We start from the raw sequence: 144,179 nt of genomic DNA, 5'->3' as shown, positions 1-144,179 counted from the left end.
AGGAGCGCACCTGTCCACACTGCATTGAGTGTTCAGCATTTTGACCAAAAACAGCATCACTCCCCTGGCCCCACCCTCCCTATTCACCAGACCTCGCCCAAAGCAACTCGTTTTCTGTTTCTCCAGATGAAAAAAGTCCTCAGAGGAAAACGTTTTGTCACTGGGGAAAAGGCGAAGCAAAAAGATGGCAGGAGCACTAAAAGGCACCAAAATTGATAAGTTCAAAAACCGTTTTTGAACAGTGGAAAAACATCTGGTTGGGTGTATTGCATCAAATGGAGGAGGGTACTTTGAGGGTGACTGAAATTAAAAAATGCAAAAATAAATACACAATTTTTTATCAATAAATTTCATTTGGGGGGTCTCCCTCATATTTTTAAATTTTAGTTATAAGCCATATGCCTGAAATAATTTAGTTGAAAGTTTAGCCCTCTATGTGTCTTAAGTTACAAAGTTCATAGTAAATCTTCAGTGAGAAGAATTAACAATTATGAGCTGCAAGATAACAGAAAGATAGATTGTTATCACAAGATAATGGCTACTGACTGTAAGATAAATATCAAGGCAAAGTCATGGCCAAGTCTGGCCATTTATCAAATGTAGACATTGAAGAAAAGTAGGATACATTTATCAAGAACTGTTCTAGTTCAAAAAATTTATATTTCTCATCCTAGCTGATCTATGATTTAGATGCTGTCATTTCACCTGTACAGCTAAATGACTTGGGCCACCACTGCATTATTTTGGTTTATAGAGCCTTGATTTTTTAGTGATAATTTTGTTTAGTCTATGAAATATCTTACAGTAAGAAAGTAATTAATTTGGCTCACTTTTAGTTTTTTTCTTTCTAATTAGAATTTTTATGCCTTCATAGATTTCCTGAATGTAATTTAGTATGGTTCACATTAAAATGCACATTCAATAAGTTAGTAGGGTATAAATTCAAATAAAAATCTAAATCTAGGGAGGATTATCCTCAAAATTATTTTAAAAGAGATATAACAATTCTAACAAGTATACTAATTGCTTCTATACCTCTTACTCCCTGATATGAGTCCTATGGAGCCACAGGTCTGATACTATCATTCAATGCTTGACAGCTCTATCATCATCTATCGTCATTGATACCTATTACCACTCTAAATGGCTGTCAAATGAGACCACCAGTCACCTAATTTAACATGTTATACATTCCAGACATGATGGTGAATTTGGAATCCATTTAACTTCTTAAAAGAATGGGATCTATAGGCTAGATTCTTCAAATGGAGAGCAAGCCTCACATAATGAGTAAGCTGAGAATATGAGAAAACCTGGTACAACTGGTACAAGTATACGTACATAAGTACATAAACTTTATCTACAGACCTATGTAAAAATGGAATCACTTACGGATATTGGAAAGATTTTTTTCATTCTATTCCCTAAATATTCAAGGCACTTGAGTATGTTGTTCTCCTTCCAGAATCTTGCCCGATTCCTGTACTTAACAAAGTTTTCCTCTTTCAGTGTGAGAGATACTAAACCAAAATGATGAAAATTGTGAACCATAAAATATGGTTACCTGAAACTTTTAATGTCTGTCTTTCCTTACTGATTCATTTATATTTCACCTTCAAACTTATTGAATACCTGCCATGTGTGGTATACTGTTTATTATTAACATGAAACAAACAAAATAAATGAATAAGGCAGATCTTTCCATTGAGGAAATCCTATTCCAATGGAAAAAATAATGAATATATATAAATTCATTAGGCAGTGGATATATCTGTGTATGTACATCTACATACATCTACACATGTATGTATCTGTTTAGGTAAGGACAGTAGTTTAGCATGACAGTGTATGTTTGGTGTAAGGTTAAGAAGTGAGTGGCAAATGTCTGGAAACATAAGAAAATTTTAGAAAATAAAACATCTTGTGTGCTTTGCTGAGGAGTTTGAATTTTATCCTGTAGGGAACAAAAAGTCATGGAAAGATTTTTAACATAAGAATAATGGAATTACATCTGACAATAGTGAAGGCATCATTCAAGCAATTAACACTGGAGACGGTAACTGCTGGTCACTCTAAGAACTGGTGGTTGCTTGATAAAACAAATGGAGAGTAGAGGTGATGGGAAGAGATTAACTAAGGATATATGAGAGAGCAAGCTGACAGGCCTTGGTAAGTTATTTAGGGTATGAGGGGAAGGAATGACTCAGGGATGACTCTGCTTTTAGCTTGGAAGCAGAGAATTGTGTTTTCTATCTTTTAAATGGACTTTGTGGCGAAGCTATAAAACTGTTTTCATCATTTTTCATTTTAACATGACCTTTCATTTTAACATGACCTTTCATTTTAACATTTGCTCAAACTCTTTGTGCCTAACTTTTCTTACTTGTAAACAGGCATAATAATTATTTTTACCTCATAGGATTGTTATAAGGATTAATGAATTAATATGTTCAATGATATTAAAATGGTGCCTGTAGTACAGTAAGTGTTGAATAGATCTTTTTCTTTTTCTCCTTCTTCTTCCTATTATTATTTATAATCATAGAAAATCATTGTTATCAACTGATATGATGCTATTACCCAAAATAAAGAATTTCAGCAAAGTTTGAGGAAAACATTACAAATCCCATTTTGGACTGATTGAACATTTCATTCAGTCAAACACATAGGCAGAAGTGACAAGTAGGTACTTAGAAGTGCAGCTCTGGAAAGAGATGGTGGTTGATATGTAAACCTGGCAGTCGACTGTACAGGTCACAGTGGAGGCTATGAAATAATAGTTTGGATTGCCTAAAGAAAAGAATAAGGAAACAAAGGAAGGAAGGAATAATGACAAGCAAATTAGCTCTCAGTGAACTATCAATATCTAAGCAATGGGCAGAAGAGAGTCCTCATTGTAGCCTGAAGATCAATCAGAGATATGAAGAAAAATGTGGAAAAGTGGATCAGATAACCAAAGAGATAGAACTCAGTAAGGGAGAAGATGAAGAAAACTGCACTGGGAAATTCTAAAAATAGAATGTAGCCTAAAGAACAAATGATTATTATGAATGAAGTAATTAACTAATATGATAATTGAGAAATCATTGGTGACAAAGAAAGTTAGTTTCGTACTGTTCCTATCACATTGATTAACATATGACTACACTGAAAATGAATATTAGACTAAAAATCAGTTTAAGCAATGTTAGATATGCAATTCAGACTTCAGTGGGTTATTAATGAGGATATGAGGAAAGCTATACTTTGTAAAAATATAACTGTAGACACATTCTCTATGACTGTGAATTATATGCCATGTAAATTTGCTCCCATACTATTATTCACATCATAGGAAAGGTAAATGAGTCTGCAAATTCTACCCACCAGTTGAGGATCACAGCATCCATTTATAAAGAACCTTAGAAAATTAACTGAAGGAAAAAAAAGAAGTAAAATTTATGAGGCAAATAAACTGTCTGGACATAAGCAAGTTAAATGCCAGAGAGTTCTTATACACAAATAATAACCAATTAGTAATTATAGCGATAAAATTATAGAGATTGTAAATTCATGAAATGTGAATTGTGATAGCTACGATTCACCGTAACAGGAAATGAGTGAGACCTATAATACTTTGCATGCCCTTAATGCAAATATTAACCAATATAAAGTAAACAGATTTCTGAATGGGAAGATAGGGAAAAAATATTTACTTTCAGATTTGTCTATATACTTAATTTAATTTTAATCAAAATCAAAAGGATACATTTAGGAAATTTAAAAATCAACTCTAACTTCATCTCAATAAACAACTTTTGGTAAGATAATTTTGAGAAAGATGAGTAAATTCTAGAACAAATTCGTAAAGCACATTTAAACAATAATTAAACTTAAAAATCAATTAAATAAAAATAAAAATACCTCAGTGGACACAGTTTGTGAATAGACTATAAATTATTCGTTAATTTAGAAACAATTGCTAGTGAAAAATATTTAACCTTATTAATAATGAAATATATGACAATGAAAAATATTTTACTTTTTTGATTATCTGATATGTGAGGGGCACTTATTATTTTTAACAGAAATAATAATATGCTTTAAACATTTATAGACTTTTTCAGACTTTTTATAGAATTCCAATTCCATGAAGCTATTCTAAAGAAATCAAAATATAAAATACGTTTATTTAAATATGCTTATTAAAATGTTTTTATAACATAACAAATAATTGGAATGAACTTAAATGTCACATAAAACAAGAAAGGTTAATTATGACAGTTCATAATATGTCATATTAAGCCAGCATTAAAATTATAATTGCATGGTAAAAATTATTATAAAACATTGAGTAAAAAGCTAGATTCAGATATACATTTGCAACTTGATTTATATCAGAATATTTGTAATGTTATCCCTGAGATTCTTTAAACCATTTTTCTCTCAGGATCTGAATTATTCATTTCTTTGCTAAGGATACAGTAATCTAAATAGAAAACTTGAACTGTATGTAATGTAATTAGAGGCATATCAGATAGCTATTACTCTGCTCACTAAATTCAGTACATATATTTAATATTAGTGCCCAGACTAAAATAAATATGAGCACTTCCTAAAATTAATTGACCAAAAATGATATTAAAACAATCTTGGTCAATTAAAGTAGCTAATGCATGTAGGATAATTCATTGAAATCTAATTCTGCATGTTTTGAACAAGTTGAAACAAAAACAAAATCCAAAAGGTAGCAGAGGAGTTTCTAGAAGCAGAGCAGCAAGTGGCCCAAATCTGACAGTTGACCTGTCTACAGTAGAAAACTGCAGGTTAGAGAGATTGTTCTTGAGGAGCAGGCATTAGACAGCATCCTTAAATGTGGATTTGTGGGGACATGGCTCTGGGAGCTGCTTCTGGGAGTTGTTCTTTTTGTCTGGCAAGTGATAGTGTGTTGTGGAAGGTGAGTGTTATGAGAAGGATGAGGATGAAAAACACAATGTGAAATTAAGAATTTAAAACAATTTCCAGACATCTGCCCATGTATCATGATTATTAATTTTTCTGACACTTCATTCAAATAAATGATCCAAAGAAAATAGTTCTGGAAGTAAAAATCAGTATTATTGACAGCAGATCAATGATGTAGAAAATAAAATTTAATTGTCATTTTAGTGCAGAGTATAACAAGATGCAATTTCAGACACCTGGAGGCTGTCCCAGTTTAACCGTTACCACATGAGCAAGATTCACAGTTGTTCTAAACTTCAGTTTCTTCAACTGTAAAATAAAGCATTTGTTTTTAAGTTATCACTGAGGTCTCTTCTATGCATAAATTCTTATGACCATAATTCCAATAAGTCACTCCACAATTGTAGAAATAATATTTATTGTAACTACTCACCTAAGTATGGCACAAAATATTTCCTATGCATTATTTTATTTAATTATTATAATGACTTTATAAAATAGGTTCTATTATTAGCTGTATTTTTAATGAGAAAGGAGGGATTTACAGAGGTTAGGTAACTTGCCCAAGGTCACATAACTGCAGTTGGCAAAGTAAGGATTCAAACCCAACTGACTGCAAATCCCAGACTCACAGCCATCACACAACACTTTCTCTCTATTTTTATGTACTTAAGCATCCAGAGTATATTAACATCTGGTTGCAAACGTGGAAGAAACTCACAAATTCACTCTATTTATTAAGTTATGTCATACTCGTATTATTTCCCACAGCATCTAGTAGATTGTCTTACAGATATATCCTTGTTGAATACACCAAAGGACAGCAGTTTTCTCTCCTCATACACAGTTGCTGGGATCTTTAAAAATAGCGGGGAAGAGTATGTTGAAAATTAGTAATATATAATGTCTTGACATCTGTAATTTGTTGTAAGCTTAGCACATAACTTCAACTTTGTATTAACACAGTTATTTTTATAGTGTCTTTGCCATAATTTTTATAAATGAATCACATTTTTCTCTCTAACAAAGTTCACTAACCCATTAGTGAAAGATTTTCTGAAGCCATCATTCTGCACTATATATATATTTTTCTGTTTGTCATGAAAATGTAAAAGTGGAATGTTAATACATTTCAGTTTAGTTCTGTAATGTCAGAAGTTTTTCAAAAAGAATTAAAAGATAGACTGAAGCTTTTTAAAAAAAATTTTATTGTTGTTCAGTTACATTTGTTCCCATTTTTCTCCATTGCTCTCCACTGTCCTGCCCCCCCATTCAATCCTCCCTCCTCTGTGATCCTTGTCCATGGTCCTTTGTATGCATGTTCCTTAACTTGCCCCTTCCCCTTCGTGCACTATGCATTTTAATTAAAATATTTTGATGTAAAAATACACAAATGTAGCTAAGTAAAGCTTATGGTTACTCTAAATATGAGGGAAAAACTGGATAACAAATACTTTTTAAGTATTTTGAACCAATCAAATTTTACACCGCTGATAAAACTTTATTTTGTAGGCACATGGAGGCCAGTGCTATGTTGGCACTGGAGTTACAGATAGGAAGCAAGACCCTTCCTACCCTTCGGATTCTTTCATTCTCGTGGAGAGACACACATGGACAATCAGTCAGAAGGGAAGACAGATTCTATAACTTGAAACACAAGCAGGCACAGAAAACAACACATGATCTACCTGGACATGGTGGGAGGATGGAAATTGGGACATGTTTCACAGAAGATGAGATTTGCATTGTTCGCTGAAGGAGCATTGAAAAGAGGGAGGATGGTATTACTAATAAATGTACAGTTCAAATGAAAACCTAAAGGTCTGTGAGTTCAGAGTATTCAGTAGGAAATAGGAAGTAAAGGTCTGAATATCAAGAGTGAGGTTAGCTTAGAGAAATGGGTTGAGCATCATGAATATCCAGCTATTGAAACCTTTGCAGTCTATGAGAAGCAGAGCTAGAAAAATTGAAGAAAGGACAATGGGAACCAGCAGATTAAAGGGGGCATGCTGAGGAAGAAGTGGTAATGAGGGGTCAGAGATGGTGCTTTCTCAAATCTATACCCCCTTTATACTGGTTCTCTCTCCAGTGCTACCTCTCCTTGACTGTGCAGCGTTGACCCTCATGCATACCCTGGCACAGCTCCTGATATCTGTAGAGCAAGGGAAGGAGACTCATTCATTCCCAACCTGGGCTCCCAAAGGTAGTGACAGAGCTCTTTGAACTACATTGAAACTCCATATGATTTTCAGTATTACAAAATTACACTTCACATTGCAGCTTGCCCCCATTTTTAAATCCTTCAAAATTTAGGATCTGTAGCTAAAATAATGAAAGAACCCTTACTGGTTAAAACATTGCAAACCATCTGCCCAGATGGTTATTGGAGTTTCTTTTAGCTCTGAAAACTTATCTCAGTGAATATTTGCAGTGGCTGGTTTTTCACATAAAATTTATATTGCACCAAACAATATTCACATGGTTCCCAGCCCTAAGAATGTAGCCTGCCGGCAGATGCACACGGACCATTAGCTCTGCAGTTTACATAAAATGCAATGATAACTGTTTTCTTTGGTTTGTTAAAATCCAAAACATAGGCCATGGCTGAGCACCTCAATTCCTTACAGCGTCGTTCCCATATGCCAAGGTTGTGGGTTCCATCCCAGGTCAGGGCAGAGGCAAGAATCAACCAAAGAATGAATAAATAAGTGGAACAACAAATTGATGTTTCCTTCTCTCTCTCTTTCTCTCTCCCTCCCCCCGCCCACTTTCTCTCCCTCCCTCCATTCTCCTCTCTCTCTCTCAAATCAATTTAAAAGGACCAAAGACCTAGAATTTGAAATCAGTCATTTCCTGGGAGGAAGAAAAATGAGATGATGAAATAAAGAGTGTTGACATGAATTTCTGAAGGAAGTCTGCTTTTGTGCTTTCTAGCTAGGAGTCAGATTTTTGTTTAATTAGAAGGCTCTTGGAAGAAACTAAAATTAGCTTTCTGACATAACACTTTCCTTCTTTGTAAAAGGGATAGGATCATAATTCCGCTCACCTAGCACTTCACAGATCTCTCCCAAAGAACATTTCTAAAAGAGCCTCTTTGTTCTTTTGAACATTGGGGATCAAAAATAAGGTCATTTACAAACAGTCCCTGACATAACCCATTATTTTTAACAAGAAAACTATTTTTACCATTAAAAACTTGTTCTGGAAATTATATCAGATATTGTAACTATATAAAATATAAACAATAGATAGATTTTACTTCTTAGATTATACACACACACACACACACACACACACACACACACCTTATTAAGAAGAAAGCTCCGCCCTGGCTGGTTATAGCTCAGTGGATTGAGCATGGACCTGTGAACCAAAGGGTCGCTGGTTCGATTCCCAGTCAGGGCACATGCCTGGGTTGCAGGCCAGGTCCCAGGTTTGGGGCAAGCGAGAGGCAACCACACATTGATGTTTCTCTCCCTCTCTTTCTCCTTCACTTCCCCTCTCTAAATACATAAATAAATAAAATCTTGAAGAAGAAGAAGAAGAAGAAGAAGAAGAAGAAGAAGAAGAAGAAGAAGAAGAAGAAGAAGAAGAAGGAGAACAGGAGGAGGAAGAAGAAAGATCCAACATCAGATAAATCAAAACAAAACAGAAACTTGGTTGTGTCAGGAGCCAAGTTTTAAACTAATGGTGGTGAAAATTTTAAATAGGGGGAAAACAATTGAGATTGAATGTTTTCCTTGGATACACCAGTGACAAAGTCATTGGCCAGGATTTGATGAAAAGCTGAGAATGCATGGAATCCTCAAATATTAATGTTTTTTACCATTTTATAATTAGCATTCAGAGGAAAACACTGGAAATTCTGTGTTTCAGAAATGTATCTCACTTTTCTGAAAAACAAATATTTAAATATTCTTTCGTGCAGAAACAAATTTGGCAAATATGAAAACTCAAGTCATATATACTTTTTATTTTTTAAGTTTTTAATACTTCATTCATTTTATTATATTTTGAAAGGAGAACTAATGGCTCAAAATTATTAAAAACTGGAATATTTTTATAATATGAATGTGTAAGTGAATATAATGGAAATTAAAACACATTTAAACCTTAAATTTTTCAAACTGCTAATCTTAGTTGATTGCTTCATCAGTTAAATGTTAATATCAGTTAGCTGACTTCTTCAATTTTATTTCAACTTAAGTCCACAGACTGATTTGACAGTAGCTCAATAAAAGAGCCATGTAGGATTTTAAAGTTCAATGTGTACATTAAGTTAATTAAGAGGATAACATTTCTCTTCTCCTGCTACATGTCTTGTAGTGGGTATTAACAAATACTCATTGCCCCAAATAGCTCATTTTTGGAGCAGTTTTTGTTCTTTTGCCTCTCAAAACACACCAGAAAAGGCTACTTACACAAGCTATGCTATTCACACTGTGTCACCAGCCTATTATCTCCTACGAATAAGGAAAGGACTGGGCAGGTGGTCTGACGTGAGCTGTGGCCAGAGCAGTCTCTGAGCTGGTGGGTAACACTTCCATGGGCTTTGGAAATAGCTCAGATTTTCAGTACCTTTGATTAGGAGAAGGTACCAAAGAATGTTTGCATTTTCTACAGCAAATAGTATTTTTAATCAATGTTGAGATTTTAGAGAATACAGAAAGACTATTTTCTTTTGGAGTAGGCCCTAAAGAAGGAAAAACTAATAGCAATTATTTAGATATCTGTAAAACATCAAGGATGGCAAGTTTGCATAATACATAGTCTTTCCAGTAATCTGGAAATTACCGGAGGGTTTCAAGTAGCTGCTGAATTAGTTTATCCTACCTTATGAATATAAAGTATAATCTTTTTTCATCCAAGCAAATAGCAACATATTTTTGAGTTTTGATCTAAAATTTGTTTTTTAGTTAGGCCCATTAGAAGGATATATTTATCATTTCACTATATGGAATAGAATTAGCAAAATGATTTGTTAGTTTCATTTGAAAATTGAGCTGCTGAGACTGACATATATACTTGGCATTAACTTCATAAGGGATAGGAAGATAAAATAAATTTTTGACAATGTATCATACTGTTTATATAAATACAAAAAGAATGGAATCTTGTCATTGGCGAAGACATTGATGGACCTAGAGGGCATTATGCTAAGTGAAATAAGTCAGACAGAAAAACAAATACCATATGATTTCACTTACATATGAATTTAAAAAAAACCTGAATAAACAAAACAGAAACAAACCCTTAGATATAAAGGACAAGATTATGGCTGCTTTCAAAGGAAGGGGTTAAGGGATGGGAAAATATATAAATATGTGCTTAACTCCCAATAAAATGTAAATTTAGAATAAGCATATTAAAACATTATTTTGCGTTTATAGTATTATTTCCCCTAGGGCAGCAGAAGTGCTTCTAATAGTAGATATTTTGTCCTCAGATTTACCACATGACGTGCTCTGCAACAATTATTGTTTACCTTGCTTCACAGATTGGAACATTTACTCAGGTTTATATTCATATAAACAATTAGACCATAATGGAGAAACCTTGATTGTTAGTTCACTGTTGACCCTCTTCATTCTATATTTTAATAATTTGTAAAATTTTGATCCAACTGTGTGCTAACATAGCTTAAAACCATTAAATAGCACAAAAAGTCTAGTAAAGAATAACTGCAACCCTGGCCGGTATGGCTCAGTGGATTGAGCACCGGCTTGTAAAGCAAAGGGTCACTGGTTTGATTTCTGGTCAGGGCACATGCCTGGGTTGCAGGCCAGGCCCCCAATGGGGCTGATCTATGTTTCTCTCCCTCTCTCTCTCCCTCCCTTCCCCTCACACTAAAAAATAAATAAAATCTTAAAAAAAAACTGCAGTTCCTTCCCCAAGCCTTTTCTTCCCAGAGATTGGCACCCCAGAGATGTAATAATCCCAAATATGCAATACCATAGTTCTCATACAATCGTATGCTTCTATAAATCAATTAATCAATATTTATGTTAATTTTTCACTTTGAGTTACAGTAAATAAAACCAGGACCCTCCTATCCCCTAAAGACACACATGTATACATGTACACACAAATGCTTTTTATCCAAACTCCTAAACTAATACCACAAACTTCAATTCATAGTTTTTATACTATTATTATGATGTAGATAGTCATCCATGATCTACATTTTCACTATGATTTCTTGTACAACTTTTTATTATTCTCAAAGTTAATAATTTTTCTAATATACATGGTTTTCATATATCTATTCTTTACTTTCCCAGTTTATCAAACCTGTCAAAGCCTTTTCAAATAATTTTAAAATATTAAAAATTACCGTATAATCTATCAGCTTTCCCCCCACTGGTGTCTTTTCCCCTGAAGTATTCTTCCTCTTGCCCACTCAATAATTTGATGAGTTGTAGAATTCCCTGTTGATAATCATTATTCCTCAGATTTTAGTGTTTCTTGATATCCAGTGTTTTCTTAGAATTCAGAAACTGTTACTTTTTCTGTTTCCTTTCATGTGTTTTGCCTTTACATTCCCTTTGTAATCTTCATTATTTACTTTTTATACCTGGAGTTCTGAAATTTCAAGATGCTGCATATTGATGTGAATTTCTTTAAATAATCATTGCCTTAGTTATTCAATGAAGACTTTTAATCATGCCCTTTGTTATTTTCTAGTTGGATTTCTTTTCTTTTTTTCCTTGTTGTATTGTTTCTTCTTTGTATTGTTTCTACAGTGCTCATAAATCAAATGTTGAACCTTTGAAATTGATTCTAATTGTCTTATTTTTACAGTTCCAACTTCTTCCCTTTCATCATTTTTTAAAAGGTTTTATTTATTTATCTTTAGAGAGGAAGGGAAGGAGAGAAGGAGAGAAATATCAATGTATGGTTGCCTTTCGTGAGTTCCTTGCTGGGAACTGGCCTGCAACCCAGGCATGTGCCCTGACTGGGAATCGAACTGCGATTGTGTGGTTCACAGGCCTGTGCTCAATTCACTGAGCTACACCAGCCAGCGCCTTTTTCATCATTTTTTATTCTAAAAGATTTTCACAAGCTTATTTTTTTTAATTTTCTATCAGAGAGATGCAAATTAAAACCACAATGAGATACCACTTTACACCAGTCAGAATGGTTATCATAAACAAAGCAACAAACAACCAATGTTGGAGAGGTTGTGGGGAAAAGGGGTCCTTAGTTCATTGTTGGTGGAATTGCAGACTGGTACAACCATTATGGAAAACAGTATGGAATTTTCTCAGAAAACTAAAAATGGACCCGCCTTTGACCCAGCAATTGCACTGCTGGGATTATATCCTAAGAACCCTAAATCACCAATCCAAAAGAACATATGCACCCCAATGTTCATAGCAGCATGATTTACAATAGCCAAGAGCTGGAAGCAGCCTAGGTGCCCATCAGTAAATGAATGTATCCAAAAACTATGGTACATTTACACAATGGAATTCTATGCAGCAGAAAGAAAGAAGGAGCTCCTACCATTTGCAACAGCATGGATGAAACTGGAAAGCATTATACTGAGTGAAATAAGCCAGGCAGTGAAAGACAAATACCATATGATCTCACCTTTAACAGAAAGCTAAACAACAAAACAAAGAAACAAGCAAAATAAAAACAAAGACACTAAAATAGAGAACAGGGGGGCAGTGACCAGAGGGGAGAGGAGAGGGAATTTCAGGGGAAAAAGGGGAAAGATTTACAGGAACAAGTATAAAGGACACATGGACAACAACTAAGGGGGGTGGAAATGGGAGGGAGGTGGGGAGCATGGCGGGGATGGGCTGGGAGTAAAAGACAGAATACTGTACTTGAAAAATAATTAAATAAAAAATTTAAAAAATGTTTTCTATTAGAAATCTAATTTTTGTAATATTTGTTCTTTAGCTGCTCTAGCTTTATAGCATTCTACTTTTGTTTCCCAGATACCTTTTCTTGAATAACTCTGAGATATTTAGTGTAATTTTTCTCTCTCATGATGCTTTTTCTAATGTGCTTGCTTTGATCCCCCTTTTCCACACAGAGGCTAACCAAATGTCCCAGGATCTTTAGTTAGGCATTCATATATGAAGATTAAAACCAAATGGAGAATATTAAAGCTCTTAGTGTAGAAATAGAATTTGTTCGATTGATTAATTTACAGTAAGTTGTTTTTTTTTAGTAGTAGATATCAGTGTTTATATTACTACTCTCCATTCTCCCCCATGGAGTTTTTAGTTTTTAAAGATGCCTTAATTTCTTTCCCAAGAGGTGTATCCTTGTGGCTGAAGGTTTGGGATCAGATCAAAGGGTCCAACCACTATGTTTTTAGACTCTCACTGCATCCCGTATTTAGCCCTGATCTTTGCCTTATCTCTTCACTTTTCTCTGTATACCTGAATTAAGAACCACTGTGGTTTAGTTTCTCTTGCAAATAGACACTTGCAGATACCTTGTTTTTTAAGATGGGGAAGAAGACTAGAAAACACCAGATCCACATGCATTCTTTCAACCAATCCTCCATCTCAAATAACTTCAAACATTACCTGGTGTCTCCTAACACTGAGCTTATCCAGGATGTCATGGCTATATTGATCAATTTCTTATTGTTCTCCCTCTGTCTAGGCATTTTGATGGAAGCTTCTTTCATGAGGTTAACTCAGTTACTACTCTTCCTGTTCCCCTTTTGGTCCTCCTGAAATTGCTCCTCCTGAGCCTCAGCTGCTGATATTCCTGTTTCTTTTTCTCTTTGAATTTTTAAAAACTCTTTATTCATTCGCAGGTATTTTGGCAAGGTTTTTGGAAGTGGAAAAAATGCATGAGCTCAATCCAACATTTTTAATGGTGTATTGTTTGTTAATTCTACAGATATTTGTGCCATCAATTTGCCTTTTAATATACTGACAAATGTTTCTGAGGGCGTTTAAGGTAATAAATCTCATCATTCTAGAGTCTATTTCTAGTGTAAAAATATGACTTCAGTCTGAAAATATAAAATAAGCACACTTGGAATTTTAGTCTATAATGTATGTAACAGGACTAAGAACTGTCTTACAGTAAGAAAGTACTTTGGAAGTCCTTTGGCATAAAAGGGGTGACGATGATAAATTTGAATAATTTAGGAAAAACTAATTGCTAAATTTAATGAACTCTGAGAAAAAGAAAGGTTGTTGTGACACAAAAAATAGATCCAGTTTATTTAAAAAATGGAAAAGCAATAATGACTGTCACCAAAGAGAAATCCGTCACCTATACAACACTTTATCTGTCAGTGTTATTGCTGTACATTAAAACATAGAGTAAACCCAGACTATTAAAGAGCAAAAGAAACACAAATTCACATTTATTCATGTCCTTGAATTATTTTCATGTCCAAGAATTGTATTTAAAAGAACAATGGTGCATAAAATATTCATGAATAAATATTTAACATTTTATTTATTATAATACTTGTTGTGATCTATTTCTCAGTAATTCCCACAAATAAAGCTTAATTGTGCTTCTAAGACAATAGCTAGGAAGAATGACAACACAGTTTTTGAGAAATGATCATTAGTAAGAGGATTTATAAGTGTAGCTATGGGTAATGTCTTTAATACTTATCTAGAATCTAAGACTCATTTTGGTAGAGTTTACATAGAGCAGTGAAGAGTTCAATAAAATTAAATTTTAAGGTGTATTTTTCTATGCCTAAGGTAACTTGATGGAAGAATAAAGAACTGAAATGAAGCAAAACCAAAACACCTATTTGCCTAATTATTAAGTATATTTTGCCTCGTGAAAAAACTAATTTGATAAGCTTCCATGTCTTGCATATTTTAGATGTTACTTAGTCACTTCCCCAGAGACGGACATCCAGGTGATCTCGTTTCCAACTACCACCAACAGCACTGCGATACACATATTCACCCATATCTTCTTAAAATCTGTGTGAGAAACTAAGGCGCAGGATTGCTGGGTGGTCAGTAGGGCAGCCATTTAACTTATCCACCACACTGAAATAATTTTGAGAGTGGAGAGAGCATTACTAACAATTTTACTGGAAAAATGGCATCACCAGAAACTGGTCAGGCCAAGGTATATATTCCTCTCAATCACAGGTTGCTTGCATATACTTAATATACTACTAGCCTCTTCTCTAGCTGAAAAGGTAGGTGCCTGTTAATACTCAGTATTTTTACATTTCTAATGTTGCAATTTGATCTGTGCATTGTTGCTTTCATTTGCATTTATATGCACCTATTTGTAAGTTATAGTCTTTTCTTTTAATTTCAAATTCGTAAGTTTTAATTTTTTACTTTAAATATACATTGGGTGTCACATTTAGATTTAATATTATTTGCCCTCAATTTGTCACCTGTCCATTAACTTGTTTTAAATAGAAATTCTTAATTTGATATAATGAGTCAATTAGCTTTTTACCTTTTTCAGGGAAAAAAAAACTATAAGTTGTCTTATGAAATTTGTTTAAGAAATATTTCACCATCTTAAGGTCACAAAAATGTTTGCCTATGTGTTTTTTTCCATTGACTGTATTGTTTGGCCTTCCATAATTAGGAATATAATCCACCTGGACTTTAATTTATAATTAGCTTACACTAGGGTCTCAACTTTTTCTCTCTATGAAAAGCCCAGTTTTGACCACAAAATTTTTACTTTGTTTCTAGACCTTAATTTCAACTAAGAAGTATTTACCTACCAAGCACCCTTGTACTTTCTCCAATAATTAATATTTCCCTCTACATGGTCTTTCTTTTTAACCCTTGCACTAAAAGTATCTGTCCTCGCTCAGATATTAAAAGACTTGTGGTGGTAGCAGGATTGAGCTATCGGAGAGCACAGGCTGCCTGAAATTTAGGACTGTGCAACCTGCCAATGCCTGGTTCGTTCCTGGGCCTGCAATATTACTGGCTGAGAAACAAATGCCATTTTAACACATGGGGATCAGAAAGGAGCCAAACTATTCATGAGGGTGAAGTTCAATGCTTAGCTTTATTTCTTTCTATAGTATCAGTTTTTGAAAACCTAGCTCTCATTTTTAGATGGGGAAAAGTGTCATGCCCTTAGACCCATAAAGTAAAGTTGTAAGCTTACCTTCTTTTGAGTTATTTCAATATTTTGTCATCTGTTTTATCTTGGCTTTTAATAAAGCTAATTTTTTAGTTGCCTTAGGATTTATACTCTATACCTTTTTAACTTGTTACAGTCTATCTTCAAGTAATGTTATACCGCCTACATGTAGTATGAAAACATTACGGTGGCAGACTTCTATTTTCCCTCCGAATCTCTGTGCTGTCGCCATCTTCTCCCAGCTCTGTGAGCTCCAGCCTCCCCTGGCTCCTCTCCAGCACTTGAATGGGTCATGCTACAGCTCGCTCTGGGCCCTCTGCATGTGTGCTTCTCTCCTTCCGAGATATCCTAGCTGTACTCCTCCTCCTCCTCCATGATTTTTTAAAATCTTCTCGCTCTCATCTCATTCCTCTGTTACTCAGAAGACACCAGTTTGATTTCTCCATTTTATCCCTATAACATTCCATACCATTCCTTCTCTCTGGGGCTCTATCCCATTGGTTATTTACCATTATTTATGAAGTTGTATAATCAATATAATTGGAGACCATATTTGTTTGCTAACCAGTGTATCACCAGGCACCTAGTACAGTTCTGGCACATTCATGTGCTTACCAAATATTTATTAATTTGATGATGAACCAGCAAAGTCACTTTGTTTCATACATTTTGTTTATTTTTATTTTAATCCCTTGAAAAAATTTTTATGGATTTTTCTATGCTTCCATTTGTCTTTCCCATGTGACTGATGGAGTTGGAAGAGATTTAGATGTCTCTGTCTAGATGAGAGGAGGTGGATACTATATTTGACAACAGCACCTGGTGCCATGGGGATTGAATGGGGTGTTTCCCAGATAAATGGAAAGGATAAGCTAATCTTGGCTTCATATATATATATATATATATATATATATATATATATATATATATATATAATTAATAGCAATGTGTTAAATATATAGGTATATTTAATACATTATAAATAAATGTATAAATATTTATTTTATATACTAAATAAATTTCTTTATATACATAAAGAAAATGCATAGAAGAGCTAATGAATTAAGTTGTATTATGAATTAAGAAATGCCACAGAAAAGATCTCTGTAACAAAAATCTGGATTGGAATATGCCTTTCTTCATGTCTATATTATATGAACATATAGTCATGATTCTTCCTGAGGTAAGAATAAAAATGATTGAAAGATAGTAAGTACATAAGGATCTACAAAAAGAGAATTTTAAAAACATTTTAGAAGCTCTAAAATGAATAAAAATAGTAACAGCAGTTCCTTTCAGCATTTTCATCCTTTCATCTCAACCACTATTTATATTTGTTGAGCATCACGTATGGGTAGACAGGGAACATGTGTTCTGTGCAGTGAAGCACATGATAAATAAGACACCAACTCTGCCTTCAGAGAGTTTTCCATATGGAGGGAAGGGCCTTTGCCAACACAGCTACGATGAAAGGCAGAAGCTAATAACAATGTTGATTTCTATGAATTGGACCTATTCGGTTGTACCAGGAACTTAACTCACTCTATCTTAATGTGTATAACAGTCTTTCAGAGGAATATATAACTTAGCATTCCAGCATTTACAAGTATATTAATTAGAGGACAGAAGGATTAAGAAATTTCCCTATGGTTACTCAGTGGTAGAGCCAGAATTAAAATACAGATCTTATGACTCCTAAGTTCTAGTGTATAAAAGTTTTGATGATGCTAACAAGCCTGGAAGGTTTATAAATTCTTTCCTCTCAAAGCTATACCAAATAGACCATAAGCCCACTTTTCAGAAACACCCAGCTATAATGGTCATCTTTTACTTAGTTTTGTATGTTATCAGCCTTAAAATTGTTAGTTGGCTTATAATTACATGTAACTCACTGATTTTGAAGTCCAGGACCATAAATCTTATATAGATGTAGTTGAGTTTAATACTACATCAAATAGCACATAAAAATTGAATATATATTACTTCAGTACACGAAATTTGAAGGGAGAATGTCTTCACACTTTACCAGGTAGAATAGTTTAAGCTTATATTCCTCCTACACACCCACCTCCCACATTTGAGGAACTAGAATGTGGGGCATGCCACCAAAGTCAACACACATGACACATGGGGTGGGGCAAACAGAGGTTTACAGGTGTTCATGTGAAAAATAGTGCAACAATTAATGAATAATAGTTCATTAATTGAATTATTAATGAATAAATAATAAATAATAATATAAGAGTAAACTGTGTTTTGCATACTCACAACTGTAAACCTATGTTTACCCCACCCTGTATTGGGATGGGAAAGCACTTGGAGGAACTGAGAAAAACCAGAGTGACTAGAACAAAACGAACAAGGCTCAGAGAGTAGCAGGCAGGATCTAGATCCCTCTTGCTCCCCTAAGGCCCTGGGCTTTTGGAAAATAAAAGCCAGGAGCAGACACATCGGCTGTCTGCTTTCAGCCCCACGGCAGTACCCGAGGTAGCAAACAATGAGGGGCCTACGCCCTGGAATGGGGCTAGCGGAGGAGCACAGCAAACATTTCAGAAATACTATCATGTATATCATAAGTAACAGAATTATCTAATTCCTGATGGAATGTATCTAATTACAATATATATGTGTGTTTTTTATATACTTCCCTCAATTTCCATCTCCTATGTGAACAGAAATTTTATGCCTTCTTTCATTCAAAAACCCATCACTGCAGAATCCCATTATTACATCATCTATCCCCCTCACCCCAACACAAATTAAACCTTTGAGGACTGTATTAATTTTGTGGGGCTACTGTAACAAATTACTACAATACAGGCAGCTTAAAACACCATAAATTTATTTTTTCAAAAATTCTGGAAGCTCTATTTTTTTTGAGAGAATAATTTGCGCTTCTGGTGGTTGCCAGCAATCCTTGATGTTTGCTGGTTTATACCAGTTCGATCCCGATCTCTGCCTCTGGCTCCACATGGCATTCTTCCTTTGTGTCTCTGTGTCTCCAAATTTTTCTCTCCCTATAAAGACGCCAGTCACTAGGTTTAGGACCCATCCTCATCCAGTGTGACCTCATCTTAACTTCATTATATCTGCAAAGACTTTATTTCCTAATAAGGACCCATTCACAGATACTGGGTAGTTAAAATTTCAGCAGATCATTGAGGAGCATAATTCAATCCACCAAAATGACTTGGGTGTGGGAGTTCTAATCTCAAGGAGGTGGTTAGAAGTACTAAGTCAATGTATATAAAAATTGTTCTAGGATTCATTTGCATTGTTAAAGGACTTTGTAACACACATGTGTGGATCCTAACAAGTGGTTTGGATTACAGCTTTCCTGGTCCCTGCTTTCTGTCCAGAGCTCTTAGCTCCTCACTTCCAGCAAATCCAAGGCTGAGGGTCTACATCCCTACCCATGCACCAGAGTGGACCAGCTGCAAAATGCAGAAACTTAGGTTGTTTATCTTATTTATCTTTCCTTTACTAGTGTTCTCACTTTTATGGTAAATACTTAAGTGTTTTTAGATGAAATTATATAAATAATGGCTTTATATTTCATTTTAATTTCCCCATGTTAATGTGGATTTATAGCTGAACAGTTTTCAAACATGGTGTATCTATAAAAGACATATGAAGAATATGAAGTACATTCATGCGAAATTTTCACTTCAGAAAACTACACACATGTAAATGGTTTTCGTAGGCATGGATTTCTTTTCTTCCAAAAATACTTCCTAAGTGTAAAGGAGAAGACTAGGAACAAGTTTAGAGAGTCCTTATAAAGCTTAAATCAGGTAATCTGGGTTCTTCTGTGCTGCTTAGCGGAGCCAATCTCTAGTCATTGTTGCCGAGCACCCACCCCTGGAAGGGCCAAGGACAGAAGAATGAGCTACCTTTACTGAGGCCATGAAAATCCTGAAATTCAAGTTGTAAAAGGGCTCCAAGATGAATGCATTTTAATACAAAATGCTTTTCCCTGTATGCAATGGCTCAGAGTACAGCTTTGTTATAAATTGCCCTACATTCTGAATTACACAGTGTATTTCATTATTTAAAATAACTTGGTTTATATTAAATCACATGCTATCAATACACAGCTCAAACCATTGTATTTAATGCAATATTTGCAGCTAAAGTTGGATTAGATTCTTTTCCTTTTCCCAAATCATTATTTAAGGATTAGCATTTAATAAGAAGTTTTGATTTTTAAAAATCCTTCATCAGTTTAAATGCAACTTTACAAAAGAGTAAATACATGATTTTAAAGTAAGTCGTCCTGGTATAAAATATCTTCACATTTTTATTAGCATTTCTTCTTTGTTGATCATAAAAATATGCTAAATTTGTTATTTTGGCTATTGAGTTTCCAAGAGACTTTGGTCTGAACTATAGCTTAGTTTTATAAATAAAATTTATAGTAAAACATTTATTTTTATGCAATTACATTACACCCAAAAATATTTTAATAGTTATTTAAATAATCATATAAGTTTCTATAGTTGCTTTTATTCAGCTTTTTTGAACATTCTGGAACTTACCTCACTGTGGTATTTTACAGCATTCTGCACAAACACTTGCAACAGCTTCCACTGGAAGAGAAAAAGCTTGTTCTATATAAAAATTCTAGACCCTACCCCACACACTTATTTATCATCACCTCTTGAAAATATAGTTCATGAGTCTGTTTGTAAAGAAAAGTGTCCAATAGTATTAGTTGTTATTGTCATAGACAAAAAAGAAAAAAATAGCATCATCAACCATCTGTCCCTGGCCTGTCACCTGTCTTTTGTCCGTCAGATATCTTGTTCTGGATGAGTGTGACTGAGGGTAGATTTAGGTATCATATAGTCTTTATCATGACTTTGCTTTCTATCTCTTATTTTCATATCCTTCATCCAGGGAGGGTTTTAACTAGTAGGATCAGAAATCAAAATATCAGCTGAACAAGCAAGAAGAGCACTTGCTTCTTGGGAACGACCACTGGCTGGACCTCAGCCCAGCGCCCATTCTCTCTGTCAGAGCCCCTGGGCTACTGACTGGCTTGTCTCTCACAAATCAAGACACATTGTTCATGAAATTGATTATACCAACATCCCCTCAAAGTTAGAGAAATGAGGGGGTGAAATCCTCAAACTTTATTGATTTAATTTAAAGGCAGAAACAAAATTAAACCATTTTTAATCCCATATTTCAGTGAAATTAAAAAAAAGAGATTCGAGGATCAAACCAGAGAGTGGCAAATTGTGGTCTGTGGGCTAAGCCTGACCTGCTACAAGGGTTCGTAAACAAGCGTTTACTGGAACACAATCACAGGACTTGTTTGTGTCTGCCTTCACACTGACACAGCAGAGGTGAGGAGCTGTGACAGAAACTGTGTAATAGATGCGTACCTAGAGAACATCTGTGACTTAACCTCTTGGCCAGTGATGCTTAAAACATTTGCCACCTGGCTCTTCAGAGCACAGTTTACTAATCCCATGTCTAAACCCAAACAATCATGATGGATTTTCTCCAGTTTTGAAGGCAAAATTACTCAGGAATGGAATTCCATAAAAAGATGTCTCAGGAGTAGAAAATTTGAATAAACCAGTTACTAGTAGGGTGATTGAATCAGTAATCTAAAGTTCTCCCAATGAAGAAAAGCCCAGGACCAGATGGCTTTACTGCTGAACTTCACTAAACATTTAAAGAAGAATTAAAGCCAACTATTCTCAAACTCTTCCAAAAAAAACCCCCAAAAACAAACAAACAAAACTCACAGAGAAGAAAACACTCCTAAACTCATTTCATGAGTTCACCATTCTCCTGATACCAAAACCAGAAGAAGACATCACGGGAAAGAACTACAGGCCAACACTGTGAATGAATATAAATGTAAAAATTCTCAATAACATACTGGTAAACTGAACTCATCAACACATTGAAAGGATCGTTCACCAGGATCGAGTGGCTTTTATCCCTAGGGTACAAGGCTGGTTCAACATATGTATAAATCAGTGTGATGCACCACAGTAACAGCATGAAAGAAAATAATCACATGGTCACCTCAACAGATGCAGAAAAAAACATTGGATGAAATTCAACATTCATCATGGCAAACACTTTAAAAAATTAGGCATAGAAAGTAAATGATACAGGTCACATATGATATGCCCAGAGCTAACATACTAAATGTTGATATGTTAAAAGCTTTTTCTCTAACATCAGGAATGAGACAAGGTTGCCCATTCTTATCACTCTTATTTAACATACTACTAGAAGTTTTACCTAGAGCAACTAGGAAAGAAGAATAAATAAAGGGTACTAGAATTAGAAAAAAAGAAGTAAAATGTCTCTATTTATAGATGACATGATTTTATGTAAAGAAAATCCTAAAGCCACAACCCAAAAACTGTCAGATCTAATCCATGAATTCAATGAGATTACAGGTTACAAATTGACATGCACTAAATGGTAGCCTTATATCTATACATTAACAACAATTTTTCTGAAAAAGACCAATACCATATGATCTCACTCATATGCGGAATGTAATGAATACACTGAACTAACGAGGGAAATAGAGACAGACTCACAGAGAGCAGGATGGCAGCTAAGTGGGGTGGGGAGGGGAAGGGAAGGGTTTGAGTGCAAAAGAAAAAAGATCCATGCACATGGTCAACAGTGTGGTGGTTGTGGGGGTGAGGGCGACTATAAGAGGATTAACTGGGAATGGAAAAAATACAATAAAAATAAAAGTCATTTTCCCCTTCCCCCCAAAAAAAAGAAATGAAGAAATTGAGATATCCACACCCCCATGTTGACAGCAGCATCATTTACAGTAGCCAAGACATGGAAGCAACCTTAGTGTGCACTGAGGGATGAAGGGCTAGAAACAGTGGAATATTATTCAGCCATAAAATATGAGGAAATCCATGTTCTTGCAAATGGTAGAACTTCCTATTATTTAATGGCTAAGTGAAATAAGTCAGACTGAGAAAGACAAATACTGTATGGTTTCACTTATATGTGGAATCTAAAAAAAAGTCATAGAAAGAGTGATCAGACTTATGGTTCCCAAAGATGGAGGATGGAGGTGGGTAGGGGAGGAATTGGAGGAAAGGTGGTCAAAAGGTACGATGCAAACTTGTAAGATTAATAAGCATTAGGGATGTAACGTAAAACAGGATGACTATAGCTAACACTGCTGTATGATACATATGAACATTGTTAAGAGAGTCGATGCTAAGCATTCTTATCACAAGGAAACATTTTTTCTCTTTTTCCTCACTTTTCTTATTGTACCTATATGAGATGACAGATATTAGCTAAACCTACTGTAGTATTCATTTCATTATTTGTAAATCAAACCATATCAATGTGTACACTAAACTTATACAGTGAGGTATGTCAATTATTTTCTTAATAAAATTGAAAAAAATTCCCATACACATCTTAAAACATACTATGTTCTTTTCTCACTAACCAGGACAATATATTTCCAATAAGCAGAACAGTGCCTATCATAGTAGGGAGTCAATAAGTGTTTGGTTAAATAAATAAATCTTTAAAAATGTATGAACATTCTGCATTTTATTTATGATATATCTCTATTTTAGAATAAATTTCTTTTTCCCAAAACTTTAAGTAAAATGGATGCTTTAGGAAGAATGCACCGTGAGGTTTTCAGTACTGTTTCAAGTCCCGGTTAGGAGAAGCTAAATAATTTTTTCTGAAGGGTTCTGCAGGTTTTAAGAGAGCAAAGCAATTTTCCCTATCTCAAAAAGTGTGTCCTGAAAAGTATTTCTATGGATAACAATAACCTCTATACCAAACATAGGTATATTTAAAGTCCACAAGATATTAATGTTTGTGAATGGTCCTAAGAGCTACCAATCCCCTGTCTCCTACAGCAATTCAATGGGCAGAAGAGGCCTAATGAGGAAGAGCTCACTTCACCAGCCCCAGCACTGTTCTCTGAGTTCTCAAAGATCTGTCTCAAATACTTGTGAGAAATAAGGGTTAGGAAATATCACCAAAGCAAGCCGCGTAGGAGGCCAATACAGATGATGACAATTACCAATGAGCCACAGAAACAAGCACGAATCAGACACCTCTCCCACAGCCACTTTTTAATTCCAGCTTCTGCAGAGATAGGGGTCCAAGGAAGATGACCATTAAATTATCTAGACTAGAATCTGTCCCATAGTAAAATGCTTAAGAAAGATTCATTAATGTCTCTTCCTCTCCTCTTTCTGCCTCACTTGGTTTTGTGTTCATAGGTTCAGGATTCTTATTCTCATTTTTACCTAATAGAAAGAGCAAATCAACATTTTGTACTGTGAGAAAAAAATATTGAAAAAGAGTTCCTTACATCTAACTCATCCTATGTTGATCAAATGAGGCAGACTTGTGGGACCAAGAATGAAGGTCTGGCATCAGTCTGGCTGGGTTCCACATTAGTTACACCATTTACAAGCTGGGTGACATAGGACAAATTGCTTAAGCTGTCAGTACTTCATACTCTAAAATAATACCTTATACACTGTTGATAGGATTGAATGAAAACATTTATGTGAAACTCTTAAAATTGTAGCTGGTATATAGTGAACAATTTATTATCATTAGGTGGTATTCTCAATAGTGTTGATGATGTTCAAGGTCTCAGCATGACCAAAGGGCCCTCCCATGGCCAGCCCCTCCTACCTCTGCTGCTTCCTGAACATGCTGTGAGCACACTCTGCTTATCTCTTGGCTCCACTAAAGTCTAGTAAGCTTTTAGTCCCAGACCATTTTATCCCTGTTCTCCTTGTCTTTGCTCCTACTGTACTACCTTGTTGCAACTCAACATTCTCTTGACACAACCTATTATCGATTAAGCTTCAGCCACATAAATTAATAATGCTATAATTGTGCCCCTGGCCAGACATTTTGTGCAAATTTCTTCATTCCCCTTTCTTCTCTTCCTCCTCTGGACTATGAACCCTTCAAGGGCAGAAGAGTGTTTTAGTCACCCTTTTAGCCATACCATCTAGCAGCTGTTATATAGAACTCATTTAGGGAAGTGTATGTTGAATTAAAGAAGGCTTAAGGGCCAAGTGTAGTAATTCTGAAGTCATAAAATTCTGTTTAAAGTATGGCCACAGGAATTGGCTCGATGAGCTCTTCTGGCAGCAGATCTCATTTATCATTATAAACTGCATGAAGTAATTGTCTTTATTTGTTCAAAATCCAATGACCTTTAATCATGTCTGGTGAATTGAATTAGGGAACTTATTCTTATTAATGAAAACCAATTTTTAATGTATCTGAGATATTTCTAACATCTTTTGTAGCGCTATAAAATTTGCTTGTTGATAAGTAATGCTCCATTTTTCTATTCCCCTATTCTTTTATTTCTAAATATCATATAGTGTTTTCATAATCAGTTATATTATCTTTCATCAATAATAATTAAAAACAACTATAAAATATAAGTATTTCTCCATATTTTTCCCTTTAGTGAATTTTACTCAAATTAACTGAAGTAGTCTATATTAAAAATATGTAATTTATGTTTGTTAAATGGACTCTTTGCTGAAGGAAAAAAATAACCTATCCTACATGGTGGATCGAAAATGCATTTGTTTGTGGAATTAATGAAAATGATTTTATACTTTATTCTAACATATCACAATCCCAACATTTCTCTGTTGTCACTGCCACCAAGCTTACAGTCACCGTCATCTCCCTGCCCCTCTACCGCGCAACAGTCTTTAGACTGGCTGCCACTTCCCAGCTTGCCTCTCTCTATTACCCACAGAATATTTGAAGGGATCCTTTACATTTTGATCAGTTACTTAGTCAAACCTCTCCTGTCCCCACTGTATAATGAATAAAGTCTGACCTCCTTACAAAGACAGGTGAAGCCCAGCATGACCTAGCCACTGTCTACCTGCCTACCTCACTCGCCACCCTACCACCACCATGCCCTGAGTCACTAAGTGATTTGATTTCTTTCTCTCCTTCAATAGACATGCTTGTTCCTGTCCTGGGCTTTCGTACCTCTGTCCCCTTTCCTTGAAATGCTTGATTCTGAAGATGAGGCTGAGTGAGCCCTTTTCTTCAGATCAAACATGGATTCCTTCCTGAAGCCTCCCTGCTCTGTCTGCCTCTGCTGGAGTAGACCGTCCAGTCCTGTTGTAGACTGCTCTGCTGCTGACATCTCACAGTTCGCTCTCCTCTCTCCCTGCCTAATGGTCCAGCTAATTCTCTCTGCCCTGGATCTTGGCATTCAGGTCCATCAGAGTCCTCACACTTACATACATTGCTACCTCCTTCTTCTGACCCCTAGTTAAAACTGAAAAATCTCACAAACCTCTGTAGCTGAGCCATTTTGCCTCCAGTGGGCCCTGTTTTCCTCAGCCCATTATCCATGCCCTGCAATAACCAGGGGAGCTTTGAGACTGCAAACTGGCTCTATTTTAACCATGGGAACCTTGTGACACTACTGAGTCACCACGTGTTAGCGTGAGATTACTCAGTACTGTAGCCCTTCCCAAAATCATAGGCAAACCCCTGAGAGTTCCCTTAACTTAACTAAGAATTTCTAAAGCTATTCCCACCAGATGTTTGACCTCAAGAAGCTAAGAGGAGAAAACAAGAATTGTGGCAGCCATTCTCCTCTTCCGATGTGATCTTTCTCTCCATCTTTTGTTATATCTCAAAAGTATATGTGAAGAAGGCTCTTTTCCTATTGCTTCCTGCATGATTTGAAATTCTTTTTTATAAAATTCCATAAAAACTTAGTCATTTGTAGCTGGCTGAATAACATCAAGACAAAAAGTAGATCAGTCAGTGTTTAGTGTTTTATGCTTGTGGTACTTAAGCCTCCAGATCTTGACGAGACATCCGAATAATGGACTAATCCACCAAGCTGAGACTTTCTAGGGTAAGATGGAACTAAAGGAATTTAGAATTCCCTGTTTCTCAGGACTGACTCCCTTTAAACCATCCATCAACATGGATGACAAACTGAGTGTCTTGTGCCCATCTCTGGCCCATGTCAGCCAGATGTTTTGACTTCTCCAGCAGAAAGACAAGTGTATGAGAAATCACATGCTGTTCTTGCTGTTTTTACTGTACAATATCTGATTTGATGCTTTTGAAATGCCTTTTGCTGGAAAGTCAGAAAATCAAACACACACACACACAAATCTGAGTTGCCAAATAGATAACAGGACTCGGGCCACTTCTTGGTCCCAATTATGTACTCTCATTTTAGATATGATTCTAAATGTTGGGTTTTCTGACTTTCCGGAAAAAAAAATTTCATAAGCATCAAATGAGATGCTGCAGGATAAAAACAGAGCACAAATAGCATTTGATGCTTAGAGAATATTATCCTAAAAAAATTAACAGATACTCAAATATAATATAGTCTATAACCAGTTGATATAGGTGTGAATACCCCGTTTCTATATTTAATAATATTAAATATATTAATCTTTAATTTCAATATATATAACCAACATTTTATATATGTTATATGCAATAATTGTGTCTGTAGTTTTATTCACTTAAAAACATCAAGCACAAGATATATACAATTTCAAAAGAGAAACTTGATCTACCTTATAAAATAATTTTTTTCATATTGGGGACTCAAGTAGTATTGAAAGTAGATATCCAGGCGGCATTATCTTATAAACCATGTCCAGGAGGCCATGTGAAAGTGAAGACTTTTCTGAGTAGATACTTGGATTAGGGCTGAATTAACCCAGCTGCCCAGTTTGTAACAACTTCCAGCTTCCTATATGGAGTAAATGTCTGAATGATCAGAACCCTGTAAAATGGGGATAATAAAACCCACCTTAGAGTATTGCCGTGATGATTAAATGAGGATTATTTATACCAGAAAACATTCAGTAGTTGGTATAAAATATAGACATCTTATTCATCTACTGCATTTTATACCTATGAGAAAAGATTAGGTAGCACTTCTGTTTTAAAGATAAGACAGATGCCCCATCTATTCTCCATGTTTTGATTATCTTTAACTATGATTAAATGAAATTGAAGCATAAGTAAGAGAAGTACTAAATTAGGGGAAAATTAAATTATTTTCCTCTCAAAGCTCCCACCTGCCAATACCATCATCTTGGATGTTAGGGTGCAACATATGAATTCTGGGGAGGGCGGTGGGGAGCATGAACATTGAAAACATGGCAGCTACACACATCAACCAGAAGTTAAGGTGTTTACACAAGTCATCTGATTATTTGGTCTTTGTTTTATTAAGCATTTGGATAGTTATAAGCATCAAGATGATTCATAAACTTTTTTATATTTTATTTTTGTTTTTTTGAGTTATGGCTCAATTTATTCTGTAAGTAAAAAACACAAAAAATAGAAACCACGAAATATATTCAGTTAACAAGATATACTTATTTCCTTAGAGTTTCAATTGCAGCATTCAATTTTAAAATAGTATTTATTTTAATTGAATAGCATTCTTCTGAAATGAAAAGAAATCATAAATTAATGTAAACAAAGACACAAAAGTATATCTAGAAAGATCTAGGATTGTAAAATGAATAATTTATTTTAGCTTTTTTTTTGGTTACTTACTTACATATATAGTACACTCAGCACATTTAACCAACATAATTTTTCTCTCTTTCTCAACAGGTTAAGAATATACTAATTCAAGAATTTAAAGCACAGTGGAATAACTTAAGAACTGTTTATGTGCTTTCCATGATATGTTCTCTATATTGTGAGTATATATGTTTACATTCCCAAGCTAGCTTGATTGTGAAAAAAATGTGCTTAATTAGAACTTGTAGACAACATACATTGTTTTAGAAAAGGGTAAGCTACAATTCATCCAATATATAAAGTAGTGTTGGAAGGTTACCTCATATAAAGAGGTGTTCTGCAAATTTAGGTTTAATATTGTATCAAAGTTAAAGCTTAATGAAGTTGTCTGTCATGTAGAATAATGTACCCAATACTTACATTTTTATAAATATTATTCTTAATGCCCTTAAGATTTTATACCACTCTTACATTTCTATAAATTTTTAAAAAATATTGGATATGCAGAATTATATGCTGAAATGTTAAAATTTACTGAAATGTCTTAAAATATAATTTTTTTAAGGTCTGTTCAATTTTTCCTATGTTAGTTATCTATTTAAAAAACTGTTTTAGTTCTGGAGAGATATACTTTTAGCGCTGAATCATTCATATGCAGATGTACAAAGGGGAGCCCCCAAAGAACATAATTATCTTCTGAACGTGGGTCCCTTGTAGTACAGGTTTTCTCTGCTAGGTAAGTTTTCTAGGAACCCATCTGTATCAGTGTACCAGCTGGTGGTGTTGTGAGAGGTTGCATTTGGCTTCAGCGAATTTTTTAAAAGACTCCTTCAATGCATTTGCTGATTTCCTGATGGGTGATTTACAAGCACACTTGCCAACACTGCACTGGGTGTTCAGCAGTTTTTGACCAAAAATGGCAGGGCCCCCATTCCCTACCCTCCCTATTCACCTGATCTCACCCCAAGCGACTATTTTGTTTCCTCAGATGAAAAAAGTCCTCACAGGGAAACATTTTGCCAGTGTGAAAGAGGTGATACAAAAATGGCAGAAGCACTAAAAGGCATCAAAATCACTGAGTTAAAAAACTGTTTTGAGCAGTGGGGAAAATGTCTTGACAGGTATATTGCATCAAATGGAGAGTACTTTGAAGGGGAGTGAAGTTTAAACACGTAAGAATAAATTCAAAATTTTATATAAATAAATTCCAGGGCTTTTTGGGTCCCCCCATCATACATATATAAATATGTATGTATATACACACTATTTAATAAACTGGAGAAAAGGGAGAAAAGTTTTCTTGGTTCAGTAGTGAAAACTTTTACTATTAACTTCACATTGCTTAAAAGTAAGGAAAGAAGTGAAAGACTGAGATACTGTGCCTTGTTTTTGAGTTAAGAAGTACTAAGCACTGAGTACTAACTCACAACAGTGGGAAGAAAAGGAGGCAACCCAATCCCTTTTTGCTCAGAAGAAAGTAAGCCATGACTGGAGCCCTTATTAGTCAACAGTGTTCCCAAGATTTATGGTACAGATAGGGCCACAGAAGATGCTGTTCCTGAACAACACCTGATTCTACAACACCCACCTCAAGCATTACTTTCCATTCTCTCAGCCCTTTTCTTGCTAGAAGTCCTTTCTGAGGATAAAAAAATATATCGAAAGGGACTTAAAATTCAGTGAGACTTGATTCTGCAAAGGTGGGAGAATAACATATGCCTGATTATGGTGCACGGGTGGGAAGTTGTGGTGAACAGTCATTAGCATGCATTTTTAGAACACTGAATGAATGTCTTTTGACACAAAATATAATTTAATACACAATATGTGGTTCTAAAGCAGTGTTATCTAATAGAAATATAACATGAGCCACACGTGTAATTTAAATTTTTCTTGTGGTCACATTTATAAAGAAAAAAAACAACAGGTATAATGGGGTTTTATAATAACTTTGATTTAACCTTATACGATCAAAGTATAGTCATTTTAATATGTGATCAATATAAAAACTATTAATGAGACATTTAACATTTTTTGCATACTAAGTCTTTGAAATACAGTGTGTACTTATATCACATTTCATTTTAGATCATTTGGATACTGAATTGTTATTGGATATATTTGATCTGTATTTAGATTTCATAAAATTTACAGCTGAAAGAAGTAATTCACAAAGCCAAGTTGTTCCACACATTTAAAAATTTTTCAGTAAAAAAATTGAGTATCAGTTTTTTAATTTAAATTAATTAAAATTAAGTGTCAGTTAACCCTGGCTGGTGTAGCTCAGTGGATTGAGGGCCTGTGAACCCAGGATTCCCAGGGCAGGATTCTCAGTCAGGGCACATGCCTGGGTTGCAGGCCAGTTCCCAGCAGGGGATGCACAAGAGGCAACCATGCATTGATATTTCTCTCCTTCTCTCCTTCCCTTCCCCTCTAAAGATAAATAAATAAAATCATAAAAAAATAAAATTAAATTAAGTGTCATTTAATGTATACTAGCCACATTTCATGCACTCTACAGTCCCATGTATCTAGTAGCTATTGTATGCTACAACTATTTTCCAAAGGACTCTTGATCTAATATTATAATTCTGCTACCTAATGACTTTTGTAGGATGATATCGGAGCACACAAATGAAGTATATAACTTCAAATTTTTAATGAGGAAAAAATCATCAAGTTCCACACATCTGACTAAAATGACATTTTTTAAAAGATTTTATTTATTTATCTTTAGAGGGGAAGAGAAAGAGAAAAGGAGAGAAATATCAATGTATGGTTGCCTCTCATGAGTCCCCTGCTGGGAACTGGCCTGCAACCCAGGCACGTGCCCTGACTGGGAATCAAACCACAATCCTCTGGTTCGCAGGCCCCCACTCAACCCACTGAGCTACACCAGCCAGGGCTTCCAGACATTCTATCTAGGAAATGAAGATAAAAATAGCTCCCATTTCCCCAGGCAGTTAACAGAATAAGGTTATATAGTTCATAGATTGGACTTAGTGCCTCCTATGTAATACATTTTCAACAACTGTTAAATATTAGTTGTACAACTCTACAGGAGAGATTGAAGAGTATTAATTTCTAAACTGATCTAAAATTGTTTTTGCTTTTCCTAATTTTGTATGCTTGTACAGTTTATAACCTGTTAGAAATTATTTGCAAAATTAGTAAGTCTCTCAAGTAAAATATAAATCTTGTTTTTGACCTTTGTAGAGATATTTATTTGTAAGGCTTTAGGTCCAATGTTAGATGATAATAGTTCCATTTTGCTTCATTTTTTTACTCTAGAAACTTAACAATTGAACTATATAGGAGTGATTTATTAAAATGATTTCATGCAGGTATGTTTAAAGATGTGTATTTAAGGATGTTTACATCCTTTTTCATGATTTCCAAATACAGAATCCCATAAAATATGAAGTTGACAAAGTTAAAAATATTAGATACAAGAGTTTGGGAGAGCATTAAATGTGAAAAATCAAGAGATGTGAACAGAGAGAAAGAAAAATGCACTTTTAAAGTAAAATATTTTCTGATAATAAATTAACATATGATCATTATAAAAGCACAGTTAATACCAAGAGATAAAAGGACAAGGTTAATATTTTGGTGTACAGATTTTAAATATTTCCTCTGCATATATAAGGCTAATAGCCTTCTTTCATGGGGTCATACCATACATAGAATTTTGTAAGTTTATTTTGCCTTCTTACTACTTCTTGGATGTGGGATGTTTTTAATATCAACACATATAAGTCAGTGGTGTTGTTCAAGAACTGGATAGCACTTTATTTTTTGTTTGGATTATGATTTTTTAACCAATTACTTATTTAAGAACATTTACCTTTTGTCTAATATTTAGAGATTACAAGCAATGCTTTTATCCTTGTACAAACTTTCAGTGTCCCTCTCCAAATATTTTCCTTCCACTTCCCAAATGTAGCCACCAATTATTAAATGCCAACTATGTGATAATCACAATGTTAAGTGAAATTTTTATATATTATACAAAATATAGAGTATGTTATTATATACTATATTATTACATGTATATATTATTATTGTTACAACAACCGTGTGAGACAAGTTCCAGCATTAACTCTATTTAGCCAAACAGGCAATTGAGGATTAATACAGGTGAGTAATTTGACAAAAGTCCACAGAAAGCTAGAAGTATAACCAATACAAATGGTTCCAAAACCCATGTCTGTAAATATTACACTATTCTCTTTCTAACTTATATTATATACACCTTAAATTTTTATTAGTACTTATCAACTTGTTTTGGGAAAATTTAAATTAATTTTGATGGATGATTTAAATTTCATTTTGTAGGGCATCTGTAATTCATTCGTCTCTAGTCCCCAGTGCATTTTCTTTTATGGAACCTCGTCAAATAGCTCTGTGATGCATTCAGATTTCATGGCATGTTCAAAAAGAGACATCACACAATTGTCGAGGATTTTATAAAACCAGTGGCCAAGTTAAGAACTAATATGTGACCAGAGGGGAGAGAATTTCAGGGGGAAAAGGGGAAGGATTTACAGGAACTAGTATAAAGGACACATGGACAACAACTAAGAGGGGTGGAAATGGGAGGCAGGTGGGGAGCACTGGGGGGGTGGGCTGGGATAAAGAAATAGACAGAAAACTGTACTTGAAAAATAATTAAATAAAAAAATTTAAAATATATATATATTAATTTTTTTAAAGAACTAATATAGCATTTGGAAAGAAAACAGAACAAGTTGCTGGCAAAATTGCCTTATCAGATAACTTTATTAGTGAGAACTAATAAATGAGAGACAATATCAAGGAGAAACTCTTATTGTTTAGTATTCTGGTTGATAGTTCTCTCTGGCTGATAGTTACATCAAGCTTCAGATGTGTATATAATAAACTGTTAGCATGTGTATAATTCCTATACATGAGGAACATTTTTTTCACCACAAATTTGTGCTGGTAGAGAAAATTTTTAACATATAATATGTTATAAATATAATATAAAAATTAACATATTTTTATTTCTTTAGTTAATACTTATTATTCTTTTGAAAAATATTCTAACCTCAGCCAATATTCTACTGAAATTAGAGGTGAACTAACACCGGTTATTGTACCCCAGGGAACAGTGTTAACAAGCAAATGTCAGTGGTGGTCTTTGTGCCAATATTTAAGCCAGCATGACGCCAGAGACCAGTGAGCAGCCAATCTAATTAATCCCTACCATAGTTCACAATCAAAAAAGCTAATAATGAACATTGGGAATATAATAAGATCATGGCCATGAAGTATACTGTTTAAAGGTATGCATAGGAAATGTAAAACTCTACTTTTCTCTTCTAGAGTATACTGGTTGTTGGAAAGAAGGGCACTTTTGAAATTAGGGGGAGGAAACAAATATTTCTTTCCAAAACCAGTACTGCCATGTCTATAGTTTCAAGTCATTCTCTCAATTACCATACCTCAAAGATATATTCAGTATCTAACACAGCTCAAACTACTTACTCATTGCCAGAGAAATGACTTTTCTGAAATAAAGATAATAGGATCTCTTAAGAAGACCAAAAGAAAATCATGCAAAATACCTGATCACTTGTAGATTGACTTCCCCATACTTGATGATTTCCTTTATCCCCTAGTTGGCTAAGAAATATATTGATTCCATACAGTTGAGCATATTTAAAAATCACATTCATATGCTGCATTAGATCATGAAAAAATCATTTCAGAGAAATATATCATTGAAGAATAAATTAGAAAACCATTTCCCCTTGACTTGTTAATAGTTGAGTGAGTTGAATCATTTAACCTTTTAGTTTTGAGCATGATATGTTGACTTAATACATGATGAAGCACCAGAAGCTGGATCTCAGTATTCAGAACTATGGAACAGAGCCTCTTTATGCTTGTGGTGAATATTAATAAATATAATCAAAAGTTTATATTTAATTTTACTAGGAAATGAAATTAATTAGAACCTGTTTGTCCTAGAGTCAGACATAAACAGTATCATTCTTCTTATGAAATAATGGTATTTTATTATATTTTATCTTTATATTTCAATTGTGAAAAACATTTTACTGTAACTAAAATTGGAAAATCTTTTGCATACTAATTATCCATTGAGAGGTCTGCAGGTGCTGGCAGATTGATGTCATGCTTGGGAATATCTTTTTTACAACTCTTGTAAGTTATTTCAATGCCTTTAATATTCTGTAGAGCAAATTTTATTCCAAAGAAAATAAAGAATCACTCAAGTGTGCCAAAGTCATGTGTGTAGGAGCTTGGGGACATTCAGTATTTTAAAGTAATAAGAGAAAAAAATAATTTGATGGTACTCTCACACCAAAAGCTATTCTCACATATCGCAATAATCAACTTAATATGACTTAAGAATCAAATTTGTTTTTTTAATTTTATTTTCATTGTTCGAGTATCGTTTTCTTTTACTCCCATCCCAGCCCGCCCACCCAGCCTTCCCCCCACCCTCCCATTTCCACCTCCCTAATTTTTGCCCATGTGTCTTTTATACTTGTTCCTGTAAACCCTTCCCCTTTTCCCCTGAAAATTTGTTATTTACAGCATACAGACTACACACTGAAAAATAGAGTAGGGTATAGGCACATAGAAACTTAGAGTTTATAAATCTTTGGCATTTACCTTTCCTTGTTTCCACATGCATCAAACAAAAATTGAGCCCTGGCTGGTGTGACTCATCGGATTGAATGCCGGCCTGTGAACCAAAATGTTGCTGGTTCAATTCTCAGTCAGAGCACATGCCTGGGTTGCAGGCCACATCTCCAGTTGGGGGAATGGGAAAGAAAACTGGTCAATGTTCCTCTTCCTCTATTTCTCCCTCCCTTCACCTCTTTCTAGAAATGAATAAATAAATATATATAAATATATATATATATTTAAATTTAGATTTATGTTAATCCTAAATTGATCAGCAAATATTTATGAAGGACATTAATTAAAGGCATATTGTGAAGCATTGTGGGAATGGAAACCATGAGATATGAATCTTTCCCTCAAAGATTTGCATAGTTTTATTTTTGTCTTTCTCATGTCCTAAATTCTTTCACATATGTTTCATTTGAAAGAGTACAGTGATCTTAAATACTCTTTTTTGTTCCTTTTTAAAGTATGTTTTATTGACTGTGCTGTTAGAGTTTTCCCAATTTTCCCCCTTCCCCTGCCCTCCACCCTGTACCCCCAACCCCCCAGCACTCTCCACCTTAGTTCATGTCCATGGGTTGTACATATAAGTTCTTTGAATTCTCTGTTTCCTATACCATTCTTAACCTCTCCCTGTCTATTCCATGGTAGTTGTCAAACAGATTATTTGTAAAGGAACATGTTTTTTTTTCTTTTTGACCAATTGTATTCCTTAGCAAAAGCAATCCTAGATTCCTTTACATTGCTGTAGATCCAATCAATATCTCTTTCATTCTAAATGTAAAGACATCTTAATATTATTCTGCAACAAAAGAAAACAGGGCTCTCTCCACAGTGTGGGCAAGGAATACACGGAAGGATCTCATTTACCAGAAAAAAAAGGACGTGTTAAAAAAAAGAGAATGGGGCCCTGGCTGATATAGTTCAGAGGATTGAGCACGGACTGTGAACCAAAGGGTCACTGGTTCAATTCCCAGTCCGGGCACATGCTTGGGTTGCAGGCCAGGTCCCCAGGAGGGGCCATGTGAGAGGCAACCACACACTGATGCTTCTCTCCCTCTGTTTCTCCCACCCTTCCCCTCTCCCTAAAAATAAATAAATAAAATATTTAAAAAATAAAGGATGGGCACCAATCAAAGGAACAAAGGAGCAAACTCAAGGGGTTCCCAATGGCTAATCTGAGTAGGTGTACAGTGAAAAATTTTATCAGCAAAATAAATACTTTAGTGTCACCGTATAACCTAATGTATTCAATGAATATTTATGAATATATACTTTTATGAACAAGTAGCTTAATAAATGAGAGGAAATAAGATCTGTACAGAAGAATTCCAAATAACCTATAAAGAACCCATCCTCAAAGAGAGAGAGCCCGACTCTCAGATCCTTAAGTGTGAGCTGCAGGTAGTGACTTCCTCCCAATATTGATATGGAGAAAAGTAGGAACTTTACAATTCTGAAATCTGATAAACACTGCCTCAGTCAGGAAACATAAATAATAGGTCCCGGTGGTAGCCTGTACCTTTAGTATGATGTCATAAGAATGGCACTTCTCTCTTTGTCTTCCTCTCCAAATCCCATAAACTCCATATAATCAGAAGAATAATATCAACAATCTAAATTGAAGGATGTTCTACAAAATATTTGTCCAGTAGTCCTCAATACATTCAAGGTCATTCAAAGTAAGGAAAGTCTGAGGAAATTATCATGGCAAAGAATTGCTTAAGGGAACAGACATGCTAACTAAATGTAACATAGTAACTTAGATGGGATCTTCAAGCAGAAAATGTGCATTGGATAAAAACTAAGGAAAGCTTAACAAGGTATGAAGTTCTGTAAATAATAATGCATCAGTATTGGTTCAGAAGTTGTCACAAATGAACCACAGTAGTGTAACATGTTAACAATAAGGGAAATCATATTTGGAGTATACAAAAATTCTCTGTATTATGTTTGCCACCCTTCTGTAAATGTCAAACTATCCTGGAATTATAATTTCATCGAAGAGGTTATATATAAAGGGCTACCTGGAGCTACAATTTAAGGATATCTATAGAGCATCCCAGGGGCAACTAAAAGAAAAATAAAAAGTGTGTGTGGCTGTGCATCTGTTGAACTGCTGGGCCGTTCTCTCAGTTTCTTGTGTTGATGCATAGTTGACATAGGTCACCATCCTTACAGTCTCTTTTAATGATAAGCTACTGATCTTTTCAGTTTTGAATTAGTCCTGTCTTCTCTTGATTAAAAAATAGGGCAACAATAGTTTTTCAATATTTACAGAACTGGGCTTGACAATATCTTTGGGGAAAGTGACCTTGTGGAGAGGGAAAAAGATACTTACAGCCTTAGATGAAAGACACAAGATAATCCTAGCAAAAGCAGAGTGGTATTTGATTTTTTCTTTACTCTTTCTTTTACGCACTTTTCCTTTTCCTTTATTGCATTATAAAAATAGATTGGAAGGCTGACAATGAAAAAGAATAGCTTCCAGAGAAAGATATGTGAGGAAATATTTTGGGTAACAAGAGCCCAAGCACTCATGTATTTTTAACACTCTAATTTTACAAGGACAGAGATATTTTAAAATGGCACTTTCTAATGTAGAAACAGAGCAAAAACTATTAGCGCAGATGGTTAGTGACAAGGTTGAGGACACAATTAACAGGTTAAAATTATACCAGTGTAAAGTCTGTCAGCAACACAAAAGCTGTGGTAGCGGCAGGCAGGACCGAGTTGGCTTCATTAATAAGGCATCCTTTCATTTCCTTTCTGTCCACCTCTTACATCATTCATCACTGCAACACAGAGACATTTTTAAGAGTCTACAAATGAATTCTGTAATTCAAGAAAGTCAATCCTTTATGCAGCGTGTGCCATCTGTTTAAAGTAGAAGTTTCTCTTTCAGAAATACTTAACCTTAGTCTGATGTGTTCAGGTAAAAAAGCTCACAAAGTGTCACAGTAATTAGACACAATTAAAGCAGAGGTCATCCTTTCAGAAAAATTCATCAACCAGTTATTGATTGCCTTCAGTGCAGAAAATGCAAATCTCGATTTAATCTCTGTGGTTTTTAAAAATTTTTTCCAGGTGTTAGAAATTAACGCTGTATATGCTACAAACAAGACTTCTGCTTCTAAGCTGTTTTTACCAGTGAGAGTATTCACATCCTTCCATTTTACTGTTCAAATATGTAAGATATGCCATGCATTATGTAACTAGAATTTTTTACAGAAAGACAGTCACATTCAAATGATATATGAAATGTTTTATGTCCTGTGTTGACCTTAGGTAATAATTAAAACAAACACTTTAATTTCTGGATACTAAAAAGGAGTTTTTATAAATAATTTTTTGATAAGTCTGGACATATAGAGGTTTGTTTTTATTTCTTTGATTGTAATTAAAACCTTTCTCAAATTATCCCAACATCACTGTTTGTGATGGGTTCTTTATATCACAACATGAAAGTGATGATTTAATGATCGATTTCTTCTGAAATGTGCTTTTTTTTACTGGCTTTTATACTTGAATAATATGTATCCTGATGGTGAAATCTAGACACAAGATAGTCTAGTGGATCATTTTCCCGAAATTTGGAAACCACTAGTTCTATGAGACTTTAAAAAAATTATTTTATGGAAAAAGAAAACATTCCATGAGCAAATACGTTTCAGAAAGTTTGCCTACCAGCCTCCTCTACGTTTCATCCAATCAGCAAGCGGAAGTTCTGGTAAGTCCTGGAGAAGTGATGTCTGCCAGAAATATATTGAAGCAGTGGGAGTAACACTGCAGAAGCAAATAGCATCCAAATTGTGAAGGATCTTTTATGTCTAGCTGGAAAGTCTGCCACTTTTTCAAACTTTCCTTTTAGAATGACTGCTTGGGTAGCAATGTGAAGGATCCGTGAGAGGCATATTTAGGGAACTGTTACAGTAGCCAAAACAAACAAACAAAAAACTTAACAAAAGTGGTTAGAGTCATGCTGGAAAGAAGCAGAAAGATTAAAAAATATATTAGACATCAATGACAGATTAGCTGAATGTTAATGATTAGAATTCAAGAGTTAATCAAGTGTGTGGCTTTGTTGCTTTGTGGATGTTGAAGCCCAGGAGGAGGAACAAGGAAGAGGAACATGAAAGGGAGCATCAGAAATTAGACAGGGTACAAAGGAGAATCTGTCTTTATGCATGCTGAGACTGAGACATCTGTAGGAAGTCAAGATAGAGATTCTCAGGGTATAGTTCGATAAAGAACCATGGGCTTCCAGAAAGAAAGAAAAGAAAAAAAAAACACTCCAGACAGATGCTACTACATAGGTGGTAAAATCATGGAAGTGGTTGGTTGGCGGCACTCAGACAACAGTCAGAATGTGCAATATGCAGAGTAAGGTACTCTCCAAATAGGAAGGCATAGTGATCAGGGTCACAGAACCTAAGTGTAGAGGAAAGATCAAGAAAGGGAGTAATTATCCACACAACAGAATAGGTCAAGAGGGATATAGGTATAAAACTATGGTTGGATTTAGTGATAAATCAATTGTTTGTGATTATGACCAGCACAATTTCAGGAAGACAGCAAGGCAAAGCTGGATAAAAGATTTGATGGGAGGTGTGGTGTAGAGAAAAAAACTGTTAGCAATTATTTACTTTAGTAGAAAAGAGAGTGATAAGATAGTGAATATGAAAGACATAGGTAGAGAATATCATTTTGTTCTTCCTTTTTTGGATATTTAAGGAGGGAGAGGTCCAGTGAAGAGGAAAAACCCTGAATATATAGGCAAAGGGGTCTTGGTTGATTTACATCTTGAAGCAACAGGAAGGGACTGGATGTGGAGGGACTGATCTCTCTCAGTGACTAAAGGAAAATAATAATGAAATACCTACAGATAATGTGGTAAGTTTAACTGATGAATATTGACGATTTCCCCTCTGCTGGATTTTATATTCTTTTTAAAAAGTAGAAGGCAATTTTTTTCCTGATGAAATGAAAACTTTAAATCATAGGGGCTTTAGGAAAGTTCTGAGGATTAGGAAAGAGGCACTCTGAGGAACAGGGGCTTTCGCTCAGGCTGTGGAGGGCCCCAGTTGAGCTAGGAATAGTGAATTTATAATGACACCATGTCATTTTGCTGTATGATTGTTTGAATGCAGGAAGTGAGAAAACTGATTGACCCAGGGTCAAGGTTTAAAGTAGTTGAGAGTTTTGGTGAGATAAAGTCTAAGTAAGACAATGGGAATAAATATAGGAGGAGGGCAAAGAAAGGATTTAGACAGTTTACAGCTCGAATGAATTCAATAGCACATTCAGTGGAGGCAAAGAAGAGAGAAACATGGCACTTAAGATGTTGAAGGATATTTTATATAAGATTTTAGATGTACAGATGTATGTCATGGTACTTGGCCATGAGGAAGATTGTTGAAGGAGGATGCAGATAGAGGTCATTGGAGGTGACAGGTTAAGTAACCAGGGGCCATAATGTTGGACATCTTATCTATATGGACACTGTGTTGCTGTGGTTCCCTCAATTCGGACAGGATTAGTTTAACAGAGGAAAACTGACAGTCAGACATCAAAGAACTCAGGGGTCATTGGAAACACACAGGAAGCAGAAAAGTATAATAGGTAGTAAAAGAAAAACATGTAATCTACCCAAGTAGCCAGAGCATCAAATATATTAAAATATTTTACCCAAAGGTAGAGGATAAAAAGTAAAGTAGGACTAAGGAGAAATGTCTCCAAGGCTGGTGAAGTGTAGAGGAATGAACAGCCCCTTGTTAGAGCCAGGAAACTAAGACAAGAACACAGAGGGTTCCAGAAGGCACGGAGAAGAAGCAGGGGTTTGTGTCAGGAGACAGAAAGGCGAGTTGCAGAGCAGCGTGAGTGTGAAGGGGAGGACAAGGTAAATTTTCACAGGGGCTCGAGTTTTCTGTAGGGAGCCAGGGTGGCAGAGAGGAAGCTGCATGAATTAATTCTTTCCCGAGTTTTCAGAGAGCTCTAGAGTTGTGTTACAAGCTAAGAACCTAGAAAATCTGAGGAATTTGATGGCGAGAGACCAGATCTTGTTAGGAACTGACCCACTGATTATTTACTTCTTCAAATTCTGGCTGTCTTCTCCGAGATTTGGCTGGTTATGACTTGGCTTCTTTCCTTTATTATAATTCATACCCTCCCTCTCCCTGTCTGCTAGATACACCTCTCCAAATTCAATTTTAACCTTTTTCCATTTTATATCCCAGGCCTCTGTAGGGATTAATTAGTCCAAACACAGCTAAGCAATATATGGATATCTGTGAAAGGGTATTTTAATGGCACTGCCAGGGATAAGGCCAACCACATATACACATGAGTATTCTGCTCATAAACTTCCCTGTAAAATCCTATTAAAAACTAGTGATTTCAGAGGTGGAACAGGTTGTAGAAAGATGGCAAAGAAAAATCAATCCCATTAAAATTTCCAAGTCCCAAGGCAAGTTCCTAGTTTCTCAATTCATCTGCACAGCATTTTTTTTATGTTAACAGTGATATTAAAGGCCAGATTAATATGTGTTTATAGCAGTACTCAAAAATCATCATGAAAAAAATAAGACATGATGTAGTTATAAATAAGGGAAATGACCAGAAAAAGGGCTGAGCGATGTCGGTGCCCGATCTAAAGCCTTAGCCTGAGAGAGAAAGCTGGCTGCATTTTACCGAAAATGAACAAAACACCGAGTCCCAGAAGGTCTACAAGGAGGAGGAGGATCCGAATCAAGGTGGACTTGGATTAGCAGCTACTTCGAGGTTCACCGTGAATGAACACAGAATGACGAAATGAATCCGGTCTTAGATCAGAGGCATTTCTCTTCTTACTGTCTTTTGTCTTTGTCCAACTCTCCTCCCCATCCCAGGTAGTTTATTTTCTCTGTATTCAGGTCTATTAAGGGGTAAATATTGCAGATTATCCAGAAAACTTTACAGAATAGCTACCAGAAGGACTATGATACGTTATTTTGTTTTTGCATCCTCAAAAATCTCATTAAAATACACACACAGACTATGCACAGGGGATAGTACTTACTCATTAGCATCTTCCATCTTGGTAATTGTGCTAATATGGGCTTCTCGGTATTGTTCTTATTTTTTAATGTTATTTTTACCTGAGAAAAACCATAGCTAGAGCAGAGAATATATAAGATTATCAAGTTTTTAGTCATAATAATAATAAACTTAAAATCATAGCAATACATGATGTTTTAAAATATTTTGTCATAGTTTATATCATATGACCTTCATAAAAGCCCTGTGACGTTGACAGAACAGGTATTTTGCCTGCACTTCAGCAAGAGAGAAATTGAATCCCAGTGAAATTTAGGGGCTTTCCATAAATAGCATAACTAGTCAATATCATGATGTCAAAACCATTTTAACTCTACACACTCTGGAGAGTTAAAATGGTCCTTACTATATTGCCTCCAGGCCTAATTCTCTGTCTACAGTGGGGTTTTTTTTGTTTTGTTTTTGTTTGTATTTGTATGACTTTGGAAAAGTTACTTAACCTTCCAAAACCTGAGTTCCCTACCTAGAAGATGCAGGCATCAATGTTTCTTACCTGAAGTTTGTTATGAGGATGAAATGATACACAGAATGTAACTTCTCAGCTCAGTGTCGAGGAACACAAATGCTACTTATGGTAATATTTCATCGATAAAGTAGGAGAAGAAATTAGAGAAGCTGAGGGTTCCTTCACAGACATTCAGTCAATAAGCATTCATTGAGCATGTATTATACGCCAGGCACTGTGCTAGGTACTAGGCAAACAACTTCACAGTCATAGTTCCTTGCCTGCAGTGGTTTCCCACCCAAGAAGGAATGCACACATGCAAACTAATACTTTCCAAGTGCATTTCAATCATTAAGATAGAAAGAGTGGGGAAGGGGGGCTTTTTGGTATTCAACACAGAGTGGTCAGGAAGGGTTGACAGGTTTAGGAACTGTTTCCTAAAATGTGGCATTTCCAGAGAGAGAAGAAAATGAACAGAGGCAATGATAACAGCCGCTGCCTCAGGGTGCTTGAAAAACTAAGCATTTTAGTATGGCTCGAGTTTAAGGATAATAAGGGCCCCAAATGAGATAAAAGCTAATGGTTACACAAGGTGATAATTTCTCAAAAGCTCCTTGCTTCCCTCCTTCCTTCCTTCCCTCCTTCCCTCTCCCTTCTCCTTCCCTTCTCCCTCCCTTTCTTTCTTTCTTTTTTCTTGCTTTTTAGTATACCAGTTCCTATCATCGGGCACACCAAAACGTCAGTACATGTCAGTGCTTAGCACAGGCTAATTAGCAGTGGTTATATCAGCAGTATTTGTTCCAGAAGATTACCTTAAATTACAAAGATATGAACCCAGTGAGTTGATTGAAATTTCAGACAAGAGAGAACAGGTTGTTTTTGTGAACAAAGAAGGTAAGTGGGAACCGTATGATTGTTTTGTTAGAAGCTAGGAAGGAACTGTATGACAAAGAACAGTGAAAAGACATCAGTGTGATAATGTTAGCACACACCCCTTCCCCAGGCCTCTCCAACCCCATTTGTTTTGCTTTTGCCACTTGAAGATAGATAAGCCCAGACTTGGTGAGCGAAGTGGTGAGGCTTCTCAGATAAACACTGACCCGTACCTCTTAGTGCATTCTTCCTCCCCAGATCGCAGCTCCTGATTACCCCCTCTCCCTTCAGTACTGGGACCTGGACATATTTTCACAACATAGGTCCTTCAGCTGCACACACACACAGTGAAAACCTGCTCGTGGCTTCATCTGTACTCTGTGGGAAGTTGGTTTCCTAATTTTCTTTCTTAATCTTTAGTGACTTTTTTCAAATAGTTGAATGAATGGTGGTATTTGTTTGCAGCTTCCACTGCAGTTATTCATTTAGGAAAATTGGTTGATCAATGCCAGACAGGGCTGTTATATCTTTTTCTGCTGAGATGAGAAAAGAGTGTTATGTCAGATTGAAAGAACTGGAAAAACTGATTGCTGAATTAGAAGCGATATCATCAGATGCACCCTCCAATAATTGGTTAGAATTGGAAACATTTAAGTCTGTGCATAATCAAATATTGTCTGGAAATGTTACAGCATTCTTATTTTATGCTAAATAGATTTTTATGGAAGCACAATAAAGGAGGAAATCTGCTTTCTAATTTGACTAAAACCACAATGGATCTCTGTTATTTCAGCTATTAAAACACCAAATAGGAGCAGGCTGATTAGAAAAGGAAAAGAAGAAATTAATTTCATATTTGAGATCTATTATCAAACACTGCATATTTTAAAATGAAATATTCATAACAATTGAAGATGAATTTTCATAATTACTTTCAGAAAAGAGTAGATATATTTCTAGCTCCTATTCAAAATGGAAAGCAATCTAAAGAAATAACAGCACTTTATCATCAGTATTATTGAGAAAGAAAAGGTAGGTTATTAACCATATAAGCCCATTCACAGAAAATACTAGAGAAATTGAAAGAGTTCCACTTGCTTTATTCCAAAAGACAGAACTATAGACTCACATAACGTAATGACTGTATCCATTCTCTGCTTATACCACTTGTAATTTCTTTATTATGTCATAGCTATTAGTGAATGCATCCATTTGCCTTTTTACCCATTCGTCCCTTAAGCAGATATTTACTGAACACCTGTTCTGAGGCAGGCAATGTTTCAGGCAGTAGGGACAGAGTAGAGCATGTGCAAAACAAAATTTCTTATAATCTAGCCCTGGCTTGTATAGCTCAGTGGATTGAGCACAGGCCTGCGAACCAAAAGGTCGTGGTTCGGTTCCCAGTCAGGGCACATGCCTGGGTTGCAGGCCAGTTCCCAGCAGGGGATGCACAAGAGGCAACCATACATTGATATTTCTCTCCTTCTCTCCTTCCCTTTCCTTCTAAAGATAAATAAATAAAATTAAAAAAAAAAGAATCTTATAATCTATTTGAAAATGGACAATATAAAAAGTAAGTAAGTACAATATAGAGTATGTTAGATAATAATCAATACTAAGGAAGATAAACATGTAGGAAAATACGAAGTGTGGGAATGGGTTTTAGACTTTAGACATGGGGTTTAACTTTAGACATTATGGTCAGGAAAGATCTCCCTGGGGAATATTTTGAGTGAATATTTAAATGGCATAAAAGATCTGCCCTTGTGAATGTATAAAGAAAGCCTTCAGGCAGATGTGCAAAGGCCCTGAGGCAGGCAACAGTGAGAAAGCTTGTCTTAAAAGCACATTAGAGAGGCCACAAAGAAGGGATGCTGGGAGGATTATTCTATTAAGACTTACAGGCTTCAAGGTCATGGTACGATTGGACTTTTAATCAAAGTGAGATGGAAAGTGGCCAGAGTTTGCACAGAAGAGAAATGTTCTGTCTTATTTCATTAGATGTGAGCTTCTCAGCACAGGGGATGCTGTAGGCCATGCAGTTCTGCACCTTTCTCTAAGTGCATAACACGGTACTTCTTACGTCAGTTCAGAATATATGTTAAATTAATCATAGTTTCTACGAAAATTCCAATTTACCTTCTTATTTGCATCCTATCACTCTACTGCTTTGTAGAAAGCTCAATAGCATTTTTATCTACTTTATTATTTAGTGTGTAATCAACACCGGAAATGATTTATTAATGATGCTGGTTACCTTTTACATACCAGATCTAAAAAGAAATGTGGCTCTAACTTAAACATAAAAAAAAGATAAGTTGTTAAACTGCAAATGAAGGGTCATATCTTTATAATTCAGTTTAAATGTCTATACTTAATTGCTATGCTATAGCACACTAAAATAGAATTCATCCCCTAAATAAATAAATAAATTCCTATACAGTATTTCCTAAAAACACACTAATTTGATAAGAGTTAAAATTCTTTTGTTGCATCATACTTATGAAAATATCCCTTGTTTTCTACCCTTTGAAACTTCACCTTTAAAGAGGAATACATTGAGTATCGTTAGTTGCATAGAGGGGGAACCACACACTGATGTTTCTCTCCCACTCTTTCTCCTTCCCTTCCCCTCTCTCGAAAAATAAATAAAGAAAATATTTTTAAAAAAAAGAGGAATACATTAATTTTGCAGTGCCACTTGTCACAGAACAATGCCCAAGGGACATCTCTAAATATCCATTTTGTGTATCTTCTCATTCTTTTCCATGTTACCATAAAACAACATTACTACGTAGTGAAAGTTTTGTTTTATTATAAAATGGTAGAAACGAATTTTAAATTTATTTCAAGATACCCATTCAGAAGCCAGCTACGTACACTCATGGGCTGGCTCCATCCATGGCTTTCTTGCTGTTCATTGAAAGCCTTACAGTATCATACTAAATTTGGAGCAGAAAAACTCTCTATCTTTGGATAGCTGTAATTTAATCAGGCTTGCTTTACCTCTCTCATTATTTCATAATGAAATATAAAATGCCATACAAGAAAATGCCTCTCTTCCAGAAATTAAATAGAGAGCAAAGAATGAACAGGCCAAAGAATAACAATCAGTATATATGCAACGACCTTCTCACATGGGAAGTAATGCCACCCTCCCCTTTTTCATTTCTTAACTAATACCAGAGTTGCACAATCTTTTCTGCCAGCTTGTATACAAACCTATTATCCTCATCTTTATACTAAAGCAAAGTAAAAGAATAAGCAACTGTGGAATATAGAAATACTAAAGGTATTGTTGTATTTTCTAAGAAAAACTAAATTTCAGGAAGTATATAATTATAGATTTTAAACCTAAAGACAGAAGTTAGCCTTTCTTGTATATCTAAAAGTAATGGGAACATTTGTGCCCAGAGTGAAGATTTCCTTGTTCTCCATCCTTCCTTTTTTAATTGAAATGGTGAAGACCCCAGGGGTGGTCAAACAAATCATCTTACCCAAAGTGCCTGCTAGAGCATCGTTTGATGGCTAGCCCTGATGGATGCAGACTTGCATAACTGAACTGAGGAAGTCTTTGAAGATATCATAACCATGCTAGATAAGAGGTATTCATGAGCTGGACTATAGCTAATATTTTAGCAGAAAAAAGTACATTTTATATGGTTTTACATCAGAGATAAGGGTAAAAGAATCACTGAAAGTGGATAAAAAGCCCCAAAGGGAAAATTAGTTTCAGAGACAACTACAAAGAAAAGCCTTCAAAAGAAACGTTTGTGTTGGGGAAAAAGGTGTTGAAACAAGGCAGTACCTGTACAATTCATTGAAGGCCAGTCCTTCAATAAAAACCATTTTTAACTTACCATATCCCTCACAAAGCTGATAGCTAGAATTCTAACTGCTTACCATAGCAGACTAATCAACCACTACACTAAAAATGTGAAAATGTACATTCTAGTGACAGTAAATTACTAAATGACATTAGTCAATTAGTTTACCACTCCGGGTCTCAGATTCTTCCTAGAGAAAGAGACATGAGGGCTAGAGAGATCAGTAAGGCCCTCTGTTTTTAAAATGATTTCATGCTAAGAGCTCCAGAGAACTCGGGAGAGTTTGGAGGAGAGAAGACAGTCAACAACTGCCACCAAAAATTAAACAGGCAAAGCATGAAAAAATATTCATCAAACAAGTCCCATCATGGAGCTGGATAATGTGTGAATGTTCTGCACATCAAAAACAAACTCTCACTACTGGCTTTTGCAAATTTTATTCTTTTGCTTTTAATAAAAATTACATGGCATTCTCGGGGAATGCAATCTGAAAACTGCTGTTCCTGGGTGCTTGAATACTTCATTAGCTCTATGAGGAGAGTGAAATAGTCCAAAGCCTGAGGTGTCCTTGGGGAAGTTAAGGTTATAACAATTAAATATTGCTCGAGATACGTATTGATCTAGGTATATATTTTGTAATAGGGCTAACACAATAGGACATTTAATATCTACATTAAATAGGGCATTAAATAGGGCATTTAATATCTAAAATAGATATTAAATGGTGACTCTTATGGTAGCATAAGTGAAATAAAATTTAAACAAATCCATTATCTTTTCTGACAGTATACATGCCCACAAATCCTGACAAAATGTTCTACTGCTTTTAAGTGACTATGGCTTAAAACTTGGGCTGTTTGATTTTGAACTACTTAAGCAAATAGACAACTTTCATTATATAATTCCCTACTATCATTTTACACAGTGTCTTTCATGCATTTTTGCTAAATTGAATTTAATTTTTCTATCATCACTAGAGCTCATTTGTTTTAATGAAGAACATGATTACTAACTTAAGTGATATGTAATTGAGTTTACAACAGACAAAATGTCTGTATTGGAAACCAAAATAGAATAGAATAGAAATGTTGACTTAAAATTTATTCCCTCCCATGTCTTATAACCCAAAATGAGCCAATATTTTAATGTCTAAAAGAAATATTTTTTGTCCTTCCATTCTAAATAATAGCTTTGCTGGATAGAGTAATCTTAGATAAAGGGTAGATAAAGTGTTTCCCAGAGAAGGTCAAGTTAAAGGAGTTCATCATCACCAAGCCATTATTATATAAAATCTTAAAGGGACTTATCTAAGAAAAAGAAGGTCAACAATATGAACAGTAAAATGACAACAAATTCACAACTATCAACGAATGAACCTTAAAAAAAGAAAAAGAAAAAGAAAAACAATGAAAACAAAAACTAAGCAAACAACTAAAACAAGAATCAGAGAAATGGACATCACATGGAGGGTTTTCAGTGGGGAGGGGGAAGGGAGGAATGGGGGAAAGGGGACGGGGAATAAGAAGCATAATAGGTAGGCATAAAATAGATGGGCAGATGTTAAGAATGGTATAGGAGGGAGTTGGGGAGCAGGGGGCGGGGGAGGCTGGGATGGGAGAAATAGACAAAAAAAACTGTACTTGAAAAATAACTAAATAAAATTTAAAAAAACTAAAAAAAAAGAATGGTATAGGAAACAGAGAACTCAAAGAACTTATATGTACAACCCAGGGACATGAACTAAGTGGGGGATGCTGGAGGGTTGGCAGGGTGCAGGGTGGAAGGAGATAAAAGGGAGAAAACTGGGAAAACTGTAATAGCATAGTCAATAAAATATGCTTTAGAAAGAAATGTTTTCTCGGTATATCCCTTCTCAAAAAATTACTCCCATTTAACTAAGTTGCTGAAATTTAGTTGCTTAGATTAGATCCATATTATCAACACCAAACAAAATTCATTTATTCACCCTCATCAGAGCCAAGAATAAAGCTATTCAAGTATGGACATTGCTCAAAAAAAAAAAAAAAAAACAGACACAGCTGCAAGTTCCATCAAAAGTAAACATTTCTTAGCAGGAAAAGGTACAGGGAGTAAGTAGCATAAATGGTAGGTAGCAAATTGACAGAGGGAGGTTAAGAATAGTATAGAAAATATAAAAGCCAAAGAACTTATATGTATGACCCATGGACATGAGCTAAAGAGCAGAGGGGAGTAAAGGGGGGGGGGAATGGGACAACTGTAATAGCATAATCAACAAAATATATAAAAAATAAAATAAAGTACATCTATTATAAAGATAAATAAATTTATAAGTTACCCCAAAAAGTAAACCTTTCTTTAGCAGAATTTTTAAAAATTATACTTCCAGAGCAAAGGTCCCCCTGGAACTTGATTCTTCTAAGTAAGACATATCCAATAATAACCACAATATAGGAAAGAAAATGCTGAAATCTTGAGACTATCAAATAACACCATGAGAATTCAGAAGAAGCTATCAGGGATCAGAAAGTCATTGAAGAGAATGGGCATTTTGGGTGGGCCTGGACTTTCAGGATGTGGTCATTGAGGGCAGAGATTGGAGTGGATGGGCTCAACATTCCCAGTAGAGAGAGCCATATGAAGAAAGAGAAAAGCCAGTGAGAAAGGTGTGAGGTACCTACTGAAAAGTGCACTTCCTCCCACCCTGTCCCCGCAGCGTGTGTGAAACAGCAGTGGGCAGTTGGGCACTAGACAGAGTGGAACGCTTCGGATGCCTGATGTGGACCCTAATCACCAGACTGGATGAAGCATGGGGGTTTTTGAGATGGGGAAAGACAGAACTAGAGCTGTGCTTTAGGAGAGTGATGCCGGCAGCTGTGTGCAGGGTGGACCGGGGGTGATGCAAGCTCAACAGCTCAGCCTTAGCACCGAATCCCTGTGCTACTGAAAATCAACCTGCATTCCACCCAGTAAGAAGACTGCCTACCTCTTCCCACACCACCTCAGTTCCCTGAGCAGTTAAAACCTTTCTGTACCTGAGGTGTGGGAGCTAGCCTGGTACAATGATTATAGCAAAAGGCATATATGTAATTCCCTAGGATAGAGGGTAGGTGGCAAGATAGTATTTTAACAACTCCCACTTTGTTCCTCTTTTGGATTTTAAAGTTTTATAATAGCAAGGCACTTAATTAGTCTTGATATTTGAGCTATGCCACTGATACCAGCTTTCTAATTCTCTTTATCAATGATGCTACACAAGGGGAAGGGAGATTCCATACTGAGATTTGCAAGTAACAAATAGAAGGCTAACTGGTGTTTTGGATATATGATTTCCATAGTCTTCAGATGTAGTAACAGAAAGAAAATGTTTTAACCTAAACTCATTTGAAGGCTAAATAGATGTTAAAAGAATGTGATGAGAGCTTAGTTTCCTTGAGGCTTAAATGCTTTGGAAAACTTTGTAGTGATTTATCATGTAGTGAAGCACCTACTTCAATCTAGGCTTCATTCCACGGGCCAGGCCATTGTAGAGTATGTATAATAGAAATTGGGGCTTTTCCCCCAAAATATGTTACAATGTCTGAATGAGATAATCTCATTTTAACACAGAGAAAAGAAAATCTATCAAAGAGAACAAGAGAAATTATCCTTTCCTTTCTTATCTTTGTTGCCTAAAATGAAATGAAATTGTTTGTCTATTATCAGATCAAATGCTGGAAGACGACCAGCCCTCCTTAAAGATTTTATCAGGTAAAGACATCAGTCTTGCCTTCCTACTTGATTCAGGACAATATAAATGTCCTCAGAGCACATCCATAAGCTAGTTCACTTGCCAAAGCTGTGCAGAATGAAACTCCTCCAAATTCTCAAGAGACCTGTTACACAAAACTATGAGCAGAACTTTGTCTCATACAGATGCACCAGTTTCATCTCTCCTGAGCTTTGAGCTCCAGCTAGGATATTTTGTATCTAAGAAACTTATTATTTTTCTTTCTAAGGGAGCAACCATCCAATATAAAAGAAGTTACAGAAAGGAGACATACTATATAAGCTTTGAAACTGTTTTTAATCACTGGAGCCTGCTTCATATCATAAAAGCATCTCTCAAGCTCCATAATGTGTGGTAGAAAACAATGGCAAACCTAAAGAAACACAAGCAATGAATTAGAGTGATGAAGTTGAGGATTCAGAAAGTTATTTGCAGGTCCACTTAATGCCAGAGCCAGACAAAAAAAAACTTGAGAGATATCTTTAGTGCCATTGACACTGCTGAGGTCAGTATTATGTTTTGAGAAGCCACAAGAAGGGAGTTGGCCACTGGATGGAACTCGAAAGCATTATGCTGAGTGAAATAGGCCAGGGGTTGAAAGACAAATACCACATGATCTCACCTTTAACAGGAAGCTAAACAACAAAACAAACAAGCAAGCAGAAAAAAAACAAAGACACTGAAATAGAGAACAAGGGGACAGTGACCAGAGGGGAGAGGGAAGGGAAGTTAAGGGGAAAAAGGAGGAGGGATTTGGAGGAACAAATAGGAAGGACACAGGGACAAGAGCTAAGGGGGGTGGAAATGGGAGGGAGGTGGGGAGCACGGGGTGGGAGAGGCTGGGATGGGAGAAATAGATGAAAAATTGTACTTGAAAAATAACTAAATAAAATTAAAAAAATAAAACTACAAAAAAAAAGAAGGGAGTTGGTATAATAAAATGTGGTGCTACCCATGATTCTGCCCTTTAAACACGGGCCCTCCTCTGGGTCATTTCTCCCTCTGTCAGGTTTTAACTATTCCATCCTGGATATGCTGGTGACACCCAGATCTGACCCCTGAGGTTCAGATTTAAATAGTGAACTTGATTTATACATGGATGCCCCCCCACAGCATCTGGTGTCCACCTCGTCCTCCACAGCACTCTGTCCCCCCCGCATGGGACCCTCACATAGAATTGTAAGTGCTTATTTTACACTTTATCCCTCTCACTTGACCAAAAATCCTAGGAGGACTGGGGCTATGTCTATTCTATTCATCTTTGGAGGTGTGGAGGCTAAACAAATATAATAATAGTAATACTTTTCTTCCCACCCTCGAAGTTCCTCTAGCTGGGCTAATAAATTAAAAGAGACAAATTTCAAAAAATATATAATTTTAATACATGTGCATGGGGCATTCACATAAGCATAACAATTTCAAGACGGTGAGGTTAAATTGGGTTATATCTCATATATGTCATTTTTTACTAAGGAGAAAATGCAGGTAGGTGTCTAAAATTTCAAAAGTAGTAGACAATCTACAGATAATTGAGGAAGAGTTGAACATACTTGGCATGCAAATATTTGCTAGGCAACCCGGAAACAATGAGAGGGCTGGGGAATCTAGTCAACAGGTGCCAGCCCAAAGCCCTCCCATCCACCATACTCAATGCAAATTAGCATGCTAAGGGGAACATTTTAAGACTTACTTTCTGGGGCAGGTATTTCCCTGAATCTCTTAGGCAGGAAAGGGAGGAGGGTCAAAGATTTTTTTCTCAGTCTTCTTTCTTAACAGCCAGCTTAAAATCAATCCCAAAAAGCAAATCTTTTGGTCCCTTTCAGAGGTCTAGCTCCTGGTACCTAACAGCTGTTCAGTAAGTATTTCTTAAATAAATTAGTCAGTGAAGTGGGGTAAATAATGCTGGGTGGTTGTATTTTCATAAAATGTCCTGAAGCCATGCGCTCTCTAGCCATTGCCATTTCAGATGAAAGGGTTTCATTAGAGCAGGTCCTTTCTCCTTAGGATTCTAGCACCATGAGTCACTAGGTCTTGTTCTTTTCAGCTATGATCTGCTGTGTGACTTTGCCTATGAATATTCCACCAGTACAAACAATTTAATATTACTTTCCATTTGATTAATAGACTCATAACTGGAGAACGGTTGCCTTTCTGAAGAATGTTGCTAAAAATGCATTCAAAGCAATGCCTGAAGAACATAATATGGAAAGTGTTTTATTCCCACATGTACGTTTTGGTGAAAGCTGAGCTTTGTTTACCTCAGAGAGGACAGGCCTCTGCATCTGGCTACCTCCCTGCAAAAGTGTAGGAATCTAGCTAGGAACGGCATTAAACAGACATGGCAGTTTTAAGTATGATAATGAAGTTATTCATTCTTCACATGAATAAAGAATGAGTGCCTTAAATCAAGCCCATCATTTCTCTCTATTTATTAAATGGGTATCAAACTAGAGTATCTACATTTAACTATATCATATATTTAAAAGTTGCTAAGAGAGTAGATCTTTAAAGTCCTCACGACAAAATACATTGTAACTATGTGAAGTGATATGATATGTTAACTAACTGCTACTTGGTAATCATTTTTGGTACATACGTATCAAATTATTATGCTATACACCTAAAACTTACACAATGGTGTATGTCAATTATATGTGTTGTAGGTAATTGGTAGGATAAGAATCCAAATTCTATAAATGCAAGTAAAAATTTTTAAAAACCAGTAAATCAGACCATCTGAAACTTAATTTCTCTCAATTAATCTAGGTGTGCTTTGTGCCCTCTCTCTTAGAAGGCACAGTTTCACTCCTCCCTGCTGTCTTCTTAAACCACAAAAGGACACTAGGCTTTGATTGACACCTTGCATTTATCTATACTCTGGGGCTACTGTAAAAAACTGCTTTAGCATCACTTTTTTTATAAGCATGTGGGATTCCCTTTAAGTAGATAATGTGAGAAAGTTATGAATACTTTCCAATTTTCTGCCTAGGAATGAAATTGAGAAATATCCTTTAAAAGTCAGTTATGTCAGACTGCATTAAGCTAAAAAAAATACAAAGGCATATGTTTCCACAGGAAAGCTGTCTGTATCCTGATAATGACCACTATATCTCAGATCTCTGTGAGGGTCTGCACTCATAAGGGAGAGAAATAATAACTTGTTAAATGAGAATGTGAGAGATGCTGCCTACCTCCCGAAGTCTCTCATTTATGGCCGCATCTCAAATCTCACCTTTTCATTTTCTTTAGCGTCTTCCATTATGAATGCTAGAATCACTGCTATTATTTTTTTTAATAATGTCTTTATTTCTATGTTCCATAGATTTAATTTCCTGCCCCTTTCAGAAAAATTTCTTTTGCTATTAATGGCCAGCAGCTATCTCAATCTGGAAATGAAATGACTGAAATCTTAATTTTCCTGGAGGGGGAGCTACAACATTTATCTTTTTTTTCTGGATTTAATTATCAGACTATGTTTCTACCTCATTAACCTTACTTCATGCTTGGAATTCAGTGTGAGTAATGGGAGAAAGTGGTACAGATGCTTTTGTTGGACCAGAAAACTTTCCCCTACCCCTTTCTTTCTTCTTACTAGTTAAATAATTCAAACAACATCAGCAGATTAACAGAAGGAAATCAAATTTTAATACATGCACACAGGGAATTCACATAAGCATAAAAATTACAAAGATGGCGAGGTGAAATTGGGTCTATATATCATTTTGGACAGAAGAGAAAAGAGGGAAACAGGATCTTAGATGTCAGTAGGACACTGGGAACAAGGGGCAGGTACAGCCAGCAGGCCGCTCCTTGGATTCTAAAGTAAAATGCTTAAGATGATTGTGCTAGAATAGTCTTCCTGGGGCTTGTTCTTCCTGAGTTTGTTGGGCTTCATACTCTGCATGCCAGGGTCGCACATTCTGGGGACACCCGCTCCCAACCCCCACACTTTCAATCCAGCGGGTAATCTTGCTTGACACAATATTTGCTTCCAGATACTAAAGATGTACTTTATATTACTCTCTAAATAAGAACTCAAAATACTTTGTAGTTAATCACTTTAATAATATTCATCCTGCTTCTTGGAGTTGGATATTAGCCAAAGTGAAAGAAATATAAGGGCATAGAGTAGTGAAATAATTTTCCCGAATGGTGATCCACTGCTGATTTTGAGCTTTCAGTTCTGGTTCCCTTGATTGTCTATATAGCCACAATTAACTGGCCACGTTTTAATTTTAAGAAGTATAGGGATTTTTTTTATTACAACAGTAGTAAAAAACAAACAATATTTACATTGTTAGTTGGAAATTATAAAGTGTATTAGTAAAGATGGTTTTGATTATAAATGATAATGCGTAACTTAAGCTCTTTTTAAAAGGAAAAGAATTTTATTAACTTACATAATTTAAGAGGCAAGAGATGGGGGCTTTGGGTGCATTCTAATCAAGTACAACTCAATTTCTTTATAATTCTCTCAGCCCTTTACTCTTCCACAGTTTTATTGTTAGGCATTTTATTCATGGTTGCACAATGGCTGCTATAACTGCAGATGTTTCCATGTACCATGCTATCTAGATAAAAAGAGAACTTCTTTCTCTATCTAGATAAAAAGAGAACTTCTTTCCCAGTAGTCAAAAATTCTGGAAGCACCCTTCTAGTTGCTAGGTGGGATGCTGCCTGATTCATGAATCACTTAATAAAGCTAATTAGATCTTTAAAAAAATTACAGACATCATATTGCTTGGACCAAGTTATCCCGTGCCTCCTTCTGGAAGAGTCACTATACTGGCACAAATCCTGTACATGCAGACTGGAAGGTGGGTGGGCATTGGGTTGGACCTCAAGGAAATTCTCTCCTGGGCGGGATTAGTCCTCCCAAGTGCTTGCCTGCTATACCATACAGACTGGTAAAGTGAATGCCGAGGAGGCAGTGATAGTTCTAGTACTTACGCTTTCTTCACATTCCCATAGGTTTTTCTTTATATCACAAAATCATTCCTTCTGCTGCATATACAAGGGCCCCTAATCAGCAAAGTATTTCTCAATTCTACAGCTTTTGAGGTTCCCTTTCTCATAGCACCTGCCTTTTTTGAAAGCTCTCAGAAAGCTTACAAAGATTTAAAAAACTTATTTCTAAATTTCTTTTAAATCTCAAGAATTACTGATAGGAAGTTACAAATTAAAAAAAAAAAAAGTGTCAAATTGTTACAGAACAGACACAATTGGCCCAGACTCTGGAGGATGGTATACTAATACCGTCTGGACCACATACTGGGCTCGACTGTCCGCTGCCAATTGGGAAGACATCTCTCAATGCCAGAGATTTGTGAAAAAGAAAGGAAACATTTATTTAATGCTATACAGACTTAAAGTAGTAACCTGACATCTTCATTAAAATATCAAAGTCCTTTAGGGTATCTGCCTACACACAGAGTGCTCCTTCTCCCCCTGCCCTAATTCAGAGTACCAAAGTAACTCAGTAAGAGAGCACACATCCACGTCTCCAGGCCGCTGGCATCATCAGCTGTGTCACCATCCAGGCAGCATTTCCAATTAATCCAAAGTCATGTGGCACCTTCTTGCAGTCTGCTGGCAAAAGTTCTTTGTACCCATTTTTCCAGGCAAAGTCTCTCCTGCTTTCCAGGCCACAGAGCCAAAGCGAGCAGCCCAAAGCCACATGGGCCTCCTCTACCAAAGCTGCAGGGGTCTGCACTCCACCAAAAGTGTGTGGCTTTCTTCTTCAACTGGTTGCAGGGGTCCCCACTCTGGCAAAGCCACGTGGTTCTCTCCTTTACCTGGCCAAGAGGGGGTCCTCACTCTGCCAATACTGCATGGCTCTCCCTCATTGGCTGCCATGTCTGGGTTTAAATCCCTGAACTGATCTTCCTCTGCACCCCCATTTGCCACCCCTCTCACAATCAGTTACACCTGCCAGTATTCCTGTATTATTTCAAGTTTACTGGGCTGCCATTGTGAGTCTGGGCATGTATGGCCCCATGTCCTGGAGCCAATCTTCTCCAAGCTCCCACACAGGCACTGTAACTGGCTCCCAGTTACATCTTGCGGGGGGAAGTGACTTCTATACCCCTGGCTCCAAACCTGTCCACAGCCATTTAACATGTCCAAGTGACCTGCCGAAGATTATAAATATGTTAAATGACCATGCCATGGATTAGTTGCAAGGCTGTGGCTGTACAAAACAGCCCTGCATGTTCCTGCTCCATGTGTCCCTTCCCCCAACTCACACCTGTGGGGGAAGGGGTGAGGACATCTTATGTGTCTCTCCAATAATTCCTATACACCTTGAGTTCTGGACACCATTCCAAACCCCTTTTTGCTGCCCGCCCCCTCTTGGCTGCACTCTGTATCAAAATGATTTCTTTCTTGTCTTTCATGAGAAGTGTTACGAGCTGAACTGTGTCCCTCATAAATTCCTATGCTAAAGTCTCAACCCCAAGTAAGTACCTCAGATATAACATAATTTCAATATAAGGTCTTTAGAAGAGGTTATTCAGTTAATATGAGGCCATGAGGGTGGAAGCCTAATCCAATATGGCTAGTGTCCTTCTACGAAGAGGGAGAGACACCAGGAGACCCACCAAGGCTGGCCAGTTGCAGCCCAGGAGAGAGGCCTCAAGAGAGCCTCGTCCTCCCAACACCTTGATCTTGGACTTCCAGCCTGTAGAACTGTGAGAAAAGAGATTTCTGTTGTTTAAGCCACCAGGTCTCTGGCATTTTGTTTTGCAGCTCTAGCAAAGTTATACAAAAGGATTGTTTTTTATGTGCCATTAAATATTTGATCATTAAAGCAATTAATCTTTAGTTTTGTTTTGTAATATGCCTTTGTTAGGTGCTCTCTGCCTTTTTCTGGTCTAGGATTTTCCCCTGTTGCTGGCTCCCTTTTTTTATCTTGCTGTATCCCTGTGGAAACTATAAAACCAACCTGCCTCTTTCAGCTTTTTAATTTAAGGTTTTGTGGTTCCAGTAAGAAGAGCTAATTTTGTGGAGGGAAATAATTACTTTGCTGCTGTTGAAAGCATACTTCTCATACTTGATAAGACTGATGTATTTTTCTGCACAAAAGGAATATGTCATGTTATTGGCAAGTTTTTACATTTTTACCCTGGTCTAGAACTGGTAATTTGGGTTTAAACTTACAGATAGTTGAGGATAAAATCAATGAGCCAGCACAGCTATCACAATGACCCCTTTCCAACTTTGTTGCTATTAGCTTGTTGTTTTCCCATGCAGCCTTGGGACCATTCTTATTTCTTTTTTTAATTCTTAAAGCACTTCATCTCTGTATTTCATCTCACCCTGATCCTAGTTCTTACAAAATATCCCCTTTTTACTATACACTGAGATTTGGATCTTGAATGTGTAAATTGTGACTGCCTATCTCTGCAGAACTAAAGTATGTTACCAGTAAATAAAATTATGAGCAGGAAATGTTTCTTTGAATGGTTATTTTTCTCCTCAGTTCTCATTAAAGTTGAATTGGTTTGTTGTTAAAGAAAAGGAGAGAAATAAAAGACAAAGCTTCAGCCTACACCTTGTCCCCAAAGTAACTGAGTTAACTGAATCTAGTCCTAGATAAAGATGTTACGAAATCATGACTAGCTAAGAAGATTACAGACCTGTTTACTTGTATTTACAACTAACTTTTTGATCCTATGTAATATAATCAATACCTTTTACCTTCATGTTAAATGAGTGTTACACTTATTTTACCTCAGAAGTCTATTACCAAAATCACTGAAAATATCACAGAGGAGGGCTCCTCAAAATTTGTTAAATAAATATTAAATAAGGCAAAGTATAAGACACTTGGGTCTTTTCATAGCTTTCCATTATTCTGATGAATTTCTTTTTTGGCTTTTTCTCTTGTAAGAAGTTATGTAATAAGCCCTGGCTGGTGTAGCTCAGTGGATTGAGCGTGGGCCTACGAACCAAAAGATCACAGTTTGATTCCCAGTCGGGGCACATGCCTGGGTTGCAGGCCAGATCCCAGCAAGGGACACATGAGAGGCAACCATACATTGATATTTCTCTCCTTCTCATAATAAAACTACTGGGGAAATGCACACTGAACCACAGTGAATGACATTCCTAAACTAGAAGGTGTTTACATTAGTGTGGAGGAGATGAAACTTTCCTATCCTTCCTATGTTCTTCTCGCTGGTCTATTAATCCCATAGCCATGCACCAGACCAACAAGAGAAGACTTACTAAATGTAACTATATACACATGCATGGAAAGCCCATATACTTGAGAGTCAGAGACCCCATACACATAATAAGTTTAGAGAGAGAAGGGTAAAATGAGGTATAAAAGACATTTTGAGCTAAGGAATAAGATAAAATGCCCTGAGACTTCCAGAGGGAGAAGGGTAATTGTTAAGAAGATAATTTAGGTTTTGGCACACAGTGATTAAAAACTTGCCCTGCCCTATACATAGATAGGTCATAAGAAAATACTTTTGTGATGACTTTTTCTATGGACAAAGTCCCTAACTTAAACTCTAAAGGAGAAGTAAGTTTCTCATTAGCCCACAGGGTCCTGTTTGCTATCAACACAAAATAATTTACATGCCAAAGTAACACATCTTGGGGAGACCTGTTCTCAATTCCCTCATTAGCTAAAAGGAAAGTTCTAGTTTAGAATTTATTCTAAACCAGTAATGACACTTTCAAAATTAACAAGGATTTAAATAACTCTTTAAGTGACCAAAAACTGTGTGGATGTATTTAAAACTTTAAACCTGAGAAATGCCGATGAGGACTGTAAAGCTAATTCAACTAATTATTTCAAAATATTATATAGCCTATTTATTTTTATAGTGTTTTATTTTAATTTTTATTGTATTTTTTCCATTACCATTTAGCCTTCTCATACACACTTCCCCCATAATCACCACACCATTGACCATGCCCTTGACCATGTCCTTGAGTCCTTCTTCCTTTTCACTCAACTTCTCTGCCCCTGCCACCTCCCCCCTTGGCTGTCATCCTGCTCACTGTGAGTCTGTCTCTATTTCACTTGCTAATTCAGTGTGTTCATTAGATTCCACACATGAATGGAATCATATGGTTTTTGTCTTTCTTTGACTGGTTTATTTCACTCAACACAATGTTCTCCAGATCCATCCACACTGTTACAAAGGGTACAACTTTCTTCTTTTTTATGGCCAAATAGTATGTCACTGTGTAAATGTCCCATAGTTGTTTTATCCACTCATCTATGGATGGACACTTGGGCTGCTTCCATATCTTGGTGATTGTAAATACATATTTTCTGAAACAAGAAATGAATATCTTAGTAGATTCATTAGAATCTATTAGATTCATTAGACAACTATTTAGTCTTGCAATTAAAGTTTATAGCAATCACATATAATGCAGACTAACACTGCCTTGCATTTTTCTCTTTTGATAATCCAATGATATCTCCACATTTACTGCTTTTTAAAGAAAAACTCACTAAAGAAATATATTTACTCATAATATGACACAAATGAAAGGAATATATATATAGCAAATATGATTTTCACTGCTATTTTTCTTTCTATGTAAGAAATTTCATTTATATTAATTATATAACCCAGCCTCTAAGTATCACTAATATACCAAACATTATTAGAAAAGGTAATTATATATGGCCTTAATAATAATGACTTTTAAATAGTACTTTAACAATCTGCTTTTCTGAAAAAAAGTGTTTACCATAATTTTCAGAATGCTATTTGCCCTAATTTTATATTCCATGTGTTATATTTTGAAATAAAGAAATGAAGAAAGGAAAGAAAGAAGGAGGGACAAAAAGAGAAAGAGACAGACAGACAGAAAAGAGGACACTCTTCCTGATTTATTTCCAAAATGGATTTTCAAACAATGTGAAAGCTCAATGGCCTTTAATCATCCTTGTATCATAATGCTGGAGAGAAGGGTTTTCTCCACTATATAGGTGTACTATCTTCTTATTAAATACTTTACTGTTGTTCTCTTACAGTTGTCCCAATTTTTCCTCCTTTGCTCTCCTCTACCCAGCCCACCCCCTGATCCCACAGTCAATCCCCACCCTGTTGTCCATGATGATGGGTCATTTATACATGTTCTTTGACGAGTCCCTTCCCCTTCTTCTACTATTATCACCCTCCCCCTCCTCTCTGGTCACTGTCAGTCTGCTCCTTGTTTCCATACCTCTGGTTCTATTTTGCTTGTTTGTTTTGTTCATTAGATTCCTTTTATAGGTGACATCATATGGTATTTGTTTTTCACCACCTGGCTTATTTCACTTAGCATAATGTTCTCCAGGACCATCCATGCTTTTGTAAAGGGTAGGAAATTCTTCCTTCTGCTGCATATTATTGCATTATATATGTGTGCCACAGTTTTTTGACCCATTCACTTACTGATGGGCACTTAGGCTGTTTCCAGCACTTGGCTATTGTAAAGAACACTGCTGTGAACAGAGGGGTGCAAAATTTCTTTTGCATTGGTTTCTCGGGATTCTTAGGATACAATCCCAGTGGCACGATCACGGGGTCAAAAGGCAGTTACATTTTTGGCGTTTTGAGGAAATTCCATTCTGTTTTCCACAGTGGCTGCACCAGTTTGCATTTCCACCAACAGTGTACCAGGGTTCCCTTTTCTCCATGTCCTCACCAGCACTTTCTGTTTGTTGATTTATTAATGATGACCATTGTAACCTGTGTCAAGTGGTGGTGAGGTATCTCATTGTGGTCTTAATTTGCATCTCTCTGATAGCTAGTGATGTTGAGCATGCTTTCATATGTCTATGGGCCATCTGTCTGTCCTCCTTAGAGAAGTGTCTATTCAGGTCCTCTGCTCATTTTTTTCATTAGATTGTTTGTCTTTCTGGTGTTGAGTTGAATGAGATCTTTATATATTTTGGAGATCAAATCCTTGTCCAATGTATAATTGGCAAATATGTTTTCCTATAGAGTTGGTTCCCTTTTCATTTTGATGATGGTTTCTTTAGCCATGCAGAAGCTTTATAGTTTGATGTAGTCCCATTTGTTTATTTTTTTCTTTATTTCCCTTACCCTAAGAGGTATATTGACAAAAATACTGCTGTGTGAAATATCTGAAATTTGGCTGACTATGTTTTCCTCTAGGACTTTTATGGTGTCATGACTTATATTTAAATCTTTTATCTATTTTGAGTTTATGCTGGTGTATAATATAAATTGGTTGTCTAGTTTAATTTTTTTGCATGTACCTATCCAGATCTCCCAACACCAGTTATTGAAGAGGCTATTTTCACTCCATTCTATGCTCCTGTACCCTTTGTCCAATATTAATTGCCCATAGATACATGGGTTTATTTCTGGGCTCTCTATTCTGTTCCATTGCCAGTACCAAACTATTTTTATTACAGTGGCCTTGTAGTATAGTTGATAACACCTATTGTTATATGTCTACAATCTTGAACCAGTAAACACTTTTCCATGTAAGTTAAACTTCCTGTGTTATAGATATTAAATTTGAATCTATTTGAATTTATGACCTGACAAGGAAATTTATTAGTTTCTCATGTGGAAACCATTTGCAACAGCACAAAACAGATTGGTCTCTAATTCTTTAGTCACTCCTTTTTTGACACTAGGTACCAGATACTCATTAACCAGCCCTCACACAAGGAATTTGCTCTTTTCTTTTAATGATCAAATATTCTGGGGAAACATTAAAAAAATTTCTAACCATCTCTGCTGCTGGCTTATCACCCCAATAGTCCATGACTTCATTCTGTACCATTAAAGACTAAACTCCAAGTTCTTCTCCCCTTTATTCTTTATCAGCCAACTATAACTTGAATCCTCAAAACTTTGGCACCATTTGTTACATTTATTGTTAAGAACTTGCTCATAGAATATCTGCTCTGTCCCTGACTATAGACCCTAAATGATGATGTACCAACCATGAAGTTGAACCAAACAGGAAAAAAATAATTAAAAGCAACTTTTTTCTGGAACTCCCTTCCAAATATCATAGAATGGAGCAAGACAAGGAAAATTAGAGTATAAGTTATTAATATGGATTCTATAACAACAGATGAATTGATGGACCTGTATGTCTATAAGATGATTTGTAAATGTGTAATTTTTAGAAATGTCTCCCAAAACAGGAGTCAGCTGATTGTGCTCACCAAATCTTTTCTGATTTGTTCTCCTTCACTCATGTAAAGTCTACCCATCACATTTCAAACTACTGTTTGTGCTTTAAGCTGTCTTCTACTGAAGCCAGTAACCAAGTTCCATTCATCTTTCTCCTAGCACAGTACTTTAGTTTAGGATGTAATAAGAGGACATTATTGGTAGAGTGAATGACCTGTGGAATCAAGCATTACAGCTTCACAAATGAGTCTTGTATCAGTAGAATTTAGAACAGATTTATTATTTTGGATTTTAGAAGTAATTAAGAGTTTTGTGAATTGCACCACACTATGCATGCTTTGTTAGTGGCAAACTTAAACATACATACTTTTTGTTACATTTCATTATTCTGTTTTATAATCACTGATTATTTATTGGGTATATTTTTTCATTGGTTTAAATTTATATTAATTTGAAAAGACAAAAATAAATTAGGCTGAACATAGGGAACATTAGAAAATGGCAGAAGAACCTTTGGGACACTTCTTAGATGTATAAAAATGAAAGATCGATTTAGCTCTTTGTCCTCATAGGCTTTCTGACTGATCTTTAAAAATACTGTCATACCATGTTCCCAACTTAAAATGTTTTAAAAATCCTAAAATAGTGTGGAAACCACTAATTTAGTTTTTGGCACACAGAATTAAACTGGAGAATGCTAAAATCTGTGCCAATGATGGATCATGTCCCTATGAAGAGTTGTGGGGAAGGAACTTCCAATGGAATTCTGGATTGCCCTGTCGTTGCAACAACTAGTTACTGGTTCTGATGAAAGATACACCATTATGGTGTCTGGGTTTGCAGAATAAATTGCTTTCATTTCTATTACTATGTTTCTAGTTGAATAAGAAAGGTTTTGTTTACCTGGTTTGGTTAACAGTCACTTGGGTCACTGTAATTGGAACAGTATATGTGAAAGCTTTCAAAAAGCCATAAAATACTATAAATTTTAAGGTATTATTTATTAGATTATTTATATAAAGTATAATAAAAAACTTGTCCAACTTGGTGACTCACTGAATCATCCCAAATCAATCACAAATCTGGGAAAGAAAACCTAGTAATGTATACAGCTATTTTTTTTTTAATTTTACTATCCTAGATTGCTTGCTCTTAACTGTTTATGGAAATGTGCTTTGTTGAGAACATGAGGAAATGAAAATGTAGAGATCTATTAATAAGATAAAAACATTTGCATTACAGATATCCTTTTCCATGACAAATAATTATCACATTTGGGCTTTTTCTGCTATTACTTACTGTTTACACAAGGTGGTAGAAATAACCAGAATGACAAAGTGACAATGACCATCAGTGTTTCTGTTTGTGTGTGTGTGTGTGTGTGTGTGTGTGTGCGCACGTGACAGAGAGAGGGATAGAAAGAAAGGGCATTCTGTTCCTAAATTATGATTGTCGAAAGACAAATTTAAAATCACTGGGAAACTTCTGTAGGGTAAATTGACTGCAGTGGGCTCATTTAATTATGTAACACCAGAGTAGAAACAAATGCAAGAAAGACCAAGCTCAAGGAATAGTTTTTATAGTCTTTATAGCTATAGCTATATAGCTATAGATAGATATAGATATGGGTATGAATATATATAAATATATACAGAGGCTGGTTGGCTTTAACTTATTTGCAAGGAATAGAAAATTGTTTCAGAGCCCTGGCTGGTATAGCTCAGTGGATTGATTGAGGGCCTGCGAACCAGACAGTCGCGGTTCGATTCCCAGTCAGGGCACATGCCTGGGTTGCAGACCAGTTCCCTGCAGGCCAGTTCCCAGCAGGGGACGCACGAAAGGCAACCATACATTGATGTTTCTCCTCCTCTCTCCTTCCCTTCCCCTCTAAAGATAAATAAATAAAAAATAAAATAAAATAAAATAAATAAAATAAAAAGAACACTTTATAAGTGTTCTTAAAAAAAAAGAAAATTGTGTCAGCATTGGAGGATACTGCCTAACTGTAGACATGACTTCTCAAGGACCACACATATATGTATGACACCTAGAGACAACTTCGCACATCTAGCTGTGTGCTATACTGTCCCATTGGAGAAAATGGGAGTTCATAGTATGAACTCAAACTAAAAACCACATTGTGTTAGTGGATTTTTTTGTTTCTTACACCAAACATTTCTCCAAATAGAGTGCACCCTTCAACACATCAAATTAGTTTTCAATTTCAGACAGTATATATTCAGTTCTAGAATGTCCATTTGATTCTTTTTATACATTCCAGTTGTTGAAAGACTGTATCTTTTAATCCAGTTTCTCAATTTTTTAACCATAAAAGTGATACCCAAGCTCACTAAGTTCTCCAAGCTTTTCTTAACACTGGACACTAAACAGAATCCCAGGTACAAGCAGTATCTGAATATTGTGCCATTAATGTTTTAATTTTTTTATGCTGTCTGCAGAATGCATTACATTTCTCATTAAACCTCTTTCGTAATAAACCTGAGTATTCTCAGTAATAGCCCACAGGCTAAACGAGGAGTCTGTACACAAGCAAGACAGAGGAAGGGCCCAGAGGGCTGGCACTGGTTCGCTCCTGGGGCCGGCCTGCTCACCGACACAGCAGAAGAGTGGCTCAGCCAAACTGGAATAACAGTATTCTGCTGACTGAATCTTCTGTTTGGTGCAAAAATCACTGGTAATTTCTGTTAGAAAACAAAGCCTTTATCTTTGTTTTCTATCTTTCCACAAAGAATGTGGTTCTATCCACTACACCTCAGGTAAAATATGCTAAAAATCCAGGATGAAAGCTTTTCAGTCTGTCAGTGTTTTCTTTGAAGGCAATAAAACTATTTCCATGTTCAACAAGTCAACCAGTGCTTCTGCTTAAATTTATAACAGTTGATTCACAAATCTTTGCAAAGGTAGAGTGTCTAAAATTTTTTTCCAGATGAAGTTACTTGGCATTATTCTACCATTCAGGGAATTGTATTTAGAAACAAATTCTATCTCAAAAAGGCCCAGTATCATTCTGTAGGATCATGATTTGCTGATGGTTTCTTAGGTACACCCAACAGCTTCAAGAAGTCTCCAGATAAAATACAAATGCCATCAAGACCCACCAGAATAGATTCATGGTTATTTGCTCATTAAATCCTTTGGCAAAGACTGTGACAGTGCACAAGGACAAGGGCGCCTTTTGATCTGCTCACTGGGTGGCAGCAGGGGGTGGAGGGCGTTGAAGTGGGAAGCCCATAGCATCCCTGGAGAGTCGGCTGGGCCTGGCTACACCCACAAGAAAAACTTCATTTTCATTTTTTGTGGTTGTCCTAGAGTTTACAATTTACATTATTTTTTCATTATTATTTCTCTTTATGGTTCAGTTTGAGAAGTTTCTACTGACAAATCTTCAAACTCACTGATTCCTTCCTTGGTCATGACCACCAAAGGCACCTGTAAGGAACAGAGGGAGGCTAGATTGGACAGAGGAAGAAAGGGATCTGTCACGAAGCCACACCAGAGCTCTCAAATGATCACCAGGAGCTCTGGGTATGGGATGGCCCTTCAAAGAGGGCCTGCACTGAGGCAAGAGGGCCAGACCTTAGTACTCTCACCTTAACAAAACAGTGACTCTAGAGACACATTTGGGAGAGGCACTCACAACTCTAGAGAGATCGATTGTGAGCTGCCAGAAGCCACAGGACCAGCACATGGGGAACTGAGTGCCAAGGACCTACAGGAAAGAGCTTAGTGGTGCCCCAGGGCATCCACTGCAGTGCTATGTGCACTTAAATAACTATCTGGTGGTATGGTATCACCGGATAGTTGCCCATGTCGATTCTAACTTCAAGGTGAGCTGTTTCAATGGTTTTAGTTGCATTTTAAATTCACCCTCACTTACATACAGTAAAATAAAGTAATTTTCCTAGAGCAGAGGGTTATTTGAGGACTCAGTGAAATAATAGAAACAAAAAAAGCACTGCATAGTTATGGGCACATAGGAAGTATTTGATAAATGCTAAGTGTGTGTGTGTGACTGTGTCTGGTTTGGTTTTATTGTTGCCTGTGTTTTGTCTCATTTTTCTGTTAAAAATTAGAATTAGACTCTTACCTCTCTGGAAGAAGTTTTATTGTATTTTAGAGCTACACAATAATTTTAAACTAAGTTTAAATTTTTTAATTGAAGAACTATTCTAAAATGAGTAGGCATTGTAATGAAGCTTTTTTCTCTCGTGTTCAAATCTTTTAAAATATTTTTAAAACTGTTATTTTTTGTTTTATATTCTACATAGGAGTGAAATCACATATAGTTTTGTCCTTTTCCATGTGACTTTCTTCTTTTAGCACAATATCCTCAAAATGCATTTATGGTGTCATCAAAAATGACAATATTCCATAATTTTTATGTCTGAGTAAGATGTGTTATATTTATATAGGGTGGGGCAAGGTTAGTTGTGCATATGGAAAACAATACAATACTTAATAATTATATAAAAATAAACTGTATTTTGTGTACTCACAAGTATACACCTACTTTTGCCCCACCCTGTAAAATGGAATACTATTCAAATCTCTTTTAATGCAGTGTTTACCAGTTTTTTCTCCTCAGCTCTTTAAAACTGTTTGATTTAGACTCATTTGGGGAAATTCAAATCAACATTTTTTATTGTGTTGAGAAAGAAAATTTCTTCTTGTAATGATGACTGAAAGATTACTTTCTTTCTGTCAGCCAAATAAATTTGAAATAAAGTTGAGTGAGTGATATTTTTATTAGTCTGTGAAAAGGCTATTTATTTCCACATGTAATTAGAAAACAAGTAATTCTAACTTAATGAAATAAAACCAACTTTGAAAACAAATAGGACTCATCTGCAGTTCTAGCTAAATTAGATACTGAAAAATACTTTCATTTTAATGTGTTTTGAAATATCTACTGAAAAGTCAGATACAATATTTCAAGAACTAAGATAAAAGCTTTGATCAGAAGAGGAAATGTATGTGTACAGATGACATCCCAAGAATCACAAACTCTCTTCGCCATTTTAAGCTTTCTTTTATTTATAAGTCAATGATGTTAAATAATGCAAGAAAGTCAAGTTTCTACCTAATATCATAGAAATGTTAAATTTCATGGGAATTGAGTGTAAATACTTTATAATTTGCACAGTAGGTCAAATTGATATTGTGATTCATGAGAGTTAAATGTTTTATCTGATAGATGTAGAAAACCAAGATTGTCTCTGGCTGAAGTTTAAAGTAAATTATAAATAAGGTGTAATGTTAACAGCAAGGATTTATACTAACCATAAACACAAAACAACTCACATTAATACATTAGAGTCATGAACTACATTACATCAAACTTAAACTGTCCTCTAAAACAAAGAATAGGCAGTTAAATCAGTTCAACTAAAGCAAAATCTATTTCATACACACACATGCATACATACTGTTGAATAGAAATAAAATAAGAAAATATTACTACTGTCACATAGAATCATTGTCTTAGAGGTTGAAGATAATGGTTTTCCTATGCTTTCTGTTTTAAGTTAATAGAAGTCCATAAAGTAGGTAATAATGACAAAGAGCAACTGTCCTGGGATTAGAATGAAATGGATTTCTCTAGCTCTTCATTCAGACAACACATTTGAAACCCTGGAAAATTTGGGGATTGTGCTCTGAGTCAAGTAGAAACTAAAAAACAAAAACAAAAACAAAACAGTGTTTTAAAATTTATTTATTTTATTTTAATTGTTGACAAGTACAGTTTTCTGTCTTTTACTCCCATCCCAGCCCACCCACCCAGCCCTCTCCACCTCCCTCCCATTTCCATCACCCCTAGTTTTTGTCCATGTGTCCTTTATACTTGTTCCTGTAAACCCTTCCCCTTTTCCCCGGAAATTCCCCTGAAATCCATCTCCTGTCCCCTCTGGACACTGTCAGCCTATTCTTTATTTGAGTGTCTTTAGTTATATTTTGCTTGTTTGTTTATTTTGTGGGTGGGCTTGCAGACTGGTACCACCACTATAGACAACAGTATGGAATTTTCCCAGTTTTTTTTATAAAAGTCGCTTTCTCTAACTTACTCACAGCCTTGATTGAGGACATAAATCTATTAACACTCTACTGTTTAGGGGACAATCTGTGGTTTACTCTTCCTGCTTTTTTTTTCTTTCTTATCTTAATAACTTACTACATTAGTTTCAGTCCTGAAAGCAAAGCCTGAAACAAAAACTTGATTGCCAGTCATTTTGAGGAGCTTCTGATTTTAATGGACAGAAGCACAGAACAGAGCAAGTGAAAATGGAAAGGTAAAAAAGCTTATTTCAGAATGCATTATCAAGTTGGCCACCAATCAGGTGACAGACACTGAAGCTCAAGGCCCATTCCGAGGAGACTTAGGAGATGAGTCAGAGCTATTTGCCAGGGGGATGAAAGACAAAAGTAGTTAACTATCAGTCCCCACCCAGTTTGGATATTAGATATTAGATATTAACCGGCCAGCACTTCTGAATGATTTGCAGGGTCCCAAGAATGCCATACACGGTGTGTCAGAGAATTCTCAGGGCAGTCAGAGGTTGGTACATGACCCAAACAGGCACTGTTGGGTTGCATTTGCCAGTGCTGGTGGAAGCGTGGCTGGAGATGGTCACCTCACCACAGCAGAGGCAGAGTGCCCAACAGGGCCCCGAACATGGGAAGGTGGACACCACAGCTGTCTGAGACAAGTGTCTTCTTCCTTATGCAGTCCCGATTCTTTTAAACCACCCATTTAGGGTTTCCAGACATCTCATTCTTATTGCTCTTTTCCACATCCCAAGGTGATTTTATCTCTCATATATGACCTTTATTTTTTTACACCAGATAAAACAAAATAAAAATGTTTAACCTTAAATACTTAAAACAATTTAAATAGCAGCTTTAAAGAGAGCCCACACAGCAAAATTTTGAATCCCTCTACCTTATTCAAGGCCTCCCATCAACTCAAGGAATGCCATTCTTGGCTTTCCTTTATTTATCCCAATCCTAAAATTAGGCAAGTGACATGAAACACCATCCTGAGATCCTATCCAATGACACGTAATGGAATTTTTTCTAATATTTAAGAATATTTTTGGTTGACTATCATTTGACAGTTCTGAAGGTAGAAAATATTTCCTCAGATTCTCAGTGTGAGCTAACTAGAATGAAAGCTTTCCTTTAACATTTGTCTTTGGAACTGCCGTTTACCGCCATATGCATTTTTATATGTATTTTATTCCTGCCCAAAATGCTTGTTTGTGATTGTTTATGAGGCTGAATACAATTTTAGGTGATTATTTTGTTTCTGTATTTGGAAAATAACACTACATCACTAAGACACGTTAAGCTCATTAACCATGTAACCACCACAATTTTTTGCCCCCTTTCTTAAAGAAGTACACTTTAGCCGAAAGATTGAGAAGCAATTTTTTGCCCCCTTTCCCAAAGATTGGGTGTGAACAGTGTGGGTTTCTGCCCCACAGCACCAGTGTGTAGAGATGCTGCCAAAAATCAAGACAAGAAAGGAAGCTTGTTATCGAATAGTAAAGGGGACAATCATTGAAAGTTTAAGGCTGGGAATGGACAACTAGCTAAGAAGCATGTTTCAATTCTTAAAGTTTAAGTTAAACCAAGCACTCAGTTTCTAGAACTCATTGGTAAATGTGCCTGACCCGAGCAGGGTCAACTACTTTTCTTTTATCTAACACACTGCTGTCACGTCACTGTTGTGCCAGGTGCTGTGGTTGGTATCCCCAGAGGAATTCCTCTTTTCTTTTCACAAAAACTGATTTAGAGGTAGAAACTGATTTACTCGAATGAGTAAACCATAATTCCAGAGTCCCATGTCAAGTCCTGGTAGATCTCCAACAAATTTCAAATTTCTTATTTTGTCAATACCATTTGTCCAAAAGGATTATCACTATTAAGGACAAAATAAATATATAGAGATACAATTCTCATTCTTGGAGAGATAACTGTATACATGATAAACATAAGAAAGCTATGTACAAACATTTACATGATACGCATTTAGGTGTGAAATCTCCCCATTATCATTGAAATATTAAAAATGTTATTAATGGAAAAATTGTAAAGGGCTAGAGTAAAAAATAGAAGGTTTTACGAATTTGGAAGAAGAAACAGAAAGTGGGAGGTTTGAATTTGGACTGGTAGAGAGGGGCAGGAAATGCATTTGTTGTAGACAGTAATACACAAACAGTTCCACAAGGCACAGAGCGTTATGTTCAGGCACACGGCATTTTTAAAATTTCCTTTAGTCCCTAGCTTTTTCCCCATAGCCAGGAGGGCTGGTTCCCATTTGTCTTTCACGTCGCCCTTTAGATAATCTCTCTATCGTATACTTTATGTTGACACTTGTCACTTTCTTGTACTGTATTTTATTTTCTTCAATTTGCCTTAACTGATATTGTTCTGTTTACTTGTCTTTATTTATTAGCTTCCATCCTCTACTAACAAGTTAGTTGCATGAGAGAACTTTTGTATCTTCTTTACCAGCTCTATTAAGACCAACTTGAATAGTTGATAACAAATAGTTGATCAACATGTTGATAACAAATCGTATTAAATGAGTTGATGAATCTACTGCAAATAATGCCATGAGCTCACTTCTTCCCTGGTGGCCAGTGGGACTGAAGCATGTCTTGACCTCAGAGTCTTTATGTTCATTCATTATTTCCTTGACCATGATCTGGCTTCATTTAAAATCAATTCAATAAAAACAAAAAAAAGATGAATATTTCAGAGAGAAAATTTTCTTACATCAGTCTTGTAAAGATATGAATTTGGCAAAATGGAATACCCAGTCTTTTATATTTACAGTCTGATAATTTAATATGTATTATGAATATTTAAAAGAATGCTATAGATTTTCTTTTATTTTATCCAATATTATTTTATAAGATCCACTATTATTTTAGAACATTTTTAGGAGTTTTAAGTTTTTAAATAAATGTGATTGCCACGTTGCTGTCATTAACATTTCTTTTAAGAAACTATTTGCATAACAAAGTAGCTAAGAATTCGTTTTGCATTGATTGTTGTTTAGTTTTTCTAAAGAGGGATATGAAATTTTACTCTATGAATGAAGACTAAGAGAAACCAAGAAGTGTTTATTAGGACTTCTAAAAGGAGGGATTTTCCTCACTGACTGAGACAGGAAACATGGAACCCCATGGCCCAATAATTCTCTCATTTGCATCTGAAGTCACAAACTCCTGCTTGCTACCTCCCCTTAAAGATGCATAAGCAACATGTTAGGGATTGAAGTAAAAAAAGATGTGATTGGATAAATGCAAACTTTTCACCACTCCATGAAACAACTCCAATTAATGTCTTAACAATTACAGTTTTGTATTTAAAGATAAGCACATTTATAAAAATGTTGAAGAAACTTAGACTACTACTAAAGAAAACATAGTTGAGGATTTTTGATAACAGTTTTTAAGAATATAAAAAGTTGACCAGATGTTTTCCAATTATATGGAGACATAACCAATTTAAACGGTGGCATATGTCAAGAAAAAAGATGTAAATTATAGCTAAAAAATCTTCACTGGAGAAGGCTACTGAAGTAGAACTTATCTTTTACTAGTTAAATATAGAATTACATGGACACAGAGGTTAAACAATATAGCTTTGATCAAAGTGTTTCTCCTGGCAAGCAATAGACATAAATACAAGTGACCCCAAATAAAAAAATTTGACCACTACCACAATAACAAGATATACATGCACATTATAATCCTATTTTTACCTTTCACCATAATGCTTTTATTTGGAACCCAGAAAAAAGTAATAATAAGGTGAACAGAAACACAGAAAGTATAACTAAGTTAGAGAGGTTTAAGGAGATAGAAATAAATGAAGAATTTAAAGAAAGTAATCTGCAATTAATAGGAAACCAAAGAACTCTCTGGCCCACATCTGAAGTCCTCTACCAATTATCCAGAAAACATCCCCCAAAAAACAGCTCCTTGAAATTAAAGATAAGCCATTTCATGTACATGCTTTTTTTCTTTTCTTTTTTTTAGTTTTTAAGATAAGGGTTGAAAATGTGCATCTACTTGCAAGGCATAGTTGACCCCAAAATGTATCATGCTCTTACGCTAAACCTTGCTGTGCTCTAATTGGGTTGCCATGGCAATCATGCCTTTGCCTGAATAATTAGAAGTTAGCTAGATTGCAGGACTTCTCTCTTGAAGTGGAACTGAAAAAAAATGTCTCGATAAGGAATCAAGATTCTTTCAGGAACTCTTTAAGGCTAAAGAAATGTCCTTTTGACTCCCACTTCCTTGAGGCTATAGTTTAGGAGATCACTCTTGGAGCTCATCAAAGAGAAAGAAAGCGTGCCTCCGGGAGGCCAGGCCCCATCACCTTCCCAGCTAGGAGCTCAGCTCTGCCTTCATTGCATAAGGCGTGGTACTGTTACCGAACAAGAGGTCCAAGGGAGGGGCAATACAATATTTGGCCCACCTAGGGATGCCAAAAACTGCTATACAACAGGGGCCCCTCCCAAGGACAAAATACTGGTATCTACTGGGCTCTTCTGTCCGCCGCCAATTGGAAAGACATCTCTTAAAGCCAGAGATTTGTGAAAAGGAAACAAAATGTTTATTTAATGCTATTCAGGCCTAATGCCTCTACTAAAATATCAAAGTCCTTTAGGTTGTACACCTACACCCACACAGCGCTCCCTTCTCCCACTGTCCCAACTCCAGGTACCGTAAATCAGGAAAAGAGCACACATCTGTGTTTCAGGCCGCTGGCACCGTCAGCTGTGTCACTGTGCAGGATCTCGAGTTAATCCAAAATACTGTGGTACCCTCTCATGGTCCACTGGCAAGAGTCCTTTGTACCCAGTTTCAATCAAAGTCTCTCTTGCTTTTTAGGCCCCACGGCCAAAGCGGGCACCCCAAAGCCGTGTGGGCCTCTTCTACCAAAGCTACAGGAGTCCACACTCCACCAAAAGCATGTGGCTTTCTTCTTCACCTGGCTGCAGGGATCTCCATTCTGGCAAAGATGTGTGGTTTTTCCCTTTCACCTGGGAAAGAGGGGGTCCGCACCCTGCCAAAACCACGTGGCTCCCTCTTTCACCTCACCAAGAGGGGGTCCTCACTCTGCTGAAACCGTGTGGCTCTCTCTTCACCTGGCAGTTATCCCCTCATGTCCCAGAGCCAGTCTTTTCCAAGCTCTCACGCAGGCCTTCTCACTCAGGAGCGCAGCCCCCTAGTTTCATCTTGAGTCCTCAAGCCCTTCTCACTCAGGAGAGCAGACCTTAGTTACATCCTCCTGAGTCCCAGTCCACTACCTTCTCCCTCCGGCTCCAAACTTGGCCACTGCTATTTAACATATCTATGAAACCAGTTAAAGGTTATAGATATGTTAAATAATCATTCCAGAGGTTAGCTGCAAAACTATTGCTATGCAAAACAGCTCTGGATGGCCTGGCTCCATTTGTTTCTTCCCCCTGGGGGGAGGTGTGAGGACATCTTATATGTCTCTCCAATATTTCTATACACTTTGAATTCTGGACACCATTCCAAATTATCATTGGGGGGCCCCCTGGCTGCACCCTGTATCAGTACCATATTTTATAGCCTCTCTGCCCCACTCCCATCTTCTATCTCATCTAAGTACAACCCTAATACTACATTATATGCTAAGAAATACATATGAGGAATATGGTCACTTCAACAGAAGCAGAGAAGAATTATTAGTCAAGTATTGTAACTACTAAGTAGCTAGTAGTGACAATTACCTACACAGAGATATCATGGGCACCTACTTTGGTATATATTTAACTAGCAGTAAAAAGACAATGTAGAGTTTGTTGCTTAAAATTACTCTGGTTTTCCACATGAGCCATCAAATATCAATAAAAATATATAAATAAATAGATGCACATTACATTTTAAAATAAGTTCAACCTGATGTTTTAAAGCAGGGGTCACAAACTTTTTCTGTAAAGGCGCAGGTAGTAAATATCTTAGCCTCTGTGGTCCATACAGTCTCTGTCACAGCTTCTAATTCTGTTGCTGCAGCACAAAATTGGCCACAGACAATGTTTAAAGGGTGTGGCTGTTGTCCAGTAAACAAGCAATGGCTAGATTCGACCACCAGGCATACAGTTTGCTAGCCCTCAACTGAAACTGAACCTTTTGGTCATTTTATATTTTGTATTCTCAGATATTCTCTCCTTTCACCTGCTTTGTCAAAACCTCAGATAAAGGCCAAAAGAAGGAGGAAAAGCATCTTCCTGTTCAACATCTTCCAAACTCAGGATCAAGCTTCTTGTCTACCTGCTTCTGCTTCTCCCTGCTGGTTCAAGTTTAAGGCCAGGATAACTATGATCTGTGACTTTCCGTAAGGACACTCAGCGGAGCTGCCTGGCTGCTGTGTATTCTCCTCAGTTCCTTTGGTGCTATGACCTTTAAAGGGACTGGCTGAGGGCAAGCTCAGTCCCATCTCAGACAGTCAAACCCACAGGGCTGCATCATAGCCTTCCCCACAGGCAAGCTTCCCACCCGTACCATATGTAAACCAAGAGCAGCTCAGGGAAGCTGATTCTCAAGATTTCAGGTGTTTAACCCTGGCTGCTGTGTAACTCAGTGGTTGAGTGCTGGCCTTTGAACCAGAGGGTCACCAGTTCGATTCCCAGTCAGAGCACATGCCTGGGTTGTGGGCCAGGTCCCCAGAAGGGGGTGCGGGAGAAGCAACCACGCAGTGATGTTTCTTTCCCTCTTTCTCCCGCCCTTTCCCTCTCTCTAAAAATCAATAAATAAGACCTTTTTAAAAAAGAGTTCAGTTGCCTGACTTCACTTACCAAGTTGCCTTGGACAGCTCCTATAATTTTTTAGAAGCCTCCTTGCTCCCCTCTGTGTTTACTGTTACCCTCAATTATCTGACATCCCTCATCCTCAACTTAGGCCAAAACCCAGAGACCTTCCCTTAGTCTTAGATCTTGATATGTTAAAAAGTGAATATAGAAACCTAAAAAATCCTCTCTCAAAATAATATTTGAGTTTGAATCTTATACTACATGTCAGAAGCTGAAATTACATTTTCTCTTTTTTATTCTCAAATCAGTCCTAACTTACCCATCCCATCCTCATGATAATTTACGTAAATAAGCCACTTAGAATAAAGGCCACACACTGAGAAAATTCAAAATAGAAAATGTGTGCATAGTTCCAAACTATTGCTCTGTTATATGCTACCTTTCATTTGCTCAAAACCAGCCTTCTCCGGTTAGTGTTGTTTTTGCAGTTCAGTCATAAACTAAGGTGTGGAGAACAGGTTAATGCTTGCTCAGCTACTGCATCAGGAAAAGGAGACACACCTTGGTCTCTGTGTCCACTCCCACTTATCACCCTGCATCTTTATGAAAGATGCTGAAGCTGAACAGAGGTGAAGAACATGGTTCCAAGTTCCTGCCTCAAAGTCCCCAGTATTAGTTCTGACCACTTGACAACTTAATGAACTCTCAACCTTTGCACAGGATCATTGGGATTAAATGAGATAGCTGTTTTAACAGCTTTCTTTTATCAAGAAAGGAATGTCTATGTGCCAGGCAGTTTCTAAAACACTTCAATTTAGGTCATTTAACTGTCAAAACAATCCTCTAATGTAAGGATTAAAATTATTCCCATCTATGGACACTGTATAATAAAATCCTCGTCATACAATGTTCAGTAATAATAATTATCTGTTTTATTAGTACTCTTTTGTTAGAATCCTACCCACCAAGAAAACATTTTTACAGACATCTGTTTCCCCAAAGCAGAAACAATTCTTGGGAGACAGGCTTTGTTTGCTTACATTGTAGAGGTAAGGGACCTCCCATTCTCAAAGGACTGAGTGTCAGACAGAAGAACAAAGTTTGACGTCCACCTACACTGTCGATCTGCTCAGCTCCCATTGTTGGCAACTTCTGTGGGTGTGGAGGTCGGGTCACTCTGGCAGTGTCATGGAGGAAAAGGAGGGAGTAAACGGATGTGTACCCAGATGGCCAAGACAAGCTGCTGGAGTGATTCAGTATCTAGGCAAGACTTTTCGGTTTTCAGTTTATTTTTCAATTTGAGTTATTTTATCCTCCTAATCCATCTGATGAGTTAAATTTGGACTTTTTTTCATTTTGAATTCTTAGTATCACAACTATATTCCCCTATGTCCTGAGAAGAGCTACTGTACTATGGAAAGAATCTTGAACCAGAAGCCAAAATGTGTGATTTGAAGTTTCTACTGTATCACTATATATGTGATATTAGTGCTCACTTAACTTTACATGTCTATTTCATAATTCTATCAAGCTATAAAATGAGACTGTCAGATATTACAAAGATATCTTACAGCTAAAAATGGCCTTAATTATTTTCTGCTTTCATCAGTGCAAATGCTCAAAAATCTCTTCATCTTTACTCACTGTTAAAACTTGGGAATATTTCCATTGTCAACCACCTGGCAATCATTAATTAAGAAACTCTAACTCCACGCTTTGAATAATGCCATCATTTTTAGAAATAATTACTAATGAATCTCAATTCCTTGTTTGATTTACTATTTAACAGAATTATAAATGGAAGTTATATAAGTTACTGGTAGAATAACTAATAGGTCTTCCAGCTCTATCAGCATGTTAACCATTTAATATTACAAACAGTTAAAAAGCACCAATCTCCCTTCTTATCACTGTATGTGAGTTGGCTTTTGTACTTAATCTATATTTGCTTCACATGAGCATCTATGGTTAGCAATTCATAAAATCACATAGTAAAAAATACTATATTATTTTTGCCTTAAGGATCTCATAGGTGTTCAAATTTTACATAATTATCATCTTTAAACAAAGAAACAAAAAATGCTTTGCCTTTCTCCTAGCTTTGGGATTTCTAAGGTTCTGAATCTTCATACCACAAGGAGTAGAAACCCCACTCTCTCAACCATTGACCTTATTGTGGTTGGAGATTTCCAGATATTGGGAGTTTGGGTATTGTCATTATATATTGCGTATGACCATGGAAAATGTGTCCCTCTCCACTCCATACAAAGAAAGAAGAAAAAACCCGTGAAGGCAGAATGTTTGCTTGAACTTTAATTCATTCATTCATTCATCCATTTATTTATTCACCTACTCAAATCATAGATATTTGTTCCTCCCATGTACCAGAAACTGTGTGAGGTAGCTAGAATAAAAGGTCAAAATAAATTTGGCTGATGCCCCCATGAAGTATAGGGTGCAGTAGGGGAGGAATACAGGCAAAATTACTATGATCCTCGTAATACAAGTATGTCGGAAAGGTGCACAGCAGCTAGGGGAGCACAAAGGAAAAAAGGCCTTTTTAAGTTAAAAAAACCTTTTAAAGACTGTGTTATTCCACAGGATTTATAACTTACTTTACTACTTTTTTCTTATGCGTTCTTTAAGGAAGCTTAATTGTATTTGTGGTAATGCCCATTTATAACATTGTGTCCCATAAACACAGAAACTTAAAAATATTTAATGAGCATTTGTTATATGAAAAGCTGTGGGGGCAACTTTCCTCGAAAGTTCCCTCGTGTGCCATGGATGAGAGTAAACATGACTGAGACATGATGTGATCTGCTTGGGGAGGAGAGGTGGCTAGTTTCTCAGAGAAAAAAGGCGTTAAACCCCTTCCCCAAGGGCTTTTTATTGGGTTGTAATGCACAGGAATACAGGTCAGCAAGGATCAAACAGTAGATAACATTTCAAAGAAATCTGAGGGCTTAGTCTGAGTCAGAGTCTGTCAGCAAGAGTTTTAGGGTTTCTGGCTCGAACCCTTAACATATGAATGAAAGCACTCTTAGCAGAGCAGATTTCACAGCTTTATCAGGAAGTCTTTGTAATGCCAGATTTTTCTCTGACAAGGCAAGGAGCTGCACCGTTCCCCATCAGGTATTCAGACTTAAGTGGATTAGAGCCAGAAAGCGCTTCTCCCAGAGGTCATGGGGACTGGGGCTATGTCAGAAAAGCTGGGGGGCGAGGGTCCATCACTCCTTTTCTGTTGCAGCCCCCTGAGTCTTTCCATGATGGCCTCCCATATGATCGAGTCTGGCTTAGGTTGCCCCTCCTCTGAGGGGTCTTACCCATCAAGGACTTCCTACCAAGCTTTGGGGGCAGGGAGGAAACTGAGGCAGCCTTTGCTACCAGAGACAAGCTTTGTCTCCTATGGCTAGCATTCCAGAGGTCATAGCTCATCCTTAGCCATAGGGGGTTGAGTTACAATTCCTAAAACCAGGCAGAGCGGTCCACAACAAAAAGCTTTATGTCAGTTAGTTTGCCACTGTTACAAAATTGGACTTTCACCACACAAGTACAATGAAAATTAAGAAAATGAAAATCACTTACTCCAAAAGAGAACACCTGAAAAATATGTTTTTAGAGATTGAAGGTTAAAGAGGGGCAAAGCATATAGGAGAAAATGAGTTTCTTAATCTCATAGAGCCAGATTTGCCTAATGAGCATACAGCTTATGACAAAATAATTGTCCAGTAATTAAAAGATGAAACAAAATAAAAATTAAAATGGAGCAAATTGCCTTTTGCACTGTGGCCAATGACAAGCAATGACACATTCATGCTGCAAAATACCACTTAGTTTTTCACGGCTCGGTGGCTAAGTGCATAGGTTACACCATGTAAAATTTCCTGCAGCCCTGCCCCACAAAGGAAGTACAAAGTTTATTCTTGTTACTGTTGTATGTGGTAATTTTATATTCAATATTAAAAAATCTAAGTCTTAAGCCATATACATGTGTATAGCAAATATTACAGTTCACAATTACTGTGAGTGCTTGCTATGTGTCAGAGCTTGTTCTAAGTAATTTACATTTAGCAATTCATTTTACATGCACAAATCTATCATGTACCAGTAGTTATTCTTCTCATTTTTTATTAGAATAGCTGAGACATGGAGAGGTTAAGGATGTTGCCTGGAAATGTCACAGAAAGCCAGAGGCAGATCCCAGAGTGGAAGCCAAGCATGGTCTGTCCAGAGCAGGTGTTCTCAGTGACAGAGTAATGGGCCTTGTGTCCAGAAGCCAGCAGATGGTCTTCCTTTTTACATTTTTAAAAGTACACCTAGCATGCATTTCACATGGCATGATTTTGAGTCATTGATGAAGATATGGTGAGTGAGGCAGTTGTCATCTTTTTATCTACTACATGGAGACATTTTTAAAGCTAAAAAAAGACAAATAAGTGATATTGTAGAATACCTACTGGGGCTCAGGCATCAAAGGCAATGCCTGAAACACATTTGAGGATGTGTTGTTCTGCTCTCCACACTGAGAAGTAAGATTTTTGTAGTGCACTAAAAGGTAATGAGTCATATTAACATACATATACAGGTAACTTCTTTTTTCATTCAGAAAGGATATGAGATTTTTAAGATTTTGTTTGTGTAGAAATATAAATTGAGCAATACAGTAAGAAAGTACTGTGACAGACATTTGTAAAATAACAGGTGTGGAAGTGTAGAACAATTTGATAGACAAGCATATTAGTTAATTAGGGCTTCCATAATAAAATACCACAGACTATGTGGCTTAAACAACACAAATTTATTTTCTCACAATTATGGAGACTACAATGGAAGTTCAAGATCGAGGTGTCAGTAGGGTTGGTATCTGCTTAAACCTGTCTGTCCGGCTTGCAGATGGCATATGACCTCCTCTTCGTGGGTCTGTGGGGATAAGGGGAGGAGCATGAGCTCTCTGGTGTCTTTTCTTATAAAGACACTAATCCTACCAGTTCATGTCCCACCCTTACAATCAGTCAAGGCGGCGTCAGTGTATGACTTTCGGGAGGATAGAAGCATTCATTCCCTAACAGGAGGTAATTATGCATGTGATTTCTTTAAGGATAAAAAATTTAGACCCATGGAAAGTGACATAAAAACAATCAGAAGGGCTTACTATTTTTCTTGCTATTATATTTTAAAGGTATATATACAGTGAGATGTTAATATATTTGAAAAGAGTGCCATGGGCAATTTAGGGAAAATGCATATGATCAAAATTAACTCAATAGTAGAAAAAAAGAAATACATAATAAAAGTAATTGACATTGTTAGCAGAGAACTAAAAAAGGGGGGGAATCAGGGTGTACTAGTCTCAAAATCTCAAGGAAAGATAAACCATGCTGCAAGCGCTTCTCAATAATACTACCTGCTGCGTTACATAAGTGTTAATAACAATGCTTAACATTTGTTTTGCACTTAAAATTTGTGAGGAATAATGCAATGCGTGTATTATTTCATTGAATCCACTAGCCTAATCTTACCACCAAAACTTAATATAGAAGAAGACCCCATAGCAAAACATACAGTCACTTATAGAGGTGTATGCAAAACTACTCAAATAAAATCAGCACCAATTTGTACAGAAGATTAACAGTTTGTCAATAATTTAAGGAAGATTTAAATAAGAAACTAATACATTAAAGACCTAATAAGAAAAATCATACTCTTAGAGGTAAAAGGACATAATGAAAACAAGTTAAGTGAGAAAATAAAATCAGTAATTGACTAAAAGATGAAATAGAATACAACTTCCTTAACATAAGAACAGTATCTCTACCTCACAAGTACAAATGTGCCCAAGATGGCCATCAGCATTCTTATTTTTAAACTTATTCCAAAAATTTCAAGCCATGAAAAATGTATTTACCTATTGGAAATTTAAAAAATATATACATTGGTTATAAAAGCTATGCATATATATCTTTTAAAAATGTACCACATGTACTATGTTTTTTCCTTTACAATTTATCCCTTTAATATCCCTGCCCCCTTGCAACCACCACACTGTTGTCCATGTCCATGAGTACATTTTCTTTTTTGGCTCAGTCCGTCCACTCATTAACCACCCCTCCCACTAGCTGTCATCTGCTCTCCATCTATGAGTCCATCTCTCTTTTCCTTGTTACTTCAGTTTGCTCATTAGATTCCACACATGAGTGGGATCATGTGATGAGCACTGGGGCTGCTTCCATATCTTGGTTATCATAAATAATGCTGCAATGAACATAGGGTGCTTATGTTCTTTTGAATTAGTGTTTTGGGTTTCCTCAGATAAATTTTTGAAGTGGAATCACTGAATCATAAGGCAGTTCTATTTAAAGACTCAATAAAACCAATGTGAAAGTTTTAGAATTAGTAGTCCCATAGTGTGTCCCAATAAAGTATAAATTGCAAAATCATTGGTTATATTTTATTTCAGAAATAACCCAGAAAATGAGGATATATAAGATACTACCAACCTTTACTCTGGATATGAACAATGTTAAGAAAAAAATGTTTTCATTGAGAAGGACAAATAATTTTGATGTGTCATTTTTTCAAATATTTAAATAGGCATAATAAAATATTTCTTCAAGATGCTTATCATTTGGTTTTTTTAAAGATTTTGTTAATTTACTTTTAGGGAAAGGGTAAGGGAAGGAAAAAGAGAGGGAGATAAACATCAATGTGTGGCTGCCTCTTTTACACCCCTGACTGGGAACCTGACCTGCAACCCAGTAATGTGCCCTGACTGGGAATCAAACCAGCAACCCTTTGGTTTGTAGGCCCATGCTCAATCCACTGTGCTACACCAGCTAGAGCTAATCATTTTTTTTAAGGATGGATTTGACAAAAATAATTCCAGTATTATTTGAAAGAATAAACAAGACATGTAGAATTCAAGAAAAATTAGGAAGAATAAATGAATATAAACAATGTAAAATATGACATATCACTATAACCAACAGATAAATCAATGGAATAGATAAATATCTGAACATCTGAAGTTATTTGATAAATAAAGCATCATTAAACAATATGCAGAGGAAAGATTATATAATAAATATTGTTGGGAAGAATTGGCTAAGTATTTGAAAAAATATATATTTTTTTGCTATATATAAAGTATGTAAATATTTCCAAAGAAGTTGAAAGTCACATAAACCCAATTATAATTAAAACTTAGAATAGCATTTGACTTGACTGATCTTTAGTTATGAAATACTTTCTAAGTATACACAAAAAAAGCAATGGGGAAAGATATATACTTGGCTATATAAAATTTAATAATTTTTGTGTACCCAAAACACCCCCCAAAAATAAAAGGACAATTTACCAAAAACTTTGAAACAAATATGAATTTGAAAGATTGAAGGGATATTATCATTGATAAGTATAACTGATAAAAAAAGTTCCCTCAATTCAGCAAATTAAACAGTGAAAGCAATTTGGAAAATAGACAATTGTCAGTCCAATTATAAATAAATATAAATAATCAATAAATATAAATTTACTAGTTATCAAAAATGAATAAAATGAAAACCTAGTTATAATTCTCAATGAAATTCAGAGAAGCACCTATACCTTAAAAGATAATTCTCAGAATGTATAGATTCTGACAGTTCTCTCCTTTTAAAAAAAGAGATATGAGTTCCTACATTCTTTTTAAGGATATATGTATAGTGTTGAAATTGTTCATGCTCTTTCATCTGACTTTCCCCTTTCTCTATCTCAGTCCTAGGGAGATAATGCCATCATAGATTCATTGTATAAATCGCATATTGTTATAATATTTATACTAGAACAAAAGTGAAAACATTGTTTATGACCAACAATCAGCAAATGGTGAATAAATTATGGTACATTCATATAGAAAAAGGTTATCCTGCCATTAAAAATCTTTTTTTTTCTTCGGGACATGAGCAAAATGCTCACAACTTAAAAAAACAGTCAAGAGAATAAGATATCTATTTGTTCTCACTATTGTGTGAAACGAAATAGCATGCATTGTTGCTATTAAACCTAGATAGGTAAATAGTTAAGATAACTAACTATACAAGTCTATACAAGACTAGAAAAACAGACAAAATATTTCTGTTATTTCTTGAGTTGCATTATAGACCACTTACATTTATTATATTTGTGCATTTTCAAAATAATAGACAGTAAACATTAAACTAATACAAAGGTTCAGATTGTCAAATTAGATTCCCATCAATAATAGATTACTTTCTATCAAACTTTACCAATATTTGCAACCAGTGAAGAGTCAGGAAGAGGTCTGAAACATCCTGCTAATCTCTGTATCCCCTCATTTTTGCATTACACATTGTCTCTGCTCCAGAATAACAGGGGTCCCTACCTCACACAGTGCAGAGCATTTGTTATAAAACATCTCTATTTTATACTTAAGTCAGCTAGCCTGTGATCCTTCCTGACTACCAGGGAGACGCTTCTAGGGAGTGAAAGGAAAGAAAGACGGTGATCTGGTCTAATGTCCCTGTAAACATGGCTTGACCCCCAGGCCAAGAGACTCAATATTTTCTAAATCTAAACTTGGATGGGTTTATGAAACATGGCTCCCAAGAGCACATCACATAAGCTACACTCTCTTAACTCCTTAATACCCAACATTATAATAAAACTGTTTTTGAAAGATTAAAACATGGGGGAAAAACATTCAAGTCACAGTGTTTACTATGATTTGAAGGAGAGCAAGACCAATATCAGTGGTAACAGTTAGTGATCCATTATAATGAAGTGACTATTGATACTTCATTACAGTGACAAGAAGAAAGTGAGATTTAATAAATACTACAGCATTGCATTTTAATTGACTAAATATAGTAATTGACTAGATACTGGGTTAAGGGGGTGGAAAGAATAATATACGATTTTCAGTTGGAGGCTTATGCAGCTTTGTGGGTGATATGGCTATTCGTAGAGAGGAAAAATAGGGACAATGTTTGAAAAGGTGAAGGTCCTTCAACAGAAGATATCATAACTGTGATTATATTTAAATTATAATGAAAAGTAACAATTAGAGATATAAAAGTTGAAGATTTGGGAAAAATCAGAAATAATCATTGGAATGAGGTTCCCTTTTTTATTTAGATTCCAGAATTATGAGGAGGGATCAGCCTTCATGGGAAATCAGTTGTCTTTTTCCACTGTGGTGGGAGAGAAAGAAAGGAACATGTTTACCAAATATGGCACTTTCTTTTGAGCATTCAACAACTTGGTAGTTCAGGGTCCTGTAGGCTACAGAGAAAGATGCGGATGGGGTTGGTGTAATTATGTAATATAATAGAAGCCCTCCCCTCTATGCACTTGAATATTTGTATCTCTAAGATTAAGCATTTCTCACTTGTGGATTTTTTACTTCTAAAGTCCTCCTTTCTGCCTTTTTTCCCCAATATCATCTTCTGTTAAGTATGTTAATCAGTCAGTTCCTTTTCAGATTATTCAGTTGTGAGTTGATTAAACTGACTTCTTTCCTACAGTCTTTTTGGCCACACTTTTATCATATTGTCTCTTAGGCTATTGACTTCTTAGTGGCTCGTCCTTCCTATTTTAGTTCTTACTGTCCTATTTTCTTATTGTAGGTTTAACTTGAAGTTCCAGAAGCTTCTTATTAATGACAGTGATGTGTTTTTACTTAATCCTTATAAAGCTGGTCCTAATTAGTTTCACATGAGTTCAACAGATGATCACCCTGCAAAATTTGGTCTGATCAGAAACTGTTGTCATGGCAATGCCCTATCTAATGCAGTATTTACGTCTAGAGATAGATATTCTGTCTTTTATTCCAGAGACTTTCTTCTTAGTATCTGTTAATGTCCTTTGGTGTATGTGATGTTTTGCTTCTGTTTTCATAACTGTAAGAGCAAGAATTTTATGTTGGAAAGGGTGAAGGAAGGCATCAAGGAAAATAGAGTTTGTTTCTCACGAATTCACTCTCTTGCCCTGCAAACTGAACAAAACCTTCAGCTGTTAGCAGAGAACCAGGAATTAAGGGCAATATTCTGGAAGAAATGTAGTGTCTCAACACAGTCAAAGCTACTGGAGAAACAAAGTTTGATTCAAACAGCCAGTCTTCCAACTGCAGTGTGAACCCCAAAACTCTGGCACCCTGAGGGGTAGAGGTCAGGGAAAGCTGGATTTGGGATTTAAGACCCATGCATTCAATGGGGTAGTAGCAGACTTGAGGCTGCATCAAGGGGTTCTACGACTTGTATTAGACAAAGATGATGAAGCGCAGGGTGGATGGGGACTGCACTGACAGACAGGTCTAAGGTCCAGATGAAACTCCCCCCACCTTTTGCAGACACAACTGAGAAATCACCTTAAAGAAGAGGAGTTTCCAGTAGTAAGACCAATGGAGAGCAAACCATCACGATGTGCTCATTAAAAGCATATGACCTTATGTAGTACTCTGGTGAGATCCAGGGAGTTTGGCATGTCAAATTTATAGAGAAGGCATTCATTTTTCTGTTTTAAGTCATTGTTAGAATAAAAACTTGTAAATACTTTAGAAATATTAACTGATGACTGTGAAAACATTATAAGACTTAACTGAAATTTTAATTAAATTAGCCCGTTTCTTTACCTTTATTGTTTTTGGGCAACTTGGCTCTTTGAGGGAAGTTATTTCTAAAGCTGACTCAACAAAGCAGCCTATGAGGAATTCATCTGAAAGAGAGTGTGACTAGCAAGAGCACAGCTCTTGAGGGTCTTTGGATTAGCAATTATGAATGCATCAATAATCTTTAGTATTTATTTGCATTATAAACACCCCAATAATATAATAAAGCTAGATTTCTCCCTGTTCTTATTCACCCCCTCCGACTCTCTTGAGGACAGGAGGAGAGTTACCTAAAACTGCTACTGTTCTGGACCCAACGTTCTTGGCCACTGGTTTCCAGAAAAAGAACAAGGAGGACATACTGGTGAATCTAGTTTGTTCTAATGAATGGTAAATGACCCCAGAGGAATAAATTGTTTTTTTTTTAATTTTTCATTCCTGTAGTTTATAGATTTCTTTGAATTGTAAGCTGGAATCTCAATTTTCAATGTATAATTTTAATGCAACATGTTTTGGAGTCTAGCTACCAGTGTCCGCATCTCGACTGACCACTTTGCGATATGCACATCGGTTTCCTCATTTGTAAAAATGAACATAATTGTTGTATATATTTAACCCGGTCAATATGGGATCTGAAGGAACTGATATTTGCCCTGCCCAAGTGGCTCAGTTGGTTGGAGCATCATCCCATACGCTGAAAGTCAAGGTGTTCGATTCCTGGTCAAGGTGCATATGGGAGGCAACCAGTCTGTTTCTCTCTACATTGACACTTTTCTTCTTTCCCTCTCTCTCTAAGCAGATCCTCAGGTGGTAAAATTAATTAATTAATATTTAAGTACTTAGAACCATGTTTGGCACATAGAATGTGATATTTATTTCTTAAATGAACAGAAAGAATTTTGTCCAAAGATTAAATGACAAAACCTATATACAAGTCTTAGCCTGGTGCCTACGGAGTGAATGCTCAATAATTGTTAGCTACCAGATGACTAAACACCATTTGTTTATTGCAAGGGTATACCAAGCCTAACTAGGCACTAGGGATTAAATCCTGAAAAAGAATACCCGAGATATACCATAGAAGCCCAGTTACTGTCAAACAGGTGGCAATATTAATTAAATAATCACACAAATACAGATGACCTCGCTACCGTGGTCTTGCTATGCAAAATGATACATGGTACTATGAGGAGCAGTGTCTGGAGGTTGTCAGGAATCCCTGGATAAGCAACTCTCAATGGAGCTGAGAGCTGAAAAGTAAAAAGTAGTAAATGAACATAGATTTTCCAGGGAACACAGAGGGAAGAGCTGGTATGGTGACCCCTTGCAGGGGGTCCCAGCACGGCAATGCAGAGAATGCAAAAGGGAGTTTGGCAGGCACTCAGGCTGGGGACAGGGGCACAGTCTCCAACATGCAGGGTGTTTAAACCACATTAAGACTTTTTGACTTTATCTTGAAAGTGATTGGAATTCATTGAAGGTCCCTGAACAGAAGTATAACACCTGATCTCTGGTTTGAAAAAATCACTCTACTTCTGGAACTCTCCAACTTTACTGCATGTCAGAATCACTGGAAGAACCCTTTAAACTGGATTGCCTTATCCCAGAGCTTCTGAGTCCATCTGTCTGGATTTCGGTGGGAGAATTTGCATTCCTAACAAGATTGCTGTTGATGCTGATAATGATGCTGTCAGTCTAGGGACCACACTTTGAGAACCACTTGTCTTCTGCACTGTGAATGAAATGAAAGGATTAAAAGCAAGTGCCTGGTAAACCACTTAAAAAGCAGTGTTAGTGGTCTATACAAGAGATGATAGACATTTAACCTATGGAAATGGAGAGAAGTCAACTAATCTAAGGAACGGTTAGGAGGCAAAACTGGCTGGATTTGGTGCTGGGTCGGGTGTAAGATTGGAAGGAGAGACATATCAAGGAGAATACACTGGGTTAATTTTGCTACTTTGTATATGAGAGGAAGGAAGCCTTGTCTTCAGAGTCAAGGGTGCATAGTAATATATCAGGCCAAAAGAAGAGTTTTTTTTAAAGGCTTTCATTGACCTTCTAGTAGCTGGCTGGCTACTCTGGGTTAAAATGTGATAGTAATCATAGAAAGCACTGGAGCTGACAGCCAATTTATGAAAGACTGTTAGCCTTCAGAGAAGACAGAAATCATGTTCTGGGAAAAAGCCAAAAACTCGGCACCTGGCTGTCTTTGTGGTATTCCCTGTCGGCAAGCGGCACATGGGCCAAGTTACTCTTGGGCTCAGTGTCAGATCTGATTGTTCCTTCTCAGCTGAAGACATAAATAGAGCTTCTAATTTGAATAAAGACAACGATTAAGAACTAGTGGTTGTGAGCAGAGAAGAGAGCAGATAAAAGATCAAACTAAAAATGGTTAATCCTTGAATTGAAAAGGGAATTTCAAAGACAGTGAATGTCAGAACTGCCCAAGATGAAGAAGTTTACTGAGCAGAAAAACTGGCAGTTGACAGCTTGCACACCAAAGAAAACAGATATCTGAGACAAAAATGAGGGGGGGAATAAACAAAGAGGGGGACATTTTTGAGAACTTTAAAGGTAATATCCTTCAAGATGAAGCCTGAGTGTGTTCTGAGGAATATTCAGGAAAAAGATTGGCAACTAAAACCAGCATATCTTGGTGGCAGCTTCTCCAGTGTTTGGAGAAAGTAAAACAGAGGACTGTCCCTGGAAATACCAGGGATATAGCCAAATGTCTTTGTGAACGGTTCACAAACACAAATCTGATAGCATTCCAGAGATCAACCAGTGTCTTCTTGCCAAAGAGTAAATGGTATCTCTCTCAAAGGCAGGAGGCATTTGGCTTAGGATCTAATGGGAGAATTGTGGGAACTTGGAGCAGGAGTGCACAGGAGAAAGGTTCAGTGGAATGTGAGGTGTCAAGGGAATCTTTGAAAGTAAAGCAATGAATATGTAAAATTGTATGGTACTTTGAGAATATATCTCAGTATATAGTAGAGAAAGTGTTGTGTAATATACACTGTCCAGCAGAAGTAATGCCTGCTTGAGTGTGATTGGTAGGATAATAACCTATAGTTTTATTTTGGACATTTCACCTATAATGTCATATGGTGTGTTTGAGTGTGATATTGTTACATTATAGAATTACATGCTTATGATTTTGTAATAAAAACAGGGTGTTATTTGTGCCAGATCCTGTATTTATTCTTGAAGGATCTCGGCATAAAAATTTTAGGGAGAAGTAAAAGCAAAACGACAATAAAAATATAACCCCCCAAAAGCAATAAAACCAGTAAACCTAAATCATGGTATCCAGAGGAAGTTTACAGAATCCCTGATACCGTGCACTAGACGCCATAATGATGACATGGAGAACAAGCTGGTCTCTGAACCTGCCTAAACGGAGTACTAAGTGTTCAGTTAGACACCACCTACCAACAGCTGGATCAGTTAGATACAACCTACCCACCGAGCTCTGAGTGCAGTCTGTGGCTTAACATAAAGTGAAGATAGTTTTTTGCTGTTTTGAGAATTTATATACAGTTTATTTTTAATCCAAGTTATTATGGGCACATTTTGAAAGACTCAAATTATATACTTCATATCCTGCAGAAAGAAAAAAAGAAGCAGAGAGATAATCAGGTTTTTTAAATTAAAATTATTATTATTTTTTTGCTTAATTGGGGTTTTTATTTGTTTTTTTAAGCAATAAAGTAATTACAACTAATGTAAATCAAATGGAAATGCTTGCAAGCTTACAGAGTAGCTCGTGGAACTGAAGGAATGAATATCTGAACAACCAAGGCCAGGAAGGCAGGGTCCTGAGCAGCTCTTTGGACCCAGATAGCCAGGTTTGCAAAATTGTCTTCTCAGCAAATCTCACTGTGATTAATTAGCTTCAACATATTTTCTTTTTATCCCTTCCACTCAAAGTTCAAAGTCCCAGAGAGAGTGAGTTGGAACGACCTGGCTCCCTGCTTAGCACTGATTAGAAAGGGGTAATAGCGGTCTCTGCCGTCCCAAAGATTGCACAGTAGAGAGGAAAGGCAGTGTTCTAATAGGAAATTGGGGTGCTATTATCAGAAGAGCGAGCAATTGCCAGGCAGTGAAACCCAGCAAATATCTGCTATAGAATCCTTTCAGCACAATATGCTTATGGAGTAAGCTTCTATTGAAAGACTGATTCCATGAAGAACTGAAAGATCCTGATCCTTATATTCAACAGAAATTTTTATTATTATTCATAATGAATTATGTTTTGAATATAGAAGAGATTGTGTGTGTGTGATTAGAAATGGTAACAATTCGCATAGAAATCAGAAGGGATCTATTACTCCAAGAGAGTTTCACCTCTGATGAGAGCTCTGATTCTTGACCCAATTCGCTTGACCAGGGAATAATAACGTAATTGCAAACACATCTCGTACTCTATGAGCCATGCACTATCAGAAGCATTTTACAAATACCAATTTATTGAAGTGGGAAAAAAGCCACAATGTATCTGTATGTGGTAAACATTTCATCTTTCTTTTCTACTATTTCTAATTTTAGTTTAACCACCAATTTGTCAACAGTTCATTTCTGGCCTTTGGGGTTGGTCTGAGTTGATCTGAAGAATCCTAAGTGGATCTAAAGTCCTGTTCAAACAGTCTATGACCTGTGCACAATTTTGCCAATGACAATAAAAAGCTTCACCTTATCAGGAATAGTTGATTGTGCACCCACACCACAAATAGAGAATATATGTGCCACAAAATTATTGTCAAATACTTTGACACAAGAACTCCTAAAAGCATAAGGGAAAATCTCTTCCAACCCCACACGCCTGCTAATGTGAGACATAGAATTACCATTTCCTACAGAAGCTGCCTGTTTTCCTCAGTTACATAATTCTCTCCCTAATACCCTGAAGTATATTTATGGTTTGAGAAGCACAAGCTAAACCTTTTATATCCCAAACTCTCTGCCATTCCATAACATTCAGTAGAACATTCTTAAAGTATTACTGAAGGTCGTCTCTTAATGGAAAACAGAATCATATGCAAACCAAGACTTATCAGGTATTACTCTTACCAAATATTTTGTTAGTTTTAATGCTAAAGTATTTAAATTGCATCTTCCCAAGTACTTGAAACTATTAAAAGTAATCGAGAATCGAGAAAGCGTACCAGACAATGCACTATGACAGTTTGCCTAACGCTGCACGTTTATCGCTGCCGGCGCTTTAAGAGCAGCCGCCCCGGACCAGCTGGGACCCAAGATGGCGGCGGAGGAATAGCGATGCGAACCTCCTCTCAGCACCAAAATGCAATTACAGCAAAATTACAGGAAAGTCGCCCTGAACAGCCAAGTGAAGATTAGCTGGACAGGATCCTTATAACCAAGGACTCACCAAAGAAGCCCATGGAGACTGGTAGGAAGTGTGGAGGCGTGAGAGGGCTGGCCGCGTTCCAACCAGTAGCAGCTCAAGTTCCAGAAAGATACTCAGCTGGGGGCGGGGAGGGGCTCCCCCAGAGCAGTGTGGGGTCCGAACCCCAGACTGGGCTCCCCAACCTGGAGCATCAGACCCGGGAAAGGCACCCAAATAAGGTCTGGCTGTGAAAAGCAGCAGGGTTTCTGTCTGCCTGGGCCGGAGGGCTAGAGATGAGGGTATCCTCTAAAGGGCTGATGCACAAAATTTTTCTCACAGCCACTTACCCCGGGCTCTGGAGGAGGGAGGACAAAGCGAACTAGAACCATTGAATGACCCTGGAGAGAGTGCTGAAGGGTAGCCACCATGTACCGAGTCATTCCCCATACTTTAAAAGCCAGCTTTCTTGTGCAGAACTCTCCCTTCCATTCAGCATCAGCCTCAAGGGAAGCCATAGCCCTGCCCACTAGATTCCCTCTCGCCTCATGGTGAAGCTGCGTATGCCCTGCTGAGGACAGCTGCAGGCTCTTTCCGTGAGTAAGCCCAACTGGGAGCCTGGAGGTGGTGGCAGATCTCTGGGTGCTCTGGGCCTGGAGCTGGTAAAAGCTGGCCTTGATGCACACCTTGGTCCTCTCCACATGCACCTAGGCCCAGCAGGGGGAGCTATAAGCTCTGGATCAGTGACAGCTCCAAACAGGTTATCCAGGGAGCATCTGACATAGGACTGCATCAGAGTCCCTCTGAAGAGGCCCAGACCCAATACCCAGTGACCCACTTCAGGAAAAAAAAAGATCTAATAAGCTTCACAAGCAACATATCCACAGGGAAATCTCAGCAGGCACCAAACACTGCTAAGGTGAATTCTGCTTTGTGTGAACAGCACCTGCGTGGCACTCTGCACTCTGTATTGGGAGTTGAGCCTCACAGTCAGCCAGACTGAAGGCTGATCTCATGCATGAACAGGCAAATAGCAATCAAGACTCAATTACAACAGGAGGCTCCACAAGGGATATTGCTAGAGCACCCCGTTCAGGTGATCAGGGAGCAACCCTACCAAAACTGGGAGTCATAGTATGTCTGCCTAATACATAGGAACAAACACAAACTGGCAGCCAAAATGGGAAGATAAACAAATAAGCCCTAAAATAAAAAATAAATGAAATCTCCAGAGAAGAGATAAACAAAATAAAGACAAAAATTAACATATATAGAATTCAAAGTAATGATTATAAGGATGCTCAACATCATAAAAAAAAGGACATAGTAACCATAAAGAGGGACCAGTCAAAAACAAAGAATGCAGTATCTGAAAAAAATAATACACTGGCAGGAAAAACAGTAGGTTAGATAAAGCAGAAGACTGAATCAGTGATTTCGAAAAGACAGTAGGAAAAAACACCCTGTTATAGCAATAAAAAGAAAAAAAGAATCCTTTAAAAAAAGGACAGTTTAAAGAGGCTTTGGGACAAAATGAAGCATAACAACATCCACATCGTAAGGGTACAAAAGGAGAAAACAAAGAGCAAGGGATCAAGAACATGTTTGAAGAAATAATGCCCAAAAGTTTCCCTAACCTGGTTAAGAAAAAGGACACACAAGTCCAGAAAGTGCAGAGTCCCAAACTAGATAGCCCCAAAGATGCCACAGCAAGACACATCATAATTTAAAAAGCAAATGTTAAAAACAAAGAAAATCTTAAAAGCCACAAGAGAAAAAATGGGTTAGTACCTACAAGGGAGTTCCCATAAGACTGTCAGCTGATTTCTCAACAGAAACATTTCAGGCCAGAAGGGACTGGCATGAAATATTCAAAGTCATGAAAAGGAAGGACCTACAACCAAGGCTACTTTACCCAGCAAGCCTATCATTTACTATTGAAGGAGAAATAAAGAGTTTTTCAAGCAAGAAAAAACCAGCATTATCCTAATTTTAAAACCAGATAAACACATTACAAAAAAAGAAAATTATAAGCCAATATCCCTGCTGAAGATAAATTCTAAAATCCTCAAGGAAATATTAGTAAACCTAGATCCACTAATTCATTAAAAAGATCATACACAATGATCAAGAATGATTTATTCTGGGCATGAAAGATTGGTGCAATATCTGCCAATCAATAAATGTAATGCATCACATAAACAAAATGAAGGATAAAAATCAGATGATCATATCAATAGATGTAGAAAAAGCATCTGATAAAATCCAGCACACATTTAAGATAAAAACTCTCAGCATTGTTGGAATAGAGGGTACATACCTTAAAGTAATAAAGGTCATATATGACAAACTCACTGCCAGCATTATACTCATCATCAAAAACTATACATGGTCCCCTTAAGACTGGGAACAAGACAGTACCACTCTTATTCAACATAGTACTTAAAGTTCTAGCCACAGCAATCAGACAAGAAGACATAAAAGGCATCCAAATTGGAAAAATAGAAGTAAAACTCTCATTATTTGCAGAGAACAAGATACTCTATATAGAGGACCCTAAAAATTCCACCAAAAACTACTAGAGCTGATAAATGAAATTAGTAAAGTAGCAGGATACAAAATAAATATCCATAAATTAATTGCATTGTTATATGCCAATAATGAACTATCAGAAAGAGCAACTAAGAAAACAACCCTATTTACAATTGCTTCAAAAATGATAAAATACCTACAAGTAAATTTAGCTAAGAATGTTAAACACCACCCAAGCTGGTGTGACTGAGTGGATTGAGTGCCAGCCTGGGAACCAAAGGGTCACTGGTCCGATTCCAAGTCATGGCTCAGGCCTGGGTTGCAGACCAGGTACCCAGTAGGGGGCATGTGAGAGGCAACCACAACCACATATTGATGTTTCTTTCTCTCTCTTTTTCCCTCCCTTCCCCTCTTTCTAAAGATAAATAAAAATAATTTTTTAAAAGAATGTAAAAGACCTATACTCAGAAAATTCTAAGACTCTGGAGAAATTGAACATGATACAAATAAGTGTAATCATACACCATGTTAATGGATAGGAAGAATTAACATTAAAATGTTCTTACTACTCAAGGATATCTACAGACTGAACCAATTCCTATCAAGATAACAATGGCATATTTCAAACAGCTAAAACAAATATTTTGAACATTTATATGAAACCAGAAAAGTCCCTGATAACAACATTGATCTTGAGAAGAATAGAGTTGGAAAAATCACACTACCTAATATTAAACTATACTACAAGTCCACAATAATCAAAACAACATGGTACTAGCATATAAACAGGCATATAGATCAATGGAACAAAATAGAGAGCCCAGAAATAAACTGATACCTTTATTGTCAATTAATATTTGACAGAGGAAGCAAGCACATACAGTGGACTAAAGATAGTCTTTCAATAATGGTGTTGGGAAAATTGGATGGATACATGCAAAAAAAACGAAACATAACCACCTTCTTACACCATACACAAGAATAAAGTCAAAATGGATTAAAGACTTAAATGTTAGACTCAAAACCATAAGCATGTTAGAAAAAATCATAGGCAGCAAAATCCCAGACATTTCTCAAAGCAGTGTGTTTTCTGATATATCTATGTAGGCAATGAAACAAAAGAAACAATAAACAAATAGAACTACATCAAACTAAAAAGGTTTTGCACAACAAAGGAAACTATCAACAGTGTGTTCTACCACAGAATGAGAGAACATATTCACCGATGATACATCTGTAAAGGGTTAATATCCATAATTTGTGAAGAACTTATAAACCTCAACACCCAAAACAATCCATTTTTTAAATGGGCAAAGAACCTGAATAAACACTTTTCCAAAGAGGAAATACAGAGGGCCAATAGACATATGATAAGATGCCCAATGTTACTAATCATCAGAGAAATTCAAATTAAAACCACAATGAGGTATCACCTTATGCCTGTCAGAATGACTGTCATCAATAATCCAATGAACAAGTGTTGGCAAGGATGTAGACAAAGGGGAACCCTTGTGCACTGTTGGTAAGAGTGCAGATTGGTGCAGCCACTGGAAAGGTGTATGAAGTTACTGCAGAAAAATAAAAATGGAATTGCCCTAGGATCCAGTGACTCCACTTCTGGGAATTTATCCAAAGAAACACAAAACACTAATTCAAAAGAATATATGTAGTCCTATTTTCATTGTGATATTTACAGCTGCCAAGATTTAGAAGAAGCCCAAGTGTCCATCAGTACATGAGTGGCTAAAACAACTATGGTAAATTTACACAATGGAATATTAATTTGGCTAAAAAAAGGAAAATTTTATACTCTGTGATAGCATGGATGGACCCAGAGAGCTTTATACTAAGAGAAAAAAGCCAGTTAGAGAAAAAAAACTGCCATATGATTCACTCATATGTAGAATCCAATGAACAAAATGAACTAATAAGCAAATAGAGACAGACTCATAGGTAGAGAACAGACTGATAGCTCTCACCATGGGTCAGGGACTTGGGGGCTGAGGCGGTGGAAAAAAAGAAAAAAAGAGTAAGACCTTAAGAAAATAAATAACAGCATGGTGATTGCAGTGGCAAGGGGAGTGGATGGAGGTGGAAGAGGGTATAGGGAGGATAAATGGTGATGGGGAAAAAAGACATATTGGGCATCCACCTGAATTTTAGTTGCGAGGAATAGGTGAAAAGGTTTCTGTCAAGCGATGTCAATTTAGCTACAAGAGGCAAACTTTTCTGACAGTTTTTGAACAAAGCAGGGCTTACTGAGTAACTGCTGCTACTGTTTAGTAATTGACCTGACAATAGTGAAAATTTGAGGAGAGAAGGTGTGCAGAGTGGTAACCAAAACCAAACAAACAAACAAAAACATCTCAACTAATACAGAATGTCCAGGCACACAGTAGACAGAATATTATTTCTGCCTGGTCACCAATTCTTTCTCATTTGGCTAAAAAAGGGTCATGGATTTTGTGAGTCCAAGATTCTGGACATTTCCTGGCATAGTTAGTATACACATTTTGTTTTCCTTTGTTATTGACTTCACAATTCTGAAGCTAATTCACACAATAAGTCTTAGTCTTTGATTCCAATAATTCTCATCTAGCATTGTGTCTGAGGTAAAATGTCCAGAATCTTGGACTCACAAAATCAAGCTTTACTACATAGAAAATATTATAGGTTTTAAGAAAAACTATATAACAAAAATAGGATTTTTAAAAGAAAGAATGATCTCTCCCTTTTTTAATGTTTTTCCTAATGTTTTATACTAGTTTAATCAAGATTTCAAAATATTTTAATGCATCTGAAATTGAAAAACCATATTATTCTGTGAGAATGCAACAGAAACACTTTGGGTTCTACTGCCCACCACTGAAAAACTATGACTTCCAATGCCAGAGTCTTATTAAAAGGAAGGAACTATTTGTTCAAAAGTTATACAGGTTTAGAATAATGGTAGAATTCTGCCATTAAATTCTAATTCATTTAGAAGCAAACAAACAAAAAAAACCACCCTTAAACACACAGTCTTGCGTCCCCTTGACAAAGCAGGCCAGTCAGGGGACCATTTCTCAGGAAGTCTGTAGATTAGCTGGGCAGATTACCATTTGTATTCTGGCTTCTTCTAGTCATCCATGCTCAGCTAGGATCCTGCTCTTAATCCAAAACCATATGGCTCCTTCTTACGGTGGACCAGTGGGGGTCCTTCTGCATCCTTTTGAACCATGTGGCCAAGACGGCCTTCTCCCTCACAAGCCATATGGTAGAGAGCAACAGCTGTCCCGCACTTGGGTTCAAACCCCAGCATGGATCTACCTCTGTAACTCCATTTCCAACTCCTCCCACACTGGGTTACCTCTGCCCTTCCCCATATCTCCTGCCCTTCTTGGCTGCCATTGTTATTCTGGGCAGGCGTGGAACCGTGATATAGGAAGGAGTTTTGTAGGAGGTGCCTCCAAGGCTCTCTAGCGGGCACAGTAAATCCCGTAGAAATTAGTCACACCCATGTCCCTGGCTTTAAATGCCACAGGCACAGCTACTTAACATTACTAAAATACTCGTAAATTTCTTTAGATATGCAGAGTAACTCTCAATGATCCTGATCCACTTGTTTTCCTTCCTCCCAAGCCAGATTAGTGGGGGATCTTCCCCATTTTGGGAGACCTTTAGCTTAGCATCCCATTAGAAGAAGAATAATGTGTTTCAACTAGTTCATAAGAATTTGATTGAGACAGTTATGCAAATATATTATATCTTTTTCTTTTGTGCTTATAATCATAAGGAGGCATGAATGACAAAGAAAAAACCTTGATGATGCTTCCATTAAAAAAAATTTAGCCTTGACAGGTGTGGCTCAGTGAATTGAGCGCCTACTTGCAAACCAAAAGGTTGCTGGTTAGATTCCCAGTCAGGGCACATGCCTGGGTTGCAGGCCAGGTCCCTAGGAGGAGGTGTGCAAGAGGCAACCACATATTGATGCTTCTCTCTCTCTCTCTTTCTCTTTCCCTTTCCCTCTAAAAATAAATAAACAAAATATTTTTTATATTTTAAAATGACTTATTGTTATAGCTGCAATCTGCTAAACTTCATAAGGTGAATGTTGTTCTCCATAAAATTTAATTATTGTTTGAGAATCCACTTACTGTTATTGTATACTAATATTATTTTAATGCTAGGAAAAACTATTTTTAGTGCCTCAATACCACGTAAGTGAGAATGTTGTTCTAATGTCAATAGGCTATTTGATTATCACATCCTAATAGATAATAGGAAGAACTTAATAAATGTAAACAAAAAATTTTAAATTGAACAATGAGCAGTTTTAATTAAAGCATTCTTTGCATTAGTACACGTACCCCCCCCAAAAACAAAGTCAAACAAAAACATCAAATCAAGAGTTACCTTTTTTTTACAAGATGACTATTCTGTTGCATTTTTAACAGTGACTATAACCTTATACCAAAAATAAACACATAACATTTTCCTTTTAGAGGCTGGATTTTTTATTAAATTTCATCTGAACTGCAGGGTTATATTGCAACCACAATCTCAAAAAGTACCCTTGCAAACAAGTGGTTATATCAACTGGAAAATGTTCATGGGTTGGTGTGATTTCAAACCACTAAAATTTGTAGCCATAGCTTTGGTGATGATGATTTTTGTTATGCAGTTTTCTACAACAAATTAAAATATAAAATGTAAGGATATCTCATTGAAAAAATCTAACTTGGCTTGAAGATTGCTGGTATATATATATAAAGGGTCCAGCAGAAGTAAGGCCTACTTGAGTGTCATTAGTAGAGTAATAATATGGGTGTAATAATGTATAGTTTTAATTTGAACATTTCACTTAAAATATTATATAGTGTGCTTGAGTGTGATATTGTTATATTACAGAATTACATACTTAAGATTGTGTAATAAAGAACTATATAACAAATTCTGACTCATTTCTAGCACTTAGGAGGAAACTAATTTTTAAAGTAGTTTTCTTGGCCAGAATGAAAGCTGTATTTTTCTCATGGTTTGATAACACTTAAATGGAGAAAATTTAGTTGATTTTGTGATTAAGTGCATTTTAGGATTTACTACCTGTTTATCTCAAATTATATTTATGATTAATTCTTCATCCCTACCCCTACCTACCCCTCTATCTTTTTCTGTTTCATAGAAAAAATTATGACATCAGCATCCAAAGGAATTCTCCGCCCATTTTTAATTGTTTGCATTGCCCTGGGCTGCTTTATGGCATGTCTTTTCATTTACATCAAGCCCACCAACAGCTGGATCATCAATCCAATGGAGTCAACCAGCTCAGTGCTGAAAATGAAAAATTTCTTCTCTACCAAAACTGATTATTTTAATGAAACTACTATTCTGATTTGGGTGTGGCCATTTGGGCAGACCTTTGACCTTACCTCCTGCCAACCAATGTTCAACATCCACGGATGCCATCTCACAACAGACCGCTCTCTGTACAACAAATCTCACGCAGTTCTGATCCACCACCGAGACATCAGTTGGGATCTGACTAATTTACCTCAACAGGGTCGGCCACCCTTCCAGAAATGGATTTGGATGAATTTGGAATCACCCACACACACACCCCAAAAGAGTGGCATTGAGCACCTATTCAATCTCACTCTGACTTATCGCCGCGATTCAGATATCCAAGTGCCTTATGGCTTCTTGACGGTGAGCACAAACCCCTTTGTGTTTGAAGTGCCAAGCAAAGAGAAGTTAGTGTGCTGGGTTGTAAGTAACTGGAACCCTGAGCATGCCAGGGTCAAGTATTACAATGAGCTAAGCAAAAGCATTGAAATCCATACTTATGGGCAAGCATTTGGAGAGTATGTGAATGATAAAAATTTGATTCCTACCATATCTACCTGTAAATTTTACTTGTCCTTTGAAAACTCAATCCACAAAGATTACATAACAGAAAAGCTCTACAATGCTCTCCTGGCTGGCTCTGTACCTGTTGTTCTGGGGCCACCCAGGGAAAACTACGAAAATTATATTCCTGCAGATTCATTCATTCATGTGGAAGATTTTAACTCTCCCAGTGAGCTAGCAAAGTATCTGAAGGAAGTTGACAAAAACAGTAAGTTATACCTTAGTTACTTTAACTGGAGGAAAGATTTCACAGTAAATCTTCCACGATTTTGGGAATCACACGCATGCTTGGCGTGTGATCATGTGAAAAGGCATCAAGAATATAAGTCTGTTGGTAATTTAGAAAAATGGTTTTGGAATTAGAGTTTTCCAACATTTGCACACCTGGCAAATTATTTTGATGAAATATCATTCAAGTTCTGAGAATGAAAAGAGAGGCAACATCCTGCTTTTCTGTCACAATTTATTTTGATCACTCTCTTGGGTAACATATATCTTGATGAAGATTTTAAAGAGATCAGCATTAGCAATCACTCCATTTGCTCTTAAATTGTCCTGTATATACCTAATTATTTGCACTAAAAATAATTTATTCTTTGTTATCATTTTTGAACATTGTACACATTGTTATAGTTGTCCTTAATGTAAGTTTGTGATACAGTTATTGTTTGTACATTGATCATCTGTTTCATCCGTTTGGGAAATGAAGATATACATCCTAAAATGTGAAATATTTTCACTAAATATTGTCATGTCTGATTCCAAGTTTGCATAATGTGACAAATGAAAAGTATTCATAATTGAATTCTAACCTCTTTGACTTCAAAGTTGAGCAAAGTGTATAACTGTCTCTATTTGACGTATTTTTACCTGTTTACCAGGTTTGTGAAGGCAGAACTAGTCATGTAAATAAGAAAGACAGTGGAGCAGAACTGTTCTATTCGGGAAGCAATTAGATTTCCCACTTATTTTCATTAAGCTGACTTGCAAGTGTAGCCATTTATTCTCATGATCTTAAGTTAAATTACTAAAGTATTTTAAATATCTAATTTGTTGGAATTTTAATACCTAGGATATAATCCTAATAACACTTAAGAAAATCAAAACCACTTCTCTTTTTGATCCTGGTAACACTTATTATTATAATAAAAATAATTTCTCATATAACAAAATGATATGTATACATTAAATTACATTTATAAATGGAACATAGATGTACAATTTTTATCACATATCAATTTAAAATATTTTCTCTAGCCCTGATTGTTAAAAGTTTATTTTGCCATATAGACAAATAGATAGACATAGCATTTTTAAAAGTTTGTCCTTTTATTTAAAAGAACCTAAATAAAGTTATCATCAAGAAGTTAAATATGAGATGTAAAACATAATAAAATGAGGACTTATAAGCTCTCAATGCATATGTGTTGAATGAATAAATGAATGACATTGAAATCATGGGGAAAATTTTTTTGTTTCAATGAAGTGACAGTTCTAGTCTATAGGTAGTCACTGGAGATGGTGTTTTATATTCCACTTTAGTAATTATTCATATTGTAACACATTTGCCTGCGGCCCTCAGGGCTTTACAGAACCAAAATGTTTGTCGTTATATTGGTTTTTTTTTTTGAGAATTCACCCATGAACTTAGTTACTGAACTGCATTTCTCCTCCCTAAGGTTAAGAACTGGATATAAGCAAAGAACAGCAGTGAGAAATGATGGGATGCTGATGATTCTTCAAGAAAAGGGTTTCCTAAAAGAACCTGTAATGACTTTACTCCATTCAGGGCAAAATCTCTCAAAATAATTAGAATGTTCTGATAAGATTTATTCAGGCCTATTTGTGACTTATTCTAATAGCCCTAGTACATGTCAACATCAGTAGAACTCAAATCCACAATCTTCTACATCAAATGAAAGAGAGACAGACTTCAAATCAGTAAGAAGAAAGTACCGACGGTTTCTAACAGGGCTGCCGTGTGAGGGAATGAGCTGTCTAGAGCAACAGAAGATGTTGAGCAGAGGAGGATTTTCATACTGGGTGGAGGATGGTTTTGATATTCAAAATAATTTCTTTACATGATTGAATAGGCATGCTGTGTCAGGCTGTGCCTTAAGCAGAGACAGATGAACAAGGACATACCACTGCCTTGAAGTAGCTTACAATTAAGTAAGAGATACAGAAAAGCTTCCTTCAAATCTGTGTTTATGCATATCATACTCTCAATGGAGTTTATATGAATCACTGCTGACTTAATGAAAATAAGAAACCAAATTTCCCCAACTGTTTCCGAGCTGTAAACTTTGTTTACTCATTTAACCCAATGTAGCTTCCCTCCATATTATCTTTTCTAACCACACTGACTCAAGAAATAGTATGTCTCTGTGGATACCCTCTTAAATAAGGTCTCTTCCCACACTTATTTTGTCATGTTAAAACAGTCGCATTCATTCATTTACATTTGCTTTATCTTTTAGACCTGTTAAAAGTGTAGAAACAGAAAGAGAATTGACAAGTTTAAAAAGTACCTGTTTTCTACAAAAACAGAAAAGCCCCAACAACCCACCTTTGCTGTGGTAGATGCTCATGAGTTTAATGACCTGAGAAACGAGCACATTGCCTCTATTGTTAACTACAAATTTGGACTCATTCTTAGACTGTGATTATAATCACATGCTGATCATATGACCAAAGTCATGGCAATAACACCAGGTGATTAATAAATGGCACGTCTGTATATTGAAGACTCATTACCAAGTCCAAGGATAAGTTTTCTAAATTTGAGGTGCCAAAATAAATCAGTCAACTGGACCCTTCAGTTCTGGATCCAATAATCTGTAAATTTTAGGGCTGGAAGGGATTATATCAATGTTTACAAACTAATCTCTTTATTCTACTTACGAGTTAACTAGATCCAGAGATAATTACTCAAGACATGTGGTCACGCACACAAAAATACCTGCACACCCCATGGTTAGCGACGTAGCCAAGATTAGAATGTAAAGGCCTGTATTTCTTAACCCTTATGTTCTTTTTCATAGTATTTTCACTTTACCATAGTATGTCTCAATTCCTTAAAACGTGAATGCCTAGTTGGTTATTAGGGCCTTCTGAGTGATGCATGCTACATGGGAGCACGTTGACTTTTGAAAAAAGTATAGTTAGTAAAACACTGAATTCGCTAGCATTGTTTCTGGTTTAAATATTTTAGGAGTTGAGCTTTAGCAGAAGGAAATGGGCTTTCACTACACTTTAAGTAAAATAAAACCCTTAAATGGTGTGTGGTTCTCTGCCACTCTTTTAATAAATCCTGTAGATTGCAAAATTCTGTTTAATGATTTCTCACAACAAATGATGTTGATTTCACAAAACTGGCTTGCTGCTGATGGTTATAAAAACAATTATGCCAGGGATAAATTGTGGATACAAAAAGGGAATGGACCATTTAAAAAGTTTTATTTTAAAATATCAAAAATCTATTACCTTCAATGTTTTAATTATTTCAATATTAATTATTGTAGGCCCTACTACTAAGAACATATAAGTGTTAATTATTATAGGCCTTCTTAATAAGAATATATACTGAGTTCTCTATATCTTGCAGTATTAAGCCCTAAAAAAAGACATGACAATCACATTTTATGACAGCCATACTTTGAAAATATAAAGTAGAAACTGGTAAAAACTAATATTGGATTGAAATTTTTATATTTACTGCATAAATCCTGATAATCCTAGAATGTCCAGAAATGTTTTCTGTTATGTGGGCTTAGACAGCTCAGAGCATTGAGGTGTAAAGTGACAGAATATTTAGGAATTATTTGCTGAGCCTTTAAAGTCTTGCCTTCACTTGGGGGTTAAAAATGAAAAAAATAAGAATATTGAAACCTTTTGCTTGCCTCTTTTCAAACTAGAGTCCATGTGTCTTGAGGTAATCACTTAGAAAATGTCTTTGTATGAATTAATATTACCAAACAAGGTTTTTAGATCCTTATATTATGACTCTGTACTTAAATATGTCCTTGAATTCCCTTGAAAACTGATCTCACTTAGGGGAATTTCTTAACAAATTAATTAAATCAAGCTGTTAAATATAACAAACTTCAGGACTTAAAAGATAAGCTCAGTGTTTAACATAGAGGAGGATCTCAACAAATATTGTTGAATGAATTTTAAAAATTGCATTCATGCACAATATTTTTTAAAATGTGGTAACAGTTCCACTTACTGTACCAGTTAGAGATGATATTTTACATTTTTTTCATTGATAGTTTGTGGCCTGGATGCAAAGGAAGACATTTTATGTCCTTCCAGTCTTACTGCATTCTAAGTCCCCCAAAGAAGTAACATTTCAAAAAAGACTATAAAGGACTTGATACATGTAAACACTTTATTCAAATGTTAACATACCAACTGTTCTAGTAGAAAAGACAGTATTTAAGGTGAACATAAAATGCAGGCACTGTGAAGGGCATATATTTATTAGCCAACTATGCATGGAGAGAAAAATAGCTTCTTTTCTCCCTAAATGCACTCTTTTGTATTGCAAACATCAGTCAATGATGATGATTTTTTCTTGATGTGTGTTATCTAGAGATTTTGTAGCATTTTGCAGATAGGTAAGCTCTACTTCTACCCAAGTACTCTCCCTCTCAGTAATTCATATTGAATGCATCCATATTCATAAGCATTAGGTAGAGCAGTTAATAAAACATAAATGATAGCCTGATATCCCAATTTATGAATAATAAGAGATGGGGTTATGGTTCAACAAAATGTAATTTTGCAAAAGACACAGAACCTCTCCAGACTTTGTTGTTTTTAAGTTTCCTTTCAGCGCTACCTCTCTCATCTAAAATCTAAACTAATACATGCACGTATTTGCAAGTGAAATTCCAATGACCATCTCAATTTTTAGAGGTAATACTCCAAGCAGATTTTCCTCTTATTTCTCTGAATAGACATTTAAAGTGTAAAAGTGATTACTTAAACCTAGATGTGGAAAGAACCACCTGGTTCCTTGGCCACCTGTTCCAATCTGGGCCCTGCTCCTGCCATTGGAATCTCATCAAACAAGTCCAACAAACCTGGTTTTAATGCATTTCCTAAATTTTTCTGTTCCGTGGTACAGTTTGTGAATCACTGGCAGCCTGCAGTTCTCAAACACACAGCTGTTTTTAAACTTCCCTTATCAGCTGCACAAGAATTGTTTGAAAGAATGGTAATAATACAAAGCTTCTCATTCTCTGGGTCTGAGATCGGAGCTGGAATTTGTATTTTAAAAACCTCCCCAAATAGTTCTAATCTGCTGTCAGGGTTGAGGTCTGCATCTCAGCCACTGGTTAAATGGAAAGTATCCTATTGCTCAATTGATATAAGCCATGGCCTGTCTTTAGCTTGTGTAGAATCTTTCTGAATATGTCACTAAAGTATTTCTCTACTTCAAAAGCCTAGATGTTCTCTACGCCTAGTAATTTTGTGCTCTAGCAGGTACTGACTAATTTCTTGATGTGGCTCAGGTTATTTATAGTCTCTATGGCTTCTAAATTTAAATGGTGTATATATAGCAGTACAGCTCAAGCTTGGATGCACATCTGAAATCACCTGGATATGATTTAAAACTGTCAATGCCATACCCCACCTCCAGAGATCTGATCCAACCAGCCTGAGATAGGACCCAGAGCAGGACAGTTGTAAAGGTTCCACAGATCATACTAATGTGAGGCCACCCCTAGCAATCACCAGTCTGCACAAAAGACTTGAGCAATGCTTGGCATGGAAAAATTATTAGGAATAGAAATGGTTATATACTTTGAAAGAATATCTCTCACTGTCTTTTTAGGCTCTGACTTCATGTTTGTATTTTATAACATGAAAGACAGGACTATTCAATTACTAGGATCCTTTACAACCATAAACCTTTATCCTTCTGTGATCTGCTTATCCCTCTGTGTGTTTACGAGACCTCTTTCCCACGTCCCAAACTCCTTTTCTGATGGGTTGAGAAGTAATCTGGGATATAACAAGAAGATACAGCCCCTGGATCTGATGACCACAGTATTATAATTAAACCCTAGCTCTGCCACTCACTCACTGCTCTAAGCTGCTTGACTTCTCTCAGCCTCATATTTTGCATCTGTAGAGGTAGTAGCTTCCTGACTTTTTTTTTTGGTAAGGACAAATGAAATGATATTTAAGTGATTATATAATGTGTTTAATTCATATCATTTATTGTAATAAAAATCACTGTCAGGAGTCCAAATTTATTTCTAAAATTTTAGTTCTAAAACTCTAAAAATGTTAAGCAGATAGTTTATAATAATTATTCCCAATTTAAATAACCCAAAGGAATAATCTTTAGGAGAAGGGAAATAAGTAAATATCATGTGGAAGCATGTACTTTTGTCTTTTTAAATTACTAACCAATGGAAAGGGCATTGGGAGATGGCAGTGAGTAGTGGTGCATCAGCATTACTAAACATATACACCTTTTATTAAAATAATAGGAATCCAAACAGGCCCAATTTTTCCTCACTGTTATCAGCAACCAGTAAATTAACAGTCAGTGTAGTGTATTGTCAGTTGTGTAGCTCAAATCACAGAATGCAATAGCAGGAAGATGCTCAGAGATAATTTTCTGGTAAGGAAATTGATCTAGGAATATTTAACAACTTGACTTAATTCATCATTTCAACTGGTCTACTAGCTCAGCCCCAAAGCCACTTAACGATATAAATTACAAAACGGAATCGAATCTTCATCTACTAATACTTTCCTAAATTTTTAAAAAAGTGCTAAAAGTTACTTTTAAAATAATAGTGTATAAATTCAATAAACAGGAATACATTTGTTTAGTGGCTCAGCAATAAAAAAACTTTTAGCCAGACTGTGATTAAGTCTACCATAATTGTTAATTGCATAATAAATAGAATTTTGACATGAATAACCTCAACTGTTATGTCTACAAGTTCTAAATTGTACTGTGATAAAACTTAAAAAGCAAACTTAAATTTTTAAAAAATTTATGTGTGGAAAAAATAATACTCAACATAGCAATTTTTTGTTAGTTCCTACTTGTCTTGGTTTAAGGAAATTAGGGATGTTTATTCCAGATACCACATTAGAAAACTTCACACATTGAGGGTTTTTTAGTTCTCTGGCAAGCAAATTGTTAAATTAGATATATATATATATATATATATATATATATATATGTGTGTGTGTGTGTGTCTGTATGTAAAATATGTTAAATTAAAGCTTCCTGGAAAGCAAATATAAGATTTATCTGAAAAATTTTAAGAGTGACTTTTGCAAAGAGGTACGTTGACTACAGTGACTCTTTATACACACGGCTGCATCCCATTTTGAATAGTAAAGGTGTAGGAGATAAAAGAGCAGGCTTGAAAGAAATGGTATACACTCTAAATTAGCAACTCAGTACTACTCATTATGCAAGAACTATATGCCAGCAATCAAAGTGCATAGCCAGATCTTAGTTTGGCCTCATTATCCGCCTTCAATCCCTTAGGTGAGACAATCTTGAAGATGCCATCCTCATCTAAGGTGAGATTGCCAAAAAAAAAGCTCACTATCATGTGGGGCAGAATATGTTTCTCCAGAGACTGTAATTAGAGCAGGCCTTTCACATACTGATTTTCTTCTTTAAGAGCCCTTGAACAAACTGAGCATGTCTGGTTGTATGTAAAACTGGGACCAGTTCACACTTTTAGAACACAGGTGACCTCTCTGAAGTATTTTATATATTTCTTTACAATAATAAATCAAAGGACAAAGACTGCCATACTTGAAACCAGGAGTTTATTTACAAAGAGAAGATTTCAGTTTACCAATGTTTTACATTCAAATCGGTAAGAGCTCTCACCCTTATAGATTGGCAGGCTCTGTGGCATTGGAGATGGAGACAGAAAAAAAGCGTTGAAAAATAGTAGTACCTTTTTTACTCTTAACTAGAAACTTTAATCTTGATAGCTATCACCACAATGACAACCTTCAAAAACATTATTTTTATTCATGTGGGATTTTTTTCTTCCTTTCTCATTTTCTTTTAAAAGGTTTGGTTGGTAGGAGTCAGGGTTAGTGAAGTAATTAGGACAATGTAAAAATAACATTTTCATCTCACATATGAGACAAAAGAAAGAAGGAATGCTTGCTAAAAGAAATGTATTTGGTCAAAACTATTCTGAATAATTGAATGATCTTAATCATCCTCACTGAAATAATTACGGTTTATTCTGAAACCGCACAACACAAATTGTCATAGGATTTGTAAGGGCCCAAGGAAAGAGCAGACAAGTCTAAAGGTAGATTCAAGAACACCAACTGCAGAAAAGAGAAAAGTGCTGACAAGAAACAAAGAAAGGCAGCAGTAAACTAAGGATCAGAACCCAAGTTCTAGTTTGCACAATCTCTTGTATAATTCTCTAGCTTTTCTGAGCCACAAGTTTCTGTCCATGAAATGTGGTGGGCTTCACCACAATTAAGAATTACCTGAGAAACTCTTCATAAATTTTAATTGCTTGGTTAGACATTCTGTTTTAATTATCCTGGCACAGGGCATACCTGCCATATATTCTTCTAGGATGGTTTTGCTTTTCTCCTTCTCTCTAACTTGTGGCTATGTTACTGTTCTGCAAGCCATAGACAGGAAGGAAAGAAGTTACCACTGAGTTCCTTTAGGAGTTCTAATGAAAGGGTTGCTAAAGAAAAAGGCTGCAATGGAGTTTTGCAAATGAAGAGTGGGGACTTTACATGCTTCCTCTTATTTCATTTCCTCAAGAATATAAGGTATATGCCTATACCTTTTTTATGTAGTTTAAGTATATAACTTTGAATAAGATGATGTACTCAATTGAGGAAGGTCAAAACTATCATGGTGAAGCAAAATGAACAAAATGTGCCAGTTCTAGCCAATATTGTGAACTGTAAGGGTCAGAAATCCATAAACTATTTGGATGGTAATTGTATGTTTTATCAATTGTATGTGATTTTGCACTATTGTGTTGTCATAGTTAAGCAGACCCTAAAACCTAAATGCCAAATGTACAGTTTATAGGTTCATGTTATTTCTGATAAGGATTTAATTGCATTGTGCTAATAGTTGTTTAATGCTATTAACCTTCTGTATGTGTTATTATTGTGATGCAGACCTGTAAGGTTATTGTAAGCACACTGATTGATTATCTGGATTTTTATAGATAAAAATCACACATTGATCAGAAATCACTTTTCTACTTATTTTTCTGTAGAGTATTTTTCCACACTTGAAAAAAACATGATTATTTTATATCAAACATCAGCTTTTCTTTAAAATTTTATTTTAGTAGCCAATGCATGTTTGACATAAAATGTGTTAGAAATTAAATGATATTAAGGTTGTGCTATATTAGGGCAAAAATGCATGCTGTTGGTGAATCATGCAACCCTGGGGGAATTTACACTGCCAACTCACACGCAGGCACGTCTCAATCCGTGTGCATGACCCACGTCCTTTCAAAAGTCATTTTTAAACTTTGATAAAGTGAAAATGTTATCCTTAGTGCTGATGAGCCAACAGACAAAGCTGCTTTGTCTTTTTTCTAATACTACAGCATATTGTGGCGAATTTGCCACCTCCACCCCCTTGTTTTTCTTCTTGCAGTTGCTTGTTGGCAATAAAATACAACAAATAAAATAATTTGTTGGCAAAGGACACAATTACTGCATAGCAACTTACTATTATAAAGCATGAAGATGTGGGGGAAAATCATCTTATTAGTTCCATACTATAACACAATATTCTGGCAGCCTTTTCTACAGTCAAAAGTGATATGTCTTTTTTTTTACACTGCCAAAATCAGTCCTACTGCCAGAGTGGGGGTAACTTGAGGCCAGGTCTGCACAGCACTAAATTGGGCAGTAATATAGAGCATCCACGCAGTGCGGACGGCCAATCAGTGTTGCAAGGAGAGGGGAAAGGGAAAGGGAATCCCAGTCTTTTTTCTCAGTAACTTGGGTAATTAAGAAAAAAATGATTACATAGAAAATATGAGTTTTGGCTGCAGAGACCAAGCCTCTACCTGCTGATAATTTGCAGTGGTCTTTAGGAACAGAAATTATTCAGTGAAGTTTTGTTTCTGTGTTTGTTTTGTATTCTTTTTCAGAAAATATACTTGTGCTTTTGAAAGGGCTTAATTCCAAACAGATAATATTGTGGACCAATGACCACCACCCCAATGAAATAAGTCCCTCGTCATATTGTGGTATGGATAGGACAGAGCACTTGGTGACTTAAAACACCACCGTAAACATTTACACTTTCGGAAGGTAATTTCATTGCTATGTTATTAAAACACCAAGGATCCTATTTATGTGTTTATTTATTTACAGAAGTTTGCTTCATTCAAGTTCAATTTAGCAGCTCAGTGAAGTTAATATAATGGTATAAAAAGGTTGACTCTAACTGCTACCCCAAATGAAAAATCATGAAACAGAGCCTTGCTACACCTTGGAGTAAAGCATGAGTCCAGCTGATGAGCAGTCAGTCCAAATTCACCAACTGGGATGTTTATGTGTCTGACATTCATCAAGTACTGATCTGGGCTCTTAGTTTGCTATTGTTGTACCTCCATAGATTCAACCTGTAAATAACATAAAACATTATGGCAGCTAAGCAAATATTTTAATAAACTGTGAAAGGCAAAATGTCATAAGGAATCTGTAAATTCAGCTATTTGGGAAACTTGTGTTTTCCACAAATTATACTTTATAGAGTTATTCCCTTCCCATACAAATACCACCACAATGTAGATTCCTGTTCATTGATATATTTCTGGGTTTATAAATATGGTATAATTGTTATAGTTATAATTTTGTGAAATTATGTTCAATAAGTAATAGTACTTCAATCTGTGCTAAGGTCCCAAGGCAGAAATAAATGTGTAAAGGACTTGAGCCTTATATGTGTAAGAAGAAATCTCTTCAATCATACTTCTATATTTAGTGTAAGTACTTCACTGATTTACCACTCAAGTAATTCCTTGGAAGTGTAAATAATGATGTTCTATTCAGGCTTAATGAATTCCTGTACTGTGAATATTTAAAATAAAAGAATTCAATTTCAATGTGCAAAATAGTTGGTGCTGGTTATTTATAATGCTTACATTTAAAATCATTCACTCAAGAAGACCCATTTTCAGTTACACACAAATCTAGATTTCCTATATGTAATGAATTAAAATGTAAAAGCCAAATATGTAGATTTTACAGATTATACATTTAGTACAAGCACCAAGTAAAAAATGACAGTGTACATATGTAAACTGTTCTACACTAGTTTGCTTCCTTAATCTTGCATTATTGTAATGGGCTTGGAGCCGCTTAGATATATCAATGATTTCAATTTGCGTGTGGCAGGGTGGGTAGGAGAATCTATCCACTGCCCTCATTCAGCCTTTACCCCAGCTTGGAAGATCCCTTATCATGCATCCTCAGTTTGTACTACACTTCATACTCTCCAGATTGTTTTATTCTGGGCTATGCACAACAACTACCTAGAGACTGAGATCCAAGTGTTATGCATTTATTACGAACTTCTCTCTACATCTATAAGCCTCGAATTTCTAGGTTGCCTACTGAAGACTCCTTGCCTTGGATAGCTCACTGCGAGGGGATTTCAACACCCAGTTCTCCCCTAGTTTTGTATTCACTTCATGGCACTGTTACAAATTACATTGCCCAAAAGCTTAGAAATCATTCTTGATTCTTTCTGTTCCTTTTCTGCACATCCACTTGCCCATAAAATGTCTCGCCCATGAAATGTCTCATAAATATGTCCTTTTCCTCCCAATCTACTATCATTGCTGCATTTAGTCAATGGGGCCTCCAACATTTTTTGCCTGGACTATAAAGCAATGGCTTTTTTAAAGTTATTTACTCAATTGATATTATCATATATATATTTCTTTAAGTTTGGCTTCTGCCAGTATTTCTAAGCTCTTGTTTGCCCCTCTCTTGTAATGCTATGTCACGTTCACCCTTCTGTGATAGCCCCCACACCCACCCACTTCCCAGGCAGTTTCTTTGCCCGTGAACTTTTAGCCTTTTTAAGACTATGCTCAAGGGCCACATCAACTATGATACAAACTATATTCTGTATGTCAAATAGTTTTCGGAGGGTTCACAGGGCAAAGCAGCAGGTAAGGCGATTGGTATTTCCATGGAAGAAGTGAGTTCTGAAATAGTCCCCGAAGAAAGAATGCAATCAAACAAGATGAGAGGATGTGTGGATAGACCTTCCAATGGGGATGTGAACAGAGTCATAGAAGCAGGATCCACTGAATTAACCTGGATGATTTTAGTGGTACGATCACAAATAATAATGTTAAATAAGTCATTGGGGTGTTCAAAATTAAAAGATTAGAATGTGGAGAGCTTGACACTCAAACTGATAAATGTAGACTAGGCTGATTGATTTAAAACAATCTATATTGCAGCATGATGTAAAGTCATTGAAAATTTGTAAGCAGATGCAGAGTGTGAACAAAGCCACAAAATATCTTTGTAAAACTAATTCACTAAAAATGGAAACTAGCATCATACATCTTATCCATCCCCATGTTCAATTCCAATGTGTTTTAATAAGTAATATTTTACTGTAGCTGGAGAGAGGCGCTGTGGTTTGGACGCCTGATGTGTCAGTTCTGGATGAAGACTGCTAATGTCCAAACTTTGTCATTCTCACTGATAACTATGTGGCCCTGGGCAGGTTATTTCAACTTTTATCACCTCATTTTCCTCCCTTAGAAGACAGGAACAATAACAACACCTTACTCATGGCATTGTGAAGATTAAATGAGTTAATGCACATGAAAGATTTGTAGTAGTACCTGACATAGCACTCAATAACTCTTAGCTATTATTTTAAAAGAAACACATTTTCCTAAACCTCTTTTCTTCAGTTCCTCCAGTCTCTATTAAACCATCTTATCCAAAAAAAATGCATTGCTTTTGTTAAAACCTTAGATCTCCAAATTACTCCTTTGTTTTTGAATAGTCAGAGAAAGTCCTTTTTTACCACAAAAAAGAGTTACAGAACATGACTGGGTGTATATAATAGAGACAGGAAGAACGCTGGATTTTTGATCATTTACTGTCAGTAATCAGAGGCTCTGAAACAGAAAATGCCATATAGACCAGGCTCTGTTTGGGGAATTACCATACCTACAGTAAGCTGCGGATGTGGTAACTCAGATTGTACCACATCGCAAGCAGTCTGACAAACTTCCTGGAGCATAGAACTGGTTTGGAGAAAATGGAAAACTTCAGCTCAGTTCTGTCTCCCTTGTCTTCTCTCCATTGTTTTCTTCAAGAGAACCTAAAAACTTCAGCATACCTCTAACTTCATGTTGCCATAAAACTCAATCCCCAGGAGCTAGCAAGGACATGAATTCCTACAATACACAGTTAATGTATAAAAGAGAAAATAGATTATTCTTGAAGGCTTAACATCCCCCTGGGATTGCAATATGGTACCATAATATGAAATATTTAGCACAATAGCTAACACCAGACCTAAAACTTGAGGTTTTAATTCTGCAAACTATAATTACTTCAGGAAAACACTGTTTTTAGAGATTATGAACTTAGAAGCTCAAGAAAACATTTACATGACCATTAGGTCACTCATTAAGTTTATTGACATACATTATTTATTTTAGTTAGTAACCACATTTGCAAATGATTTCTCTGCCTCTGAACAGTGCCTCAAATGGGTCCCTTAAATCTATGTCCCAAATTAGGCTAGTATTAAACACTCATGCTATGTGATGCTCACTGAATAAAAATTGGGTCAGTGGTCAAAAACACTTGAAAAATGCTTTGCAAAATATTCCTTTTCAGGGGTTCATGTTGCACTTTCATATATTAAAGTCCATGAGACATTCTTCAATAAAGAACTATGTTTACTTTTATTTAACCCAGCATTTCTCAAGTTCATTTTATTGTAGAAACTCTATGTTCCTGAAATGCTAATTTGCATCCCATAAAAATAGTTGTCCGAGTAACACTCCAAAAAAGTGCTGCTCAAAGGCCAGTTGTTTTTTCCTCTGATGCAACCCAAGCAGTCCTTGACGCCTGCAGTTGTCTGGACTGGACCCAACAAATCAGAGTGGCTCTGTAGTCACATCCTGGAAATCAAAAGCCCTCTCTAGAAGTCCCCAAGAGTTCTATCAGGTATTTGCCAATACAACTGAGCACATTCAATTCTCTCATTAGAAGACCTAATAAAATTACCCCTGGTGCATTATATGAAATGACCAAAAAAATTAAAAGCTCACCTTGTATCTTGGAATTTGTCAATGTTAAAAGAATACACTAACCTTAAAATCAGTACCAAGCACACACTGACAATGAGTTCTATTAACCAAAGTCCTTGATCCCATTTCCCACCTTCCACTTTAAGCACCACCAGGCTCAAATGTCTTCCAGATATGGTCTTCTTAAGTACAGTGAGAGAGGGCAAACTGGGAGAAGCTGAGACCAAAAAATAGCGCTGCCAAATCAAGTAGGGTAGGTACTATGAGGTAAACCTGAGTTTTAGATGATAAAGGTAAGCTCACTCCAGTAAGTACAGCCTTATGTGATATTCATGGATTAAGCCAACAGACAACAAATGATTAGGACAATAATAAGTGATTAGAACAAGGTATAGAGAGCAACTACAGGTGCATATGTGAAACAAAGTACCCAGCTATGGCATAGAAGGCTGGAAGAAGAGTCTGGGTAGGCTCCTGAAGGGCAGACTTGAGTTCTTTGGAGACCAGGGCTTATATGACATCGGGGACTCAGAAGGAGACAGACCAACGAAAGACTCAAAGGCTCAGTGAGCAGAATGGAAACCAAAGGTGAGCCCACCTTAGACTGCCTTAGAATCTCTAACGGAAACCAGGTCATTTCAGACAAAAAAAATGGAAGCAAAATGTCACCTAGCGAGTCATCCATGTATGAGACATAACACTGTCCAAGAAATCATATGCTCAAAAAAACAAAAACTTTAGAAGGGTATAATTTACTCAATTCATTGGTGATTATTTATAGTGAATTTGAAATGAAAACAGTTTCTTTCCACTGTAGAATTGTCGTGTGAAAGGCAGTCACTTCCCCCTCTCACAGAACAGTGACTTATTCATTCAATTAACATTACTTAGTGCCTCCTAGAGGCAGGAAACTGTCTGATTTTACAAGATTACAGATGAGTAAGATGCAAAATCTGTCATTATATCTTTCATGATTTATCCCAAGATAGAGAACCCATGCAGTCAGGGGAGAAATCACAGCAGCGGGAGGGAGAAGTGCCCGTGAGAAGACCAAGGAAGAACATTGCATTTGAACCAAACAGGACAGGTATTGGGAGGTGAAGGGAAAGACGGCCAGAAAAAGGGACATGATGACTTCAGCAGAGAGAAGGAGAAGTATAGAGAAGAGATGAAGAATTCTGTCTAATTTTACCCTTAACGATGAACATAAATGGTGTGGAGACTGACTAATGATGCGGGGAGTGGGCTGGGCAGAGGAGGAGCAAAGGAGAAAAATAGGGACCACTATAGCAGCATAAACAATAAAAAATAAAAATAAGAAAATAAACACTGATGCCCCTCATGAATAGGTAATAAGCAATTTCCACAGGAACATGTTCAGCATCTAGGAAATCCATCATATATAGCTAATAAAAGTAATACTGAAATATTGTTTTGTACCTCTCACCAGGTTTGAAAATAAAAATATCAAATGAATGCTGACAAAATTGGGGTACAAGTATATTTACATATTGCTGGAGTTCTAAACTTTATAACTATTGTGATAAATAATACAAAATATATCAGTTGCCATAGTGTAATATTTATTTATCCAATAAACATTTTATCATATGTTCTAAGAAAATAATTTAACAATTGAAAGACAGCTATTTGGACCACAATGTTTTTATGTTTTCTTTATTATGTCTAACAAAAAATGTAAACAATTCAAATACCAAACAGCACGTAAGGGTTTTATAACTTACATCACTAATACATTATGAAACTTCTTGTATGTTAAAAAAATTCAAAGTAAATGACTGAACAAGGGCAAAGATGGATGTCAATATTAGGCATGCAATAATTGCAACAATTTTCAAATGCATATTCATTGATAAGAGAAACTATGAAATCAGGAATTAATACATGAAAGAAAAAATACAGAGAGAATGGAGTGCACGCTGGAAGGAGGTGGGCAAAGGGGGCCCTGCCCACAACCCAGTCATATGCCCCGACTGGGAAGCGAGTGGGAGACCCTTTGGTTTGCAGGCTGGCGCTCAATCCACTGAGCCACACCAGCCAGGGCAATAATGGTGATTTAAAATTTGTTAATGCCTCTGCTACATTTGTTTCAATAGGAAAAAAAAGAGTATTTCACTCAATCCATTCTTACAATGTAGACTTTCTCTTATAAAAGTTAATCATTTAAAAAATAACTCTCTATTAGAGATAACTAATATGCACTAATTCATCTACATAGCATTTTCTTTTAATTTCATCAGAGACCTGAAGTACAGACTTCAGCCATAGAACAGTGTGAAGCCCTGAAGTAGGAAATAATCTCATGAACATGACATTTATCAGCTGAGCTCAGTGGCTATGAATATGAATGAAGCAGAGACTGTGACTGAGAAAGTCACTGCTGCTGCTGCTGTTGCAATGGTTGCATTCTTCACTGTGCATAAAATAAAATAAAACAAAATAAAATAAACCTATTGGGGGAAAGTAGCAAAAGTAATAATATTCAGTAATAAAAATTTTTGCATAGTTAGGCCCTGGTCACATAGCTCAGTTGGTTAGAGCATAGTCCCAACACACCAAGGTTGCCGGTTGGATCTCCAGTCAGAGCACATACAAGGAACAACCATTGAATGCATGAGTAAGCGCATTCATTCTCTCTCTCTGTCTCTGTCTCTGTCTCTCTCTCTCTCATCTCTCATCAGTAAAAACAACTGAAAAATAATTTAAAATAACTTTAAAAAATTTTGCACAGTTAAATAGCCATAGAAATTTACGTCCAGCATGTTAGTCAGTAGATCCTGCTTGGAGATGTAGATCTTTGAATATATTTGCTTTCAACAGAGTCTCATTTGATTAAAAGTAAAAGTGGGTTTCAAGGAGCTGCATCTTTTTTATTTCTCTCTCAAATTCTGTCTTCTTTCCGTTTTTCTTGAGATAAGGGAAATGTCTTCACAGATTCTTCACTCACTCACAGAAGCTTCATGAAATAACTTTGTGCTTCTGGTAACCACTGGACCATTCACTACCTCTGCATATTGCTAAAATGTCCTCTTTAACTGCATAAATGCTGGGTTTTGTATGCTTCAGACATGTTTATACACTAGAAAAAATTAATCAGGAGCCAACTTCACTTACCCATTTTATATTGACGTAACTTCCTCACCAATCTCCTGTAAACTAATTTGCATTACAAAAAGACATTCGGATTACTTAAACTATTCTAATCAGCTTTTCATCTCAACATGCAACACCACAATGCATTATTAAGTCCACAAATTCTTTTCTCGAATTCATGTAAGTTTCTTAAATCTCCTTACCTGCAAATTTAGAAATATTTATCCCTTACTTAGTATGATTGCTATAAAAACTAAATAAGAATGTGTTTACAGTGTTTAGCATAGTAAAATATTTATTATCATTATAAATAACTTCTGCAGATGAAAGATGGATTTCTAGGTAAACCAGGCATATCAGAGCTAACTATTTCTTTTAAACACTACCAAACTGGATGTGGATTGTTTTTATATTACATCATGAAATTGAAGATTTGATTACCAACATTAGTAAATGTGCCTTTGTTGGAAATCTGAAGTTAAACAAACACAGTTGGTTTCAGTATTTGTAATAAGTTGACTTTTGAGGGAATGTATAGATTCTAATATTAACATTTATTCTTATTTACTAATGTGAAAAATTACTCACAAATTAATATGAAACTAAACTGAGAACATAAGTGGATAATATAAATAACTTAGAAATCAGTGACCATTTCCAATTTAGAGTCAAAAATAAAATTTTTCTTACAAATGGAATGTGAGGAGAACATTGACACATAATACTTTGATGTCAACTACATTTCACAAAGTAAACTCCTTCAAAAGGAACAAGCATTCAAGTAAAGGGGAAAATTAGCAAATAACGTAAAAGAGCAAATGGTCACATTAAAATGGAAATTGACTGCTTCATAAAGCCAAGAATAAGCCATTTAGCACAATTCTTTCATTTTACAAATAAGTTAGAGTTCAGAAAAGTCAAGTGACTTTCTCAAGGTTGCGTACTTCATGGTTGACATAATAAATACTGGTCCCTTAATTTTTGGTATTGTGCTTGTTCGTATTCCCCTCTATGCTTTTATACCCTGTCAAATAAGAGGAGGCACAAAATGGAGCAGCAGTCTATAAAACATATACCATGATCAAGGTCAAATGTAAGCGGTAAGTCAAAGGGATTTTTTTCTTTTTCCTTAGTTAAGAAATCAGTTAAATTTGCGGGTAGCTCATCAAAAGTTAAAATACCTCATGTATTATTAAATATTGATCATCATTATTCATCTTTTAATTCAAGCTCAATTTAGCCAAAAATTTCCATGTGAATATAATTGTGATGAAAAAATAACGCCTTATGTGATTATTTTTAAAGCTTGATATTTCAATCAAAACCACTAATTAATTCATTCACCTTCCACGTTTTGGTCAGTAATCAGCATTAGGTCTTATATTCATATTACATATGAAAATGTGGGCAAAATTACAATCTTATTTAGTTCTTTACTGCAAAAAATCTGTAGAAACTAAAAAATTAAAGTGATAAATTCAGAACATCAATTCAATTATATTTTCTTTTAGAGCTAGGGTAGGTATTGGACATTGAGTCTTAGCATCTTAATTTATTGATGAACAAACTATAACCCAGAGATTATTCACAGATGTAGGGCTATTATGGCAAGAACAGAAATGTCATTCCTAGGTCTTATTTTTTCCAGAGATTGTTCAATATGTTTTAGCATATGTATCTGAGAATTTAGAGCCCCAGGGTTCAGTGCTCAACTTGATAACTGTGTAACTATTCTCCCTGAGTGATTTTACTGAAGAGGCTTTCAAAAGGAAAACACTTTAATCTAACTTTAGAAATGTAACAAATAAAAAAGGATCTCTGAGACACTCACAGTGCAGCTTATCTCAGCTTCCCACCTTACACTACATTTACTGAACTTGCTAACGCGTGCACCTGCCAGGCCTCATCCTAGAAGACAGAACAAGCATGATGATTGAAATAAAACAAGGACTGATAATAAAAATGTGAAGATAAGTGGAAGTAATTCTATTAAAGAGAAGCTTGATGTGTAAAAAAATAGAAAAGTGCCAGCTTTTTTGAAGGAACGAATGCATTACGACGGTGGGTGGTTACAACAGATTAAAGAGAAACTCAAGGAGCATAAATTTACTAGAAACAAAAAGGCAAAGAAAAAATTAACCACAGACAGAAAGAGAATCTGTTTTCAGGCATGTAATTAGCCTGGAGGTTCTGGTGGGACAGAGATGAGGATAAAAAGACATCTTTTATAAAAGATATGGAAAGTCACATTTATCCAAACACCAGATGAGAAAATCAGTAAGCACGTGGCTTTCCTTACACCTAGGATTCCCAGCACCATGGGTAGACCAGGATGAGAAAAAGAAACACCCTCTAAAATGCCTTAACTTGCACACACACACACACGGACATACACACAAGAGGGGCACTAGATCAACAACTGTGAGCACACTTACTTCCCCACAAATAGAAGGCGGTTGCCTAAACTGTCCTTGTTCCGGTCACTGCTCACCTTCGAACCCTGCCTCCTTCCTTGCTCCACTGCCATCCACCCTCGCGTGAACTGGTTCAAACTTAAAGAAGTTGCCCATGTTCAGGTAGATTAGTTCAAACCTATCAGTGCCACGACATTTTTTTTAAAAATTAAGCAATGAACTTTGTTAATGAGTTAGAATAAAGGAATGATACCAACACTGACAGATGTCCATCTGTCCGCCAGTCTTCTTTCTAACTTCAAAACAGTGATGCAGTAATTCAAAGGTTACTGAATTTGGAATAATGGAAAAGTAACAAGTTTTCAGTTATACAAATAGAGGGTTATTTTCTAACAGAGTTAGTTTAATCATTAGCTTAGAATTATATATATATGTATATATACATATATATGCCAGATGTTCATTGATTTATGGTAAATTAAAATTCATGTATTTGCAGACTGCCTTCAAATGCAGGAAACAGGTTAAACAACCCAGACACACACATATTCTACAGTCATGGATTTTTCTAGAACATGGAAACAAAAGCTTCTCTGGCTCAGGATGGGTTAGGGTGTACAACATCTTTAGGAGATGTAGTCATGTCTCCTTGGAAATGCAGAGCACTTTCTTATTTTATTGATTTTCACAAAAACAACCCTGGAAGGTAAATCCAAACAACTTGCTTTCAGATGAAGAAACTGGGGCCAATACTTGGAGACGTACACAGACCTCACAAGCCAGTGAGCTCACCTTCCGTTGAGCTCGCCTCAACCAAAGGTGAGCTGCCCTGTGTTGCTTTTGAGCTGACGCACAGAACCTCGTTCAATGGGCCACACGACCCAGTTGGTGCTTGAGTTTATCCATTCATTTTTGATTTAGTAACCTTGATATTTTACACCACTTAAGTTTTATTACCTGGAAATTACATCTAATTTATCGCCACAAATACACCGGAATCAAATAAATGAAGTGTAAATCCGTAGTCAGGGGGCTTGAAGGTTGCCTTTTAATTAGAGATGTGGTAATTTGTCTAACAAATATATCACTGTGTAATCAAATTAATGTATACAATAAATTGTAAAGTGATTCCTCAGCAGTTGGAAGATTGTAAGGTGTGCTGCATACCAAGTTGTATGGAAGTCGTCTCTGTTCTGCAGGTTTTCTGCAATGAACATTTTTTCTCGTTAGGGAGTTAGTAACTGACTCGAGTTACATGTGTATCCTCCCTCTTGCGTGGGTAACCCCTGGTCCCTGCGTAACCAAGGATTTCTCGTGTGGACTTTGAGTTATGCCTTCTGCTGGTAACATTTTCCCCAGCCTGCAAGTCTTTCTGTTATTAAAAATTCTCCAGTTCTTATTCATAAGCCTCTCAAAGGGCTTCTTTGTCTGCCACATCAGTCCGCCTGGCAGAGATAATGGTAGAAGTTGGCAGAAGGAGAAATGGCTCGGTCAATGGCTCCTTCTTGTCTAAGAGCTTCCCAATATAGAGACAAAAGTATCCCATAAATTAATCCTTTCTAAGCACATGAAGCTTCATAAACCTGCAAAAAAACAGGGTCATAGAGAGAATGAGATGCTCTGTCTTCAGTTCTCAAACGTTGCAATCTGACTTGCCATTCCTCAGAGCTATAATGGAGTTAATGCTCATGTCTTTCACCAAAAATTAATAACTCAGACTGTTCCTCAGATACACTTTACATCAAAATGTTTAAGATAACATACTCTGTCAGCTACCAAAGCATTTTGACTATTGGTTCTACCAGTAACTTTCTTCAAAGCACAATCTTGGACTGCATTTTTTTAATTAGATAGAAATATCATTGCCTTATATTAAATTTTAGTTATTGTTAGAAAATTTCTTTAAAAGAGAACAGAGTTCTTACATTCAATCTAGAATGTTATTTTTAAGTATAGTATTATTGTCAATACTACTACTATTAATTTACTATTGCCTATATTTAACACTATCATTTATGGTGTACATACCACATGTCAGTCTATGCCCGCCTCATACTAAAAAAATCCTATGGGGACTGTAGGATTTTTAAGACAAACTGAGCTTCAAATAGGTTACATTGTCTAAAGATCACTTGGCTAATTAACTGGCACAGCAGATCTCAGCTTATCTGACCCCAATATTTTCAATATCCAGCTATGATAATCTCCACACAGATGTGGAAGTGTCTTATATTAGGATTTAAGAGCTCTGCTTTTCCACTTCATTCATATAGATTCAACAAGTATTTTTTTATTTTTTTGAGACTCCTAAGTGCCATATAAAATGTAACGATTTATGAAACAATGGAGAGGAAAACAGACCTGATATCTACTCTCATGAGATTATAAATCTTTAATCACACCAATGAATAAAAATTGCAACGGTGCCAAGTGCAATGAAGAAAGAGTAGAGTTGCAGGAAAGATACACGTGTTTGCAACCTCTAGCAGAGTGAGAAGGTGGACTGGGGATGGGGATGGAGAAGGCAGTTCGAAGAACAGAAAAAGGCTCACTGACTGAGACCAGCCCAAGGCGCGGTAAGGCTGAGTGAAAGCTGTTCTGTGGAGACTCAGAGAGGACACAGCCTTGGGTAGGAGGCAGAACTCTGTTAGATTGCTCACATCAACCTGCACGATTAACTCTCACAACTGTGTGTAGAATTATGAGCCTCATCTTACCCATGTGCTAATGAAAATTATATGACTTTTAAGGCACAGGACCAGAGAGCAGAAAGGTGCGCCCCACTGGCAAGCAGGTACATTTCACCACGTCACACTGTGTGGGGATGGCCCACTAGGCAAGTTGCTTCAGAAAAACATACACCAGTGACCTTCCACTAAAGCTTTACTGTTGCTTAAGAACTGCCTCATGACAGAGCTGGAAATAAAATAAAATAAAAACTCTCAAAATGACAGGAGCCAAACATGAGGGCGTCTACCAAAAATGAAAACGTTTTTTAAAAAATTATCACTGACACAAAATAATGTGCTTGAATAAAAATTACAACAAAAATATAAATCCTTGCCTCTTCCACCCCTTTTTCATTCTAAACTTCAATGCAGTCCTTTGAAAGGACTCATTCTAGTCACCTCAGTCTCAAGGAATGCTGACACTTTCACTGACAAAGTTCTCCTCCATTACTGTGACCAGAAACCTAAACACATACAAAGTAATCGTGTCACTATCAGCTTCAAATGTTTCCAAATGAGGCAGTGCAACTCTGTCGCTGCTGAAATAAATTCATTTCTTCTTGCTATATAAAGAAGTTGGAATTAGAAAACATGGCTCACTTTTATGGAAATTTTCAGTATAACCTAAAAGTAAAATAAAAGGGTTTCTAAAAGACTCATATCTGAAACTCATGTAAGATTCCTTGTCTGAAATTCTGTATTTGTACAAACGTCTTCTAAACCATGTGCGAGAGTGTTGAGTTCATGGTCCATGCTGCTTCAAATTCATTGTCTGAGTCCCTCTAGAGACTCCCCAGCAGGCCTTTCCGTCTCTAGATTAGCGCTTCTGCCAAAATAATCTTTCTACCAAGAGTCACTTCTGAAAGCCTTTTTCCCTCAACATCCAGTACAAATAATGAATATTTTAGAGAGTTTCCCCGATGCCCTACTCGAAATTATTTTTTCCTCCAGGTACTGTACTGTGGAACCTGTTTTAAATAAATTTCTTAATAATTCACAGGTAAAAGAAGAAAGTATCATCAAAGTTAGAAAATAATTAGAACAATACAAGAATAAAAATATTTCTTTTAACCAGTTGGGAGAGAGCTAAATTACTCTCAGTGGTATTTGTCCCATCCAGTCTAATCATATACATTTACAGTCTTGTATATCATTTTATTTACTGATGGGTAACAAATAAATCATGCTGTTCTTATCTAAAATTAAAAGCTATAAATTTAATGGAAACCTGACTCTCAGTGGTCATCCATTTTACCCAGTCGAAGAGAGACTGAGAATAAAAGAACATGGAGAAATATAGAGTCAAGAGATAAAATGAAATGTAGCTCTGATCAGAGCTTGGAATATGTATGAATTTATATGAACCTCAGCAAGTTCTACTATGGGAGTTGTTTTATTAGGAATGTCTTTCTCTATAATAAATTAGCCTAAGATATGCAACTTTAAATGACAAACATGTACGATCTCACACAGTCCTGGGAGTCAAGAATCCAGAAGATGAAGATGGAGTGGCCTGATACGGCATCTCACATGAGGTTGCAGGCAAGACGTCAGTGGAGGGCCCTGGCTGGTGTAGCTCAGTGGATTGAGTGTGGGCCTGCGAATCAAAAGATCGAGGTTCGATTCCCAGTCAGGGCACATGCCTGGGTTGCAGGCCAGTTCCCAGCAGCGGATGCACAAGAAGCAACCATACACTGGTATTTCTCTCCATCTCCTTCCCTTCCCCTCTAAAGATAAAAAAAAAAAAAAGATGTCAGTGGAGGGACTGTTATCTGAGGGTTTAACTGGGGTTGCCGGACTCTTTCCACAGGACTCATTCGCCCACATGCCTGGAGGCTGGAGGCTGGAGGCCTCAGTTCCTCATCTTGTGGATATCACCATAGAGCCTCATGACACGGCAGACTGCTTCCTTTGCAGTGAGCAATCCAAAGGAGAGCAATGTCGAAGCTGCAGTACCGTCCTGAATATATCCTGAGAAGTCACACTCCATCCCTTGGGCCATCATCTATGGGTCACAGAGACCAACCTGGACGGGATGTGAGAGGGGTCTACACAGTGATTTAAATGCCAAGAGGTGGGGATTGCTGATGCCATCTTCAAGGCTGAATACCCAATTGTACAAACATAGATACATTCCCTTGGTGGTTTTTTCCTCTAAGCTGTTCGGGGTTTCTGTCACTGACAACCTCAACAGAATTCTTCCTAATATATAATCATCGACAAATACCCACCCCCCAAAAATCAGCTCTATTTTTAAACATCTTTAAAATAATGGTCATAGGGATTACTCTAAATTCCAAAAACGTTAAATGTGACATTCGCTAAGTCAGAGACTTTCTGAGCATCATTACCATCTAAAAAACATCTGGACCATACTTCTGCCATTGTAAAGATCAAGTAAACAAACAATTTTATTATTTTTAGAATGAATATAACTTTAAAAGCTTATAAATCTTTCAATAGTATTTTCAGTGATTATAATAATCCTGTGAAGTAGATAGATCTGTCACGTAAAGCTTACAGCATTGTTCAGATGAGAAAACGGAAGTAGAAAGGTTGCCATTACCTCAAGGTCAATGTTACCCCACCAGTAGAGTGGCACAGCTGCAGAGCCAGGGCATTCTCATAGCCACGTGTCTTATCAGTCTAGTTTGTGCCATTTGTCCCTCTGCGCCCTTGCTCAGGCCTGCTGGCCCAGCCAAAGGCATTTCAACCATAATAAATGCCCTATTCCTATTTTGCCATTAGCTGCCTCTTATTAAGAAGGTGACTAAGCCCTATTGCCTACTTCTGTGCAAGCTTCACAAACATGGGTTATACTACCGTCTGAATACTCATTAGTTTTAAGACCTTCATTTATGAGAAATTGATATGCCAGCTACATTTTTAAGGCTATACTCTCCCAATAGCATATTCTATTTGTATGGACAAAGAAAAAGAAACTTGCCACAATATGTCACAGACACAGGACAGGAAAAATAATGATTTTTGCTTTTCACTGTAATGTTATAATTTAACAAAAGTAATGCCCCAATAGCTAGACATCAGAAGTGGGTGGAGTCTACGGCCATACCACCCTGAACGCGCCCGATCTCGTCTGATCTCGGAAGCTAAGCAGGGTCGTGCCTGGTTAGCACTTGGATGGAAGAAGTGGGTGGAGAAAGAAGACTGGTGTTATCCTGAAAATAATTAGACTCTTTTCTTGTTCATTTTCTTACAGGAGACATGACTATTTGCAGATCTGAAACCCAGATGGTACGAGAGGATAGTATTACGAATTCCCAGACGGGGCATGACAGCCTTTCACACCAAAACATAAACTTGTGTGCGTGCTTTTTAAAAATAAATAGCACGTAAATGTAAATTTAAATTACTCAGTGTGCAATGTAAGGCATTTTCATTTTAGCTTTATTGCATTTGTTTCTGACAAGCATAATGCAGTAAATCAACCAATAAAAATAAATCATAAATTCCCAGTGATGACCTAAGATATGAGCCATGTTATCTCTCCTGTAAGGTAAATTATTTCCTCTTTTTGTTAAAATCTCAGCCCGTTTTATTGTTTCTTTTTAAATTTTTTATTGAACTTATTAAGGTGACACTGGTTTACAAGATCATACAGGTCTCAGGTGCACAATTCCGAACACATCATCTGTACACTGTATTGTGCGTTCATTACCCCAAGTCAAGTCTTCTTCCATCGCTGTTTATCCCCCCATTCCCTTCTCCATCTCCCTTCACCCACCCTCCCTTGGCAATCACCACGTTGTCGTTCATGTCCATGAGTTTTTTATTTTTTAGTGATTTTTTTACTTTATTTTATTTTTAAGCAGAGGAGAAGGGAGGGAGAAAAAAAAAGGAAGAGAAACATCAATGTTGCTTCTCTCTTGTTCCCTACTGGGGACCTGGCCTACAACCTAAGCATGTGCTCTTCCTGGGAATCAAACCAACCACCTTGTTTGGTTTGATTTGCAGGCCAGAGCTCAACCCGCTGAGTCACACCAGCCAGGGCTCATGTTTTTCTTTCTTTCACAATCCTTTCACCCCACAGCCCAGCAACTCCCAAAGCTTCCCTCCCCTGGCACCTGTCAGCTTGCTTTCTATCTATGAATCTATCTCTATTTTACTTGTTAGTTCACTTTGTTCACCAGATTCTACATATGAGTGAATGCATGCGGCACTGGGACTGCGTCCAAATCCTGGCCATTGTAAATAATGCTGCGATGAACACAAGGTTGCATACATTCTTTAGAATAAGTGTTTCAGATTTCTTTGGATAAATTCCCAGGACTGGAATCACTGGATTATAAGGCAGTTCCATTTTTAATTGTTTGAAGTAATTTGATAGTCTATTCAATAAATGGTGTTGGTAAAATTGAACAGATACATGAAAAAATGAAACTAGACCACCTTCTTACATTATACACAAGAATAAACTTAAAATGGATGAATGACTTAAATGTTAGACTTAAAAACATAAAAATTCTTGAAGAAAACATAGGCACTGAAATCTTGGACATGGCTCATAGCGATTTTTTTCCGATATATCTTCTCACACGAGGGAAACCAAAAAAAGATAAACCAATGGACCTATATCAAACTAAAAATTTTTTGCAAAGCAAAGAAAACCATCAACAAAATGAAGAGACAATCCACAGAATGGGAGGATATTTTCACCAATGATACATCTAATAAGCATTAATATCCAAAATTTATAAAGAATTTATACAACTCAAAAGCAAGAAAACAAACAATCCAATTAAAAAATGGGCAAAGGATCTAAATAGACACTTTTCTAAGGAGGACATGCAGAGGTCAATAGACATATATGAAAGGCTGCTCAATGCCACTGTCAGAGAAATGCAAATTGAAGCCACAATGAGATATCACCTCACACTTGTCGAATGGCCATGATCAATAAATCAACAAACAGCAAGTGCTGGTGAGGATGTGGAGAAAAGGGAACTCTCATGCACTGTTGGCAGGGATGCAGACTGGTGCAGCCTTTCAGCCTCCCAGCAACTTTTCTAATCTCCCCTATAAATTTCCTTCACTTCCTCTCCAAATTAGCACTGCACTTCCCTGATTCACAATAAGCTCTTACACATTTTATAAGGTACTATCATCCCAAGGACTTAACTCCTTTCTCAGAAAATCTTTGAAAACAGAGCAGGAAAAGGCTGCCAATTGTTCTTTTGTTGGCAATAGCAATTATCCCTGTGAAGCACAAGTGATAAAAATGCGGGTACTCCCAGCCAGGCAAATAAACCCACAGGAAACTACACGGTAAATTATGTTAGCATCTAGGCTTTGTGAGTTTATATATGAAAAAGGCAACAGACTAAATGAACTCAAATGGATTATCACCAAGATATTTTATTTATTTGAAAATACTACTTGCTGAAATAGAAAACAGCAGAATACTTGATAAAATTAGAATTTCACTCTTTTACACTGTAAACAATTTTTTCTTAGTTAACATGAGCAATTGTTATGGAATGAAATTAGCAGGCCCTTCCTTCCCTTTCAGCTCACCTTTTTTATGCAAGATTAGCTTAGCTGATAATTTTTTATGAAAATCACATTATGACCAGATTTAAAAGTTCAGTATACATTTAAACTCAGGAACCCAACAGAAATTGCTATTTCCAGTGTCTTTCATTTTATTGATGGGGATTTCACCTCAGTTTCTTTCTGGAAACGTTAAAATATTGAATAGGGAAAAGAGTGTTTGTTTCTAGACTGTCACTCTGTCTTAACAGTGGAAAATTATTGATGGTGGGAAATTGCAACCCACCCCACCATTCTTTTGACATTGTTTCTGCAAGTGCTGACTCTAATATGTGGTTTGTAGATGAACAGCATGTTTGTATAAGAATCGTAGGAATAGACGCTTCTCCAAGGAAGACATACAGAGGTCCCATACACACATGGAAAAATGCTCAACATCACTAGCTATTAGAGAGATGTAAATTAAAACCACAGTGAGATACTGCTCAGAATGATCATCATAAACAAGTCAACAAACAACAAGTGTTGGAGAGGATGTGGAGAAATGGTAACCCTAGCACACTGTTGGTGGGAATACAGACTGATGCAGCCACTGTGGAAAACAGTATGAAATATCCTCAAAACACTAAAAATGAAACTGCCTTTCAATCCAGCAATCCCACTGCTGGGACTAGACCCTAAGAACCCTGAATCAGTAATTCAAAAGAACCTGTGCACCCCAATGTTCATTGCAGTGTTACAATAGCTAAGTGATAGAAACAGCCTAAGTATCCATCAGTAAATGAGTAGACCAAAAGACTGTGGTACATTTACACAATAAAATATTACGCACCTGAAAGAAAGAAGAAACTCCTACCCTTTATGACAGCATGGATGGAACTGGAGAGCATTATACTGAGTGAAATAAGCCAGGCAGTCAAAGACAAATGGCATATGATCTCACTTATAAATGGAACCTAGTCAACAAAACAAAAAATGAGTAAAATAGAACCAGAGACATGAAAATAAAGAACAAACTGACAGTGACCAGAGGGGGTTGGGGAGGGGGATAAAAGGGGAGAGAAGGGGAAGTGGCAAACAAAGGATCAGGAAGAGAGGACTCATTGGCACGGACAGTATGGGGGCTTGACTGTGGAAGTGGGAGGGATGGGGCAGGGGAGAGCAATGGGGAAAATCCTAGGAGCTAACTGCGAAAGATACAGACACTGACCTCAGGCATCCCAGCTACAGAAGATTTGCTGACTTTTGCCCGTGGAATCAGGATGGTGTGGAGCCAGGATGGTGTGAAACCAGGATGATGCACACTGGACCATCACTTGCCTTATTGGAATTGACTGTTCTCATCTACATGTAGAGAACTTTTCAATCCTATCCCTTGATCTTTTTGTTCTGTCTCCCCACCCCCTTATAAAAACCTCTGCCTCCACTGAGATGTGAAGATGGGCTTTGAGACATGAGATCCCCATCTTCCAGGTGGGCAATACCTGAATGAAAACTCTTTACATCAGCACCGGCCTCTCAAGTATTGGCTTTCCTAGGGGCAGGCAGCCAGCCACACCTGCCTTCATTACACTTACTGTTTCCCATATTTTACCTGCAGGAAATGATGGAAACAGTGGGGAAAGAGAACTTTACAGGTGGCACTTTCCTCAGTGACCTGTGAAATTAGAGAACTCTGACTTTTGGTAATAAGTTTTAAAACTGTGAGTCTTTGCATGAAGGTCAGTTTTGTTTATTCTCTAGGTTTGTTTTAAATGTATTACTTCAGGGGATTTTGCCTTATGCTGAGGTCAAACTAGAGCTAAGCAAGTTAAAAATAAAAGTGGAAAAAAAGGAAGCAAGTAAATGTTAACATCAACAGATTGCTCAAATTCATTCCTGACTATCACCCTGTTCCTTAGCCTCAGTCTTCTCACACATCACTGCGCCCAGCAGGGTATGGCAGGTGATGGGACACATATGCTTGGAATGGAAGGGTGCCTGTCCAGAACAGAGAAAATCAGGGCGGGTGTAATATTAGAGCGATAATTCTACAGCAGTTTAAAAAAGGCTCAAAATGCAATGACTTTGTGTTTGTGGAAATGAAATAAATGAAAATGAAAAATGTCCTGAGTATGAAAGAGGCCACGAAAAATTACCTTGTCAAATACTATGCATTCATCTATAGTAGAATTTATAAATAAATTGTTGCAAGTGGTTGCAAATGGATTCTGATACAGCAGACAAAATAAATGAATTGCAGCTAAATACAACAACATGATTGGGTCTCAGGAAAATAATTCTGAGTGGCAAAAAATTGTGTGTGTGTGTGTATATATACACACATATATATGGAGAGTATACACCTTTCTCTCCCTCTATATGTATATATACATGTGTATGTATGTCTATATGTATGTATACATATAGACATGCATATATAATTTTAAGTGGCAAAAAATTCTGTGTGTGTACATATATACATATATATGGAGAGTATATATCATACTCTCCCTTAAAGGAGAGTATGCTACTTTCTAAGAGAGAGAGTATGATTCAATGGGATTAAAATGCTTCAAACTATCATTAATCTAAACAACGGATTGTTTGGGATAGAAACATAAAATTAAATTACGTAGAAAATCAAGGGAATAATAAGTCCAAAGTGAAGATGGTGGTTACATCTGTGGAATGGAACAGGACTCAGAGAGGAACACCTCACCGGAATGGATTTTTCACTAAGTTACGTGGTGGATACACACGTCCTCATTATACATTGGTTTTTAGAAATCCTCACATGCATATAAAAATATAGCCAGCCTTTTGATTTTATTTATATTTAATTTTAAAAAAACAAATTTTACTGGTGACATGTACCTTGAATGTCACTAATTATCACTAATAGTGATTAGCCCTTGAGTGAACACTGATCTTCTAAAGAAGAGACAGGTCCTGAAACTGAATCGCTGGTGGAGAAGGTAGGCTTTTGGTTCCTGCTCTTGACTGGATATTGAAGGAGGATACATAAGGTTATTTGCTGAAGTGGTGTCTAGCGCAAGGAGGAAAGGCATAAATGAATTCTGCTGAATTCTCGGAAAGTCAGACAGACGAGAATTCCCAGGGAGAAAGTCAAGTCCCAGTTTAGTCAGCTATTTTTAGAAGTCTGCTTTTAATAGAAACTATTGTTGGATTTTCACAGTGAACATATTCTAAGAAATCCATATTTTCTAAAATCAATAACCCCTTACCTTGACCTATATAGAGCGAGGATGTACTAGAAAACCTCTGCTCCCAAACAATAATCACAGATTCCTCATAAATACCTGCTGGATAATGCAGCCCCAAACAGAGGGTGAAGAACTGACAAGCAGCAATGCTCACATTTATTTTAATGTTTAATATTCTAAGTGTTTTGGGCCTTTACCTTTAAGTTTGATGGTGTTTTTGTGACCAGAAATATGCTTTTCTTTGTTTTTGCTGAACATGCTGAATTACTTCTGATGGAATGTGATTTAAATTCATGTCTTAATTTCAGGTTGCTTTTCCTGAGACTGCTGTGAAATTTCCCTTCGGTATTCAACAATATTCAGAAGAATTTAATCTTTTAGATATTGGGAGAAAAAATTATCAATAACATAATTAGCATACAGTTTTTTAACAATACAATGTCTGTCCTAGATTAAAAATTTTATAAGATCCTAGAGAAATTTTTTCAAAATTTAAAAAGGATAAAATCCAATTTTATGTTGGATAATTTACTGTATATAGTTGTAGTTGACTGGGAGCAATTAATGTGAGAAAAAGATAGTATCGATCTCCATGTAATTAAAGAGAGACATCTGGAGATAAAAAATATAGTTTTTATCTGCAGTAATTTACATATTGTTTATGTATACATAATATATATGTGTAGATATAGTTATAAATATATATAAATATTTAAAAGAACCATAAAATGGAAAACCAAAAAAGAAACCCACAGAATCTAATGGGAGGGTAAAGGGCCAAGTTACAAATGTCCAAAACATAGGACAACAAGCATAATTTTCTGCTTACAGTAAATGAGGGGGGAGGGTGATTGCAATAAAAGAGGTTATTACATATATGCACTATATTTATATATCACTTATATGTAATATGTATATGTAACACATAATCTATACTTCTATACACTATATACATATTCAATACTCTCACATATGAAAACATTTAACTAAAAGTTTTTCCTCTACAAAGCCAGCACAGTATCAGTAGCAATTGTTTTTGTTTTTTTGCCAATTCACGAGACGAGATCATCTGGACACCAGTCACTGTTAGTTTCTGCCGCCCCCATTATTCATGCCTGAGCACATTCCAATGATCCTTTAAATTCATGGGCCAGGTCCTAAGTATCAAACACAAAAGCCATATCTTTGAAAGGGGTACATTTCACAACAGAACAGTGACCAACTGGGAGAAGGAACAGATGGACATATTTCCACTAAAAATATCTTAGTAATACCTTATTAAGAAGTGTGCCCTCAGAAATCTGTGGGGAGAGAACACTGATCTAATATCTTAGCATGCATGCTTGATCAGTTCAAGTCCTGGATGAATGGTATGGTCACCCCAGATGTCTAGGACTGTGAAAGAAAAGCTCTAGGCCAAAGTTAAGATTCTGAACCTAAAAGGTATATGCACACACCCATCCGGGTCTTAATCCTGCTAATATCCATATCCCCTAAACTTCTGGTTGTTTTTTAAACAGTGGAATCCTTGAAGATAATGAGTTCTGGACTGAGGCCAGTTTGGAAGTCTTCCAGGTAAATCTCTGTGCTTTCAGAGCTGACTCATTAAGTAGTCGGTGCTAAAAATGTTAGGCTTGTTACAACTAGGAATACCAATGAGGCCCAGCCAAGGTTTATTGCAAACATAACATCACTCCTTACTTTATATTGCTTTCATTGTATGTGTGAAAGTGACCCAGAAATATTTTTCTCTCAACAAAAGATGTAATATTTAAAAAAATAGTTGCGAAGACTATCTTTTTCCCAGTTAAGAAACCATAATACTCAACTATAGAATTGTGCATCTATATATTTATTCTCTAAATGTCAAAGCAGAAATTTGTAGAATTTTCAAGAAAATGTTGTTACATAAATACTAATACCATTTTCTTTCAAACAAAGACTAAAGGTTACGCACTAACGTGAAAATACAAAGCAGAGCTGAAAATGGAATCCACAGTTTTAATTCTTGCCTAATTTAGTCGCTGGGTCTGGTCCACAGTTTTCTCTAAGAGAACATTTTAAGCAGAGAAAAGGTAGAGGTAAAACACCAACAAAAATCTGGGTGTGTAGAAAGACCAGCACTCACTCCAAGAATGCCAAGGGATATAGCCTTCGCATTCCATAGCCATATTTTAAATCTAACAATTCTGCCAACTGAGAGTTGGATATTAAAGGTATAATAATATTGTCTTCAAAAGCACTACACTTGACCACCCCCACCCCCGATCTCATGTCTTATAAAAGTAAAATATTTTTTTTCACCGACAGCTATCGGGAGGTCATCTCAAAATGTACACCAAGGGAAAGTAAGCATGCTGGGTAAACGCAGGTGTGCAACACGTGTGTAAGTGTTCACGTGTATGAGTGAATGACCTGACTGTAACGGTGTGGCTGGGAATGTGTAACCACTAGGAGACAGAGACCCACTCTGGCACTTGGGTACCCTCGGCATCTTCTGGGGAGAATTAGAACAGAATCAGAAAGTGATCTCTGTGGGGATGTAAAGGGCGGCATAGGGAACGTAGTCCATCACATCGTAACAACCATGTGTGGTGCCGGGTGGATTTACTGGAGTATCTCGTCATAAATTATGTGTCCGACCATGAGGTGTATACCTGAAACTAATATTAAAATATTGAATGTCAGCTGCATTTTAAAAAGCAGGTTCAAAAAATTAACAAAAATACAGAAAAGTGGGAAGAAAACTGTAACAAATAATCATGTATCTACCCTATGAAATTAACAAGTGTTAAATTAAAAAAAAAAAGATTAGTTAGGTCACCTGTCTCTATCTACAGTGGAATGAGGCACATGCCCAAATGTATCTTCTTTTGAAGGAAGATTGCCATTAATCAGGTCAAATACCTTTGAAAATAATTTTTTATAGAGGAAGGGTTTGAAAATAAAGCAGAAAAGAATAAAATTGCTGGTTGTATTGTAGGACTCAAAAAATGTCTATACCCTAATATCTGTGAAAAAGATCTGAAACCAAAATCCCGCAGAGTTAACATATAATAACCTGAAACTTAACTGTGAAGTGATTCTGTTGTATATAGTTACCCTAATAGAGAAAATAAACTTACTTTGTATCTTTTTAAATATTCACCTTAAATACTCAGGTGATTCCCACTACAGAAAGCAATCACTGGGAATACATAAGTAACTATTTAATGGGTACATCATTTTATAATAAATCCCAGCCATCTGCTCCCTTCACTAATTATGAATTCAAGAAGGACGTAATTCACTATAGATGATACAAAAGGCTACACATGACACAAAAATGAAAGGGATTTAAATATTATGTACATATTATCTCTAAAATGTTTCTTTTCAAGACGATGCAGCTTTCAGACTTGAATACAAATCAGGGGAATTATTAACTTACCTCTGAAAAATAGCAAATTCTTCTAAAAGAAAAGAATTCTGGTTGAAAAAGCTTTTCATCAAACCCATGTTTTCAGTCTCCAACTTGGAAAACATACTTTTAATATCAAAGTATAACTATGAGCTTTATTTAAATGATATTTTCAGTTGAGCTTTTTTTTTCTTTTCTTTTTTAAGGGAGTGGAGGTGCCAGAAACTCGTATCTATTTGTTTTGCACTATTCCCCGGTGTGAACTTGATAAGAAGTCGTAGGAAGCTACTGACAGGGATAGATGGAAATTAACAACAGGAGAAGAGTATTGTTGAGCTTTTATTTTGACTAAGATAAGTACTTAGTACTATTGTCTTAGCCTTCATGTGTCACAGAGATTATACAGCTTATACTATAAACTCTCACATGAAGGATTTATTGTCTTTAATAAAGCAAGATAGCATTCATACTTACATATCTTCAACATCCTCTTCTGCTGATTGAGGGAATGGCTGATAAATAGAAGCTTCATGAAATGAACTGAGGAGAATGGCTTTACTACTTCACAGGCAACATTAGAACTAGTTTTAGTGAGCTAATTCCCCAAACAGGAAAGCTTATATGCCTGAGTGGCACACTTTGAAGAATGTTATGGTTCAGTTCTCAAAATTAAGAAAAGTACCTCAGAACATTATAGTGCTTCATTTTCTTACATTTCAACCAACCAGGATGCCATTTACCAAATGGGGGTGGGAAGGGAGGATCTTCTTAATTCGTAAAAGGCTACACAAGGGAATAAAAACTCTTCTGTTCCTCTAGATGTTTTTTATCACCAAACGAAAGCTAAGTGGATTTTGTGCTCGTGTCATTTTCCCACGAGCCCCGTTTTCCCATCAGCTACAGCCTCCATCATGCCCTGTGCCCACAAAGCACACCTGGAACCCTGCACCTGCTGCAGCGCAAAGCCCAGCACGATTCCTGGGGGCCTTCAGCAGTGGTGGTGTCGGTTCTTTCGTGGCTGCACGCTCTCATCCTGTTCTGCCTTCCTTAGCAATAGGTGAACAAAGTGACGGATGAAACCATTCCATGGAAAACAAGCTTGAGAGGCAACAAGGAAACTGTAAGATGTCCTTCATTTTGTTCTGACTGTGAGCCAGAAAAATGAGTGTAGCATCTTCAAAAATCTTTGCTGATCGTGACCAATCAAAAACAGCACCTTTTAAACAATGAGGACATTTGGGCCTCACAAACTGAGGAAATATTGATTGTAGAATGAGTGTGTCAGGAGAGGGTCACTGGAACACATGCCCAAGCAGGCCGGCAGGTGAGTCCATTTTGTTGTAATAGCAGCTTAGCAATTCGAATCCAGAGCCTCTTCATACATTTCACTGTCTTTTACTCAGTAATTACATTATGAAGACTCTGTCCCAAGGAGGGAGAAAAACCTGATGTTCAACAAAGACGTTATGAAAAAAAAAGCTGGCAGCAACATAAGCACTCAACAAAGGGAACGACCAAATGCATCATAAAGCATTCTTACACAAATTGTTGTACAGTAGTAAAATAATATTTTCCAAAATTATTAAGAATTTGTTTTATGCATAAAAAATATCAAGTTAAAAGATGGAATACAAAACTATGTACCAAGTGGCTATATATAGTATATGCCCATATATATTTTATCTGTATATATGCATATAATGTTTTCAAAAGAGTTGTGAAACTAATTGATATAAATAATTACCTGTATATATATGCACATTAAATGATGTATCCATTGCAATATATTATATATGCCTACTTATATTTGAGTTAGTTAGAAATGCCCCTAAATATTATTAGCTTTATTTCTGAATGTTAGCATTGTAAATATAGGTGGATTGTGCTTGTTTCTTTATCTTTTTGTATCATCTTATATTTTTATAATTGGGCGCAATTTTTTAGATTAGAAAGATAAACTATCTGGCTTAATAAACTTGAGTTAAGCCAATATGTCATAGTCTATAGATCATAATAGTTCCATAACTTTGTACAACCCAGTTCAATCCTCCAACTGAGAAAATCTAACACCCAAAACCAGATTAGCTTGTGGGAATGAATGAAGCAGACACCAAGGAGTACAGATTTGGGCAGAGGCTCAGAATAAATCTAGTCTAGCAAACAGAACACTGTATCTAGAGTCTAACCACTAGCCACAAGAGGGTGTCCATAAAGATAGTCAGCATTGGGAAAGACCACCTGGAAAATGCCCCAAATGTGGGCAGAGCAGGAAGGATGGGTAGTCTCTCCAGAGACCCAAGCAGACTAGATGGACAGCAGCTGCTCAGAAGGCCACCAGCAGGTTCCCACATTCCAGTCACGAGGACAGAATTCTGCCCCCTAGGAAATGGGCAATATAAAAAACAAAATGAGAGTAGCACTGGAAAGTGAGGCATTCAATTTCCAAAAGTGTGGTGATTCAAAGCACGGACTGAGTCCCAGCATTAAGGTAGACGTGAAATACAGGCCTGGAATTAGAATGGTGGGACTAGGATAGAGGTCGGAGGAAATTATAAAGCAAGCATGACATGACTAGAAATGTAAAGCCAGTTCACAGGCAGGTTCATTAAAAGGAAATGGAATTTGCTTTCAGTCATGTTCTGTGTGAAAGGATAGCAAAACAATAACCAAAAAAAATCGTGTGGAAACAGCTGGTAGACAGTTGACCTGGAAATTGGATTTGGAACAGCAATCTAACTGGGAAAAGACATTGTAGTCATTGGCACAGAAACGATCTTTGCCCCCACCCCTTGTCTGCCCACGCACTCCCTCTGCAGGCTGGTCTCTGTACACTGCTCACCCAGTGCAGCTTACTGGATGGTCTCAGGTTGGCTTTGGCCCAGAGGAGTCAGAGGCAGGGAATTACAGGGGTGGTAGGAGCACAAAGTGGCCAAGGCATTTCTTCCTTGCTTCCAACAATAGCTGTGTCCCTCTATGATTACAGTTCACATTAGCAGTTACCACCTGCCAGGTTTCAGGACTCCATAGGCTCTTCTAAGTTGTCGGCACCATTTTTCTTCAGCCCTTGAAATGGAGATGATTGTCCGATACCATTTTCTCTGGTTATCACAGCATCCGTCTTCCTTCCCTCCCTCCCTCCTTCCTTCCTTCCTTCCTTCCTTCCTTCCTTCCTTCCTTCCTTCCTTCCTTCCTTCCTTCCTTCCTTCTTTCCTTCTCTTTCTTTCTTTCTTTCTTTCTTTCTTTCTTTCTTTCTTTCTTTCTTTCTTTCTTTCTTTCTTTCTTTCTTTCTTTTCTTTCTTTCCCTTAATTCTGCTCATACCTATGCAATCTTTTAAAACTCTTCATCTGCATAATCTGGTGGTAAATTTAGTTTTCTGACCATTATAAGACTGAATCAGATGGAAAATTTTCTTGGTTTGGGGGGAGGTATTCCTATAAAGAAGATATAAGATTTCTCTTTGATCCACAGGCTCAGCAACTAGATGGTGTTTAACTCTGACACTCCACAGTTGGTGCCTCACAGTCATGGACAAAGAGAAGCAACACCTGAACAGACTCTGTCGACTTACACGTCATCCCCAGAGTCAACAGAGGACTCTCCTTCCTTCTGATTCATTTGTTCTTTTTTTAATTCTAAAAACCTCTGCCTGTGTCCAATTGTTGGGATGGTTTTGCAACATTAGTCCACCATCTTCTCAGGTGCCTGGTTCTCGAATAAACATACTTTCCTTTCACCAACACTTGTCTTTCAATCATTGGCTTTCTAGCAGCAGGCAGTGCTAACGGATTTGGTATGATTTTTATCCTGCAATAACCCAATGGTAAAAAAAAATGAATATATACCCCAGTGGATAATATGTAGCAACTATTTTTATTAATGGCTGCATGAAACTCTGTGATTCACTAATTTCCAGGTCTGGTTATAAATTCAGCTCAATTACATACTTGACCAGGTTGCACAGAAACCTAGAAAAGATACTCCATAAAAAATATAATCCAAATAGAAAAAATGTTTTGCTGGCTGCTTCTACTAAATCACAATATCTTTTTTCTATCTTGACCATAAGAAAAAATAATTATGAAATTGAGCTAGCAAATTTTACCTTGTCTGATATCAATCAGATCTTATAAAACAAAAAACATAATGTTATATTAAAAACTTAGATTTAAAACAAAAGCTTTTCCTTTGGGAGATTTTTAAGGGATTAGAAAATTCTCTTTCCAGATATGCATAGGTGATATGCATCCAATGGTTTTGTGACTAAAGCTACATAAGAATGGGAATATTTCCAAGAAACCACTTTCAAAATTATCTTGTCAAAATATAAGGTTCTTTGCAAAAGCATTTATTTTCTTACTAATTTTTAAAGTGTCACCTTTAACTTGAAGAGACAGATTACGTTTATTTACTTTTTAAGTATCTTCCAGGTAGTGCTATACCTCCTTATCCCCAAAAAGATAAATGATATTAATGTCTCTCTTTTTTAAAGTTGCCAGCTCCTTTAAACACTTGCCAGAAGACAATCAGAAAATTGCTGCAGTTGAAAAAGACTTCTATAGTCACATCTATTGTTAACAAAAATCAGAGAGGTCAGCTGTTTCAAAGTCTTGTTTTTATAAAACTGCATTCAAAATATTTGAAAATGTTGCAATTTCATTTTCAAAGTCCATAAATAATAAATGATTTTCAGTTGTGAGGATATCTCTAAACCACAACCAGAAACTTTGTTTATAATTTTAAATAAATCAGCAGTTTTACCAGTGGTTATATGTATATAATTTGTTCATGAAACAAAATAGTTTTTTGTCCATAAAACAAATGGAGTTAGTTTTTATAGTCAAATTATTTATATTGAGAATATATCTCCTATGGGATATCTTCTCTTGGTTGCTCACAGAAAGATACATAATCGAGCAAGTGCCATAGTCTAAATGTTGAAAAACCTAAAAACTGATCCATCTATATAGCAAAATTCCCAACTACCTAAATATATTTTAATAGTTTCTTTATTTTTTAACCAGTGTTAGCTATGTACATTTCAATAGAATTTTCAAACAAGAAATATGTTTCAGTTTGTCCTCATATTAATCTTAATATAGTATTTCAGCTCTGTTTTTTTGTTTATTTATTTGTTTGTTTTTTAACCAGGGCAAGAACAAATGTTTCCTTAATAGTCCATGGCATTTTGCCCTTCACTACTAAGAAACCTCAAAATTTTCATAAACATTTATTGTATTATATTAAGTTTCATATGACCCTAAATGTTACTAAAGAAATGGTCATCTTTTTCCAACTGTGCAGTTTTCACTGCCCTGCTACTCACGATGGCTCTATAATACCATGATTAGCTAACAGCTCAAGGTTAAATAAACTTAGGACAAGTTTTCATTCTCAATGACACTAAATGTATGCATTTCAAACAGTCTTCCGGATCATTTTAAATATATGTATCAACATCTGAAATATTATTATGTTATTGTCTCTAGCTCATAGTGTGGCTAAAAAATAGCCACTATTAGTTTTTAAAGTGTGAGCTCCAACATTTTCTTATTGTTTATTTGCATTTGTGTTATTAGTAATATATTCAAACTATGATGTCTTTCCAGGATTTTTTAAACCATTTGTTAACTTTGAGAGGTTTAGTTTTATCAAAACTAATTAATATAACCTGCAGATTCATCTGATCAGGAACAAATATATTACAATCATTATAATGTGCTAAACCCAAATGAATGGAGAAAGGACTTTGTGTCAGCCCTTAGTTTTGACACCTGAACTTCCTTCCGAATATAAACTTTGAACCACAGCTCATCTCCAGCCAAGGTTTAACTAAGACCCAGTGCCTTTAAAAAAACTCTTCTCACAAGTTTTATTGGTTGCTAAATAATTTGCAATATGCTAAATTCAAATTATGTGTGTACATGAACATAAATCCAGTACTTGGAACAGAGTATACAAATTACCAATATATTTTTGTTGTTAATAAGAGATGTTTTGTATACAATGGAAACAGCTCCAAATTTTGGAAGAACAATATCAGAGTCATACACATTAATAAGAAAATTACTTCCACAATGAACACCTACTTTTATTATCTTTTCCTCACATTTTCTTTCACATTAGGAATCAACATAAATAATTGAATGTTATAACTGGCCATGGTTTTTATTCTTTATTTGAAGTAACAGACTCTGATCCAAAATAGAACACAATTGAATGTCTTTTTACCTATATGTAACTGTACCACGGTAGTTGACAAAAGAGCACATTATTATTTTTATATGTAAAAGGTTAAAAACACAAGGCTTCTTTCTGTAGACCTAAGAGAAACTGTATTTCATTTGTTATTTCATATACATCATGAAAATGTTTCTAAAATGTATTAACATTTACAACCATCTCCTAGTAAATTAATATGTATATACAGAAAATGCAACATTACAAAGGCTTTTAGGTGAACACTACAGAGAAGTCCATCTCCTCTAGGAACCTGCAGGGTAATTAGTCTAATTACACCTAAAATACAGCTTCACACTCAAGTAAAGTGCTGGCGCGCAGCCCCGCACAGGTGTATCTATCTCAGGGCTAGTCAGCTGGGAGTTCTGCTTTTATACAGCACTTATTGAAAACCAAAAGCCTAATTACCCATTCATTCAGTCGCACTATCACACTGGTCACCTTCTGTGAACAAAAACATCACAGAATTTACTTCACAAATTTTAGTCTTTACATTTTAGTCAAAGATATCCAAGCCCCTGCCACATCACAGGTACGTGAAATTAGATCGATTCATAGGGATGAAGAAATAGGGTGCTCTCATAGTGCTTGCTCCTGTGCCCCTGTAGCCAACTAGCATTTAAAAGGTAAAGAGAGACAAGTTTAATTTAATCAAATGGTTGAAAAGCCTGAGGAAGCTGGCACCTTAGACATCAGATAGTTAGAAGGTGAGTGCCCTCCACAAGGTGCTCTCTGCAGTGCCAGACAAGAGGAAATTCCTCGACAACTTCTGTGTGTGATCTCTTAAAGAGGAAAATGGAATTACGGCATGAGAGTCTACATCTGCCTTTGACAAAATATAACTAATAAAATATTAACAGTGCTATAACCCAGCATTTTGACAGCTAAAAGTCAGATTATTTCCAGTGAAGCATGCACTCCTCACTTTCAGATGAGAAGCTTTGGGACACAGGAGAACTCATAAAATAGTCTTTTCTTAATATTATTTTGATCAGGAACCTCTAATGAATCATAAAAACTTCTGCACTGTCATTTAGCTTTGTTTCCAAAATTCCATATGCCATTTATGAGAACAATTTCACAGAAGCTTTTTTAAAGAATATTACATAAAGGCCTTACCTTTTTTAAAAAAATGGAACTAGGGGTGTGGGTACAACCAATTTCTCCTGGTTGGGCAGGTAACATCAGTGAGAACAAGCAGACTGAAGACAGCAGAGCAGGATGGGAAATGAAACTACATCAAGTTCTCACTTAATGTCTCCCATCAGCTCTTGGAAACTGCACCTTTAAGTGAAATTATGTATATAATGAAACCAATTTACCACAGACTGATACAAGCAAGAGTTATGTTTCTATGGTCACATATTTCTGGTCACAAAAACATCACCAAACTTCTAAGTAAAGACCCGAAACATATCTAATATTAAACATCTAAATAAATGTGAGCAATACATACATTTGAGAAAGATGAAGAAAAACAGTGTATTCCAGTTTAGGGTTGAGAGTGGCCAGAGCCTCTTCTTGCAGCTCAGGGTACAAGGCAGGACCCACCCTGGGCAAGATGCTCTTTCACCACAGGGCTACGCACCCAGACACAGAGAGTCACTCACTCAGATGGGGCCCGTTCAGGCACATCTTTGGGATGTAAGAGAAACCAGGAGTACCCAAAGAAAACCCACAGTGACCTGGGGAAGCCATGCACACTGCACACTGACAATAGGCCTGGCCAGGAATAATTTTTTTAATCATCAATGTTATAACTAAACGACATTGAACAGAACATTATTCAAGAACCTGCTGTCGAATGAGCCCCATTTAAAGAGTCACTACTGCTCAGCCTCCACTGACTGCTGGCCCAGGCTCCTCGAATCCTCTCGTTCACCTGAGACCTAAAATCTGGTTCCACCAGTTAGAAGAGTCCCAAGATGATCATCTCAGTGAGACATGATGGTGGGTTCGGCTAACTTCTCGAGGTGGTAGAGATGAAAAGTGGTTGGATCTGGTACCTACTGAAGGACAAGTTAACCGGCAACTGTTTGAAATGCAAAGAAGTGATGCTGACCATCTCTTGTGAAATTCAACCTGTCTAGTCATGGTAATAATAAAATATGATGGAGTTTCTATTAAGAAAAAATGCTAACAAAAAGAAAAAACACTTAACGTATTCTAGACTCTGGCCTCAAATTTTTCTTTTATCACTTATTTACAAGTGACCTCTCCCTACATCTCCACTCCCATTCTAGCAAATGACAATATTCTCCTGAACACGCTGTGTATATTTTGGGGTCATACTATTTTTAAATATTTTATTTATTTATTTTTAGACAGAGGGGAAGGGAGGAGAAAGAGGGAAAGAAACATCAATGTGTGGTTGCCTCTCACATTGGGACCTGGCCCACAACCCAGGCATGTGCCCTGACTGGGAATGGAACAGCGACCCTTTGGTTTGCAGGCCAGCACTCAATCCCCTGAGCCACATCAGCCAGGGCTGGGGTCATACTCTTAATCAGACTTTTAGTTTTTCTTCTGCATAGAATGTTCTCCACTTATCAAATCCCACTATTCTCTCAAGTTCATGAGGGTTTCCTTAGCAGAGGAGCTGGTAATTCCTTACCATCTCCTCTCCAAATTTGCAATGTATTTTTAAAAAATAGTGCTTGATAATAAAGAAATGTTG

At 36.4% G+C, this 144,179-nt stretch overlaps 1 protein-coding gene across 1 annotated transcript; it reads left to right on the top strand.

Moving 5' to 3' along the window:
* Nucleotides 1-28,677: 28,677 nt before the first annotated feature.
* Nucleotides 28,678-101,107, top strand: FUT9 (fucosyltransferase 9). The gene is made up of 2 exons (XM_037144557.2): nucleotides 28,678-28,753; nucleotides 99,851-101,107. The coding sequence occupies exon 2, from the start codon at nucleotides 99,859-99,861 to the stop codon at nucleotides 100,936-100,938; it is 1,080 nt and encodes a 359-aa protein (XP_037000452.2). The 5' UTR covers nucleotides 28,678-28,753; nucleotides 99,851-99,858; the 3' UTR covers nucleotides 100,939-101,107.
* Nucleotides 101,108-144,179: the final 43,072 nt, after the last annotated feature.

Source organism: Artibeus jamaicensis, unplaced genomic scaffold, assembly GCF_021234435.1.
Source record: "Artibeus jamaicensis isolate MK-2021 breed Jamaican fruit bat unplaced genomic scaffold, CSHL_Jam_final contig_387, whole genome shotgun sequence".
Classification (NCBI taxonomy): Eukaryota; Metazoa; Chordata; class Mammalia; order Chiroptera; family Phyllostomidae; genus Artibeus; species Artibeus jamaicensis.
This window is presented reverse-complemented; position numbering and strand designations above follow the sequence as displayed.

Coding starts and splice junctions, on each gene's coding strand:
- FUT9 (XM_037144557.2), top strand. CDS start 99,859: ATGACATCAGCATCCAAAGGAATTCTCCGCCCATTTTTAATTGTTTGC.